General features: G+C 36.3%; 11 protein-coding genes, 1 non-coding gene and 1 pseudogene across 18 annotated transcripts in view; 8 read left to right on the top strand and 5 right to left on the bottom strand.

Annotated features, from left to right (window-relative positions):
• Positions 1-6,635: 6,635 nt before the first annotated feature.
• On the top strand, positions 6,636-7,544 carry LOC111399996. Its single transcript, XM_023027476.1, has 2 exons — positions 6,636-7,137; positions 7,186-7,544. The coding sequence occupies exons 1-2, from the start codon at positions 6,636-6,638 to the stop codon at positions 7,542-7,544; spliced, it is 861 nt and encodes a 286-aa protein (XP_022883244.1).
• A 12,389-nt stretch (positions 7,545-19,933) lies between these two features.
• On the top strand, positions 19,934-30,715 carry LOC111399773. 2 transcript variants are annotated; one of them, XM_023027250.1, is made up of 7 exons: positions 19,934-20,021; positions 27,948-28,026; positions 28,146-28,285; positions 29,767-29,832; positions 30,059-30,146; positions 30,328-30,438; positions 30,564-30,715. In XM_023027250.1, exons 3-6 carry the CDS (start codon positions 28,197-28,199, stop codon positions 30,409-30,411), a joined length of 327 nt encoding a protein of 108 aa, XP_022883018.1. In that variant the 5' UTR covers positions 19,934-20,021; positions 27,948-28,026; positions 28,146-28,196; the 3' UTR covers positions 30,412-30,438; positions 30,564-30,715. The 2 variants fall into 2 exon arrangements, with proteins under 2 accessions (XP_022883018.1, XP_022883019.1); XM_023027251.1 differs by having other exon boundaries at positions 28,147-28,285; positions 30,328-30,598.
• Positions 30,716-31,076: 361 nt separating this feature from the next.
• TRNAN-GUU lies at positions 31,077-31,150 on the top strand. The gene has a single exon. It is a non-coding gene; the product is annotated as a tRNA-Asn (tRNA).
• A 3,615-nt stretch (positions 31,151-34,765) lies between these two features.
• On the top strand, positions 34,766-39,965 carry LOC111399772 (myosin-binding protein 7-like). Of its 2 annotated transcripts, none has more exons than XM_023027249.1 (4): positions 34,766-35,135; positions 35,523-36,849; positions 38,255-38,301; positions 39,428-39,965. In XM_023027249.1, exons 2-4 carry the CDS (start codon positions 35,530-35,532, stop codon positions 39,528-39,530), a joined length of 1,470 nt encoding a protein of 489 aa, XP_022883017.1. In that variant the 5' UTR covers positions 34,766-35,135; positions 35,523-35,529; the 3' UTR covers positions 39,531-39,965. The 2 variants fall into 2 exon arrangements, with proteins under 2 accessions (XP_022883017.1, XP_022883016.1); XM_023027248.1 differs by having other exon boundaries at positions 34,793-35,135; positions 35,237-36,849.
• Positions 39,966-43,745: 3,780 nt separating this feature from the next.
• LOC111399771 (ABC transporter G family member 22-like) lies at positions 43,746-49,661 on the top strand. 2 transcript variants are annotated; one of them, XM_023027246.1, is made up of 10 exons: positions 43,746-44,163; positions 45,743-45,813; positions 46,248-46,483; positions 46,771-46,926; positions 47,084-47,267; positions 47,565-47,873; positions 48,003-48,290; positions 48,570-48,854; positions 48,947-49,054; positions 49,156-49,661. In XM_023027246.1, the coding sequence occupies exons 1-10, from the start codon at positions 43,773-43,775 to the stop codon at positions 49,375-49,377; spliced, it is 2,250 nt and encodes a 749-aa protein (XP_022883014.1). In that variant the 5' UTR covers positions 43,746-43,772; the 3' UTR covers positions 49,378-49,661. The 2 variants fall into 2 exon arrangements, with proteins under 2 accessions (XP_022883014.1, XP_022883015.1); XM_023027247.1 differs by lacking the exon at positions 45,743-45,813 and having other exon boundaries at positions 43,995-44,163.
• Positions 49,662-50,538: 877 nt separating this feature from the next.
• LOC111399995 (UBX domain-containing protein 4-like) lies at positions 50,539-64,447 on the bottom strand. The gene is made up of 2 exons (XM_023027475.1): positions 64,439-64,447; positions 50,539-51,297 (listed from the first exon to the last, which is right to left on the bottom strand). The coding sequence occupies exons 1-2, from the start codon at positions 64,445-64,447 to the stop codon at positions 50,539-50,541; spliced, it is 768 nt and encodes a 255-aa protein (XP_022883243.1).
• Positions 64,448-66,985: 2,538 nt separating this feature from the next.
• Positions 66,986-67,829, top strand: LOC111400076. Its single transcript, XM_023027529.1, has 2 exons — positions 66,986-67,322; positions 67,400-67,829. Exons 1-2 carry the CDS (start codon positions 67,184-67,186, stop codon positions 67,615-67,617), a joined length of 357 nt encoding a protein of 118 aa, XP_022883297.1. The 5' UTR covers positions 66,986-67,183; the 3' UTR covers positions 67,618-67,829.
• Positions 67,830-74,352: 6,523 nt separating this feature from the next.
• Positions 74,353-75,275, top strand: LOC111399770. Of its 3 annotated transcripts, none has more exons than XM_023027245.1 (2): positions 74,353-74,552; positions 74,649-75,256. In XM_023027245.1, the coding sequence occupies exon 2, from the start codon at positions 74,719-74,721 to the stop codon at positions 75,181-75,183; it is 465 nt and encodes a 154-aa protein (XP_022883013.1). In that variant the 5' UTR covers positions 74,353-74,552; positions 74,649-74,718; the 3' UTR covers positions 75,184-75,256. The 3 variants fall into 3 exon arrangements, with proteins under 3 accessions (XP_022883013.1, XP_022883011.1, XP_022883012.1); XM_023027243.1 differs by having other exon boundaries at positions 74,362-74,543; positions 74,649-75,275; XM_023027244.1 differs by having other exon boundaries at positions 74,362-74,543; positions 74,658-75,256.
• Positions 75,276-93,930: 18,655 nt separating this feature from the next.
• LOC111399769 (calcium-dependent protein kinase 1-like) lies at positions 93,931-99,249 on the bottom strand. Its single transcript, XM_023027242.1, has 7 exons — positions 97,736-99,249; positions 95,775-95,918; positions 95,524-95,676; positions 94,976-95,091; positions 94,670-94,837; positions 94,311-94,535; positions 93,931-94,227 (listed from the first exon to the last, which is right to left on the bottom strand). Exons 1-7 carry the CDS (start codon positions 98,667-98,669, stop codon positions 94,105-94,107), a joined length of 1,863 nt encoding a protein of 620 aa, XP_022883010.1. The 5' UTR covers positions 98,670-99,249; the 3' UTR covers positions 93,931-94,104.
• Positions 99,250-102,288: 3,039 nt separating this feature from the next.
• LOC111399768 lies at positions 102,289-111,428 on the bottom strand (annotated as a pseudogene).
• A 2,756-nt stretch (positions 111,429-114,184) lies between these two features.
• LOC111399767 (iron-sulfur cluster co-chaperone protein HscB, mitochondrial-like) lies at positions 114,185-118,382 on the bottom strand. Of its 2 annotated transcripts, XM_023027240.1 has the most exons (6): positions 117,945-118,382; positions 117,496-117,592; positions 117,324-117,413; positions 116,672-116,737; positions 114,928-114,996; positions 114,185-114,659 (listed from the first exon to the last, which is right to left on the bottom strand). In XM_023027240.1, the coding sequence occupies exons 1-6, from the start codon at positions 118,352-118,354 to the stop codon at positions 114,522-114,524; spliced, it is 870 nt and encodes a 289-aa protein (XP_022883008.1). In that variant the 5' UTR covers positions 118,355-118,382; the 3' UTR covers positions 114,185-114,521. The 2 variants fall into 2 exon arrangements, with proteins under 2 accessions (XP_022883008.1, XP_022883009.1); XM_023027241.1 differs by lacking the exon at positions 117,324-117,413.
• A 17,256-nt stretch (positions 118,383-135,638) lies between these two features.
• On the top strand, positions 135,639-139,467 carry LOC111399994. Its single transcript, XM_023027474.1, has 5 exons — positions 135,639-136,327; positions 137,242-137,397; positions 137,484-138,170; positions 138,297-138,920; positions 139,306-139,467. Exons 1-5 carry the CDS (start codon positions 135,974-135,976, stop codon positions 139,465-139,467), a joined length of 1,983 nt encoding a protein of 660 aa, XP_022883242.1. The 5' UTR covers positions 135,639-135,973.
• Positions 139,468-140,234: 767 nt separating this feature from the next.
• LOC111399993 (ubiquitin carboxyl-terminal hydrolase 12-like) overlaps positions 140,235-141,470 on the bottom strand; it is a 5,136-nt gene continuing 3,900 nt past the window's right edge. The window contains exons 12-15 of the mRNA XM_023027472.1: positions 141,431-141,470; positions 141,213-141,287; positions 140,837-140,923; positions 140,235-140,595 (exon numbers count right to left, since the gene is read on the bottom strand). The exon at positions 141,431-141,470 is cut by the window's right edge and continues 77 nt beyond it. Coding sequence (XP_022883240.1) covers positions 140,554-140,595; positions 140,837-140,923; positions 141,213-141,287; positions 141,431-141,470 — 244 coding nt within the window. The 3' untranslated portion in view covers positions 140,235-140,553. The remainder of the gene's footprint in view (positions 140,596-140,836; positions 140,924-141,212; positions 141,288-141,430) is intronic.

Here is a 141,470-nt window from a genome sequence, read left to right as displayed (position 1 = left end):
GAGAGAGAGGGGGGGGGGGGGGGCGAGGGGGGAAGAGAGAGGATTTAATTAACATCTGCACAGCTGAGCAATCCATGTGGAGAGAGAGAGAGAGAGAGAGAGAGAAGGAACCTTTATTCAATAGCAGCCTGTTTGGAAGTTATTTTTTTCTCGAAAAATTAATTTTTTTATCGTTATTTTACTATTTCAGTCGTCATATTTGACTTCTTATCTCATAAATGGACCTTACTTTTCTCCTAACAATCAAAAAATCAATTCTCAAAATCACTTCAAAACGAACTATAGATATTTATTGAATAGTAAGAAAAGTGGATAATAACAGTAACTATCCACTTAAATGTGAAAACAAGGAACTCAATAATGAATAGTACTTTTATGATAGAGACTTTTAATGTAATGAGATTATGTATACTATGACAAACTTTGAATAAATTGAAATGTAATATTTTCGTTAGAATAATATTTTTTTGTCAATGTCCTACAATTTCTTCCTTTTATTTTCTATTTTTAGCCTTTTACTAAGACTTTTGTTGTATACATTAAAACTCCACCAAAAAGTGAGAGATATATTTGCTCATAAGATAATACATATAATAAATGTATATTCCAAGAGTAGGCATTCTTCATCTTGAGCCTTGTTCATGGTAATTGCAAGCATAGATATATTAAAAATTGTTTTCTCTTAAATTTGAATGGATATATTTCATCATTTGTTATTGTTAATGGGATGCGCGGAAAGAAGACTTATTTTCCAGTATGTTGTCCAACGATTATTTCTAAATGGATAATATATTTTTGGAAATGACGACAAATCATTCTTATTCTATTGTAAAAATCATTGGATGTGTCTAGATTCCTTAAGAGCATCACTAGACAATTTCCTTTCAATATTAACTTATGTGGTGAGATACCATTTGACAATAATATATTTTGTAACTCCGCTTGGTAAAATTGATATGTATTTAGATTCTTCACAAAAGATAAAATAAAAATAGTTTATCAAATATGAAATGAAATTACAAAAAAGAACATAGTTTGAGGATGAAGAACTAAAATTTTCAAATATTGAATTGACAATAAGCAAGCATGTCAAAAATTACTAAATTCTACCAATTCTACAAATAACTAGCATCCTTAAATTCATAAAATTGAATTTTTATCCTTTCTACTTTATTTTGAATAACAACTTCTAATACATTATAAAATTTTTAATCTAATGTAACAAAGTTCTTATATGATATTTTTTAATATAAATATGTCAAATTAAATTTTAAAAGTAAATATAAAAGTTGTACCTCATTTAATTTGTCGAAAGTAGTGACACCTTTATTGGTTTGCTTTGATTTGCCTAAATTCAAGTAAACATATTTGATTCATTTCAATAGATTCAATTTGACTATATTTTATATCATTGGAGACATTCATGTCTTTTCTAATAATCTCGTGAAAATCGAAAGGAGATGATAATAAAAAATTATAAAAATAATTGGTATGAACTTAAAATCAAAGGCTAATTTTCTAAATATACTTTGCACATAGTATAATATGAGAAAAAATTTATAATTAAACAAAGTTATTAAGTCAAATTTAAGATCTTTCAATGTTTAGAGCCGGTTTGAGCTCCATTTTTATTTTTAGTTTTTGCTCAAAATACATTTTTTAATAATATTTTGATGAAAAATGTATGGTCAAAAAATAAGAAAAGTTTTGAGTTTACATGTAATATTATTTTATAGAAGAATGTGTAATTGAAAATAAGTTAGAGAAAAATGTATTTTTAAAATAATGAGGACCAAACAAGTGCTCAGAATGTTAATATATTTAGCAATATTTATATATAATATAACTTTATACTTACAATTTTTAGTATATCGTATAACACTATTTTAATACGATGACATTAAAATTTAAAAATATACACTTTTTCGTATGATAATATGATTAATGGTCCATCGTTACTTTTAAAATGCCCACAAAATTTTAAAATAACTAATTATTTAGACAAAAAATTGTGGATGGTACATAAAACTTTAACAATTTGATTATGCAATTAAATGATTTACATAATTAATTTTTTAAGTATAATTTTGTATTAAAACCAAATATTAAAAATAAAAAATAAAAAACAGTTGGGAGGCTATGCATTCAAGAGCCTTCGTAGTGACTAATAATCATAAGTTAGTTAAAAAAACAATTCCCGTGAATTAAAGGTAACAATACTAAATGAATGTAAATTACGGAAATGACTATAATCAATAAAATTACTAACTAAAAAATAATTAAATATTCTATGGAAAATGTGTATTGAATCAAACTATAATAGTTAAAAATTCTGAGAATATGACCACTTGAAATTTGAGAGAATCTAATTTTAGATTTTGATGATTTTTTCTCTTATCCAATGTTTTACTAAAGAAAATGCAAATTTTAATAAATACCAAACTGCTTTCCACACTAACAACTCATACATAAATTCATTGCAAGTAAAATTATGGCATTAGAATTTTTGCTTCCTCAAGATTAACATTTACACACTGTCCAATTATAATAATAAGGAGAAAAACATTTCCACTAAAAAATGAATATCATAAAAGAAGCAAACAAAGAAAATTTTTGTACTGAATTGGATTATCAGATGCAAGTAAATTTCAGTTAAAAATAGAGCATTTTTGTAGAAAATAAAATCAAAACTAACTATCCAATATAATAAATCTTCATTTAATTCACACTATTAAAATGTTCATCATAAACAAAAAATAAAAATATGTTATTGGTTATTGTGCCCTATAAAAAAGATTGGACATCATTCTGATCAAAAGAGATCATATTTGGATTTTCTATCATCATAAAAATAATATAATTTTGATTAATAAATTGATAATTAGTTACAAACATATTGCACATCAACAACTACTTTAGAAAGTAAGATAGGAAAGAAAACAATTTATAAACACATTTAATAGGTGATCTACGAGTGATGGACTACGAATGGTAGACCATAATTGAGACTTGAATAGTAAGGGAATTTTCATATAGTTTTCTCATTTATTTCCTTCATTTGGTCTAAAACTCTTATCGAAAAATATTAATTCAAAGCAAATATTGTAGATTATTTAGAAAAAATATCCTAACTTTTTGGGAAATTTTGTGAAAAGTTATTTTTGTTTCTATAATAAAATAACTTTTTACCATGCTGAAAATTTAATTCTTCAGCTATTTTTTTAATGATTGATGGCAGAGTGATAAATGATTTGATTATTTGGTATGTCAATAGTTAGTTATAGAAGTTTTAAAATTTGATGATCAATGATAAATATTGTGAAAAATATATGAGTGGTTTCATAACTTTGACATTAGTATATGAGTTTGAAACATATCGAGTTTGATTTCATATGTTTGAAGTTAGGTTCAATCTTGTTTCCTTTACTCGACTTTGTAGTCGAGATTGTTCAATTGGGGGATGTATTTTGCTCAACTCAATCTAGTCTAGCATGCTCGAAAATATAAGCAATCTATATGTCCCAGAGAGAGAAAATCGTTTATCAAACAAAGGGCCTGTCTGGACGTGCTTTTAAGCGTAACCCGGACCGTTGGTAATTAGAAATCCGACCGTTGGCCAATTTTTTAATGGAATATGTCTGACATCTCTTCTGTCCAACAAGAGGCAATTTTTCATGGCTTTTACAATATTACCCTCGCATTACATGCTCCACCAACCAACAGTCCAACACCATTTCTCTCTCTCTCTCTTCCATCACAGAAAATGGACTTCTCTCCCCACCCAGTCGACGAATCAGTTCCAGATCCGATCACAATATTTCTCCTCCAGATCCGGTCACAATAGTTCCAGATGACTGATACCGTACCGAATTCGTCGACCTCCAAAACTCCTCCCAACCATAGCCAAGCACCTGCGCACAAGAACGCCCACTGGAATTGACATGAGAACCAACTTTTCGTTGCCGCCTGTGAGACGGTTATAGCCGACGGTCACCGCAACGAAAAGTGCTTCACGAAACACGGATGGGACCAAGTCATCCGGCTGTTCAACTCCAACTCCAACTCCGGTCACTGTTGGACGAAGCAACAACTCAAGAATCATTGGGACTGTCTTCGCAAGAAGTATAAACGTTTGAGCGAGTTGCTGAACAACACCGGTGTGGAGTATATATTCGCAACGGGAACATTTAATGTATCCGACGAGTGGTGGGAAAGAAAGATTCAGGTAAAGTGCAATTGACCGTCTCTATTATCCACTTCTCCATCTTTCCAGATTGTGGGGTATTGTTGTTATTCATGTATTGTAGTATATATTAAGGATTTTTAGTATTTTTAGTATTGTTGTTATTCAAATTTGTACTCTACTTCTATTTTGTAGATTCATTTGTTTATTTGCATTTCTAGAAGTTCATCTACATACTCTTTCTCATTTGGGCTTCTCGAATTAACTTTGTTTTATTTGAATATTCGACAGGTCTTTTTCTTTTTTTTCTTTTTTTTTTTTATAATTTTTGATTTTATCTTCACTTCATTTTTCTTTGTGATTTTGCATGTAATGTTATTTTCTTGCGGTTATTTATGTTTATTATTATTTGAGGAATTTTAAACAGACAATCTATGTGGGCAAGTGTTAAAAATGAAATGCAAAATAAATAAATGTCTCCCAGTTTATGAAATTGAAGGTGCCACATTTTGATGTAAAACGAATTTGGCATGAGTGGATAACTTGTGGATAATTTATTGCTCTCAAATGAACCCCTTATATTTTTTTGTTGGTATTGTGAATAAATGTTCATATACCAGTGGAAATATTAATTCAGTGCATAGAAGAATGAAAGTAGAATAAAATTTTTTAATGGGTTGTTGCCAGAGGTTAGTGGGTTTGTTATTTTTTTGTGAGATGCTAAGCACTTTTAGTTTGGTCGTTGACTAACATATTATTAAAATCAGCTGAAACTTGTGGAATCTGTAAGGGCTTAGTTTGGTCATATCCAATATGGACATTTTCGTATAACACAAGACGGTTTCTATTCAGTTTATGCTTGTTGATGCACGTGTGTTTATCATTCTATTCAGGGACAATGGGTTGTAAGTTGTTTAATGCACATGCATTTAGTTCATGCTTATTCTGGTTACATTTTAGTGATACTCGTATCTTCGACAGTGATGCTTTCATGATGAATGTGCATCAGGAAAACAAGGACTACAAAGAATTCAGAGACAAAGACTGCAGGGAGGTGTACAGCTACAAGGTGTTGTTCAAGGATGCCTACGACAGCGATAAATATGCAGTAACACCCTCGACAATGTGTAGGACAGGCTTCTTCCTGTTTGAAGACAGTCGACACGAAGACCTGTAGGATAGTCATCCAGTTGACGAGGAGGGTAGCGGGTCAAGTGATGAGGGTGAGAGGATGGATCTTGTTGCATCCAGCATGGACGTCTCGAGGCCGCGAAGTGGGGACAAACGTACACATGGCAGTAGGAACAAAAAAGAGAAGAGAGGAAAAGTATCTGTGACAGATTTATCGGACTCTGTTCACCTTGCCAGCGCTGCAAGTGCAAAGATAGCAGCTAAAATCAACAGCCTGGTCGGTCCCGATGTGCCGGATGCGAGCACACTCATGAAAGAGTTGTTGTTGACGGGCCGACTACAGAAAAAAACTGATATGTACTTTTGGACGTTGACTTTCCTATCACAGAGGCATAACAAGGATATACTTGCAACATAGAAAGATGCGAACAACAAATTAGATTGGGTCGAGTGGAGCTGGCAGGAGTACAGACAGTTCCACTCGAAATGAAAGCTGTTGCTTGCACAATTTTCTCATTACGGCTGTATTATGTACTGTTTTTATTCTTGGTTTTTCATATTTCTTTAATGTACCATGTGTTTGCATACTGTGTTGTAGTGTACTATTATACTGTTTTATCTATTATTTTCAAACTTGAACTTGACTGTTTATTATGCACGCCTACTGTCATGTTTATTAGACGTCAATATTTCGAATAGTACAACTGACATGCAATGACCCTCAAATAGTGAAATGTCAATCAATTGATTCGTGTGCATTTTTTTTCCATTTGCCATGATTTTTTAGTTTTTTTTTTATGCGGGCCACCTTTTGTGCTGATGATAGCCTTTGGGTAGAATAGCGTCTATAAGAGAGAACATGCAACCAATCCTATGCATGCTATGCATAGAAGCCAATTAGGGAGATTCTTCTTCTTCTTATGCTTTCACTTGAACCACGTAACGCAATATCTTTTTAATCGGAATGGCGGACTTTGACTTTAACTGTGTGCTTATAAATTATTGTGATGCTGAAGTCGAGGTCGGGGAACTTCAATTCTTGCAAGAGCTCCAAGAGGACGTTGCCGAATGGTTTCGATACTATCGAATATCAGCAATAGATGCGGCAACCTACTATCGGGAACAGAGACGCTGAATTAGAAGATTTCCATTCGCGAGGAACGGACACATGTTCATGCTAGACATCATGCAATGTAATCCTGAACAGTGTTATGCAGAATTCAGGATGTATCCCGTTATGCTTCGTACGTTCACGCATATACTTCGGGACAAATACGGACTATGTAGTTCGCAGCAAGTTGATGTATATGAATAAGTTGGAATGTTTTTGTGCATATTAGCGCATGGAAAAGGCTATAGACAGGTTCAAACATTGTTTAATCATTCGTTGGAAACTATTGGACACTACTTTAAAATAGTGCTCCGAGCTGCCTGCGACTTTGCTATACGTCTCATCAGACCTGATCCGAACTACAATAACGGTGCAGAGCATCACGTACCGAATTTGAACCAGCATCCGTTGTTCGAGAATTGCATAGGTGCGATTGATGGCATGTACGTCAAAGCTATCTTGCCGCGGGATGAACGAGTAAATTTCATCGGACGCAAGGGCATTCCAACACAAAATGTTCTTGCAGCATGTGATTTCAATTTGTGTTTCACGTTTGTGCATGCAAGGTGGACGGGGACCACGCATGATTCTCGCATGTTGGCACGGGCCGTACATAGTCCCGAATTTGATTTTCCGAAGCCTGCCCCCGGAAAATATTATCTTGTCGACTCAGGATTTGCCCATAGACCTGGGTACATGGCTCTATATAAGGGTTCAGATATATTGTATCATTTTTAGCAATTCTACGATGGTGAGACAGGTGCCAGACGGAACTTTCGCAAAGCACGTGAGAGATTTAACTTCAGGCATTCGTCGTGTAGGAACGTTATCGAGCGCTCATTTGGTGTGTGGAAAATTCGATGGAAAATACTTGATCCTATGCCGAGTTACAATTTCAAAGTGCAGATTGCTGTTGTCATAGCGACGATTGGTATACACAACTTTCTTAGACGGGCAGGAGTTGTGGATGAAGCGTTCACAAGAGCGGAGACGGATCCTGATGCGGCGGAGGTAGAACTCCCGGACAAGCAAGAACAAGCTGTTACCGAAATTAATGCTCCAGAAATGCAACGAAATGAATGGGATCGCTTTCGCGATTATTTGGCTCAACGTCATTAAACGTGTGTTCCTATAACAACGAAGTTATTGAAATAATGTAGTACAGTTATTATCCATTAGTTTAAATTTACATCCGTTGTAATGCTATGAGCTCATTTCTTTCGCATCTAATTATTTGACGTTACTTTCGTTTTTAATTGTCAAACTTTCAGGGAACATGAACGCAAGCATAAAAAGAAAAGCGTACACAAAAAAAAAATAGAAAAAAAAATTTACTTGAATTTTTTTCTATAAGAAGCTGGGTTTGTGCAAAGTCGTGAAAAAAAAAAGATTTAGGTCATTTTTTATTTTCCTTTTTTTATTTTTACACTTTTTCTCTATTTTTTTTTTTTACGCTTTTTGTTCGAAAAAATGTTGACGTTATTGTCAATTTCTCTAGCAATTTGTTTCACGCCCGAAGCTAATTATTTCTAGGGGAATTTACACAAATGTCACTAAAATTGAAAATGCAAAAAAAAAAAAAAAAAAAAATTGGACATTCACCAATTTCTTCCAAGAATGTCAATTTTTCCCTACAAAATGTCCACTTTACCCTTTAACACCTTTTTGGAGCAATAAATACTTGATTTGAATGCAATTAATGTTATGATGTGATTAATTTATTTTTGCTTTAAATTTAATATTAAAGATATGATATTATATTGTATAATAAGATTTTTTTTGATTAAAAAGGGGGGGTGAAATCTTTACAAAATACACACACACATACGAATTGAAAGAGCTTCTTTTTCTTCATCATCTCCACTCCATCATCAACAAGGAAAGCCATTGACAAATTTGAAAGGTGAGGTAGTAGAAAAAAGTTCATCTCATGTCATAGTTGACTACTTTAAATATTCAATACAATATGATCATATTTAAATGAACCCTTTCAATCTCTTATTCATTGATGTAGTTAATTTTTAGTATATTTTAGAAAGAAAAATTATACCAATATTATATAGAAAATGTGAAGTATTACATATATAATTCAACATTTAATGAAGCATTAAGTGATACCTTGTTCATTTCTAAAAAGATACAGTGATATTGTAGTTCAAAATTTATTATGGCCTTTACCGTTTTCAATAAATTCGTCAAACGGTGAAGCACATGGAATTTATCTTTCTCGAAAGTTATGGCAGTAGAACTGTTGAGCAGTATCTTGGAAACTGTCGGGTTAGACATTTTAACTGTCGAACTCGACATTTACTGACTGTCGGGATAGAAAGTGTAATTGTCGATTTCGACACCTGAAAACTGATCATCTTTTATATCTTTGGTAGTACATGGATGTAAGTATTTTCGTGTGCCAATTTGATGTTATGAAATGTCGACATATGAATGTGCAGAATTCTCACTTTTGCAGTCCCAACATTTCAGGTATGAGTCATGATTTCAGATTCATCGTGTCGAATGGAGGAAACTTCGTTCTCTCAGATGATGAATGGAAGTGGAGAGAGGAAAAAATACTTCCATTTTAGTGTCGAGAAGTATTACCATAGCAGAACTTGTGTTACGATTGAAGGAGAAACTTGGTATCGTTGAATCCCGCAATGCAATCGAATTGAAGTTCAAAGTCCCGAACTTGAATCTACCTCCGGCAGAGATACGAGACGATGAGGATCGACAGTGGTACATATCTGTTCATAAGGAAACTGCACTCTGCATCACATATTTGGTATCCGAGCTCCCGATTGTTGGTATGGCAATAGATGCAAACTGTGAAGGGAACTTGTTCGGCCCAACGGAATGTCCACTGAATGTACAACATGACGAGATGAATCATCAGCACAGTGTGTCGCAAATCGAACCACCCGAACCTCCAATTGAGCGTATAGAGGCTGCAGCATTCGTCGAACACTTAGAGAACCCATTACATGGTACAGATCGTGCTATTATTGCTGAAATAGACGAGACAATGTCATCAAATTCCAGACGTTCGTGCACAGATGAGTGGATTACAGCTGCAAATACATCGGTTCTCGCCGAGAAGCAGATTTTCTTTACCAAGAAACAGTTGTACTCGAAGTTTCATGTACTTGCTTTGCAAGAGAAGTTCCAATTCCAGGTAAGCAGGACAAGCTTGAAAATGTTAACAGTTGTCTGTGTGGATGATAATTGCAAGTGGATGCTACGTGCTTCTACTGTCAAGCAATCTGCAATTTTCATGATCCGTAAGTTCGTTGCAGTTCACACATGTTCCCTTGATTTTCGTCGTAACGCACATCAGCATGCCACTAGTGCTGTAATTGCGGAGCACATTTTGGGAAAATTGGATACTCCATACCGATCATATCCGCATACTCATATTGCACGTGATATGGAACGTGAGTTTGGTGTGAAAATCAGTTATAGCAAAACACGTAGGGGGAAGCTCCATGCCTTAAATATGCTACATGGTACACCAAGCGACAGTTTTCAAAAATTATCTTCGTATTGTCACGTCGTAGGAGAAAGCAACCCGGGGACCGTTACCCACATCGAAGTTGATTCTTGTAATAGGTTTCATTACTTCTTCGTAGCTTTTGGTGCAAGCATTCGTGGATACATGCAGTACTTGAGACCCGTTATTTGTGTTGATGGCAGTCACTTGAAAGGTCCATACAAAGGTACACTCCTAGTGGCAACTGCCCAAGATGGTAACAAACAGATTTATCCGTTGGCATGGGGGATCATGGATGCTGAAACCAATAAATTGTGGAAGTGGTTTTTGTCGGACTTGAAAGACCTTATAGGGGATTCCGAAGAACTTTTGTTCATTTCAGACAGGAAAAAGAGTATTCAGAAAGCTATTTCTTAGTTGTTTCCGTCGTCTCGGCATGGTTGTTGTATATGGCATATGGAAAAGAACCTAATACAGCGGTACAACAACGCAAGCCTATTATTTCTATTCAAACGAGCTGCTACAACTTTTCGGGTCGAGGACTTCGAACGACTCATGGGACAGATTCGAAGAGTGAGCGAAAGAGCGCACGGGTACTTAGAGCGAGCGGGATATTCATTTTGGTCCAGAGCACTATTTATTGGACACCGTTACAATATTATGACAAACAACAATGCAGAGTCGTTGAACTCGATGTTGAGAGAAGCCTGGTCGTTACCGATAACCTGCTTGGTTGAACACATTCGGAGTACTATGCAGAAGTGATTTTACGAATGTCGAGCAAATGTGGAAGAATGCAGTACCTTATTGACACCAAGGATGGAGAATGAGCTATGGACGACTTTCGAAAATGGAACTAGGCTTCGAGCCCATGTCCTGACAAACAACTTGACGCAGGTTGGAATATCCAATGACACGGACATAGTTGACTTGTCCGAAGAAACCTGCACATGTCGTGAGTTCCAACTAAACCGTATGCCATGTGTTCATGCAAGTCGTGCTGCTTGCTTTAGAAGGAAGACGTTGTACGAGCTTTGCTCCCGTTAATATTCATCGGACTACTGGAAGGGTGCCTACAGCGAAACTATATATCCTGTTCCGAGGGAAGTGGATTGGGTTGTTCCGAGCTTAATTACATGTACTCCTATTTTCCCACCACTCGTACGTCGTCCTCCAGGTAGACCACCAACCCGCCGTAAGCGCTCTAGGTATGAGTATGCATGGTCTACTAGAAAATGCACCCGCTGTGGTAGAGTTGGTCATAATCGGACCACGTGTTCAAACCCCCATGTATCACATGCTCCTTAAAGATTTGCAGGTTAATAGACGTTGTATGTTAATTATTCCATACTACATCGAACATTATGAAGTTATGATTTACAGTTTGTGATCATTAATGTTCTTGCATGTTGCGCATCCTGTTGTGTACATAAAAATTTCACTCTCTGTCCAGCACGTAGTAAACATCCCGCCCAGTTTAAATGTCGGTCCCGATATATGTGTTACTTATTCTCGACAGTTGATGGAACCTTGCACTGCACTCACGGTCTGCGTCACACATACATGTTGTGACCTCTAAACACGAGAACGAAAAATGTTTGATACTGTACATATTTTTTTTTTCCATTTCGAAACCCAATCTTCTATCCCCTACAGATTTACTATCATTAGCATCATCTTAAATCGAAATTAAAGGTAGTGCAAAACGCAATCTTGAATCCCAAATAAATGTACAATCATTTGCGTCATCGTAAATCATGGATTAAAGTTAGTCCATGATACACACCTTTCACAATAGCCATTTTACATACTGCAAAATACATAACCATTTTTGTACATATTATCCTTACTGCCCGACAGTTGACATGTCGTACCCGACAGTTGACATGTCGTACCCGACAGATAGTCTCAGTAATTCTTGACAGTTCGACTGGAAAACGCAAAAAACATTGCATGAATTGCATCTTAGGAACATGTTCACGTAAACTTTTTGGTATTGTCTTAACTAAAGTCATCTCTACAAAATACCTTACTATACAGTACTTATTCACTACATTTCATGGGTATCACTTTAGTCGTCGTCCACAACTGAACCACCGTCCTCGCTATCCTCACCTGACTCGTCAGAAGAGATGATAGTTACGCATTTGGGGGATCGTACGCCATCCAGTCGTCCTCATCGTCAGAATCCCCCTCGTATCCGGCATCCAGCTCGAACTCCTCATTGAGGACTCCATTCGGTGATTGCGCACCCTCGTTAGAAACAACTTCTAAGTTGGGAAAAGGAACAGAGGAAATGGCTTCCCTCCCAATACGAGGGTTAACTTCCTCCTCATCTGACGAAATATAAATTGGAAAAAGCGGAGATGAACCAAGAACTGGCAGTGGCTCGTTCATGTTCAACGGTTCGTTGCTTCCTGTGGAAGAGCTTATTACGTGAACGTATAGTAGTACTGAAGGAATGATAAGTGTCTGTGAGAAGGTGAATGGGTGACAATGGTCTTGAAGGAACTTGTTTGTAAGTGAGAATGAAGTCCCACAGTATTTATAAGCTAATTGAAGGGAAAACAATTATGGTCTCCATCTATCTAACCACCAAGTTCAATCTCCTTGTAAATTTGAAATGCACTTGGTGTGATGGTTGAATAAATGAAGTGTACCTTTATCCCCCATTTTCCCATACTTAGTACAATGTTAAACACTCTTTTAATCATGTGCACAATTAAGGAAATGTCCATATCTGCAACAAAAAACTGCTCAATCAAATTGCTACTTTTAATTTTCCATGGTTGTAATGGTATAGTTTCTCACACGTACAGGTCATCATCGCAACACACATGGAAGACGAACAATGAAATAATTATTTTTACTCAATTCATTGATTTATGAATTACTTTTACCGTGGTTGTCATGCTCTTGACACTTGTAACGACTCATCTTCTCGTTGCATCTCATGTATGTGCCTTAATGCCTTTGAGAATTTATCATAATAATATCGTCCCAGATTAAAGTTATAGTGAAGACTAGATATAATTAGAACAACAGATAAGTACATACATAAGCACGCAACGAAAAATATGCGCACATACCTGCACATGTATTTAAAGCATATTATGACAGTGTTTACATCATATTATGTCCACTACATAAATTTATCAAATATAACAGTCACTATTTAACATAAGCAACACGGGTGTAAGAAGCGTAACACAAATTAGAAAATCTTAAAGACTCGAAGTATATTACTACATCTATAATAAGATTGGATCGAATATCAACAATATCAACAAAACAGTACTTACAAAGCATTTTGGAAAATTGACATGTTGCATACGCTTGTTCCCGTCTTCCAAAAGAAAATAAGTGCACACAATATGTCCAACAAAAACATATACGAACAACAAAATGAACCTGACTGATACAATCAACAAAGTTAAAATACCAGACACAATTCATAAACACTACAACTACCGATCAGCCAAGCAACATAAAATATGAGGAATCTGTCCACGTATCACCACAGTACACAAGAGTAATTAAAATGTAATGTAAAACGAATTCAAACAAAAGTTATTTATCCAACAAGTTAACATCTGTCACCACCTCCACCAAATCCCTGACAGGGTATTACCAACTACAACACCACCGTTGTGCTGTCCCGACAGTTCACACTCCTTTTATTTCTTTGTTCGCTTCGCCACCCTTGTATACAAAGTCCTGGCCGCAGGAGCTGGACGTCGTACCCATGCCAAGCGCCGACTCATCGTAGGAACTCCGTGTCCTGGTTCGGCTACACTGGCGGGAACAGGGACTTCAGCGAGATCGCCTACGAGAATTCAAAAGGAGGGGGGAGTTAGTGACCATAAATGCCCTTCACGTACCATACGTAACATACAATAAGTGATGCAGAGAATGAACTTACCATCACCATCCGTAACATCGCAACCCTGTAAGTAGGCATCGTTGCTCGGGGCCGCATGTGAGGGCTCCATGGCTCCTCCATCTAATATTACAACACATATGTAACTGCATATGTGTTCGACGTTTGCAGTTGGAAGATAATGGAAGCGTACAGGAAGAAAGAAAATGAGAAAAATAATTCCCATCGAATATAGTAGGGAAAAATCGTAGCACATGACAACGTACCTATCTGTTCGTCGGTTGCTACAAGCAGTGGGTCATGTACGTTGTCCGGGCGAGCCGCGATGTCTCCTCCATCTGTTGATGAGAACATGAAAACTGTGTGAATACATTAGGTTTCCCAACTTCCACAACATACAAAGTCTGTCAAATAACAAGTTTCAATGTGCTCATAAATAACCCACGTACCTTGTACATGTGCAGTTCCTGTATCTGCTCGCATGTCTCGCTCGTCCGGGGAAGGCTCCATTTCTCCTCCATGTATTTCTAACTCGCAATTGTCGTATGGAAAAAAAAGTGAGCTACAGGTACATGTGCTAATGTCGAACATAGGTGAAAAATATAAACCAAACGATTTATGTATTGAACATTCATATTTTGTGGAATACTACCTGAAACTCCAGCCTTGGTATCGGTGGGCGTCGCAGCTGCAACGGGGGTCGGAGCAGGTGGGGCCACAAGTGTAGCAAAGAAAGCTTCGAGTTTTTTACATTCGGATGTCACTTGCTGTTCGATTTCAAGCTTGACGGTGCGGAGTCGCATTTCAAAGAGAATTCTTTGGTCGAACAACAGCTCTTCCACCTCCTCTTTGGTGAGGCCTGATCCGGATGTGCCAACTGGCCGTGTCTCCATCGTCGGCCCTCGCACTGGAGAAGAAACGTGGGTCGCTGGAGGTGTGGAAGACGCACCGGTCTGCCCTCTACAAGTATCCGCACCGACGCTGGATCGCTCACTGGCGCCCTCGTCACTCTCCTCGGTATCGGCACCTTCATCTCCAGACGTCTCATCCTCACCACTTCCTCCACTGGAGACTCCATCATCGGATTCCTGCCTCACCAACTGGCCGCCACTTCCACTACCTCCATGTGATGCATTAAACTGCGGCCCCACAACATTCCTGGCAATCTCATCCAGCACAGGCACCGGAGGATCATCGTATGGCACGAGAGTGGAGAAATACTATTGTTCCGCCTCAGCATCGGTGGGACGAAGTGTGGCATAGACATGCAACTGCAATGTACGATTATACATTAGAAACGAAAAGCTTCAGGAATGACACGAAACGTGAATAACAAAAGTAACACATGTGGTATCCATACCCGCACGTTCTTGAAGAATACATCGTACGTACGATGCTATGGTTGTTTTCGTGCAGACCACCTAAGCAATCGTGGCATTCGTTCCCCAACTCTCTGACCAAAACGTTCCCCAATCTCGGGAACTGCCTCGTACGCCCAAACCCGTTCCATCAAAACAAACAGAAATAAAATAACTGAGATGGTACGCACGATGCTACATGACGGCAAACAAATAAATCATGATATGCTACTATTTAAAACTTGTGTACCTACATGGCACTGGGAAAGCCATGAATAGTGTATGTAACCTCCTTCTCTTGCCTCATCTTCGCCTTCAGGAATTTCTTTGCCCAGAAATCCCGGAATTCGTGCAGCAAATGCCGATAGCCGACTCTACCCCAAGGGTAGGCAAAAAAGATATCTAGTTTGTTGACAATAGATAGTGTACGCAAATCAATTCCGATGTTATTATCAGGGGCATTGAAAACTCCTTCGACTATTAGCACGAGCCCTAGCTTGTAGCGATCGGCTCGGGTCGTCGAAGGTCGGGCAATAGTAGTTTGGAGTTGTGCCAACGATATCTTCTCCATGGATTTGAAGTACCTCTCCTTCAGCTTTCTCCTCTCTAGCACTCGATCGAACTCATCACCCTCCGAAAATACACCGCATCTTAACCTCGTCACAAGGGTGTATTCCTGTAAACCGAATCTCATCATGTTGCCTTGCACATTGAACCAGAGCTCATTAACCTTGTCAGTACGAATGGTTCTGAACACGAGCTGCTGGATGAGCTGGGCAGAGAATTGAATCTCTGCAACCTCGGCCAGATACCCGAAGGGGGAGTTTCGAAACTCGTCGCGCTGTCGGTCATCGAAAAGGTCCATCACTGTCTTCACATACTTCAAGTTGCTCCTCTGCAAAATGTGGGCCCGCAACCTTGCCTCCTCTGGAATACAATAATCAAACTCTATCAGTCCTGTGTCCTGCAAGATGCATTAATAAAACTCACTGGGGTTACTGGATAAACTTCAAGATATTGTATCATAAATAGCAGTTTAATGAAACACACTAATGCATGGATACACTCAACTGTCGAGAAAAACTGACTACAACCGTACTGTCGGGAACGATAGTTCAGTGGGAGGCATTGAACTTCTAAATCATTGCTAAATCACTTCCTATTACGTAAAATCTCTCTAAGATAACTATGTGGGTCATCAAAAGCTATCCATTCATATATAGAATACTAGATTTTATAGCCATCACAAAACAAACTGTTCAGAAATAAAGCAACTAACAAAAAAAAAAAAAAGGAAAAGACATAAACGAATGCAAGCACTTTTTCACAAAACTAATATCATTCCATCATCCAACCTAATTCACAAATACTAGAAGCAAATCACGAAACGTCGCCAGACTCCAAATAATTTCATGTACAATACAACACTCAGGTAATACATGATTTTAAATCAATTCATCAAACACAAGATGAATAGGTCATCTAACTAATCTTGATTTTAGTAAAAAGTAAAATATTGAAACATTATAGAACTCAAAATTTCAACATAACTAAGAAAACATAAACGATATGGCTTTGAGCTTCACCTTCTTCAACAACATAAATTATGTATTCGAAATCACAGATTCACAATTCTTATTTGAATGCCAAATTGCCAATTAAATGAGAACATAAATCATAACTCATAAAAGTCATAAATATAAAATTACAGCAAAACCAAAACACAATTTCAAATTGTTATAAAACAAGACTGGGCTGGACAAACTCAAAACTGCACCTCAAACTCAACAAAACCAATCACTTCAAAGTAAACCAAAGTAAGCAACATTTTATTCCTTCAATGAGAATTAAGAATCCATCAAAACCCCCTTTGCAAACGCCACTTCAAATTCTCCACTTACACAATATAGAAATTATAGCTTCTTATTATAGTATGCATCCATACAACTGAACTCATTATTGCACACATGAACACACGTTAAGAAATCACAAAATTTTATGGAATCCTTGTTCAATTATTTGTTCAACATTAATATTATCATATAACAAAATATATATCTAGCTTCAATAAGAACAAAAAATATGTTCAATAAAGTATCGCACTCACTATTCAACAAAGAGTCACACCCACTATTCAACAAATATCGAACACAATGCTTCACAGGGAAGGGAAAACATACGTGTTAAACTCAATAACAAAAAATCAGAAATAACCATTCAGAATAAACAATCAATGGACGGCCATCTTAAACCCTACATCTCATTTTACATATTGCAAAAGTGTAAAACTGCAAAATTTCCCGGTTCTCAAAATGCACTATACAAAAGATGGGTGGATGGGTAGATGCCTATGAAAAAAGTGGGAAGTCAGAAAATGGGTGGATTTACCTTCGCCTTTGTTCGGTTTCTCTGGCAGTCGCAAGGGAGAAGACAGCCTTCGACGTTGTGCTCAGCTTCGGGCGGTTCGACTGACAATGGGAGTGATTTCGACGTTGACGATCGTTGTCCAAGGCTGGGAGTGAGGTCGGCGATTGCAGAGAGAGGGTCGGTGATTTCCGTGAGAGGCGCTTCGACATTTGGCTTTCTCTTCCTTCATCTTGCTTTTTTTTCTTTGTTTTTCTTCTCCTCACACCTCCTCCCTGACACAATTCTGTCTAGTCAAATCTACAATTAACGCAAAACCTGTAAGGTATTAAATTTATACAGAGGGGTAAATTAGTCCAAAATTTTCATGAATTACCATATTTGTAATGTCAGAAAAAGGATGACATTTGTGTAACTAAAAATCAAGATTTTGACATGTGGTGTAATTTTCACTTATTTCTAAACTTTGCAATGTGTTGTTGGTGGGACCACGTGAGAAATAAAGGTTGCAAGAGTGGGTATTTGGTCAAATTGGTCTTCAATTGAGGATAGAGAAATGCATGAAATTCTTCCTTTGAATTAAGATCGTTGGTGAATTGTTTAATGAAAAGTGTCTGACAAATGTACAGACCAAGCAACATGCATTTACACATTTTTTCGTCCTTTCCCATCTACACGTGATCGGTGAATTCATTCTTGTGGAGATGAAGAAGGGTAGAGTTGTCCAGTTAGTAATGTTTTACACAACCATGCAAGATGTCGTCAGATTGTGGGACCACATGATTTGACCTGAAAATCGATTTTCCTGGACTGATAATTTCTACCAGACAGGCACAAAAATTTGCCATATTATTTTTTGCTTTCTTACAATTCTTCTGTTATTATATTGCAAATGCAAATTAATGATGAAATTTAGACCAACAAAATAATTGTCAACAAGCACAAAAATAAAGAGAAAATTTATTAAAAGCATCTTTCTAAAACGTAAAGAGTGGTGAAACGTAGAGGCTATGTTTCTGTTGGGCATAAAAAAAAAAAGTTTTCTTATTTTAATATTATTTTATATTTTTAAATCAATCTAAAAATAATTTAATAATTAAAAAAGTGTAAAAAAGGTTTGAAAAAAAAAATTGTGAGGCGAGATATTTTGCACTCGCTTCGCGCCTAGGCATCATTTTTTAAAATCACTGCTCTGTTAAAAGAGAGGATGTTGCATTTACTATTCATTTGTGTACCCTTGTGTTCACACCTATCCACTTTGCACTGTTCATTATTCAGTTCCCATAAATTACTCCTATCCTTTACCTTTTCCTTTGTCTTTACTTTACCTTTCTTTTCAAGAGCAACTCTCGATTTCTAGAAGCTGTATTTTTTACAATTTTTTGGTTACCAACTAATTTAAGATGAAGTATCAATTATATTTGTTACGATTTCTTCACTTCTATTGTTGAATTTGCACTTTTTTTTAATTTTTCGTTCGATCTTTTGATGAATCAATCTCGAAATAGTTAAAGTTTGTTGCTTTGATATTCTTGTTGTGTATTCTTCGTTTAATTTCTTGCTCTTTTGTAGATATTTTCATGTTCTTACCATTTTTCCGTAGTCACTTCCATGTTCCAACTCTTCAAAGTGCAAAATGGAGGGTGGCGGTACTACTAGCGATGCGCAATGGACTGCTTTCCGATGCATACAATGGAGGGTGGTGCTTTTATAGGTACGATTCTCTTTTCTCAAACTTTATTCACTTTTATATCTCAGCTGTACTGGCAGAGGCCAAAAGGATTGCTTCCCTTTACAGCCATATTCTTTCTGCAACAATCATGGATGTGGAGCAGTGCAAAGCTTGCTATCACTAAGGTTCAAAGGCAACTAATGAATTGTGTATGTTGGTTTCTTGAATTTTTGTTGCTTAGTTCATGTGTGTATAATCTAAAATTTCAAAGACAATTGAAGTTTACGTGATGGTTTTGCCATATATGACGTGTATTTATAATCTATATTTAAGTATTACTTACTTTTGAGTATTTTTTTGAAATTCTAAAATGGACAAATAGAAAAATGAGATAATCAAAATAATATGTTGTTAATCGATAAGTATTTGACTGCTGGTCTTGAGGATGATTTGGAATACATCGAGGATTTTGAGTTTTATGTAGAATTTGATTGTTATATGAGTTAGAGGACAGTGAAGTTCAAAGTTTTTAGGTCGGATGAAAATATGAAAAATGGGTCAAAGTGACTAATTTGGGTGATATGTACTTGTTCCTAGGTGATAATTGTACATTTTCAGTTTCTACTTTGGATATGTTTGGGGATAATGGGTGTAAAGGTAATTATATATTCTTTACAGGTCAGTTCTTTTGGGGAAGATGATTAGGTGTGGAACAATTGCGGTATCAGAGTGTTTTGATTTGGAGAGTGGGAGTATTGAGCTAATAGATAGTCAAGATGGTTATTCCCACATGTTTTTTACACCACCTACTTGGGTTTGTTCTAATGTGTCTATAGAAGTAAGTGGTGGTTTTAGTTTTCCAATTTATAGCTAATTTTTTGAAATTTATATCTTTCCGCTGAACTTTGTTTGTTGTGTGAGATTTAAGTGGCAGTTTTAATTTTCATGTTACCTGCTCATTTCTTTGAATTTATAACTTTTAGTCCAACTATTTTCATTATTTCATACATTTGTTGGAGAATTGTATATTCAAGATATTGTTTATGTTGGATAGTATTTGCAGAGGAAAACGGCTGCAAGCCAACCTAATTATTTAATCAAATTCATCAACTGAAAAATAACAATGTAAGACAGGTTTAAATACTGGGTGGGGGTGGGGGGGGAAGGGAGAAGCAGAAGAACAGAGGCGGGGATGAGAGGAAAACGGCTGCAAGCCAACCTAATTATTTAATCAAATTCATCAACTGAAAAATAACAATGTAAGACAGGTTTAAATACTAGAAAATACTGCAAACCTAGGGCCAAGCCCAATACACAAGTCCATAAAATTAAAAACAACCTAAATCCAACTAAAATAATTAAAACTGCTAAAATAATTAAAATGGACTGGGATGTCCTCATCAATTCTCCCGGGGTGGGAGAGAAAACTCGACCCTGTCGAGTGGCTATATCACCATAGGCATCCGTCAATCTCCCAACCATAGGCTGAGTGGCTGGGCAAGCTTCTTCCGGCGTCTGTAGAAATGCGTCAGTGGCGGTCTGAACCTGGTGTCCTCACCAACTCCTCTTGGGTGGATGGGAGGCGATCTGGGCCAATGAAGATCCTGCTGACTTTGATAAAACTCTAACAAATCTGGGTCTAATTGCTGTAGTGTCTCCCTAGAGATCCATGCACAGTCACAATCTGGTCGACCAACCCAACGAACAAGGAAGCGCTGAACCTCTCCATCATTAGTGAACACAATTTCTTCATCTAAAATAGCATCAGTTTTTTCTTTGTGTGCTGTGAGAGGTGGTAGTGGGTTAGAAGGGGTCAAAAAATCAGGGTCAAGGTCCACAATAGGAGATGACAGATCATCTGAGGGAATGAAATGACCTTTATAAGCTACAAGGTCCTCAACATTGAAAGTAGAGTGGTAACCAAGGTGTGGTGGAATGTCAACAATATATGCATTTGGACCAATCTACTTTAAAATTTTAAAAGGACCAGCACTACGAGCTTACAATTTAGAGGCGGGTCCATGTAGACGCCGCTCTGGCCTAATGCGAACCATAACGTAATCCCCAATGTTAAACTCAATATGTCGTTTGTGTAAATCGGCTTGGAGTTTATATTTTGCATTACTATATATCTCAGTATGCAAGTCACGAAGATGTTGTGCAAATGCTTCGGCTGATACTGACACTCTAGCCTGTGGGGACATAGGGATGAGATCTAACGGTTTCCTAGGTTTGTACCCATGAACGGCTTCAAATGGACTCATACCTAGTGAACGATTTATAGAGCTATTGTACGCAATTTGAGCTACAGGAAGGATCAAATCTCAATTTCGAAGGTTTTCTCGGACCAGACAACGTAATAAGTTACCAAGACTTCGATTAACTACTTCAGTTTGACCGTCAGTCTGAGGGTGGTAGGCCGTAGAAAATTTCAATTTGGTACCCATCTTGTGCTACAAAGTTCTCCAAAAATGGCTAGTGAAACGAACGTCCCTATTAGACACGATGGTCTTGGGAAGTCCATACAATTTGACAATTTCATTAAAGAATAATAGGGCAACCTTGGACGCATTCGACGTCTTGCTACAGGGGATAAAATGAGCCATCTTTGAGAAGCGATCGATAACCACAAAAATGGAGTTATGCTTCTTAGGGGTGCGTGGAAGTCCTAACACAAAATCCATACTAACATCGTGCTAAGGACAATTAGGGACAGGGAGAGGGGTGTATAGACATGTGTTCTGCTTCTTCTGCTTACTCAATTGACAAGTGTTACAAGTACTAACAAGCTTAGCCACATCTTTCTTCAAGCTCAGCCAATAGAATTGACGTTCAACTTCCTCTATGGTCTTATCACGTCCAAAATGACCGGCTAACCATCCCGTATGAATTTCCCACACGATGAAATCTCGCACTGAAGTTCGAGGGATGCATAATTTATTGGCTCTAAAGAGATAACCTTCCTCAAGTCGAAAGCCATCTGTGGCGCTTGATTGTCCTCTTTGTAAATCGAGGAAGATATCTTTAAAATCGGGACACGCCTCGTAATCCTCCTTAAGTCTTTCAAAACCGATGACCTTGACACTCATGATTGACAAAAGGGAGACACGACGACTTAACGCATCAGTTGTTTGGTTTTCTACGCCCTTCTTGTGTTTTAAAACAAATGAATACGCCTGTAAATATTCGACCCAACGACCATGCCTAGAACTTAATCTTTTTTGGAGTTGAGGTAACGGAGGGTCTCGTGATCGGAATAAAGGACAAATTCCTGGGGTAACAAATAGTGGCGCCAATAGCGCAAAGCCTGGACCACTGCATACAGTTCCTTATCATAAGTTGAGTACCGCTGTTTGGCCTCATTTAACTTTTCACTGAAATAGGCAACAGGGTGACGATCTTGACTTAAGACTCCGCCTATACCTACCCTGGAGACGTCACATTCAACTTCAAAGACTTTGAAAAAATCGGGAAGACGCATGACAGGGGCCTCCGTCATTCGCTTCTTGACTAACTGAAAGGCCTTAGCCGCCTCTCGTGTCCAATGAAACTCCCCTTTCTTCATGCACTCCGTAATAGGCGCCATAATAGTGCTAAACCCTTACGACGGTAGAATGTAGCTAAGCCGTGAAAGCTTCTGACGTCATGGATAACTTTAGGCTCAGGCCAGTCAATAATCGCCTGAACCTTAGTAGGGTCAGCGGATACCCCTGTCGAAGAGACAATGAATCCCAGAAAAACAACTGTGTCGGTGAAGAAAGAGCACTTTTTGACATTCGCATATAGATTAGTTGCACGAAGGGTAGAGCAAACTTGCGTGAGGTGGTCAAGGTGTTGCTCCTTAGTCTTACTATAGATGAGGATATCATCAAAGTAGACAACAAGAAACTTGCCCATAAAAGGTTGGAGAGTTTGTGTCATTACTCGCATAAAGGTACTTGGCGCATTGCTCAGCCCAAAAGGCATGACTAGCCATTCATAAAGACCATCTTTCGTCTTAAACGCGATCTTCCACTCATCACCTGGGCGAATTCGAATTTGATGGTATCCACTCTTCAGATCAATCTTCGAAAAGATTGTGGCACCAACCATTATATCTAACATATCGTCAAGTCTAGGAATTGGAAAACGATATTTCACCGTGATCCTATTGATCGCGCGACTATCCACACACATTCGCCAAGAGCTATCCTTTTTGGGCGTCAATAGGTCGGGGACCGCACACGGGCTTAAACTCTCATGAATGAATCCCTTGTGAAGGAGATCATCCACTTGCCTTTGAAGTTCAGCGTGCTCGGTAGGATTCATTCTATAATGAGGCAAATTTGGGAGGGATGCCCTGGAACGAAGTCTATGGCATGTTGAATATCCCTCAGTGGAGGTAGATGATCAGGGAGATCCTCTGGAAAGACGTTTCGAAACTCTTGGAGGACCGATAGGACCTCAACAGGGCTCTCTATTGCGGAGTGTGATGGGACCTCCATGACCACCAAATCGAAGACAACTGAGTCACCAACAAGTGTACGCTCAAACTCTGTAGGACTAATGATATGCAATCCTTTTCGTTCCACACTTTTCTTCATTTCCAGTGGGCCAACAGGCTTTGGAGGCAGTGGATTAAGGTGAATTTTTTTTCCATTAAACACAAAGGAGCAGGAATTGGATCGACCGTAGATGGTGACATCTAGGTCAAATAACCAAGGTCGTCCCAAGATGATGTGCCCGACGTCCATTGAAATGACGTTACACCATATATGGTCCTTATACTCGAGAAACTGGATAGGGACTAAACAACGCTCCTTGACAGCTATGGAGGAGGTATCAACCCAAGAGACGCTGTATGGCTGAGGGTGAGGAACAGACTTCAACCCTAGACGGGATACAGTAGCCATCGAAACCGCATTAATGCAGCTGCCACTATCCACTATAACTTTACAGCCCTTATTATTAATCTTGATGTAAGTGTGGAAGATGGCATGACGGCGCCAATCATCGGCATCCCTCGGCTGGGTAAGAGTAGAATGGACGACACCGACTCTGGGTGTATGTGGGATAAGGGGACTAGCCTGGATACAACCCAACAAGGTATCTTCACTATCTTCCAAGTCATCAAACTCTTCTAATTTAGGCTCATACACCAGATCCTCTAGTGGCTCATCAACTATACCTTCACGCTCTTCCAAAACTAGGGCTCGGCTAGGACATTTAGAAGCAATGTGACCAAAACCCTTACAGTTGAAGCATTGCAAACGAGAGGACGTTCTTGAAACCTCAGAACCTCTACCTTTACTATCCGATGTAGGGGTAGGATTAGAAGGAGGAGGTCCTAGAATAGACTTAGGGGATGGAGCGGATGCAGAAGAGGTTGCAGTGCGGGAGTCACTACGACTTCTGTACGGTGTTCTAGTCACTAACTCGTAATCCCGAACGAAAGAGTAGGCGTGGTCAAGAGTGGTGACACCTCTAAGAACAAGCTCACGTCTAAGATCATCCCGTAGGCCTTGCCTAAACCTACTCAAAGTCATGACTTCGTCCTCAACGACCTGACGTCTCATTCGAAACTCGTCAAACTGAGCAACATATTCGGTCACAGGTCGACTGCCTTGTGTCATTGCGTTCCATTGATCCAGCAAGTTGCCCCTGTAAGATTGAGGTAAATATTTTTCTTCAAGGCGATGCTTCATTTCATTCCAATTCCCAACAGGGGGAGCATGACGCCTTTTTAGGAGGTCCTCAACGCTTTCCCAAAACAGTTGAGCGGTGCCAGTTAATTTCAAACTGGCAAATTGTACCCTTCGATCTTCAGGGACCCCATATCAGGCAAAGAAGCGATCCATATCCCTAACCCATTGATTGAATACACTAGGATCTACACAACCATCAAATGTAGGGGCATCCAACTTAATATTTCGAGGCGCTCCTCATGGCGAGGAGGGGACAGTGTACCATGACGGTGATATTCCCGCTCGTGCCCACGAGCTTGATTTCCTTCCCTACGATCATGTCTAGCATGGTGTCGACCACCTTGTGGACGACGATGAGGTCTATTAATGGAAGCGTCAGAAATTTCAGCCTCAATTGAGTATTGGGTTGGCTCAAGAGTGTTTACCCTAGCGGTTAGGGCTCTATTCTCCTCACGCGTAGCGACTAACTCAGTTTGGACAGCCGTTAATTGGTTTTGTAATTGTGCCAACTGTCGGGTGATTGCTTCAATGTGGGAAGGGTCCATGGCAACGGTTCTAGAGCTAGAGGCAGTAACGCGACCACTACGCAATTGCATACACGGTAACACAAGCTAAGTGAAGTGTCTACTGAGATCAACAACCAACAAGTGCTAGTAGAGAAAATAGTGACTGAAATTTATTTATTGTTATTATTATTATTTTATTTTATTGTAGGGATTACGGACGACCCAATCGCAAGCTAATACTACTAATGTCAATAAAATAAAATAAAACAGAGGTACAAATGCTAGGTCTAGTCACGTGAGGTAAAGGTAAAGGAGTGAACAATGGGGTCGGCTCGTGAATTTCAATCCAATAGATTTAAGGCTAAATTATCAAAATATTAGCAACACAAAGAATTATTGATACAATTCTAAAATACAGTAACAGTGTCACTAAAATGAATAGGATCAGAGATTCCCTGAGTTCAGTTGGCCCGAGTCGTCCTAGCGTCGAATGCCTCCACTTTCTGAACTGTTAACCGCTGAGATGCCAAGATAGAAAATTCCGTATTCGTCGAGGAAATAATGTACCTATAAAAAGAATGTCAGGAAATACCCAAAAATTCTCGATACTCTTTTTTTTTTTTTTTACTCTTTTCTTTTTTTTTTGACGTTTTTTTTTTTTTTTTTTTTTTTTTTTTAAAAAAAAAAAAAATCAAAAAAAAAAAATAAAAAATGAGCCCATTTCACAAACTTGGGCCTAAATCACAGTAAAAAAAAAAAAAAAAACCCAGCCCGATTGAAATTAAGCCCAACCCAATTAATATCCAATAACCAACCCGACTAACTAATAACCCAATCAAACCCAAACCCATAACTCAAACCAACCCATTGAAAACTGTAGAAAAAGCAGCCTCTGGGACTGGCCGACAAGGAGCGTTTCAACGATGTGGGGCATCGCGCCGGTTTACTAGGGGAAAGACTGGTCACTGAGGCACCGTCGACTGGATTGAGGGGCTGCAATTTGGGTTTATCATTGGTGGTGAGACTGCCGGTCCTCTCGGTGACTACTGCAGTTTGGGGCGTCGCAATTGGGGAGTTGAGTGCTGGATTACGGGTACCAACGGAATGGATTATTGATATTAGTCAATGGGTTACCAGAGATGAAGATTACGGTAGGTTGGTTGGGCTGATTTTGGTTTCGATTTGTTTGGGTGTCGTGTGTGAAATTTTAGGGAAGTGGGTTGGAGGAAATTAACGGCCTGTACTGTTGCAGAGTAGGAGGTGATTTGGGTTTGGACAATTGTAATTGCGGGTTTATTGCGTGGATGAAGCTCGACTGGTTGTGTTATGGTTTCTTCCCACATTCATGGCAGTATTTTGTTTATTTTCTTTGGAGGCTATATTTCAGTGGACAGGAACATATGCAGGGATGGTTGTTGCAGTGAAAATTCCCAAGTTTCACTTTGATACCAATTTGATGTAGGGTGAATAATAATAAGAAAAGAGATGGGAGGGGGGAGAAGGGAGAAGCAGAAGAACAGAGGCGGGGAAGAGAGGAAAACGGCTGCAAGCCAACCTTATTATTTAATCAAATTCATCAACTGAAAAATAACAATGTAAGATAGGTTTAAATACTAGAAAATACTGCAAACCTAGGGCCAAGCCCAATACACAAGTCCATAAAATTAAAAACAACCTAAATCCAACTAAAATAATTAAATCTGCTAAAATAATTAATATGGACTGGGATGTCCTCATCACAATTGTCTTAAGAAAAATGATTGAGAAAAAATTGATCTTCTTCAGCCTAATGTAAAAAATATTTAATGCAAATTGATTTGCAACGTCACCTTCTTGATCTAAATTTATTCTATTCCTTTCTTGTCTTATGCATAATTGCTGCTTCCCGCTAATGAAAGTGCATTTGAATGTATTTCCAATATGGAGCAAGCAAATGATTCCGCCAAACTCTATCATTTGTATGTAGGATGAGCTTGAACGATTTGATATAAATTTTTGTCAAGTCTTGTGAGCCAAGCAAGACTATCAGTTGGGAAGACGTAAGGTTATTGATATTTACAACTATGTGTATATATATTTGATAGCTTAAGTAGCTATCTACTTCTGATCTTTAGTTTTAAGGTTTTTCTTGTACTAATTTTCTGTAATAGAGATTGAAGTATCAATTCTATTTATGAGAGGTTGATAATGCTTTTGTCTAGGATTAGATGGACTCGCATCCTTCTATGGCTTCCGGGGATAATGTTACCTTTCTTAAAATAGACTTCTTCTTTGGAAAATTGTCATTGCTTAAAGCACACGATGTGAAACGTTAAAATTCTTGACCATAATATTGAGGATGAGAATTAGAAGTTGCACTAAATGCTTAGTATTTGAATTCACCTAATAGTTATGTCAATTAATAAATTTACTAGAAAAATCTAACGGGGTCATAATTTAGAGTGCTTTATTGTCGCATAGTTTAGTTTACCACAGATTCTTGCGTTTAGTACCTATTGTGTCGTTAATGTATAAATATTATGATGCTTCAAATGCATAGTATTGACACCTTCAAGAGGCATCTTCCTTTCTCAGGAGAAGAGGGAATACACGAACACATAAAAAAACAGTAAGGAGATTTGAGGAGAAAACTTATATCGCTGGAATAAGTCGGGTATTTCTCTCAAAAGAGCTTCTTTTGCTTTATAGTGTGCGCAATTTGAATTATACATTTCTTGTGATAGTTTGTCTATTACTAAAACTAAACTCGGTGGTGTTTTGAATTAATGTTAGGTCCAATCACCAGGAACGTTTATAGATTAGTTGAGAAAGATATCTTTGGAGATGCTAAAATTTGAGAGAGAATGCAGATCCCTACAACCAATTCTTATCAGTTCAATGCTGCTAAAACAGCCAAAATCCTTAATATTCAGGTAATGGAGATCCTTTCATTTTTAGGTACCGATAACAAATGTGGTTCTCTTGTGCTTTCGAACAACTAAATAGTATTCTGGTTATTCTTGATGAAGCTGCTATAGCTGCAGTTATAAATGCTGACGATTGGAAAACTTAACTACGAGGCAATTTCAGACACAGGATAGCAAATAGGATGTATACATTACCTTAATTGTTATAAATTTAACCGTTATTACAAAACATTGCTGCTCGCAAATTATTGTCAGTTCATGTTGACTTGCACAAAATTTTTGAAAGCTATATGACATGATGCACGCCCATGATGCCTTTGAGATGAATTCACTAATAAATATTTAAGCTCTTGAGAGAGAGGATTTTTATTATATGGTGATATTTTACAATGACATGCACATCCATGACGCTCTTAGATAAATCACAAATCTTAGATGATAATTACAAAATTTATATGCGTATATCACATTTGGTATGCTCAAAGAATAAAAGAATATTGATTTGTGTACAATTGTACTTTAAGAGTACTTGTTACTTTACTTCGAAGGTGATTCAGAATATTGCCTTATATATTGGCGTGTATTTAGACGATCCTTTGAAGTTTGAAGATTAATATCTAAGTTAGATATATCATTGTACTAAATAAAAGAGGGAATCAGGCTTTCAACGTTCATTCTTATGGTTCCCCTTTTCACACCTGACTGTTTGCGACCATTCACAAACTGGTTACAAATTGGCGTACATTAAATGTTCCCATACGGAAATCTTCTGTCACATGCCTCTCTGATGCTACAAGATGGAAAGTAGCCCTAACCTTTCCTTTTCTCTTTCCCTTTGTCGGATCTACAAAGAGACTCATGGCCTCGTCAAGATCTTCTTGGAGAAGAAACAATGGAATCATTGCATCGTTCTTTGATTCGCAATCGGCTTCCCAGAACAGTTGGAGTTACGACTCTCTCAAGAATTTCCATCTAATTTTTCCTACTGTTTAGACTCATCTCAAGAAAATTTGTTTTATCAATTCGTGAACATATTCTTCATGATTCTTGGGAAAGAATTGATAGTTTCATGTCAAGAATGGAATTTTTTTGCCCCCTTTTTACCCATTTTCAGCTTAAAGTGTAGGAATATTATGGTCTCTCCCTTATCGCTTCTAAACAAATTGCATCGACAAGAATTCTTATATTTTTTGTAGACAGTGTATGGCAGTGCTTTTTGTTATGACATCAAGCACATGCTAGAGCCTTTTAGCTTAGATGAGCTCTCTTGTGCCGATTATATCTATTTCCACCGAGTCAACATGAAGAACGATTCTGGTCTCGAAGGTCTCATGAAGATGGCAGATCTTGTAATCTTCCAACTTGTTGATCGATCTTTTCCTATATCAGTTTTGTTTGATTATTCAGTTGTGCTTTATTTATTTTTTTCTATTCTACTTGTTCTATTAAATTTCTACTATGAAGGGATTAATATCGTGCAATTGCAGGTTGGAAAGAGATTGTCCAAGGATGAGAAGTTTCAACAACTTGCCATGCAGCGCTAGCTTGAAGCTGTAAGTCCTCTGAACCATTTAAGTGATTCTTAGATTTGGAATTTGCTTTTATCCAAATTTTAGATTCCATTCATTCTAAAGTGTAAAGTATTTTTATAGTGGATATACTTATAAAAATGCTTTTGTCATTGGTTTTACCCACTCTTAGTGATAGAAGACAAATCTAAACCATTGATATATTTGCTTCAAAATGGTTTGTGATATTAATTATCATTGTTTACTGTAGATTGATCCACACCGTAGGTATTGGCACAATTTACATCTCTATTGCAATATCTGGTTCAAAGGACAAAGGCTATAGCATTTCTTTTCCTGTGAGTACCCAATTAACCATTTTAGATTGGTACCTTATTTGGTTGATGTTTGGGGAACAATTATGAGAGTAGAAACTTATAACTATTAAGTGCATTCAAAACTTTCTCCTTTTGTGATATTTTAATGGACAAAATATTTCTCACTGACTTGTTCTTGCAACATTTGTTCTTTAATGTAAAGGGTTGGATGTTGGAGATGGAAAAGTATCAAATCTTGAGAAGTGCTCACAGGACAATTTGCAATGGCAATGCATCAAATATCTAGGACCAGCAAGTTTCAAGTCATTGAAGAGTATCAACAATCTCAAGAGTAGACATTGCACTTGAATTTATTTTTTCAAATAATGTAAAGTACTGAACTAATTATAGCATATTAGCTAGCATTCTCACGAACACATATTATCATTCCTCCAATAGAAAGAGTGAGAATCATATAAAATCGTGGTTGAAAATGGGAAGCTTCCATTGTGGACATGATTGGAGGTTCAAAATGTTTATCCGTTCATCCAATCGAACTCGTATAACAAAGAGGTATTTTTGTTTTTATAAATTTAAGATTTTCCCTTTTTTTTTTATTCCAACAAGAACGAAGTTGAATTACAATAATCAGTAGTCATTGATGGTATTGAAGCTTTTTAAAGTACATAAAAGAATGTTATATTATGCATCAAATGTGTAAACAGTCACACAGATACAAAAAAGGAGGTATAAATCTATTTTCTTGGAACACAAACATTACCATTGAAATAACAAAGCCTGTGCATTGCATGAGCAATAGACTAGTGATGATTAAAAGATAGAAATGATTTTGAATTAAATTTATTTGATCTAACATTTTTGTAATCTTGATTGAATGCTGTTGTCAAGAATTGGCATGAGAAGCGAGAAATGTACGAAGTTAACAATTAAAAAAAAAAAAAAAAAAAAACGGCTGGAGTAGCTCAGTTGGTTAGAGCGTGTGGCTGTTAACCACAAGGTCGAAGGTTCAAGCCCTTCCTCTAGCGTTTCATTCTCGTTTTTCACTTTTTTAATCTTAAACAAAACAAATTTTTAATCATTCTTAATCTTAAACTGACATCTTATTAGGTACTTTCGATCTTGAAAGTTTCTTCGTCACAAGGGCAGCCTTGAAACTGCAAAAATAATAATAAAAAAAATCTTTAAGAGAAGTTTTATTTCTTCTAAAAATAAATTAATTAATTAAATTCATCAATGAACTTTTAAAAAATTATTGTGGGATATTAAAAGTTTTGAAAGGCAAACAGCTCAAGATAATAATGTTGCCCTCAACTCCATATAACTTTTCAAGTCCCTATCAACATGTATGACACTCTACCTTATTTAATAATTAAATAGCATTTTTCAGTGGCAAAAAAAAGGTTGACAATCACATCCCCACCAAAAATTATCAAGAAAGTTAAATAATCCAACCTATACGACACACAGGCTTTATAAGATCATATTCATTTTTATTATAAGGACAATATTACATGAACATAATTTTTTTACTCAATCTTTTACCTTCAACTCACAATTGGGTCTGGGACCACATTTGAATATTTTTATATTCATACAGGGCTTGCGTGCATTATGAAAGGGGGACATCATTTTGTACATTTAGTTTAATTCTTATTATAATGTTCATATACTAAAATCATCAAGCAAACACTCGAACAAAAATAGAGATTACACAACAATTGAATTTTTACTATAATAATTTCGACTCCTAGAAATAAAAAATGTCCCATTTGTAAGATCCTTTAGGGCATGTTTGATTTGTCCAATTTTTCATGGTAAATATTTTCCATTTTCCACCTTTTTAGCTTGTTTCATTGCAAAATATTATTGACAATTCCATTTCCATCTCTCCCTCCACACATGTGCAATTTCCTTGGTTTAGTGGAAACCAATTCCTACTAGACCTATGGGAATTGGTTTTCCAGCCATGTTTTATTATTATTATTATTATTTTAATTTTTTGGCAATTGGAACAATTTCTATCCACTATTGTAAAAAGTTATATCCCTTTAATTGACAATTTTCATAAAAAATAAAGCTAAAAGAACACCAAAAAATCCAAAATTTTAACATTCTTTAGATGGAAAATTATACCAATCTAGCTCATTTAATTGACAATTCTCAGGAAAATAAATTTTAGGCAATTCAATTCCCTGACATTCGTTTTCTTTCCACGCCAAATTCCATTCTTACAATCAAACGGAATCTTATTGTTTTTATTAAAAAAATCTTAAGATTTGATTTATAGTTTGTTTGACATTTTTTTTATGTGGTTAAAAAGTTTGAAAAATGTAATATGCCACTTGCAAAATTATTTTATTGAAAAAAATGTGTTATTGAAATTAAATTTATTCAAAAATGAGTTTTAAATAACTTGTAACAAATTTAGACTTTTTTTTTTTTTTTAAAGAAAACTATATTTTATTAATAAATTAGCAATTTGAATACATCCAAACATTCCTTTGCGTTGGTTGGTCCCATTAACCAAATAGTTTTTATAGTTAATTAAACAACAAAAGAAAAAAAATGCAGGAATCTTAAAAAGGCATGGCTTCCATGATTACAGAAGTAAATTTATAAATGTTTTAAAAAAATATAAACAAATGGAATTGGATATTATTTTTCGGAAAAAGCCATATGTCGAGGGTTGGGATGGGGGGAAACAATGGCGCCCAGGGTTGTAATTTTTTATTTATTGACCATGTTTAGCTCTCTGGATTATAATTTTGCGTATGAACTGGTTGGTTGGGGGTAGAATTTCAAAGTATACAAAGATTGGCCATTTAATAATTTTTTAAAATATATAACTCACAAGTTGTAAGGTGGATCACACTCTCTACCTTATGCAAATTGATTGGTCTTGAGAATGTAAAGTGGATTGTGCTAGTTATAAAATAATATAGACTATAGATTAAATTCAACTAGTGTTGTCACTTTCTAGTTGACCATAGTACTATATTTGAATTTTGAATTCAAATGAATTGACTCTATAATTACAAGACTTCTTCATTTCTCTCATTTTTGGACTTGGCGTAACAATAGAGAGAAAGCATTGAGAGGTAACCAAGTGGGAGCTTTCCATACCTTCGATGAAATTTTTGGTGGCTTTCGACGGATCTTTTCTCGGTATATTCAGTGTCATTCCCATGGACAACGATACATAATTCGATACGGCACAAATCTGAGCTTAACATCATAGGAGACTCCACTAGTGTGTTGAAGAAGTTTTGAATCGTTTGGTTCAATTTTACACTTTGAGAGTTTGCATTTTTCGCATTGTAGTTGTAATAATCTTTTGTATATTACACTTTAAACTCTTCACAAGTAATAATGTCTTATTAATTAAAAATAATAAAACTTAAAGCATTTGACTAATCGGAAATTACACGTATAAATTTAAAGGATTTGTTTATGCTTAAGTTTATAAATTACATCATAATGAATTGAATACGAGTTGACTTATAGCGGTGAAATTCAAAAGAAGAAAACGTAAAATGATATGATGCATTGCACCCTTCATTGTTTTAAAAATAATAGTAATAAATGTTCGGGTTAAATTGGGTTTTTAGTTCTTGAATCGAATCTTGATTTTAATACTCATAACAGATTAGAACTTCAGTAGAATCAAGTTTTTACAAAATCTACTAGTTTTAGTCCAGTCCTAGTTTAATTTGATATTTCTATATCAATCAAATATAATCCACTTGGCAAAAACAAACAGTTTAAAAGGGATAAATAATTACTCTGTTTTTATTCATAAAAATTAAAACTTGGTTGGATAAATTTTCAGAGGATCCCGACCTTTTCACTTGTGTCAATTCATGTCCCTAACCTTCTGTTTGGTCAAACCCATATTCCAACATTTTAAAGTTGTGCCTGCAGTATACGGACAGAAGTCATCTACTTAAATGTTAAAAGGGCAAGCAGTAGGCATGTAATAAATGACTGGCAGATATAAATTTTAAAAAATAAAAATAAAAAATCCCTCCATTTTGAGGACTTTCCTATCGCATATTAAACAAAAAAATAAAAAATAAAAGAAGGAAAATTTAGCTAAATAGTAATAAAAGTAGATGAATAATTATTTTTGAGCAATATATCCATCAGTCATGTATCACCTGCCTAACATGTGTCCTTAAGTAGATTGTTTTCATCAGATTGGACATCATGTGCATAATTTTAAAAGTTTGAGGATATCGATTGACACAAATGAAAAGGTTGGAACCCGTAGCGAAATTTACCTACTTAATTTGCATATTGGTTGCTTCTGTTTGGCTCAGATTTTAATTAAATTTTAATTTGAGTCAAAATAAAATAATCAATATTAATTACATTTTTTATGAATCCTACAACCTTTTAATCACACATTTCAAAAATTTCTTTCAAAATTTTATTAAATATTTAATTTTAATTCCCATCAAACACCGTCGAATTTCTATATTTGGAATTAACAATAGTATCTTCCGAGGCACAGTCGCAGCCTGCATTTTGCGACTCTTTCTCTTGCTATTGCCCGGAGAAAAACACACATTTCCCCACGCGGTTTCCGTTGAATTCTCCGACTAATAAACGGTAATTTCTTGTTTTCCAATTTTACCCCTACATTTTCCCCCATCTTCCTCTTCTCTCTCTAAAAATTAACAAACGATTCCCTCTCTTCTCTCTCCTCTCTCTCTGTAGAAGTCAGCACTCATATTTTCTCGTAACACGAAGCAAATCAAACAAAACCATAAAAACGACAAAAACAAGATCAAAATCCAAAAAATCTAGGGTTTCAAATTCCCTCTCCAGCTCTCCCTCCACTTTGATTCGTATATATAAATTTTTTCCTTTTCCTCAATCTCCATTTTGTTATATTTCCCCTTCAGATTGCATTTTTTCAGCCGGAAAAGCACCGCGACGAGTAAACATTTTCCCGCGAAAAACTAACCTCTGGTTTTCTGCTGCGTTTTCACCCCTCCAAGCTTCAAGGTAACCAAATATACATGCACACGCTCTTATATGTTTATTGTGTATATGTTTCTATGAGTGTGTGTTTTTGTATGCAAGGATTTGAGTCTTTTTTTTTATAGGAAGCCTGTTGGGGAAATATATTGATCTGAATGTATCGACTATTTATCCGGGTTGAGGAAAAGGGGAGATTTACGCATATTCTGGGGGAAATTTATTAATATACATTGAGGGAGGTCTGGAGATTTGTTTGGTTAGAAAATTCTATAATTTGTTGCGGGAAAATTGATTATTGGGATTGGATCTTAATTGAGGTGTTTGAGATTTGATTGAACATTCTTTGGCTATGAAGTCTGAGATTTCGTCCCCGTCAACCAGTCTGGTAAAATGTGGTGATTGTGTGTGTAGCTGTTCAATGATGAACAGGTCATTTTCCGGGACCTATCTTCGTCCTGTAAAGCGAAAATATGATGAGTTTGAGGAAGAAAGCCGGTTCACAATCCCAGGACTGGTTTTACAACAAAATGCCCGTGTGGAGATAGGAAATGAATGTGCGGCATTGCGTGAGACAGTCAGCAGCCAACAGCAGACCATTCAGGATCTCATTTTAGAGCTCGAGGAGGAGAGGAATGCATCCTCCTCGGCCGCCAATGAGGCCATGTCAATGATACTGAGGTTGCAGAGAGAGAAGGCAGAGGTTCAGATGGAGGCGAGGCAGTTTAAGAGATATGTGGAGGAGAAAATGGCACATGATCAGCAGGAGATGTTGGCATTGGAAAATTTGTTGTATAAGAGGGAGCAGACCATTCAGTCTTTAACCTGTGAGGTGCGGGCCTATAAGCATAGGATGATGAGTTATGGACTCACAGAGGCTGAGGCTGAAGGAGAGAAGGATATGAACCAAAACAATACCATGAATGAAAACCTCGAGGGGCAATCTGAACTCCCTCCTTACGAGATATATCCTCCTCTCAAGTGCAATGTGAATGAACCCCAGACATATCCAGACGGTAAAGATGAACCTGCTGACATGGAGAAATATGCATTTGGTGAAACTCCACTGTCGAGGGATCACTTGAAGGATTTGGAGGACCGGATCAATCAATTGGAGAGAACTCCTAAGGCCATTCAGCCTGAAGGGGAATTTAAAAATGCGTTTGAAAAGGTGGTAGTTGGTCAATCTCCAAGGCGGCCTCGGCATCTTAGGAAGTTCTCAACTGATAGTTCAAATTCGTTTTTTATGAAGGGTAAAGAAACCGGGGCAGAATTTTCCACTGATTCTCCAAAGTTTTGTGGCAGTTTTAAGAAGACAGCATACACGCAGATGGAAGAGAACTCTAATTTGAGGAGGGTCAATAATGCATCAGAAGTTGGAGATGACGTGAGCGACAGAGTTTACACAATCGATTCTATTCATCAGGGAGCTTCATTTAATGGTGTCACAGAGCCTAAATCTTCTGTTGGAATGGGCGATGACTCTCTAAGGACCCCAAGAGAGTCGGTAAATCATTCTGATCTCAGAGATCTGGAGGTCCAGAAGCTGTACGCTAGGCTTCATGCTCTTGAAGCTGACAGAGAATCAATGAGACAGGCAATTGTTTCTGTTGGAACTGACAAAGGACAGATGGTGTTGTTGAAGGAGATTGCTCAGAATTTGTGCAAAGAAATGTCACCAGCAAGAAGGATGCCTGAGCGGAAGCCATCAGTAATCGGGAGATTTTCGTCAATGATCAAGGTAATTCATGGCGGGTACTACATTTATTTCTAAATTGACATAATTGGGTGGTCGTGGTGTTAATTTTTTGTCCTTTTATGTGTTTGTTGTCACTCTGCATTTCTAGTATCTCTGCTTCTGTTACCTTTTGTAGTGGTGCTAATAATTATCTGGGCTTCTGATAAGCAATTTCAATTTATTGGTTCAGATCTGAATAGTTCTATTAAAGCGTATGTTGTGAAAAATACGCACTTCTGATATTATTATGGAAGTTGCGACTTCTGCTTCTTGATTATGATGTGAAGTGCTGGGGCTATAGATTGTAAAGCTAAACTTTTGGCTGAATGCAGAATAGATTCCTGCTTCCTGTGGATATCTTGATTGGCAGTAATTTCTTTTAGCTACCAGGCAATGTAATTTTGATGCATTGTTAAGAGTTTGTTTGGGAGTGATTTTTTGCCTCAAAAAATTGATTTTTTGACCGTTATTTCACTTTTCCAGTCGTTATATTTGACTTCTTCTCTCACAAGTGGACCCCATTTTTTTCTTAACGATCAAAAAATCAATTCTCAAAATCACTCTCAAACCTAACGGTCAAAAAATCAATTCTCAAATTCACTCTCAAACAGACTCTAAGTAATAGTGCCACTATTGAGCCATTTAATAACTTTCTTTTTTGTGTGCATGCGTCTATTTGCAAGTACGCTTTCTTTGGGAGATGGTGGTGCCAGAAAAAGAGAGGCAATGATTGACTTTTTCTTGGGCCTATACTCTCTCTTTCATGTTCCTCTTGGGTCCCTTTTTTGTCTTTGGTCCATCATAATTTTATAGTTTGAATTTGCTTTATCATGGTTTTTAACAGTTTCTAACCTATCTAATTCTGATTTATCCTTTTGGAACTCGTTTTAGAGTGTGTCATAATCATTATTTACTATTTGATTTTGCTTAGTTCAGACATAAAAAATCCCCTAGAAGTTGGTCTAAATATAGAACTGAAAGTGAAGTCTTCCAGATTAATATCTTATCAACGCATTCATCTTTGATTCTTTTGACTTTTCTTGTGATATTGCAATTTTCTAATTTCGCCCTTGTTTGAGACCCATTTTTCTCAAAATTTATTTTTTCAAAATTCATTTTCAACCAATTATTCTTTAATAAAATAATATTACACGTAAATCCAAAACTTCTTCTTCATTTTTAACCGTACATTCTCCATCAATCACTATTTAAAAATACATTTTTTTCCCTTAAAATGGGGCTAAAAAAAGGGCTTCATCTCGAAAGGCGCAACATCAAAAAAGCTATTTGCCCGTTAGGTTGTATAAAGCGCCTCTGTGAGTTTAGCTACATTTTTCTATCAACAAATTAACCACGAAATTCAGTTTGTTTAATAACTGCTAACTATTTGTTTCATGTTCTTGTTCAGTGGGTTGCATCTTTTGTTTTATGGAGAAGAAAAGCACGCAAATGCAGGTGAGTATATCTTTAGTGACTTTCTAACAGATTAGTTGCTGAATTGTGTATCTTTAAAGATTGTTTGCTCTACTTCTTCATGCTATTTTACCAGGTTCATTACCGTAGTGTCCATTGTTCCGTTTTACCATGTAATTGAACTGTTTATATTTTGGTCATATTTTATGCATGTGGCTTCTGCCCACTGGTCTTTTAATCAATTCAAGTACACAGTTGTTTTACGGTTCTTCTTTAGGACTTGATTCTGAATTCTGATAAAAGATCTGCCAATGTTATTACCTGAAAAAGAAAAAGTAAACATCATCTAGCTTTTCACAATATCTTCATCAAATCTTACTCATGAACATATTAGCTGTTTATACGCACAACTCTTTTCTCCCGTCAATGTGTGTGGGGCTACATTAAGGATGTTATTCTTTTTTTTTTATCGGTAAATGTAAATATATAGATAAAAAATGTACCACGTACAAGTACACCGGGCATATCTGGGCCAGACAATGTCCATAATCAAATACAAGTGCACTGGGCATACCCGGGCGAATCAATGTCCATAAACATACATAAAAGATCAATGATCAAAACACTAATAAACCCCATTAGCAAGAGAATCAAAACATTCGGATACAAAACGAACATAGCTTTGTATACATGTGTTTTGATTTTCCTAACAATGGATGTAGGTTTATTATGAAGAAACATTGACAACCACTAAAACAACACTCTTTTTTTCTCAAACTCATTTTTAACTATACATTCTCACAATAAAATATTTTGCATATAAATCCAAAACTTTTTCACACTTTTTAACCACACTGTTCTACATTCTCCAAAAAATCATTATTCCAAAAACTCATTTTCGTCAAAAAAACTCTTTTTAGTGGTTGTCAATAGGGCTTAATTTAGAAATTTTGTGGCCATATGCAAGTCTGGAGTTATATCAGTTTCTTGTAGTGAGAGGAAAGAAGAAATGAACCAAGAGGGCTAAATGCATAATGTATAAAAAATACTAACCGGTCTTCAGAAAGTGGGCAAAAGTTGTGTTTTTCTGTAGTTATAGAAAGTTGATTCCTTGGAAGCCATTTGTAGATATTCTCCTTCTACTAATAAATTTTTGTTTATTGCTTAGATACATGTTCGGAATACCAGCCAACAATGCCGGCTTACTAATGGTCTTAGATCGGGGACCTCGCGTGGGGAAGTGGAGACGTCTGTCAAATGTACGACTGTGAACTCCGTATCTTATAAACCTGTGGATCCTATAGTTTGAACACTTAAGTTGGATTAGTAACACTATCTTCGGGTATACATTTTTTCTCTGGATTCCTTGTTGCTGTGGGATTGGGAATTCGGTGGTTTTGTGCAGTGTTCTCTTACTCTCAGTTGTCCGTATAGGTCACATTTGTTGGTCGAACAGAAAAATCTCGTTCATGCGAAATTAAATTGGCTTATCAAAAATTTCGCTCAAGGTCCTCGACTTTAGTTAGTGCTGCTATGTACATAAGAAAGTATGTGTAATTTCTCAATCAATTGTACAGGCAGTCTTGGAACATTAAGCTTTCTCACCTTGTATGATTCTTTTTTCGTATTTTGGTTGAATCCTTACTGTATTTGTAAAAATGGATTCAGATTTCTTATTTTTGGGTTGTTGAAATCATGCTTAGACACAGATGTTTGTTTGTGCAACATAGAGTAAATGAGTGCCTTGTGGCTACGGGAGTAAAATCAGATTAATTTAGAAAAAATGGGGCTCAATGCCGTGATCGAGCTAAGTAACTTGTTTTGTACATCTACTTGAATTTGTTTGTATCTGAGTGAAGATGACTTCTATCACGTTAAGATGATACTTTTTTACTCCCATCGAGAAATGGAAATAACCATCTAATATAAGATTTTACATAAATTATATCTGGATTAAATTAATTCTATAACTCATCCTTAGATGAAATACATGTCGGGTCTTGTTTATCTTAATAATTATATTAGTGTATAAATAATTAAAAATTATTTCTTCCTTATTATAAGCTAAGTAACAAGAAGACTATCTCCACTTCACAAAACGAAGGAAGTTCAAACAGGGTAATATTAATAAAACTTTTTATTTTATTTTATTTTATTCCCCCCTGATGGTTGCACTCATGTGTCTGGAACAAGAGATCGGGTGAAATTGCTCGACAAATTTAAGAATGCCATCAAGGCATCTCTCCCTGGAACCATCGACCAGTTGACAATTAAAGCTGAGGAGAAAAAGATGCAGCAAAAGATGAACAAACAAGAAGTAGAAAATTCACCATCACTACAGTTAGAGGATACACTTTTCGTTGATTAAAATTTTGTTGTTTGAAGAGCAGTTCTGACTATAATTTCCATTTTGGTTGGGACCCAAAAATAATTGGTAACAGATTTGACATTCTATTTGTAATCTTTTCTCCTCCATTTTAATTTTCATTTTTGAGTCAAGTCCCTAAAACTTATTGTTTGTTCTGACTACAAATTCTTGGGCTTTTGACGATTCGATTTGTTTTAATTGAAAATTCTCGCATTTTTGCTTCAATTGAGGCCTTCATTCTTCGGAAGATCGCATTTTTGAGAGTCCATTCCAATGATATACATTGATACAGTAACTATTTTGACATTTTGTTGTGTTGAACGACTTGATTAGAAAGTTTAAGTTTTTAAATAGGACCACGTGTATATCATTGAAATCTTGTCTTCAACATCTTCTATGGTGTAGGCAGGGTTCGTTTTTTCTAATCAAGCTAGGACACTTTGCCTCAGAGTTGAACCCTTTTGATCTAAAATCTTGGAGTTTGGTAGACAGAAAATTGAACAGTCAATTTTTGAATAGTAGATCTCAATTCAAAATCTTAATCATATCATCATCCCGTGAATGTTGTGAATCGAGATTAAATTCTTAAGTTTTCATTAGTTAACTCGAGCTCTCGAATATATAATACTTGTTTAATTTTGGAAAGGCTTGGAAAAGTATTACAAAATAGTGACCTCTAAAAGTTGTAATTTTGGTGCTGTTTTTCAAGATGCTACCAACTTAGTAGACCTTTTTCTCTAAACTTTTCGAAAAAAACATATTAACAAAACCAAAAATCTTTTGTTTCATCAAATTTTTTTCAAACTTCTTGCAAGGAAGACAGCAGAAAAAAGGCTAAAAGTTCCATCGACGTCGTATTTCACTTTATTTCTGAGCTGCAATTTGTTGTATTTGAAAACTTTCTTAACAGATATCAAACGATAGATTGGATATAATCGAACTTAACAAGATTAAGGACTTGTTCGGTAGTGATTATGAAAATTAATTTTTTAACAATTAGAAAGAAAAGTGAGTCTCACTCACTTGTGAGAGAAGAAATAAAAAATAACGGACGATTTAAAGAAGTAACGGTCAAAAAATTAATTTTTTGTAATGAAAGATCAGAACGAAACATGTACTAAAGAATAGAGACGTGAGCTTTTTGAATTATTTGCACTAAACATTTCAATAGAACATTGAAAAATTGCAATGTGCTGCTAAAAGATAAAAAGTGTCCACGTGAAATTGGAAAAAAAAGCAGAATATAACTTTCAAAAAAAGCTAAAAATTGTTTGGTTAAGTGTGGTCTAATCATCAGGGTTTTGTGGACTGAAATCCACGTGGAAGCAATAGAGCAAGTAATAGATTCAATTGGTACCACGTGTATGGTGAGACTGCGGTGAGTCATCGAGTTGTGTCCAGCGCCGATCGCCACCACTGATCACTGTCCCACCACCGTCCTTATCACGTGCCTTTGGGCGGCACCGCCCCTGTTGGACCCAAATCAACAAACTCTCCACCTCCTCTCTCCGCTCCTTATTGATTGCAATAAACTGTAATCAATTTTAATACTTACTTAATTGAGCTACGAATTGATTAATTTAAATTAAAATCAGCAATTAATTTTAATCAAATATTTCATATAACTCAGAACGTTTCCATCAAACATTTCATCATCTTTTATCAAAATTTAATAAAATTTTTATTTTAACCAAACAAGGGCTGAATAAAGCTATTTAGCTTCAGTGATGCTACAATACCAGTCTAAATCACTCTAAGTGATAGAGTCAATGAACGATAGAATTAAGTTATTTATTTAATTATATCTCATACTAACATCACATAGATCGTTACTTTAAAATCAGTGATGCTAATGGCATTACTCTAATTAATTAGTAGCAAGTAATTTATTTATAAATAAAAATATTCCTTAAAAAAAATCCTAATTTGTCATCCATTTATTATTTAATAGTATTAAATATACATATATAACATTTTTCCAATCCCTTGAAAGTCCGGATGCCACGAGTGAATCTAAAGTTAATTGTATTACATGTGTAGCGGAACAATCTTCATTTCCTTTTTATACTCGAGCCTCAATAGTGCTAGCCTCTTTTCCTGAAACTTCAATCCTCTCCACACTTTCTTTCGTACTACTATCTTCTGGGGTGAACTCCGTATCTTTATCAAATTTTACAAAACAAATAAATAAAAACGTTTGAGGGAAATGAAAATCGTCTCTAACCAAAAATTGTGAATGACGACGTGATCATCACCACGTCATGATGACCGAATATAAATACATATCTAGAAATAAAATAGAAAAAAGAAAAGAAAATAATGTAAGCTAAACACTGGATATGGCAAATTTCCAAACTTGCTGCCCTAGACAAGAGGTAACCTAAGATCAAACAATGGCCTCAAATTGTTCCTCCATCTGCCATGTCCCATGTCCCATGTCTTGTAGATAAGCTTAGCTGCATTGTAACCACCTAATAAAGTTAAAAAATCATTAATAATAAAAGTTTTATTATAGAGACTCATGGCCTAACAATATTGACGACGGGACTTGATATAATTCCACAAAACATGGAGAAATTTCCTAACACACGTATATCGTGATAAGGATGTTTCGAAATTTTTGCTTAATTCCGATCACAAATTTCATTGTACGAAGAATTGTACACCGAACAAATTTAAACAGAAGCTTTCACGATTATTGATTTCAAAAATTAGTGAGGGATGTTTTGCATGTAACATTGTGAGGGAGCTATGTGCCAATACATCAAATTCAAAATTGGATATGATTAAAATTTGTTATTATGAAATTTATTCTAGTCTTGTTTGGTTTAGATAAAAATCAAATTGATAAACGTAGATGAAATATATAATTAAAAAGTTGTGAGGTCGTGAAATATATGGTTAAAATTAATTAATTTTAGCTTAAATTTTAATCAACTTTTGTAATTGAACCAAACATGGACCTAATCTTTGAGTTTATTACAGTCAAGTATTTTTTTTGTAGAATTTTGCATTATGCTATTTTCAAAATAAAGTTCAGGGGTAATTTTGTAATTTAAGTATGCCCTTCTCCCTTATAAATATGAGTTTTACATTTTAAAGATGTAAAGAGCTAATAATAGTGTTCCCTCCCAATACTTCGACGATGGAGAAACAGAATTCGGCAACTAGTATAATACGAACAAAATCCGATCAGCTGGTGGAGACAATGGCTGCAGCACTGGCTGTGATGAAGTCTCCGATGTCGTCATCGAGCGAGGCGGGCTTTGGTGGAGGACCGGAGAGCAGTTCCAACCTGTCGAGGAAGTCCAGCAGGCGGCTGGCGGCTGCCTCTCCAGGGCGAAGCATCGGCAGGAACACCCACATTCGGAAGTCGAGAAGTGCTCAGATGAAATTGGATCTTGATGATCTCAGTAGCGGCGCCGCCTTGAGCAGAGCTTCTAGTGCCAGCTTAGGGTTGTCTTTCTCCTTCACCGGCTTCACCATGCCACCAGATGATATCGCGGATTCGAGACCATTTAGTGATGACGAAATTCGTAAGTTCACTTAATAATTTTAAGTTACTTATTTTCTATATTATAAATCCTTAATTTCGAGAACTTTATCAACTTTCCATCTGGTCAATACATGCATTAAATTCCAGCCTCAAAAGACCTAACATCCCATAGCTTTACTGATTCATATTTTCTGAAGTTAATAATTAGGAGGGTGTTTCTGTCATCTCACGTCATCAGAAGCAATAACCCACCCCACCCTCACTCATTGCCATGTTCTGATCTGAGGGTAAGCAGCAGCACCTCTTTAGCTCTACAAAACAAAATTCAAATATGAGGCTATACTATTCAAGAAAAGCAAACTTTTATTGATTCTAATTCGTTCATCCATCAATCTAACTGCCAACCTCAGGCCCTAGCTAATTCATTCATGAACCTGACGGGACGGGTCACATGAAACTTATAATTATAGACTAGAAAAAACTATGTCAACCATATCAACGTTTAGATGATGTGTTTCAATACAGTATCGGATTGTATCGTTGTCGTTTTTTCAAACACATAGTTGCCCATTTACAAAAATTCTGCAACTAGTTTTTAATGGGAAAAGATCAACCTGTACATCAGGGACGGTGAAATTTTATGCAAACATTTAGATAACGTGATTTAAAAGCATAATACATAGTAATACTCGAGAGTGGTGTCTTTTTGCTACTTGGTATTTGATTGATGATGAAGGGTTCCACGATCAATTAATGGAGCATATACACATGGAAAAAAGTAGAGTTCCATGTGAAGAACATCCCACTCAGACGTATCACCATGTCAACTAATACAAGTGGCAGTAATCCAACCATTTAGAGGGAAAGTAACAATTTGTAACGGACACTTGTCCTCAATGTTTGGTCACAATAATTGTTGATTGAAGGAAATTAGGTAACAGTTGGTCCCTTTTTCTGTAGAAATGAGCACTAGGCTTTACTTATCCACAATTGGCTAATATATAACCGCCAATAGACAACATATGGGCTCCATGGACCATGGTATTGAAGGCAATAGTAACATATGGATCCCAATAGTAACATAATCCTATCGTACTAGGTGGCACAAGAGTAAAAAATCGTACCATAAGTTTACGTTTGATATATAGTGCTTGTTTGGTAGTGATTTTGATAATTGATTTTTTTATCGTTAGAAATTAAAGTAGGTCCTACACGTGAGAGAAGAATTCAAAAATGACGGTTTTGAAATAGTGAAATAACGATAAAAAAATTAATTTTAATTGACTTAAAATCTACACCAAACAAGCTCATATCTGATTCCATTTCTCAATCGAACTTTTTTTTTCTTTTTGGTTGAATAAGAAATGGGACCCTCAATTAATTAAATAATCTTCGGTGAGACAACTACAAGGCACACAAGTAAAATTGGTAATTGACGGTCACATGAAGGAAGCATTGTCGTGCCCCGAAATGTTTTGAATTTCGATTCAAATTCTTACTTTCACATAATCGGAATCTATGCTAATCTCAAGCAAAACTTACACTAAGATTACAAAAGTTCTTTTTTATTTGTATTTTGTGTATTGTATAATACATTATGCTAAAAATTATAACTACAGCTGAAGATCTTGAGGCTGGCATGCATAAGAAGAAAATTCAAACTGAACCTACCATACCAATCTACCTCAAGGTAATGTAGCTTCATTCACTACAAATATCTTTCTTTCTTAATTCAATGACGAAAGCATAAACCTGGTCTCAAATCCATGTTCCATACATGAGACTAAATTGATTAATTACAGTCTATTTGGACAGGGGATGATGGAGTTTTTCTAGACATCAAAGCTAAAATGGTTATCATGTCAGGTTCAGTCTTGTACATAATTTCATTTTACATGGCATTTGTGTACAAGACTTTCCTTAAACCAACAAAAAAACATTGAATAAGGCAAAATTTTGGTCTCCACATTATATAATTCAACTATGGTCTACGAGACCAAGATATGATATGGAACACGTATGATTAGAAAATGAAAGATAAAACAATAGTTGTATCTAATGCGACCTGATATGCTACATGAATATATTGTCAACTCTAAATGTTTTTCCTTCTAAATTGTTCAGTTCACCAGTGTGACATACAAGGTGGTTCTAAAAGGAGTAACATCCACAGTGGAAAAGGATATTCTGAATGGAATTACTGGTTCGGTTGATCCAGGGGAAGTTTTGGCACTGATGGGACCATCAGGAAGTGGAAAGACTACCCTCCTGAGTCTACTTGGAGGGAGAGTAAGAGAGCCCACACCAGGTGGTTCAGTTACTTATAATGACCAACCTTACTCGAAGCTCCTAAAAAGCCGGTAACACCCTAAACCATACCTCATTCCTTGAGACGACTAAATAATATGGAAATTGCTACATGTACATAATTGTCTACATAATGGTATCCATAATTATATGTGGCACTGGATCCAACCTTTAATTCAAATCTCACACTTTCACATTAACGACCGGATCATTGCCACATCACATTATGGACAACATTATATGCAATAATTATATACATGTAGACTTTTCCAAATAATATATCGTTCTACAAATTAGAAATGCTGTCCAATGTACATATTTGACGTGCAATGCCTGGCAGGATTGGGTTCGTGACTCAAGACGACGTTCTATTTCCTCACCTAACGGTGAAAGAAACATTAACATATGCAGCTCTTTTACGTCTTCCAAGGACATTGACAAAAGAGGAAAAGAAGAAAAGAGCTTTGGATGTTATATACGAGCTAGGATTAGAGAGGTAAACATTTCTAGATTTTGCATTCATTTTGACTGTTATAAAACATCCAATGACCTGTTGAAGAATTTGATCTTGTTTTATGTGTTCATGAATTGCCACTAAAATTCAAAAAAATTCGACGTAACCAGCATAAGTGAGTGGTGATCTATGATTACAGGTGCCAAGACACCATGATTGGTGGTTCCTTTGTTCGGGGAGTTTCAGGTGGAGAGAGGAAGCGTGTAAGCATCGGAAATGAGATAATAATCAACCCGTCTCTCTTGTTTCTCGATGAACCAACCTCCGGGTTGGATTCTACAACTGCTTTGAGGATTATTGATACTTTACATGATATAGCTGAGGTATATGCATTTAAAACAGAAATTCTCTTCCAATTTACTCGAATCAGTACCATGAAGACGTAAAAAAAAAAAAAAAAACGAAAAAACAAAAAAAAAAAAAAAAACGAAAAAACAAAAAAAAAAAAAAAAACGAAAAAACAAAAAAAAAAAAAAAAACGAAAAAACAAAAAAAAAAAAAAAAACGAAAAAACAAAAAAAAAAAAAAAAACGAAAAAACAAAAAAAAAAAAAAAAAGTCGAATACACATGAAAATAGCCTAGAAATGCCTCGACTCTCATTGTAGTAATCTTATGGCAGGCTGGAAAAACAGTGGTCACCACAATCCACCAGCCATCGAGCAGACTCTTCCTCAAGTTTAACAAGTTGATTCTTCTTGGAAAAGGAAGCTTGCTTTATTTTGGACAGGCATCAGAAGCAATGGTGTACTTTTCATCCATAGGATGTACTCCGCTCATTGCAATGAACCCTGCAGAATTCATGCTTGACCTTGCAAACGGAAATGTCAATGATATTTCCGTCCCATCGGAATTGGAAGATAAAGTGCAAATGGAGAATTCAGAAACAGAGATGAAAGGCGGAAAGCCTGCTCCAGCAGTGGTGCATGAGGTGAGATTATAATTTCTGGGATGGAATTACAAGTATCTTTCTTATATTAGTAGTCCGCTTCTTTCCTTTCAAAACGAAAAGGGAGAATGCTTAAAAACTCCCTCTTAATTATGTTTTATACCGAAGCAGTATCTTGTGGAGGCCTATGAGACAAGAGTTTCTGAAAGTGAGAAGAAGAAACTTATGGATCCTATACCCATTGATGAGAAAATCAAGTCCAAATTATGTTCTGCGAAAAGAGAGTGGGGAACTAATTGGTGTGATCAGTATTCCATATTAGTCAGGAGAGGACTCAGAGAACGGAGACATGATTATTTTAGCTGGTTGAGAATTACTCAAGTTATAGCAACCGCAACTATTCTTGGATTGCTATGGTGGCAATCTGGTGGTAACAGCTCCACCGAACTTAAAGATCAGGTAAAGCTATCCTTGTAACAGCATAAGTTGATCTTTAAAATCTGTGGTTCTCTTCTTTGTTACCCATAATAGCCTATTCGGTACGTAGAATGGACTGTACGTTGTCCAACGAAACAAGAATCTCTGGAACCTTGAGGCAAGATGGGATAGTTTATAAAAATAACTAAAGGGATAATGATTCAATAATTATAGAAGAAGAAAAAGCAGAGTATGAGCTATTGGTATTGCTGTCTTCACTGACGGATAATGATATAACAAACTGAGAAATTTACATTGCAGGCAGGGCTGCTGTTCTTCATTGCTGTTTTCTGGGGATTCTTTCCTGTTTTCACAGCAATCTTCACTTTTCCCCAAGAAAGAGCCATGCTGAGCAAGGAACGAGCAGCTGACATGTATAGATTAAGCGCCTATTTTGTGGCAAGAACCACAAGTGACCTTCCACTTGACCTTCTACTGCCAGTTGTATTTCTCGCAGTTGTATATTTCATGGCAGGCTTAAGAACGGACGCTGGTTCCTTTTTCCTCACCATGCTAACAGTTTTTCTCTGTATTATAGCTGCTCAGGTATCCCCTTTCTCCTTTTACAAGACCAAACTAGTGATGCAAATAAAGAATTCTCACCCAAAGATTTATTAAGAATTTGTGTGAAACAACAGGGACTTGGGCTAGCTATTGGTGCTACCCTAATGGATTTGAAAAGGGCAACAACTCTAGCCTCTGTCACAGTAATGACCTTCATGTTGGCTGGAGGGTACTTTGTCAAGGTAAGCATGCAATTTTTAGTTAAATTTTTTTTATGTTGGTAGCTTAAGTCTGCAAATATTTACTTCTCAGACATAACAATTTGGGGCGTTTTGTGGTGCAGAAAGTTCCAGTATTCATATCATGGCTTCGCCACCTCTCGTTTAACTATCACACCTACAAACTTCTTCTGAAAGTACAATATGAACACATAGGTGACTCTATCAATGGAATCAAAATAGATGACGGTCACATGGAAGTAGCTGTGTTGGCAGCCATGGTTGTTGGCTACAGACTCTTGGCGTACTTATCTCTACGAAGGATGAAGCTCCAATCAGGGGCTTAGGCCATGGCGGCAAAAACACGAAACTTGGAAATCGGAAATTCATGAGCTATCCCATCTAAACTGAGCATGAAGCCAGAAAATGGGAATGAAAACAAGATCACTGGAATAAATATTCAAACTCTTTGCCCCTAAGAGAGGTTGTAATATACTACTTGGTCTAGATTAGCTTAAGTGTAATTCTTAAGATAGTTATTCACATGATTTAAAATCATGTTTGCAGCAAGTTCTGATAATGTGATAAACCTTTTGATTTTTGAGATCTTAATTAAGCAAGTTTAACTAAATGTTTCTTCCACTTAAAAATCACAAACAGTAATTTATTTGTTGAAATTTTTTTACTAGAGGTAACAATGCACTATGTAATTGACAAACTCAACAGCTTGATGAGTATGTACACGAATTGAAATGAATCATATTTTAGTCCATGTTTGGTTTTGATTTCTATCAGATTTTGATAAAAATTGATGAAATGTATGGTCAAAAAGTTGAGAAATGTTGTAGATCCCTTGAAATATGTAGTTAAAAATGAATTTTGAAAAAAAAATTAATAATTTCAAGAAAGATGGAGGCCATACTTGGACTTAATGTACTCATCACACTCCTCAAGTACATTGAATTACCCTATTTTTGCAAATTTCCAATTTGCCCCAGTTGTTCGTGGTGATAAGTGGACAATACTTATAAGTCCAAGGTTGAGATAAAAAGTGGCTGGAATATTTATTAACAATTTGTACTAATAGCCTAATATATGCATCCTAATATCTAGGAGATGTTTAGGTAAACTTATTAGCAACTAATAATTTCAATCAAATTTACTATATATTCATAAATACGACCCACTTATTATCAGTATATTTCGTGAGATCCACTACTTTTTTGCATTATAAGCAGGTTATAAGTAACTTGTAAATTTATCTAAGCAAAGTCATAATTTTAACATGAGCTTGTCGTCACTCATGAGCTTCAAATTTTTTACCGGTTGAATGGAGCCAAATCGATTACAAGATTTTATGCAGGTGACCGAGTAGAATTCGAAATATTTTCACCCCGACACAATTTACAGTTACAAAACAGTAACTATAGTGTTGATTATAATACGTAGAAAGCTCATTATTATGATCAAGAACTCTAATTTTTCAGTATATATGTGCAGTTCACTGTTTATACATAATTTGTGTTTGAGTACTCAACAATCTTGTCCAGGCAGTTACTGGCAACGCCCCTGGCCCAGTCGTTGAACTTCTGGAATTCTGGCTCGATCATTTCGCTGAAGCATTCATCGCAAGTATCAATATTTGTGGTGAATGCACTGACATCCACATTGGCCTTGAAGAAGTCACCCGAGGAGACATCTTCCAGGCTCTTCTGCATGGCCTCGATGGCGTTTTCGTAAACTCCCTGGCATTGTTCCAGGCATTGCTTGTCGGATTCTTCGATTTTAGGATCTTCCAGGCGTTTCTCCACGACGGTTGAGATGAATTTCTCGATCTTGTTAACTGTGGCTTTCATGTTGGATTCCAGGAACTTTGCGTCCTTGACCTGTTCGTCCTTTGGTACATCTAAGTCCAGGGACTTGGAGTCTTCGGCCTCTTTGTCCTTCGGGACGTCTCCTTCAAGTTCAGCTGTGGGGACAACGTAGAATGCAGTATCGTCTGCATCAGCATCGGCCTCAACCTCGGTGGGTGCATTAGTTGGTGTGTATGCGGGTGCGGGTGCGGGTGTTGGCGAGTTCTTGTAAGTGGTATAGGTGAAGGAAAAAGGAGAAGGGGACGGGGACGGGGCTTGAGCAGCAGCCTCTGGTGGCGGGGTGGCTTTCGAGAACTTGTAGGCCTCGCCAGACAGGGCAGAGAGGACGATGGAGAGGGAAATTATTAAGGCAATTTTGTTGTTGAAGCAATTGTTTTCTCCTTCACCACCAAACTGAAAATAAATAAATAAAATTAAGGGACTGCCACCAAACCAAGAAGAGAAGGGATTGACTATGATTAGATATTGTTTCGCGCGGGTTAGTCGCTAACAATTAAAAAGGATAAGACGATTGTGTAAAGGACAAACCTCTTGAGACAAAGTCCCAAAAATGGATGTTCTTTTATTGGCGATGACTTTACAATTGGAAATTAAAAACAACGTGCCTCCAAGGGGCGCAAGCACACGAGTTACAGAAAGAAAAGTGTTTAAGTCTAAGCTAAGGAAATGAAAATTACATGTTCTCTGTTCGAGAGTTTTTTATTCGGTCCTTTGCTTCTATGTCCTTTCTCCCTTTTATACTTCACAGACGATCTCTTTGTGATCAACCGTCTAAAAATCGCTTGATCGTCCTACAACTGCCCACTTTCCTCATAATGGCGAACTTGCCATGAAAACTGCCTTTTTAACTGCTGCCATTACCCTTCGTCGTTCAACCGCTTTCGATTGAATTCCTTGAATCGTGGAACGTGATAGGGCTGCTTCAATAACTGCTTTGATAATGGCACGTCTTGATAACCACAACGCTTTATATTTGTTAAGACCTTGGGCGACTTGAAGGTTTGGGCGAGAATAGAGTAACAGCTGGGCGACTGTATGACACTCCATTCGCTCAGATTCTGGGCGACTTGCAAACTTGGGCGATGGCGTTACCGCGTTCTTGGGCCTCCCTATTTGGGCCTTCATCTTGATTTGTTTGATTGGGCTTCGTTCTTTGGACTATCTGATTTGGGGATCCTCCAATTGGGCTTCACTCCTTGGGCCGTTCGATTTGAGCTGAATTTTTACGTGTCAACAATTACCCCCCAATATGGAAGAATTAATAATAATTATTAAATTTTGCCATATTCACTTTGTGTTTCCAGCAACATTCGAAATTTCCAAGAATTTCAATCATTGTTTTCTTCTATATATTGAAAAGGTGCGTCGTTTTGCAAACCCTTATAATCCCCAAACACGCCATTTCACTGCACCACTAAATCACGCCTCAAATTTTTCGCGTCTCTCTCACGATTTACTGTTCATCATTTGCTTTCCTGCTACGTAACCCTGAAAAACTTCGTTCCATCTCAAATGGCTACTTCACAATCTCAAGCTGGTGACTCCTTTAGTTTCGATGACTTTCAGAAACTCCTGAGTCGTCCATACATAACTCCGAGTTTTCTCGCCCCCGCCGACGTTGAACGTAATGAGTTCTACTTGGGTCCTTTCTTCAACAATGCAGAGGCAGTTGAACAGGCGGCGGTGGGTCAGCTGTTTCCTTGCACTCATGGCCCTCCTTTTCTAAACTCTTTGCCGTTAGGGCCACTTCGCGAAAGAGGTATTCGCACTTGGCCTAAATCTGATGTAGCTTTTCGTAGGTGGCATGCTCGCCTTGTGGGTCATGGTCCTACTAAGGCACTTTTTGATAGCGCTAGGATTTCTGATTTGTTAGAAATCTCTATTCGCCCCCTACTTTTGATTCAGCACTCTTTTCGATTGCTTTGAGTTTTTGGTCTCCTGAGTATAACACATTTATTTTCCCTCTTGGCCCCATGTCTATTACCTTAAGAAATGTTGGGGCCCTGGTGAATCTATCACCTTTGGGCGATACCATTTTTCCTGATATCTTAGTTTCTGGTGGTGCCCCAAAGTTTGGCAAAAATTACACCGATTCTTATTCAAGCCTGCAAACCCTTCACAATTATTCGAGTGCTGAGCCTTCCCATACTGAGCGAGTGGCCTTCCTTCTAGTTTGGCTCTGTAAATATGTTTTGTGTGTGCCAAGCATAAAGCCCTCCCTGAGTTATTTACCTATAGCGCACGAATTGGCGCGTGGCAGGTCTTTGAATTTATGTTCTTTATTTTTGGCTGCCCTTTATAGAGGCATGGCCTCTCTCCAAGCTCAATTGAAGAATGGTGCATCTCCCACTGGCAGTGGACCTCTTTGGTTCACTCAACTGTGGTTGAGATCCTATTTTCCATTGCTTGGGGCTCCATCAATCTCTCGCTCCTCTGCTAGCTGTTATGGGCTAGCCATGGAGCCCTTGGCTCCTGTAAATATGTCCAGAAGGGATATTTTTTCATTCTTTTATTCTTTGGATTCAATCCCTTGCTTTTTTCCTTTTCCTCCTTTTTTGACTCCAAACTATGTACATCCCCCTTCCACTATAGATAGCGCGAGCACCTCCCTGCTCATTTGGATCCAGTTTTTAATCGGGAGGAAGCTATTTCATGATATTCTAACTGGGACCAATGCCAAGGCGGGGGTAGAAATTTATGCTCCCCAATTTTTTGCTCGTTAGCTTGGTTTCGACCAGACTTGGCCTGTTCCTCCTTGCTATTCAAAGAACTTAGTTGACCGTTTTTATACTATTAATAAGGCGGAGGCAGAGGCTATAAATGCTCGTAATCTTCTTTTAACCAGCCATTTTTCTTTAGCCCCCTTCAATTCTAACCACGCCATTCACCCTCTTTTTGAGCAGCTCTGACCGTCAGTGAAGCGCAGATTATTTGCGACTGACGCCAATCGTGTCTTTCATTCATTAGACCAACCGAGCATTTCTTCCTCTCATCCTGTTTTAGTCACTCCCTTGTCCATTCAGAGTCCTTCTCCTTCTCGTCGCACTAAACAGCCTGCTCATCCTTCTTCTTCTCTCCCTGCCAAGCCTACTACGGCCAAGAGTGCCCCAAGCCGCAAATGGCCAGCCTCAGCATCTCCCATTCTGGAGGATGATGATGACGATGATGATGATGCCCCTCTTATCGTTAGGAGGAAGGTAATTAAATTGGTTTACTCACAAGTATACCTTTCCACACTTGAAACTTTTCTGTGTGCTGATGATCTTTTGGACTTCTCAGAAAAGCTCAGCCTCTCCTTCAAAGGCTTTGGCATCGACAGCTCCTGCTCCATCATCCTCTGCTGAGGCTACTTCATCCAAACCGGTTGATGAGGGGGCTACACTTAAAGAGATATCTTCAGTGCCGAAGTCCTCATCACAACCCATGGATGAACCACCTTCTTACCAGGGCGTCAACCCCCCCAAACACTGAAGCAGAAGGTAATTCAGTCTTTTGATGTCTTACCTTTGCTTGTGCTGTTGGTTTCTGATTTGTTGCTCTTGAGTTTTGCAGATACTCCTATGAGTCCTCTCGTTGTGGCAACATCTTCTCGCTCAGACAAGGGGAAGTCCTCACGAATGGAGGAGTCGTTGGTGGCAAGCTTGGCTGAGGGCGTGCCATCTTCTACGATTGTTGATGAGGTAGTCTTTGCTTCACTTCTATTTCTATCTTGTTCATCGTAGTGAGGATCTTTAATATTGGCAATTTTCTTTGCAGGATGCTGACAAAATTGTGCGTTCTATCCAAGACTTGTTCGCTTCCTGGGGGCAAGTCCAGACATCTCGCACTGCTCCCTCTGATCGTCCTGCTGCTTCTTCAGAGGAAGATTTGAAGTTCCTCAAAGAGTTGATATTTGAGTATGTGTCCTTCATGAATATGGACATTGGAAGGGCCAGTGCTGCCAGACACAAGGATAAACTTGAGCATTTGAATGCGAAGTTGGATCAATCACTGATGCTTCCGTCGCTCAATCTTTCTGCCGATTTTAAAGCGACATTGAAGGTTGTCCACTCCGAGATCCTTTCTTTGCTGGCCAAGAATACCGCACTAAAGGCCAAAAGTACTCAGTATCTTCGAGCCGTAACTGAGAAAGAGTCTTTGCGCATGGAGATTAACAAGGCTAAGGACAAGTTGAAAGAAATCTCTTCCGAAGTCATGGTTGAAGACTCTTTGATGGTTAATTTGGCTGCTCAGATGAAAGAACTTCAAGCCCAAATGGACGACTGTAGGGCGAGAATGGCTGCTAAAAAGCGCAACGCCTCCCAGGGAATTGAGCGAACTAAGTCATTGGTCGAGCAGTACAAGAAATTGGAAGTTGATGATGATGTCGCTGCCGAATTGAACATCACTTCCTCTCGGCAGAATGAGGATTGGGAAAAACTTAGGGAACTGATTCGTTCAGTATGGGGTAGACTGTAATTAAGACATATGATGTCTTTTTTTTCTTTTGTAATTTGATTTTCCCTTTGTCACTTTGTTCATCATTAATGAACATTAACTTCTTGTACATGTATTTGACGTTTATTTTTAGAGTCGTCAATTCTTCAAGCATTTAACTGCTCCGTGCCAAAACCTTGCCCATTTGCTTTTGATATTTCCACCACTTTTCCTAAGACTTTGGGCTATTTAATTCCATTTACTAGGCAGAAATGTGACTGTTCATATTCTGTCTCTTCATCTCCACCCCTCTATAAATGTTTCGCATCTTCCATTTTCCATCTTCATTTTCATTTTCTTCTTCGAAATCAATTTGCTGCCATTGCTTGGCACTCTGACAATCAATCCGATCCGAAAAATGGATTGTTTAGTACGTCTATTTCACTATTTACCTTGATGTCACCTTTGGTGTGGGAGGAATAGGAAATATTTTCTGGTCAGCAGCGAAGTTTTTACCATCAAAATTCTTCCCATCGTCTCTTTGTCCTTTACAAGGAGTCGATGAAAGAAGGCAATTTTTGGGCTGCTTGTGGGCCACTTTGCTTGCTGAGAGTGCTTCTCAGCTTGTTTGTGGAGAGTGCTTCTCAGTCTCTTTGCTCGCCATTGCAGCGATGCATTTAGGAAGATGGTGATGCCAATACACCCTCTTACTCGGCGATCCCACCATTGCAGCGATGCATTTAGGAAGGCGGCGTGAGGCTTACTCAGTGATCAACCGGGAGATTAGCTTACTTTTAATTGTATTTCTTAGAGCATCCATCATTTGTATTTTTGTATTCTTGTAATGAATGTTTAATAATAAAGGACTTCACTTGAACGTATTTCGCTCTGACCTTGTTATCCTCTAATCGTTCAACATATTTGATTATGATTTTATCTGTTCACATTCCCATAAAGAAGGAACATATTTTTTTAAATATTTACCGTTAATGAATCTCACGTGCTTGGTGCCGTCTAAATCTTCCAAGTAATAAGCTCCATTGGACAACACACTGTTTATTTTTTATGGTCCTTCCCAATTGGGCGATCACTTTTCGTACTTTGGATCCTTGCTTACCAAAGGGAGTATCGTCTTCCAAACTAGTTCACCCAGGCTGAACGACTTGGTTATGACTTTTTTATTATAAAACTTAGCCATTCTTTGTTTTTGAACTTGCAACCTATCCAAGACGTCCAACTTTAATTCGTCTAATCCCAATAAATTTTGAACTAGTGATTCGACATACTCATCATCATTCAACTTATGTTATAAGCACACTTTGATCGAATGCACGTTGATTTTCATAGGCAAAACGGCCTCCTGTCCATAAACAAGTTGGAAAGGAGTAACCTTGGTACTTGATCGAGGTCATGTCCTATAAGCCCATTAGGCCTTGTTCAGACATTCGTGCCAATTTCTGGCATTTTCATCTATCATCTTTCTGATGATATTTTTTAGAATCTTATTAGAAGATTCCGCTTGTCCGTTGGATTGAGCGTAGTATGGTGTGGAATTTACTAATTTAACCCCAAACTCGCTCAAAAATTTGTTCACTTGATCCCCATTCAAGGATGTTCCGTGATCTACCATTAACGTTTGTGGGATTCCAAACCTATAGATAATGTGATCACGGATAAACTCTATAACATTTTTCTGGGTGATCTCTTTCAAAGGTACCGCTTCTACCCATTTGGTGAAATAGTCGGTTGCAATTATAACAAAAGTATATTGCTTGGACGATGGGGGATAAATCTTCCCTATCAGGTCTATCGCCCAACCCTTGAACGGCCAAAGTTTAATAATAGGTGCCATTTCTCGTGCTGGCACCCTTTGTATTGGACCATGCTTTTGGCATGCTAAGCAACTATTTGCATACTGAACGCATAGTTCTCCCATCTTTGGCCAAAAATATACACTCCTAATAATTAACCATCTCATCCTTTGGCCAGTTTGATGAGCTCCACATATTCATTTGTGCACCTTAGCCATGATCGTCTTGGCTTCTTGCAAACTTACACACTTTAATAATACACCATCAAAGCGTTTCTTAAACAACTCTTCATCTATTAGTGTATAGTTCAGCAAACACAGCTTCATTTTCCAACTAATCCCTCCGTTAGGTTCTTTAAGGAACCCTTTAATCTCTATTCTCCAATCCATTGCATCTCCATCTTGTATGCAGTGGAGTTCAATCTTTCTCGCCCTTCTTTGAATCACGGGCAATATGATTCCATACTCACAAGTAGACTTCCAATTCAAAACCTTTGAGTACCCTGATGCCATTTGGGCTAACTCATTTGCCACGTCGTTATATATCCTATTAACTCATTGGAGTTCTACTCGATCGAATTCTTCTAATAATTCTTGGGCGATCTCGTATTGACTTATAATGGGATCACTTTGGCATTTGAAATCACCGATCAATTGATGGATTACCAATTGAGAATCGCCTCTAACGATCACACTTCTTACTCCCATATCTATCATTAGTTCTAGGCCTACAATTAAGGCTTCATATTCGGCCTGATTGTTGGTGCACATTCTGTCTAAAGTGAATGCGAACTTGTAGCAAATCCCTAGAGGATTAATCAATGCTACTCCTACTCCTGCACCTTTAGAAGTTTTTGATCCATCGAAATACAACACCCAAGATTTTAACTCGAACGAATTGATTTCTAGTTCGATTTCTTCAGGCATATCAAGGCATGGATGATCAGCTAGAAAGTTAGACAAAGCCTGATTTTTGACTGCCTTTTGAGGTACATATTGTATTTCGAATTCTGATAAAGCCAGTGTCCAAAGGCCTACCCTTTGGTGTAAAATAGGGCGCGAGAACATATACTTAACTAAATTTACTATAGAAATTAAATAAACGGTTACAGGCCGTAAATAAGCCCTTAATTTTGTACATGTGAAATACAATGCAAGATATAATTTTTCGATAACAGAGTAATTACATTCACATTTCATTAATCGTCTACTTAAGTAGTAAATTGTCCTTTCTTCACCAAATTGGTCTTCCTGTGCGACCATTCCAGCTATTGATTCCTTTTTCAGCCGATACATACACTTTCATTGGTCGTCCTTGAATTGGTGACACCAACACTGGTGGACTTGATAGATATGTCTTCAGGCTTTCAAAAGCCTTTTGATGTTCTTCTTTCCAGACGAGTTCGTCCTAATTTTTCAGCTTTAATAGTGGCGAAAAGACTTTAGTTCGCCCTGCACAATTAAAAATAAAGCGTCTTAAAAAATTTACTTGGCCTAGAAACCTTTGCAATTCTTTTTTGTTGCTAGGTGGTTTGGCCTCTAAAATGGCCTTCGCTTGATTTTTATCAAGTTCAATCCCTCTCTTGTGTACTAAGAAACCAAGAAAATTCTCTGCATTAACACCGAATGCACACTTCAAGGGATTCAACTTTAGCTTATATTGCTTCATTCGCTCAAATGAACATCTTAACTGTTCGAAATGGTCCTCTTCTTTAATGGACTTGACTACTATATCATCCACATACACTTCAACAAACTTGCCTATCATATCATGAAAGATTAAATTCATTGCCCTTTGATAAGTTGCCCCTTCATTTTTTAGGCCGAAAGGCATAACAACCCATTCAAAACATCCTAGAGACCCAGGGCATCTAAAGGCAGTTTTGTGTATGTCTTCTTTAGCTATATAAATTTGATTGTACCCTGAATACCCATCCATGAAACAATACATGACATGTCCGGCAGTTGAATCTACTAAAGAATCCACCGTGGGCATTGGATACTCATCTTTGGGTGTGGCTATGTTTAAATTCCTAAAGTCTATGCACACCCTTAGTTTACCATTCTTTTTTAGTACTGGCATGACATTGGACAACCATTCGATATATCTGGCTGTTCTAATGAAACCTGCTTTCAATAATCGCTCTATCTCTTTCTTGATTTCAGGGAGTACATTGGGAGCAAAACGTCTAGGAGGCTGCCTATGAGGTTTAAAGTTAGGCTTAGTTGGCAACCTATGTTTCACCAAGTCTCTATCTAAACCAGGCATTTGTTCATATTCCAATGCAAAATAATCTTTGTACTCTTTTAGCAAAGCGATTAATTTGTTACTAACCTCTTGGTCAAGCATTTGGCTGATGAACGTTGGGCGATCTTCTCCTTCATTGCTAATATTTACTTTGATCAGAGGGTCTTGTGCTTGAGCGTATCCAGGTTTGGCGATCCGCATTACTTCATCGTCCAGTTCCCTTGTAAGTACTTCCTCTTCTAAACAGTCCACCTTGTTGACTTCTCGGCCAATGTTTTGCTCTAACTCGAATACTGCCAACTTATCCTTCAGCGCTTTTAGAGCTGTCTCTTCTTTCGCCTTGTCATTGCATTCCTTATTGAAAGCCATCAGTCTGGCTTTGAAGGCCTGAATGTCGGCCATTTGCTTTTGTAACTTAAAGTCCATTCAAGACTCCTTAATTATTCTTTTGCCAATTACTGGCTCTTCCAGGGCCACTATATTTGGCCTCATCTGTTTGAACATCTCAGTGAGTGCGTCCACTGAGAATGGTTCTTCGCTTTGCGCGACAACCTGAGTTTCCTCCCCGTCTTGTACTACCCTGACAGGTCCATAGTTTCCTTCATACATGAACTTTTCCACCGAATTTGCTTCTACGACAAAAGGCCTATGATCGGCCTGTACCACCTCAGCTTCGCCTTTGTCATTTCAAAAGATCAGACATTGATGGAGCGATGAGGGTATACAGTGACTTTCGTAGATCCAATCTCTTCCTAGTAGCACGTTGTAACTAGTAGGACCATCTATTACAAAGAAGACAGTGGTCCTAGTAGTCGTCCCTATAGTTATGTCCAATGGCATAACTCCCTTAGCTGAAGTTGCTCCTCCATTGAAGCTAGTGAGGATGACTTCTGTAGGAATCATGTCACCCTCTATCTTTGCGAACTTTCTCATCATCCTAGATCGAATAGTGTTTATAGCTGCTCCATTGTCGACAAGCACTTTTGCTACTGGGACGCCGTTAACTAGAGCTTTAACGTATAATGACCTCAAGTGTTTAGTCAATTTCATGGTTGACCGTTTAAAGATAACTTTTTCGACAGCCTCTATTTCTACTTCCTGCTTGTTTTCTGTTGAATTATCCCCCTGTGATAAGTCGACGTGCAGTATATCACGCTGATCCTTTGTCTCCTGAACTTCCTTCCTACTTCTTTCTAATGCTTCCTCATCAGTTACCCAACCTGTGGGAGGGGCATTATTCTTGGAGGTGACCCATACTTTTCAGAGCGAGGCACTCTCTTCTTCCTTTTGGGTGTCCCGTACAGTACGTAGAAGTCGAAAGGACGCCCAGATGGTTCCCCCAACAAGTCTACTTCGCGAACTCCCTCTCGATGTAGTTGCTTTAACAGAGTATTGCGCGATACTCCTCTTTTTCTTCTTTCTGCTTCTAGGTCGATTTCTTTTTCAATGTCTGTCATCCCGTCGTCCTCTTCATCGTTGTAGGCCTCTCTAGAAGTCTGGCCTTCTTCACATACCAGCACGCAAGCTTCTCCTTCGTCGTCTTCCCTCTCTTCTTCTTTTTCTTTATTCTTGAATTCATTGGCCAGTAGGTAATTATTGGTCACGACAGGAGGCAACGTACCGAATTGGATAGTGAGGGGCTGATCTGGATCTTCTTCATCATTTCTATCTCGCTCAAACCTCGATCTCCCAGAAGAAGTTTCTGGCAGTTCCTTCATTGATTCATCTGTACCGGTCTCTTCACTATTTTTGAGGACATTTTGATTGGCTACCTTGAGCAGTTTAGGTGCTTTAGGATGTGGCATTCCTTGTTGCTGCCTCATCATCCGTCCGTAGTTTCGTTGGAAACGCCTTTGTTGGGTCCTAGTCATCTCATCGAAGGGTATTGCCCTTCCTGCATTGTACATTTGGCCGGCGAGGTTGCGGCCTGAATGTTCTTCCATTATCTGCTGGACTGAACTGCCTCTCAAAAGGCGGTCCTCTATAGAATGATGTACCTCGCCCTCTCCCAGGCTGAGTGTTTGGAAAGAAGGTAGGGCGATGAGGATGCTGCCATATCCCCGGTTTCTCTGTATTTCCATTCACTTCTCTTTTACACCGTGCACACAGAACGTCTTCGTCCCTTTTTGGTTCTTTCCCCTTGATTCGTTCAAAGACGCTGTGATGTGGTCTAGGATCCTCTTCTCCATCATCTACGACCAACTTGAATTTTGGCAACTTGTTTTTGAATCCAGATGTTACCATGTTTATTCCAAGTGGCTGTGGGAAAGGATTCTCGTCCACTGCCATCTTTTTCTTATCATCGAACGTAATTCGTCCTGATTCAATGGCATCCTACAATACAGGCGAAAAACCAAGCAATTGTTAGTCAAATGTGACCATACATTATGCCACTTACAATATTTTTTACCCTTAATTTGTTCAGGGTTTGGCAATTTGTGCTTATCGCTCAATTTTATCTGCTTATCCCTATATAATTTGTCAAATATAAGGTCAGCTTTGGTTACGTCGAACGAGAACGTTCTAGCCTTTATGTTCCCATCTTTTATGGGTATGATTACCCGATGGTCTAGGCTTGGCCATTATCGGACAAGTATATGTATCTCCTTTGACCAATTCGGCCAAACACATTTCGGCCTGATCGTATGACTCGTCGTCAATGGTATGAACGTCAAAATTTGGGTCTTTGTAATAAGTCCCTTTACTAGAATTTTTCATTTGTTCTTCCTCTCTTATCAGTCGCTCATACTTAATTACATTCGCACTCAACTGAAAAAGGTCAGGAAATTTCTTGTCCTGGAACTTCTTTTTTAAATCAAAGCTCAAGCAGCCCTGAGCGATTTTGACAAATTTTTTTTCGGGCAGAGGTACAAAACACTTGCTTCTTGCTGTTTTGAACCTTTGGAGAAAACTTTCTGCCCATTCGTTTGGCATTTGACGTAGATTCGCCAAATAAGCCAAAGTGACTTCAGACTCAGTTTTATAAAACTGAGCGTGAAACAACTGTTCCAACTGTTGCCATGTTTGAACAGAGTTTGCTAGCAAGTTGATGAACCAGGAGAAAGCTACTCCTGTTAACGAACTAGGGAAAAGCCTCATTTTATGGTAATCGGTTACATCACCACTTTGCAATGTGAATCGCCCTATGTGTTCTAGAGTAGACGCCTCTCCTAAATCGGTAAACAGTGAGAATTCTGGCACTTTGTACCCTCTAAGCCATGGATATGCTTGGTCTACCCAATCAGGATATGGCTTTGTGTACGTCGACTTAATGACGGGACGCACCCCAAAAGTCATTTGATCCTGTGCGATTTCCATAATCTGGTGGGTCATATGGAATTCCTACATGCTGGTTAACCGATTGATTTGCATGAGGCCTGATGTTTGGTCCTTGATTGACAACAAAATTACCATGATTAGGGCCATTACCATTAGCCTGAACATCTATTCCCTCATTAACACGTGGAATATTCTGTCCATTGTTCGGGACATTATCTCTTATATTCGGATTACCCCCCTAGTTAGGCATACTACTACCATTGTTCTGATTTGGCACTGTAGTACCCCCTTGATGTGAAGTAGAGGGGTTTGAAGTAGAGGGACCAGAAAGCGGTTCTATCCCTTGATTCGGGTTTAGGACCGAGGGATTATGTCCCACAATTGTCCTAGTTTGAAAGTGATTTGTAAGAGGTATAGCCGGTTGACATATTTGGCCTACTAACTTATTCATTGTTTCGGTCAATGTCTTTAGTTGTTTGGCCATGTTGTCATAGTGTACATTCCCATTTTGCGTAAATCTTTCCATATTATGAATACTTCGAAGATTTACCTGTTCAACGACGTCTTGCGTGAGTTCTCCAAGTAATGCACACATGGTTCGAGGCCTCAACTCCGTCATTGGTTCGTAACGACTGTTACTGCTCTGATTCTGTCCATCTGTTCGTGGAGAGGCATACTGCTCCTCATATCGCTCGATCACAGACTGGATTCCTCCCTGACTTGCTGCTTCCTTATCGGATCTCTGAGGCATATTGTTTCACCTTTTGTACTTTCAACACCTAACACCACTGTCTCACTGGGCGTGCAAAATTGTTTCGCGCGGGTTAGTCGCTAACAATTAAAAAGGATCAGACGATTGTGTAAGTGACAAACCTCTTGAGACAAAGTCCCAAAAAGGGGTGTTCTTTTATTGGCGATGACTTTACAATTGGAAATTAAAAACAACGTGCCTCCAAGGGGCGCAAGCACACGAGTTACTGAAAGAAAAGTGTTTAAGTCTAAGCTAAGGAAATGAAAATTACATGTTCTCTGTTTGAGAGTTTTTGATTCGGTCCTTTGCTTCTATGTCATTTCTCCCTTTTATACTTCACAGACGATCTCTTTGTGATCAACCGCCTAAAAACCGCTTGATCGTCCTACAACTGCCCACTTTCCTCATAATGGCCAACTAGTCATGAAAACTGCCTTTTTAACTGCTGCCATTACCTTTCGTCGTTCAACCGCTTTCGATTGAATTCCTTGAATCGTGGAACGTGATAGGGTTACTTCAATAACTGCTTTGATAATGGCACGTCTTGATAACCACAACGCTTTATATTTGTTAAGACCTTAGGCGACTTGAAGGTTTGGACGAAAATAGAGTAACAGCTCTGGGCGACTGTATGGCACTCCATTTGCTCAGATTCTGGGTGACTTGCAAACTTGGGCGATGGCGTTACCACGTTCTTGGGCCTCCCTATTTGGGCCTTCATCTTGATTTGTTTGATTGGGCTTCGTTCTTTGGGCTATCTGATTTGGGGATCCTCCAATTGGGCTTCACTCCTTGGGCCGTTCGATTTGGGCTGAATTTTTATGTGTCAACAGATATATTATTGATGTAATTTATATTGCAATGCCATTGTAGGGTTGATTGGCCAACCATGAAAACAGATTTGTGCAAAAATAGTTGATTTTGACAGCAACATTTCACTATAGAAAACAAGGGCATTGAACAATTTAAGGAACCATGTAAAAATTTGATTTTATTGATACAAATTCACTATTAGTGTGATGTCACATACCAGACACATTCTAAGGACAGTACTAAGATCAACCTATTAGATTAGAGATTATAGACGCCTTCTAATTGTACTCGAGTAGATATATATAGCAAATCATGCAACTCTGAGAGATAAGGACTTGACAAACCATTCAAGTTATGTTTTTGGATTGAGCTCATTGCCCTTTGACTATGAGGATGTGTCTTGCAATCTTCGTGTATCCTCGGGAATTCAAAAGGCTGATTTGTTATAGCAAATGACCCCTTTCCATATGCTGCGAATTTGATCTCTAACAATAACATTCGTAATTGGAGTTCATAGTCAACGATTCATAATAAATTGTGCTATATTAGTTTCCACGTCACTTATTATTTTCCATTATCATTGCATTGGTCAATCGAAAAAATGAATATTTTTTGCCACGTCACCACTCAACCCCACTCAAAATAACAATAATAATAATAATGTTGTCTTTAACACGTATCTAATCAAGTGGTGGTTTCATTGAGGTTTAATTAGGATGACAAATTGTTCCATCTCATCCTATTCAAAAATTAGGAAAGGGGCGGGAACTTATCCCTGACCCGTCTCTCGAAAATTCTGTTCTTCCGAGTCCCTGCCTATAGCTTACTCCATCCCATCCCATCTCATCTGATCGCATACATTACGTTCCTGTTTGAGTCTCATTACATTAAATTCTATTACATTTCATTTTTCTCTCTCCTATTTTCAACCACAAAATCTTTCATAAAATAATATTACACGTAAATCGAAACTTTTTATTCTTTTTCAACCATTCATTTTTAAAAAAAAAACACTATTTCCCCATTAATTTTTCTGCGTAATGGGGATCAAACAGGGGCTACATGTCATATCCTTCACTGATGGTTTGGAAAGGGAAAGGAATGGAAGGCCAAAAGGGTTTGACGAACATTTTCATTGTTGACCATTCTTTAACCAACCCTCCATGGATTTTGCGTTTGACCAAAATACCCCTTCTACTCTAACTTTTCTTGCCATTCGTCTTTATAAAATTGTAATTTCCGTTTTATTTTTTGGAAAAAAAATAAAATAAAAAATGTGAAAATTACAAAAACACAGGTGTTTCAACTTCCGAGTGCAAAAGTCAGGTACAAAGTTGTTTTAATCAAAATTCAGGTATCAAATTAATAATTAAATTTTATACCTGACTAATCCCACACAAACCCTATCGTTTTGATATCTCTCTCTCTCTCCACTTCTCACAGCACCTGCCGCCTTGAGGAATGAGGAGCACCTGCCGTCAACGGTGTACTCTATTATTTTTCTTCTATTCTCTCCACTCACCTTTCTCTTCATATCTCGTCTCTCTCTCACAGATGGCAGTCGTCGTTGAGGAGCACCTGCGGTCGAGGACACCGTCAAGTGCATCTTCGAGGCCCCGCGTTGATGTGAAAGTCGAACACTGTTGATGAAACTGGTGCATCCCACCTTCTCTCCTCCTCTCTATTGCAACTGAGAGAACCACTATGTGGGATCTAGTATATTGCGCGACTTTGTCTATGCAATTTGATGAGCGGCGTTGCAAGATTTAGCTGTGCTGTACTGTTCGAACTTTGATCTAGTGGCTCCGAATTTCGGGGTGGTGTAAGGTAGAGGCAGGTGGGTGTTTGTATTGATGGTGACAAGTGGCCATTTTATCTCTGGGTTTCGTTGGTTGTGTTTTGTGGTTGTTGGTGATGGTTGTGGTGGTGCTGATGTCGGCAGTCTCGTGAGGTGGTGTTGGTGTTGGTGTTGGTATTGGTGGCGGCATGTTGCGATTGTGTGTGGTGTATTCGATGACGGTGCGATGGTGGTGGTATTTTGTGATGATGTTGTTGCAAAATGGTGTTGGTAGTGATTACACTGGTGGTGGCGATGGCAGTGGATTTGATAGTGGTAGTTGTGGTGATTTTTGTTGGCAATGTGTTGGATCTAGTGGTAGCGACATTGTTGTTGTGGTGGTGGTGGTGATCTTTTGGATGCTTTGTGACCAAGCATTAGTGGTGGATTGGATTCGAGAGTGGAGGATTTGGTATATGTGACCAACGATTTGGTTTGAGACATTAAAATTTGACAATTTGTATCTAAAAAATTAATCTGTAACCTCAATGATTTTGGTTAGTGATCTTAAAATTTGATAATCTGTGACTAAAAAAATTTTACGACCTATAAAATTTTTTATTTGTGAACTCAAAATAATTTGTAACATATAAAATTTTTGATTTATGACTTCGAAAGTAAATCAGAAACATATAATTATGAATCTGTGACCATTAATTGTATAACCATGATTTTATTATGTTTAATTAATAAATATTTTTAGTTAATTTAATACATACCTATTTTGAATTATTGATCTGACCTTTGAATTGGTGTAAATAATACATTTGAAATATGATTTTTTCCCCATAAAAAATTCTCATGGTCTCTTAAAATTGTCAAGGACGATATTGTAATTTCAAAAAACTGGCGGTTAGGTCAATGATAATCTAGCAAGTCAATATCAAATTCCATTGGTAGGAAAGAAAAAGGAGAAGTTTTGATTCGTTCTTTGTATTCTGCCAACGTCACTCAAAGCATTTCCCTTTTCCTCTCTTCACATTGATGCCTCGACAATGAAATTTCCTTTTGTCCTTATTCGAATCATTAAATCCAGAAAATGGTGTTTCCTCGGCTCTTTCATCTAAAAGTCCTTTGATTCTTGGTTGAGAAAAATAGAAGAAATTTGCTAACAGATATTGAAAAATGCAGAATTCTTTAGGAACAGGTTTTATGGCAGTTTTTGCAGTTTCAGGGAGCGTTGTTTTTCTTGCCATTCAACTTCATAAGCGTCTTCTTTCTGATTTCATGAAGAAGATGAAATTCGAAATCGGCACTGCAACAGGTATTCTTTCTATTCTCTTTAAATTAATGGAAATTCTTAGGTTTTAATTGATTTAATATAATTATATGTATGTGCAGGAGGATGTGGAAAAGATCGAGTGCGAAAGAAGAAGGTGAGATTTTCCGATGAGGTGGTGGAGTTATCACGGGATGAGAAAGAACGTTGCAAGAAGCATTTGCCGAAGCCGGCCATCCGCAGCCGGAACGAGGAGGAAAATCTGGAGGCGATGCCTCATAATTGGCAAGTTTTGTACAAAGGGATTTTGAAAAACAGGAACCTGAAGGCGTGTAACTAACTTTTTGATCGTTGTCACTGGTTATTTATGGTGGCGGCCGGTGACAGTGAACCTCCATTAATGTACATATCTGTTCAGGTTTCAGTAGGTTGTCTTTATTTTTATATTTGATTTATTCATTTGTTGTTCTTATTTTTTCAGAATTGTTTATCAAAGCGAAGTTGTAAATATTCTGTTGATAAATATTCAGTAGTTATTTTAATTTTTTTCTACTTCTCCCTTCATACGTTGACTATAGGTACAAAATTTTTTGATTGAAAAATCTTACAGACAACATATGACGTGACATCATTGAAGAATGAGAAAAAAAAGTCCAATCATGTTATGCCACATCAGTGTCGATACAAGTTCTATTAAAAATATAAGTTCTGTTAAAAATTTCTTGTACTATTGGCTTTATTGATGTTGGTTATTGTTTGGAAGTATCTATGGGGTTGAGTAGGTTGGTTTTAAAAAAAAAAAAAACAAACAAACAAAAATTGGATTTCAATCAATTATTGTGGAATAATAAAAGTAAAATTATGTTTCTCTTGTATTTTCATGATTAAACATTAGAGTCAACACGATAACTATCAAAGTGAAAGGAACCAGAAATATGATTTTCAATACTTTCAAAGCTAAATAAGTAGATTGATTTTGACCGAGTTTATGAACAATGTGTCCCGTTTGATTCCATTTTTCTAAAAATGGGAATGAAAAATATAGTCATTATGCGATTTACACAAGAAATAAAAAATCAAAAATGATGGCTTTATGTGATAGATAAGGGTCATATTTTTCATTCTTGTGATCAAAGAATGGGAATCAAACGGCTTAATCGTGCAACTGATAAATAAATGATCAGCAAGCAATATAATGTGGTAGACCTCGAAAGCAAATATTCACGAGCCCATGCTACGGATAGAATATAATCTATACAAAATTTTATAATTATAATTAACATCGATCAAATAAAAATTCTGAATGAAAAGACGTATTTTAGTTTCTTTAATGTTAAATCAGTGCAATTAAATATATTGATCTTAAAAGGTTGAACCCCAACCTTAAGGGCCCCCACCGACCCTGCCCTGGGCCATCGTGGAGGAGGTAAATCGCAGGATGTGCCTCCCAGGAGTCAGGGTGGAGAGCACATGGATAGGCCAAGGCTGTTAACCCATATGGTAATTCCCGCTTGCAACAAAGTCAATTCCACCTTGCGAGGAATCGAACGCTGCACACTGCCGCGCTGAGCCCTATCCGCCCTCCCTTTTGCCACAAATATGCCCTGAGGGCAATTAAATATATTGATCTTGACCTCAAGTCATTCCAAGACTTCTCTTCTTATAAAAATTTCAGACGTCTAATTTCTCTCTCCCAAAGAACTTGAAAGACCTTTCTTTTGTTATTCAAGACGTAAAAGAATGCTATCGAATCCATTCTCTAATTAAATAAAAAGGGTTCAACCATCAATACCTTCCTGCAAATTTAGTGAACTCTAAATTCATTATAATCCTCCATTTTTAACATCGTATCGTAAATTCGATAATAAAGAGAATCAAGAATAAAATTTCACAAATTCGAGACTTTATCGAAGTGTTCAGATGTGTGTTTGAGCACGTGAATTTACCCAACTTTTTATTCAATAAAAACTAACTTATCCAGCATATATTTGACTCTAAAACAAACTCCTTAATTGATTAAGAAGCCAATGAGATAAGTCTTAGTTTAGTCTTTTACTATTTAAAATTTCCAACAAATAGTAATTTATCTATTTGTTAATATAAAGAATATTTTACAATCCTTTAGTCAAGTTTAAATGAACAATATTTAGCGAAAAAAGAAACATAATTATAAATATTATATAGATCATTTTTCTATAATTTGATATATTATTGAGAAAATTTTAATTTTAATTTTAATTTTAATGTTAATTTTAATTTATTTTTATTTTTTTCAATTAAGACTTCTTCTTGGAAAGTTCCCATTATTCAAACAAAAACTATTCCTCTACTGAGCCCAGTGTACCAAAAAAAAATAATAATAATAAAATAAAAAATAAAAATGCGGGACTGTTTTTTTATTATTCTTTTTGTTCCTTTTTAAAGATTAGCTTATTATCCCATCGACTATTTTATTTTATTGAAAGAGGTGCACTCTTTCAAATTTTACATGGAGCAGTCAAAATTCTATGGCCATTCCTGTCACTGTCAAACCTTCGACATGGATTAATATTAGTCAATTAATTGATAACGATCAAGTCAAATCTCTATACTGATGAGAAACGACATAAAAAACTTATATATTGTACGTGCGAGTGTATGAGTAGAATGATAACTCGAAAGAATATACATGGAGTATATATCTACTTTATTTAAAGGGTATTTGACACCCATTTTTATGGAAAATAAATTTGAGAATAGTAGATTGATGAATAATGAGTGGATGAAAATTTTTTAATGTATGTATAATATTATTTTAATGAAAAATGTGTAGTTGAAAAGAAAAAAGAGAAAAATGCATTTCGAAAAAAATGAAAATCAAACGGGGTCTTATTTTTGTTCCATTCTAGCGTAATGAGCTAGTTTCCTACATGCAGTGATAGCAACGGGGCGGGGTGCTCCCACTCCGTCTCGCCCCAACCCCACGCCACCCCACCCTGCCTTAAACGGGGAGAGGGGGGGTTCAGGGCATTTTTTTGCCCGTTTACTGCTCCATTTATTTATTTTTTACACATTTTCAAATTTTAGAATTATACTATTAAATTATAAAATACAAATTCAAAATTTAAAAATTCAAAACAAATAATACTCAAATTAACATCAATATTCAAAGAAACACTTGAAAAAACAATATAAAAAAAAATAACTATATATATATTTTTAATATTCACGGGGTGGGCAGCCCTGCCCTGTGACCCGTGATGGGGCGGGGAATTATGTCCCGCCCTGCCCCATCAAACCATCGGGGGCGAGGCCTTATCGGGACGGGACAAGACAAATTATCATCTCTACCTACATGCAAAAGGAAGAAACAACTGTTTTTTTTTTTTTTTTTTTTTTTTTTTTTTTTTTTTTTTTTATGCCCTTTGTTGGATGTTATCTCCTTATTTGATGGGGATATAAACCGAATGAGATGTTTGATTTGTTGATTCGATTGGCGACGATGTACAAGAATTAGACATCTAGACAATTTTAGAAATTATGCAGTAGATATTTTCATTACAATGACATGTTCCTAGTTTTACATTTTGAAATTTTTTTGTTTTTTTTATTTTTAAAGTTTTCAAAGTGATTATCATAATGTGAGAATCTGAATTTAGGGTCCGTTTGATTGTAAAGATGGAATTTGGATGGAAAGAAAACAAATTTCAGAGAATTGAATTGCCTAGAAATTATTTTCTTGGGAATTGTAAATTATTGTGTTTGATTAGTATAATTTTTCACATGAAAAATGTTGAAATAAAAGTGTAATTTTGTGTTCGTTTGGCTTTGTTTTACATGAAAATTATCAATTAAAGGGATGAAATTTACTGATATTGAGGATAAAATTTGTTTCCATTGTCAAAACAAAAAAAATACAAAAAAATCATCTATCTTTTAATATTCGTTTAACTGTATTTTACATAAAAATTATCAATTAAAGGGAAATATCTTTTTACAATAATTCTCCAGAAAAAAAAGTCAACTACCTAGAAAATCAATTTCCAGCATCCCACAAAAGCTAGAAAACTACAACTCCCAAGAAATTCAAAAACTTAATTTCTATGCAAAATATAACACTATCAAACACACAAAAGTTGGAAATTAGCATTCTAATTCCATTTTCCCTAGAAAATTGGTGTCTCTCAAACGGTGCCTTAGAGTTATTACGTAATAATATAACAAGTAGGGGACAAATGCTGTAATTGAGTGCTTGTTTGGAAAATCTTAAAAAAGTTGAATCAATTTCAATAATTAATTTTAACAATACATTTATTAATATTTCCAACTTCTATCAACTTCTCAATCATTTATTTCATCAACTTCATTCAAAATTTACTAAAACTTTATCAAAAACTTTGCCAAACAAACCTTAAGAGGTTTAAAATTTAGATATTCGAGCAAAAATAAAAAATAAATTGTAAGAGTATTTTAAACAATTTCCTCTTCATTTATCGTGTCGATTTTTATAAGCTGGGAATTGAACATACGTGACAACACTTGTTTTCTTTTAATTATTTAATCAAAGACGCCAAACTCCAAGCACAAATTATAATATGTTACTAGGTCAATGCCTCATAGTTTTAGCAAAGAGTGTTGGAAACCATTTACGTAACGTGAAAGCGAGCATTGAAAAAAAGGTGTATAAAGAAAATAATATGAGAGGATAAAGTTAAATAGCGAAGGATATTTTGAGATTTTTAACTTCACGAGGTTAATTTAAAGAAGATTAATAATATTGTCGACGATCATCGACGAAATTTTAATCTTACAAACTACAAAGAAACTTATTACAATAATTTCACAAAATCACCAATATACGATTTTATCCAAAGAAGATGAATCGAAAATCTACTATAATAATTATGTGTAAAACTAGTTATGCTTGAATTCTAAATTCTTAACTTCTATATCTTGTCTGTAATTCCTTTGACTTCACTGTAAGCATTTTTGACAAGGGTTTTGAAAAGTTAAAAATTATTTTTTGAAATTAAAAAAAAAATGCTTTTAAATATATCTGAATAAGGGGCTCGTTTGGTAAAAATTTTGTTTTTACTTTTGCTTATTATAGAAATTTTATTTTTATTTTTTTGAAGAAGTTACCTTAATTGGTTTTTGAAAATTAATTTCTAAAAATGCTTCCTCCTATGAAAGAGCTTTAATAGGAAGCCACATATGACCGGCTCCTTTTAAAAATTGTTCTAATTAGAAGAATAATTTTTATAAAATTAATCAAACCGGGTACAAAAGTAACTTTTTACTTTTCAAAAGCTATCAGACAGACCCTAAAGATTTGAGTGATTTATCTAGCTAAAACTTTTAGGATGCGTTTGATTGTCAATATTTTTTTTGAAAAATGTATTTTTCTCACCTAAATTCCTACTTTTGTACTTTTTGATTGTCATTTTTTTCATGAAAAATATTTTCTTACTTTTGGTCACGTTACCATATTTTCTTCAAAATCAAAGAAAATATTTTCTTTAAGAGGGGTAAGATTTTATTTTTCAGAGAATTTACTTTAGGGGTGGACAAAATGTCCAGACCAAACCAAACCAGAACCAAACCAAACCTAGTGGTTCGGTTCGGTTCTACGAAAAAAATTAATAGTTTTGGTTCTTCGAACCAAGAACCATTTGGTTCCGGTTCTTGTTTGGTTCTAATGCTATAACCAAGAACCAAACATAATTGATAATTTTATTTTTTGTATGAATCTAATTTTATATTAATGGAAGTTAGTCCAATAGCCATTATTTTTTATAGCTAATTAAATGTGTTTAGCTCATTAATTTTATTCTCTAATAGCCATAGTCATCTAGCCCCAAGCGTTAAGAGAAACCCAAATTCCAATTTCAATTTGTCTCTCAACATTCACCGTCTCACTCTAATCATCGACGCCGACAATTTGAATTTTGAGGTAGTGATGTTTGTTTGTTTATAAATACATATAATTTCTACACGAAAGCTGACCATTTTGTTGGAATTTCTCAAAACTCATCTTTACAGTGCCACGGTAGAGGAAGATAGGCAGTACTACTACCACTTTTCCCAATTTGCACACATTCATCATCATTCCTCATTTAAACAGTGCCACTTTTCCCTGTTTGCACACGGACATCATCCCACATTTGGACAAAGGATGAAATTGAACTCGATAATTATTAACTTCAACCGAGTTACAGTGCCCACAAGGATGATCACACGGTTGACACAATACATGGGGATTAGGATTATTTTATTCATAGGGGACCATGCCTCGACTATGAGTGCGCGGTCATCCACGCAATAACCGACGTGGGTTGAGTGACTTAATTCAATTAACTTTTAGCAATGACTCATTCGTTTATATTTTATTTGTTAGTTTGACTTTTATAATCTTGATTATTGATAATTTGAACTTGTTAAATGTTTGATACTTATATTTTTTTATTTAAATACGTATTACTAGCTTATAGATATTGTGCAAGACTGAAAACTTAAGTAATAGTACTAATCTACTAGAACCAGACCAAACCGAACCAGACCAAACCAAACCAGAACCGAATGGTTCGGTTCGGTTTCACTTCTTAAAAAAAAAACCATTCAGTTCTATTATCAGAAAAATCATTGGTTCATGGTTCAGTTCAGTTCGATTCTCTTAGAACCAGAATCAAATAGAACCACGTCCACCCCTAATTTACTCTCTCTTTTTCTCTCTCATCTATCTACTATTTCTCATCTACCTACCAATAAAAAATGACAAGTATAATATTTTTTAGGTTGAAAATTAAATCAATCAAACATATTTAATTGACAATTTCGAATTTCCATGGAAATAAATTCTAAGCAATTGAATTACTTAGAATTTATTTTCTTTTTATAGAAATTTCATATTTGTAATCAAACACATTCTTAAAGAAAGATTATTTAAGATAACTTTCTTGCAAAACTCTTTTATAAAAAGCAGAAACAGTGCCAAACGAACCATGTGCATTACTAATTTCAACCCGTATTCTTTGTAAATCTTTATCTCTTGGGCCATACAAGGGCAATGAAATGGCATTAGAATAAGGGGAGCCAATCAATAGAGTAGAATAAGCATTCTCATTTATCAGGAGAAACTAAAAATTCTCCCTACCATTTCGGAGGGCTCCTCTTGATATTATTAACAAAAATATTGGTGCTCCTCCGCACATTTTGCCGTCGACCACCGCCCTTCCCCACTCTCCCGCTCACCAAGAATGGCTCCCATAATCATTTTATAATTTTAAGTTACTTTCAGTAATCAGCATTCCCACGGCAAAACATTTTTTTTTCTTTCGTTTTCTTTCTTGGAATCATACGTAGTACTAATCGAAAGAATTTCTTTTTTTACAGTTGATAAAGTTGTCTTAAGATTTGTGGGGATTGTTCGGGGAAGGAAGATCATTTTAAGGGAGGGAGAGCAATGACTAGACAAGTTGTTCTCCATTCACCGGCATCCTCCGTCTGCCGGCGGCGGCCACTGCTGGAACCCCAGGACTACTCCTCCAGGGGAGGCGTGCGGATGGTGAGATTAGCGGAGTTAGCAGGCGGAACAGCCGCCGAGTGTGCCGCTGTGTGCTGCTGCTGCCCATGTGGGCTGGTGAACCTCCTGGTTTTGGCCGTGTACAAGCTGCCGGCAGGGCTGTGCCGCAAGGCGTTGAGGCGTAAACGCCGCCGTAGACTGATCAAGCAAGGGCTATTGCCACCGCGGCCGTGCGGTTGTGATGAGAATGACCTCCATATCCGCCCAATTTCTGGGCCTGCTGCCATGGTAAATGCTCTGGAATCAAACTCAGACAAGGATGTAATTGAGCTAGAGAAGGAAATGTGGGATAAATTTTACACAGCTGGATTCTGGAGGAGCTCCTCACAAAGAAGTGAAATGTAATGGTAAATAACTGTAAAATCGGCCGGTTAAAAATCATCATATATATAATATATTTTTATATTAGTGTTTTTTATTTATGGTATTTAATTTTTGTATGTGAATTACGTGTTCTTTCTTTCTTTCTGTGCTTGAACTCTTTTTAATAATAAAATTACGTGTTTAAGTTGGATTTGTTTCAAATGATTGATTTCAAGATACAATAAGAGAATTCCAGAGAGACAAACAGACAGTGATGTCTTATGCAGTTATGCTAATAGATTTGAATCGGTATATTTTAAATTATTTTTGTCATTTTTCTTAGAACTAGCGATAATAGTCGACTTAGAAAGCTAAAATATTGTATTTATTGTAAATCACACGAGTATCTTCGAAATTGAAGACGATAATCAAGTTATAGCCGGTATTGAATGGCGAGCGGGAACATGAGCTTACCTTAATGGCAAAGAACTAACTTCCGAATTTCGAATTTGGAAAGGTTTAAGAATTCTGGCCAACACATCTCGAGATGGGTGTCCCTTTCTTTTCTAGTTGGAGATCAGGACCCGAAAGTTTGAAAATATCAATAAATTTCAAAGTCCAATTATTGATGGAAATTGAACATTAGTACTTCTATCACGATTTCATTTTCTCCTTTCATTTCAATGTTGTAGCAGAGGGAAACAAGATTGAAAGACTGTCCATCTAAGTAAAAGCGTTCATTCATGAGCACACTCATTGAGTTCATTGTACACCAAACACGTGTTAAGTGCAACAAAGTCACTCTTAAATCCATGAGTTGAGTCACCCAATGATGATGATTGAATGTCATAAAAAGTTTAGTACGTCCACATTGGATACCAATTGATTTTTAGATGAGATAATTGAAACTCGATCATAATACACTGATAAACATGTATTCACGTGATAAGAGTTTATCGCATTCATGCACAGTTGAAAGTGATAATAAAAGTGGGAATAATGCTCACTAGAAAAGACCAAACAAATAGAGGTGATCTGTGCATAGACATTCCAGGTCCACGCATGTTGGAGATAGTTGTTAAAAAATTCATAAATCTAAAGTGGATGAAACACCAGATAAATGAGGACTACAAAATTGTTGAATCAAACAAGAAGCGAATAAAACCTATTCTTTGAAAGTAAAGCCAGAAGTGCAATGTAAGGTGAGCATCGCGAAGTCTGATCTCGTACTAATTAAAATAAGAAAGCATTTTGATGGGCCAACACTGAAATCGAGAGACTCGTCTCTTGATTGAAATGAAAATGTATTTTGGTGCCTTGTTTTGACGTTGACGGACAACTTATGTCGTAAGTTTTTAAGACTTTTTTGATGCTATAGTAAAGCGTGATTTCTCCGTATGTATACATCAATTTTATTCAACTCAAAATTTCCTAATATCCGAATGTGTGATTTCATCGATAACAAGTATTATAATAGATCGTATTTGTTGAAAGAAAGGAAAGCAAACAATAAAATAATAGGAAGAATCAATTTTCCGGATGCAGCAGGCATTGCTGGATCCAAATGTTCTTATTGAAAGGAAAAACATAGAATTTAAAGGGAAAGAACATAAAAATTAGCAGTCTTAGAATCGAGCTGGACTGAAATAAAATAAAGATTATATTTCTTAGAGCAATGTGTGATACCTTTTATCTTCTCATTCGAGATATTACGTGCAATTAATGACTATTTCATACATTCCACCCAGATCAAATCTTGTAATGACTTGCAGAGACTATGCAATGCATGATAGTCCCATGAGCATGAGTTATGTTGGTTTTAACTCATTGAGTTGTGCTACATGTACAGGGATTTTGTATAGACTGGTTGACAGTTACAAATTGTTTAATCCATTTTTTTTTAATCTCTCAAATAATCAAGTAAATTGTATAAGTGCTTGTTTGGTAAGAAATTTGATAATTGATTTTTTGACCGTTACAGAGAAAGTGGATCTTACCTGTAAAAGTAAAATTCAAAAAATGACAACTGAAATATTAAATTAAAAATCAAAAAATTAATTTTAATTGATTTTTAAACCCTACCAAACAAGCTCCAAGAAGCAAAATTGTAGCTCATCACCTTGATGACTTGATTGTACTTTGTGATTCGTCAGTCATTGTACAAAGGTACAAATCGTTGTTAATCCAGGCCGTTTCACAACTTTGGTTAAAAAAACAAAATGGTCCCTTACTTTATATTTTCATCTTAAACTCATTACATTTCATCTCTGTCCTACTCATCACTCACATGGAAAAAGGACTTGAAATGACACATAACATGACTCATCATGAAAAAAAAAAGGGAAATTTACAAAAATGTCATTTTTTTTAAAGTGCACAAAAATTTTTGATGTGCACATAATTTGTACAAAAATATCATTTTCTTGTTGTGAAATGTCTAAATTATTTTTAATTTGACCTTTTTTTGGAGCATTTAATACTCCTTTATCATTGTTTTATATTATAATCATTGAATATATGAATATTATATTGTAAATACAATTTTAGTTAATAAAAAATGAATATAAAATCCTTAAAAACCCTAGTTAACATAAAAAAAACAAATTTCTTATTAAACAAACCTTTATTTTATTCATCTTTTTCATCCATTTTCTTCTTGATCAAGAAGACATTACTTCATCAATTTTCTTCACCTATTTTGAAAGGTCAGTTATTACTGAATTGTTTATATTTTTATGTAATAGCTTACCCTTTTTAAAATTTTAAAAATAACATGATAATCACAACTATTAATCGTCATGTTCTTGTTTTTTTTAATATTTTTGAAGGAAAAACATACCAAAAATATTTAGGGAAATGTGAAGTATTTCATATTTAATGAAGCATTCAGTCATTTATTTTTGGAAATAGGTTGTGATGTTGTAGTTGTTGTAGTTGAGAAATGATTATAACCATTAATGCTACCAAACACATTTGTAGTTGAGAAATGATTATAATTCATATGCATATTACGGACACAGAAAATTTGCCAGTAAACCCCGATGTTATTTCGAAACGCACGTGTAATGTCGTCAGTGCCCACAGTTATGTGTCAAGACACTGTCACCAAAACCTATGTCGACAGATGACCGCACTCGTCTGGTAGGACAATGACATCTGTCATCTGTCGAGAATACCTGCAGCTAACTATAGGGAACGACAATTCATCTATCGGGATTCACCCAACTGTCGAGAAATACTGTAGCAATCTGTCAGGATTCGTTCTCTCTTTCTTTCCTTTTCACAATTGACGGCTTTTTTTTTCTTTTCCAAGATTTGATATGACACTTACACAATCATCAAAAAGAGAAATACAAGATATTCAAGTTCTTTTGAAGGGTAAAAAAAAAAAGTTTAATGCTTATACGGGGTAGCCTAAAAATTTGCATAAAAAGTTTAGGGTGCATTTGATTTGTGTTTTCGTTTTTTTTATTTTGAAAAACTATTTTCAAATTATAGAAATATTTTTAGTTTGTCATTTTGAAAAATGATTTCTCAAAACAGAAAACTAGAAAATACATTTGGTTTACAAATTATTATATGCATTTATTCAATCAATTTGATTATTTAGTAAAACATAATAATTTTCTGTTAATATATTACCAGATAATATATTTTTTAAATTTGGTTAATTTAATATTTTTTCTTACTACAAAAATAAAATAATAATTTTTTAGAAATTATTTTATAACATTTATTTAATTAATTTGACTATTTAGTAAAATATAATAATTTTATGCTAATATATTATTAGATAATATATTTTCTAAACCTTGATAATTTACTATTTTAAAAGTACTACTAAGAATCCCTTAAAAAAGGGGGAACGGCGTGTTTTGAACATTTTCCTCGTTTTGAGTTTTTTGACTCAAAACATTGAAAACGAAAAAAAAAAAATCGTTTTGAATTTTCAATTATAAGTTTTTCCTTATTTTCGGAAACGAGTGACAAAACGCGTTTTAGGGGTTTTCGAAAACTAAAAACAAAAGACGGCAAATCAAATGCTCCCTTAAATATTAATCACACTTTTATGAAATTCACAAATTTTATTAACTTTTTAATCACATATTTCATTAACTTCTATTAAAATTTGATAAAATATTTATCAAAGTTTGCTTCTTGTCATAATTTTTATTCGATCGCTACATTTGTGATTTTTAGCCTATTAAATGGACATGTAAGTGATCATTTGGGTTATATCTACCTAATTAATTAGGACCTATAATTAGAATTACAGCGTTTACATATTTATGGTAACATTCAAGTATTGTAAATTGAACTTATTCTTAAATAATAAATTTTAATTTAACATTGAGTCTAAATAGTGTATAATTTGCAAGGAGTCTATAGCATAGGATTATAATTCAGAGATATATGAAACTATTAAAAAAGGATGTTATGAGAAAACTTCTGTCATATGCAAGAAAACGAGAATCACAAAAGATATTCTCGAATATTTAGAAGATAAGTTTGTTTATTAGATTAATATCTTTTATTATCTTAATGGAGTTTTAGATATAATTTTTCTAACAAGAAAAACGTGATATGAAAAATAAAAAAATGGTGGGTATATATTTACGGAGAAAATTTCTTTCATAATGCATTTCGATGTTGCAATACGTTGGGATTTTCAAATTAATCAAATATTTTAGAACGTGTTTGATTGACATAAAAAATGTTACCTAGAAAAAAATATTTTCCTTATTTTGAGGAAAACAAAAACTTATTCTCCCTAAAGAAAATATTTTCCTTATACAAAGGAAAATTAGGCATCTTGACAATCGAACTCCGATCTAAGTTAAAACAGTTCGCTGACCCCACCTCAGGCAAATGTGAGTTCGGTCCATGCTCCCAGGTCGGACAGTCCCGCCGTTATTTTAGAAAAATATTATGATTAACCCTTATCACATCACCCTATCAATTGCATACACTTGCCACAAGTGACATCATCGCCGCCCAAAACCGCCAATCCTAAGTCCTAAATCTGAAACTCCTTGCATGTCATCATTACTTAGGGAAAACATTGACATGTGGCCACTAGCCTCGTCAACCAATTACAGGAGAATTCGACGACCGAGTTTCGAGCTCGGTACTGTAGCTGATTTGATATAATTTCGGCTGAAACTATGTATAAATAGTTGAATAGGACTCTTGTAAAAGGCAAGTGAATTCATATAACAACTCATAACACAATTACACTTTCTCAACATATTTTGTGGTCTTTTTAATAATAAATTTCCCTTTTTCTTAAAGTTGGCTTAAAATTAGTCTTGCTAATTTTGATGTCAACAGTTTGGCGCTAGAAGGAGGGTTCCAATTGTGAAAAATAGTCTCATTCTCTCCACAAAATCCGAGAGCCATGAGTCATTGCTCAAGTTCCAGAAACCCATCTCACACCCACCCTCATGAAACGAATACTCCACCAAGTTCTTTACAACGATGAGACCCTCAGATGATCGCCATGAGGGAAGCCTTGGAAAAACTGACAAATGCAGTGGGACTATTGGAACGGAGTTAATCCCACTTGTCCCCACCAGATACCGAGATGGAATCCCCTGTAAGGACAAAAGCAAGGCGTCCCCCCACCAAGAGGACTCTCCACTTTCCAAGAGGATAATCCTCAAGAAGCCGAATTGACGAGGTTAGAAGTAAGGAACCAGGGGCGAGGAGGACTGGTAGTGTGTTCGACAGATTGTGGACCCAGCACTCGCTAACCCCTATGCGAGGATAAACTGACCTCAAACGTCCTTTGGAACAAACAGAACTTGAGCTGAGCGCGCTGAAAGGATGCATCTCTGACCTGGAGGCTAAAAACAAAGGTGGCACTGAAGATTATCTGACCAAATGACATTCCCCCTTCACTGAGGATGTCCTTATGGAACCATTACTTGAAAAAATGAAAATCCCCCAGATGGTCGCATACCAAGGGGATGGTGATCCCCTCAGCCACCTTGACAAATACACCTCGTGGATGGAACTACAGGGGCCAAGCAACGCAGTTATGTGCCAGGCATTCCCCTGGACTCTGGGAGACAAAGCCTAGAAATGGTTTAGGAGACTGTACCAAAGGTCAGTAAAAAATTGGAATGATCTGGCCACGGCATTCTTGGCCCAATTCATGGGTTCCAAGGCCAGAACCACGCCCAAAGAGCGACTAGTAAGCATCAAACAAAGAAGAAGTGAATCCCTCAAAAGCTATCTGAGCAGATTCAACAAGCAATCCATGGAAGTGGAAAAAATATCTGACAATGCGGCACTCATGGCCGTATTAGCAGGACTAAGGCCCAAAACAAGATTCTGGTGGTCAGTGCACGAGGACGGCCCAAGAACTTATCACGAGTTCCTGAACCGAGCGGAGAAATACATAAGTGCTGAAAAAGCGACATCTGACCAAGAGGAAGCCAGATGCGAACCCGGCCTCAGCAATACGGTGAAGGAGAAAAAACCAAGTTGCAGTCCTCAGCTCGAAAGAAAGAAGGATAGGAGAGAAAGAGAACGTCCTAAGACTCAGCCATACAAATTTCGGGAGTACCACCCACTCAAAGCCTCCCTGGAAAAAGTATGCACGCAAGCCAATGAAAAAGAGACATTTCACAGACCTATGATCCTGAAGGACAGACAGGCAGGACACCATCAGAGACGATATTGCCAATATCACAGGATGGTGGGCCATGACACTGATAATTGTCGAGAAGTAAAAGAGGAAGTTGAGTCCTTAATTCTAAGAGGTCGGTTACAAGAGTTTGTTTCCAAGCCAAAAGAAGTAGATCGACCTATGACGTAGCAGCCGCTGCTGCAGGGGCCTCCCACACGAGCTCAGCAGGCAGTCCCTAACCGTAATCCATCCCTACGTGGCCAAGATGTTTGATATTTTGAGAAAGTATGGAATGAAGTTGAACTTAAGGAAATGTGCTTTCGGAGTCAGCTCTGAAAGGTTCCTAGGTTACATTGTAAACAATCGAGGAATCGAGGCAAATCCTGAAAAAATACAAGCTGTTATCCAAATGAAGCTTCCAATCAGACCCGGAGAGGTACAAAGTTTAACCGAAAGGATTGCCGCCATTAGCCGGTTCGTCTCTAAGTCTACGGACTGATGCAAACCCTTCTTTGACACATTACGAGGAGGAAAGAAGTTTGAATGGACCAAAGAATGTCAGGATGCCTTTAACGAGTTAAAGAGACAACTATCTCAGCCTTCGTTGCTTTCAAAACCTAAGGCAGGTGAGGTTCTGAAGCTATATTTATCTGTTTCAGAACATGCTATTAGTGCAGTTTTGACCAGAGAAGAGAACGACGTTCAACACCCAATCTATTATGTAAGCAAAGAGCTTCACGAAGTCGAGCTCAGATATTCACTTGTAGAAAAGTTGGCATTTACCCTGCTGATGACAGCGCGAAAACTGAGGCCATATTTCTTGGAACACCCCATTGCGGTCCTCACCAATTCTCCATTGAGACAAACACTTCAAAGACCCGACACTTCAGGTCGGATGGTAAAATGGGCAGTCGAGCTCGGACAATTCGACATTAAATACATGCCTCGTTCCTCCATCAAGGGCCAAGCACTCGCCGACTTTGTCTCTGAGTTCTGCAACGTTCCAATCGAGGAACTATCGAAAGAAACCCCATGGAAACTTTATGTCAATGGTTCATCCACCGGAGAACGATTTGGGGATGGCATAGTATTAATCAGCCTTGAACAACGCATATTCTGCGAAGCCTTACCATTTAACTTTAAAGCTTCAAACAATGAGGCCAAGTATGAAGCTCTCATTGCCGAAATAAGGATGGCCTCAGGGTTGGGGATCTCCGACCTAATCATACATAGCGACTCCCAACTAGTCGTGAATCAGGTCAACGATGTATATCTGGTGAAAGAAGAAAGAATGGACAATTACCTACGGATTGTAAGGAAAGAACTTGAAATGTTCAACACCACCCAAGTCAAACAGATTCCCCGATCTCAGAATGGCCACACCAACGCATTGGTCTGCCTAGCCACCAGTGAGGGAATCTAAGAATTCGATAGCATCCCCATGGGAAGAATATCCCTATCGTCCACCGAGCTAGCCGAAGTGGTCCTTATGATGATAAACCCCAAACCAACTTGGCAGGACGAGATCATCGCCTACCTAAAAATCGGGAAATGTCTCGAAAACTCTGCAGAGGCTAGAAAGCTTCGAATCACTCATTGACAATATACTATACAAACGGGGATATTCTACGCCTTTGTTAAGGTGTTTGAACGAAGAAGAAGCTCAGCACGCCCTGCAAGACGTTCACAAAGGAATATGTGGAAACTATTTCGGTGGGCTCTCACTAGCCCACAAGATCATACGACAAGGATACTTTTGGTCTACAATAAGACGTGATTCCCTTGAATTTGTCAAAAGAGGCGATAAGTGCCAGCGCCTCGCCCCCATCATAAATACTCCACCGCACGAACTGAACTCGGTAATAGCACCTTGGCCCTTTGCAAAATGGGGGGTCGACCTAATTGGACCTATGCCCATTGGAAAAAGAGGTGTAAAATTCGCCATCGTCGCAGTGGATTACTTCACTAAATGGGCCGAGGTAGAGCCACTTGCCAAGATCATCGAACAAAAAACAGCCGACTTTTTGTGAAAATCAATCATCTGTAGGTTCGGCATACCTCACTCCATTGTTATGGACAATGGAAAACAGTTCGACAACGCACGACTTTCAGATTTCTGTGAAAGTTCGATGTCAAGAAACATTTCTCAACGTCGAACCATTCACAGGCAAACGGCCAAGTCGAAGCCATTAACAAAATTATTAAGAACACATTGAAGGCAAAACTCAACTTGTTTAAAGGAGGATGGGCCGAAGAACTCCCCGGTGTGTTATGGTCATATCGCACCACTGCAAGGACTAGCACCGTTCTCACTGGCTTTCGGTGTAGAGTCTGTGATCCCACTAGAAGTCAGCATTCTCTCGCTACGCATAACTGATTACGATGAAGAAAGGAACCACGTAGCTCTTCGTACGAAACTCGACCTAGCCGAGGAGAAAAAGAACAATGCCGAACTCAAAAATGCCGTTTACAAACAGTGAAACGCCAAGTACTACAATCAAAAAGTACGAAAAAAAGAATTTGAGGTAGGAATTCCTCCCCACAAGAGAGGTCGGCAGTGGATGCCTGGGTCCGAACTGGGAAGGTCCCTATCAGATAACGAAAGTCCTGCTAAAAGGGGCATATGAACTGGAAGACTTCGGGAATAGACCCTTACCCCATCTTTGGAATGCCGAACACCTTAAGCAGTACTATGAGTGAACGGGAAAAGTCCATGACATATAAAGCCCGCTTGTAATGTCAATCACATCAATAGAAAAGGGACTTCCTATTTTTGAACATTTTATTCAGCATTCTGTTAAAATCTTACAAAGCCCTGCTCCTTACGCAGGTCGATCTAAGGTCGTATGTGTTGCGACACTTAGTGAAAATTCCTCCTAAAGAATTCTACAAAGCCCTACTCCATACGCAGATCAATCTAAGGTCGTATGTGCTACAACATTTCATGGAAATTTCTCCTAAGGAATCTTACAAAGCCACGCTCCTTACGTAGGCCGATCTAAGGTCGTATGTGCTGTGACACTTAGTGAAAATTCCTTTTAAGGAATCTTACAAAGCCTTGCTCCTTACGCAGGCCAATCTAAGGTCGTACATGCTACGACACTTACTAAAAATTCCTTCTAAGAAATTCTACAAAGCCCTGTTCCATACGCAGGCTGAGCTAAGGTCGTACATACTACAACACTTAGTGAAAATTCATCCTTAGGAATTCTCAAAAGCCCTGCCCCATAGCAGGCCAAGCTAAGGTTGTATGTGCTACTACACTTAGTGGAAATGCCCCATGCATAGGTCTCATTAGGAAGACAAGTGCTCTAACACCTAGGTAAAATTCATCCGAATCAATTCCACATGCTACTATGACATTTATACAAGTTTAGTTAAGTTTGTAAGGTATTGTCGCATATAAACAAGATCGCTGCTAAAAAAATCATGCTAAGCATAAACGATCATCCATTCCAAACAAAACGTCATAAAACATTAAAACAAAGTTCACAATGTAATACGGATAGTCAAAACACATCACAAAATACCAAACAATGTTTCCAGAACAAAAACCTCCTAGGGGTCTTGGGGGACTGGGATACTACCCTCAACGTCTTGGTCAACAGGTGATATCCGAACTCCAATAGCCTCAGATAATTTTTGCAGCTCCTCCCTCTGCTCGTTCAGTGCTTCGTCCAAAAAGGTAGCATCGAATTCTAGCCTCTCTCTTAGGATGTGTTTTATCAATTCCTCTAAGGCCACTACATAGGCATTCTGGGCTAAAGCATCGAACTTTGGAGATTCCCTCCAAAACTCCACAGTCCTGATGGCCTTGGCCTCAACCTCCTCTACCCTCTTTATTGCTTCATGTGCCCTTACATTGGCCTTCTCCACCTTCTTAATGGCCTCCACAGTGTGAGAACGCTAATCGGCCACTTCCGCCCTCAGCTCTTTCGCTCGAGCTCTCTCATCTTCAGGTTTTTTCTTTTTCGCCTCAACCCTCTAGTTGGCTCTGTCTCCCCAGATCTTCAGAGCCTCAACTTCCTCCTCAAGCTTCTGTTTTGAGGTCAACCTTACGTTCAGCTCGTCGCCCATCTTGTTGAGCTTGTCTTCATATTTCCTCTTCTTTGCTGCGAACCAAGCTTGCTCCGCCTCCATGTTGTTATAAAGATTCAGGGCTTGATCCTTGGTCTCCAAAAGTTTGTCCAATTCGGCCTTAACCTATGTAACACCCCGACTCGCATAGACGGAAACGTCACTCAACCATTGTACCTTAGCCGTAAAGTTAGTTCAATATATTTTTTGTAAAAGGTATAAAGATTAAAATTTTAGAATTTAATTAAAAAAAATTTTAAACAATAATTCCAATTCTAAAAGAAAACAATTTCAAAAATGTTTTTAGAATGGGTTCCATGCATGTAACGACTATTGACGTGAAATTTTGATAAAACTTAAAAAGTAATATTGCCGTTCTAGTTTTTGTCTCAAACAGTAATTGTCAAAATAAATTTGTTTTCTTAGTTATCGACCTTGAAACTTCATCAAATTTTAATGTAAGGTATTAAACTCCTTATAATATGACATATTCAAAAACTAGCTTCCGTCGACATCATATGGGGTATTAAAATATTTTTCAAAACTCAGCAGCGATCCGGTTGAAAGGTAAACCAATGCAATTCATTTAAAATGGAATATAAAATTCCACCAACGTCAAAACCACATGATTTTAAATTTATTCAGTAGCTAATCAATGAGACTATCAAATCCAATTGGTTTCATCCAAAAATTCCAAGTAACGAGTGAGTTATGAATTTTTGAAAACAAGGATAGAAGCTGAAAAATAGAGACAGCACTCAATGCAGTTTACTTTATGTGACATATAACCGATATTGGATTAACATGATTTCAATTTTATTCATTATCTAACTTATTAGGCTATCTAATCCAATTGGTTTTGTATAAAAATACCAAGTAACGAAAGAGTTATGATTTTTTTAAAGATGAGGCAGAAACTGAAATTTCTGAAGAGACGTCAAAACTTTAAGTCGCTAACTTTTTTTGTGTACGTTGATTTATAAATTTATTCCTATGACGCATATATACTTTCAAATGTAATTTATTTATAATGAGTGTTCGTAAAATAGATTCACACAATATTCATAGGAATCAAATTTAAAGAAAATGTAAACATCTTAAAATTAACTAAAGATGTAAATCACCGGTTTCTCCATGACATGTTGCATCATCATTTACCATCATCTACGCCCCAAGGAAAATTCATTCAACCTGTAGGAAGGGAATTAACCCATGAATTTGAAATTCAATAGATATCATCTGTGCAATTCGTTATCAAACTATAAATTTCGAACTATAAATTCATACCGTCGCACGTAAATGAATTTCCGGCAAAATCCAATTACTATAGCATTATCATAACACGTAGAGCTGGAGAATGATCATTCAAACTACTGTAGTGTCGAAGCACCGTATCATAAGGTACCATTTCATTTAAACATTTATCGAAAAATCAGATTTGAAAACGAATGAACACTTGCACCTCTACCTACCTTGAATTTTCTTGGATAAAAAAATAAAATGTATAGAAAGCCTTCATTCTTCTCACCCTTGTTCTTCCTTAAGCTTAACTTGATATGAAATATATTTTTTTGAGAGAAAATGAGATGAAATTCGGATTTGAAGAGGAGTGTAGTGAAAAAGTGACATTCCGCTTCTATAACCTTTCTTTTTAATAAAAAATTAAGTGGGGAGTTGTATTATCATTAAATTTATTAAATTTAGCCTTTAACTAAGAATTTGAAAAGTCTCTAAACCATAAAAATAATTCATATGAAAGTTTTATAAAAAAATCTACCTGGTGATTTGAACCTGGGTTGTTTATATGAAATATCACGTAGATGACCATTGTGACAATCCAGTTATTCATTAAATCTTTTTAATCAATTTTATGTAAACTTAATCTCTTATATTGATGGGCTTTTAATTAACTTATGATTTGGACTTTCGTGATCTTACATGGGTTGAGCTTCCATAGGTCATTTCTAAAATGGGTTAGGCTCGTGGTGCTAGATCATCACAAAATATTAGCATAATTCTATTTTATTTTTTCTTGGCTACTACAACCTAACATCAGAGGAAGAGGTGAGTTAAGATTGTTAAAAGATAAAGACAACTTTCTAAGCATAGAAGAAGTAAAAAATACCACCTTATCCGCCACTGCCATCATATGTAACACAGTGCGATGAGAATGGAGCTGAGCAGTAACTATCGCTTCCCCAACAGGCATCTTTGCGAGATAGTTCTGCTCCCGATCAACCCAACTCCTCATAAGAAGGTTGGCTAGTTCTCTTGGCGGAGGAAGGAGAGCAGCCATGGACTCCCTCGATGGGGAGGGAGCCCAGAGATAGTTCAGCAAGATCTCAGGCCGCCGACCCATAAGGCCATGCAAACTTGGCCTCTGAAGATCAGGACACTTGTCCTACAGGCGAGCTGAGTTGGATGGTGTAGTAGGCACATACTGAGAAGCAGGAGGGACTTGCACCGTCACAGAAACTTGGGGTAAAACTAGAGGTGAGCTCGGGGTCGTGCCCATCGGAGAAGAAGTCGGCAGAGTTGTTGTGGGAGACATGGCCTTTCACGGTACTGAAGCTACAAGCGTCTTAGATCAATTTCTCTTAAGGGGAGAGACGTCCTCTTAAGAAGCAGGAGGGACTTGCGCCGTCACAGAAACTTGGGGTAAAACTAGAGGTGAGCTCGGGGTCGTGCCCATCGGAGAAGAAGTCGGCGGAGTTGTTATGGGAGACATGGCCTTTCACGGTACTGAAGCTACCAGCGTCTTAGACCAATTTCTCTTAACGGGAGAGACGTCCTCTTCAATCTCCTTCGAAGCCACATCAATCGTTGGAAGGACATCCCTTGCCTTCCTCTTGGCTGCCTCGGCGGCCTTTGCAGCCTTATACCCCAACATTTCTGCTTGATGAGCTGATAACAATGGATACATGTAATCGGTGCTTAGTAGTAGTAGTAGTAGTAATAATAATAATAATAATAATAATAATAATAATAATACATAAATAAATTGTTACCTGGGTCAAATGAAGTAGAAGCAGCCGCCTTAACATTAACTGGGCTCGACGTCCGCACTGAAACTAGACCTGCCTGAAATAAGTTCGAATATGATATTACGAACTTACAGGACCTCTGCCTCTTTGGCAATGCTCTTATCACTTCGGCTCGCCATTGTATGTCCTTAGTCAAGGCCTCCTTTTTATAATCTGCCAAACATGACAAAAGTCAATATCACATCAGTGCGTCAAAGAACAAATTATAAATCACTTACACAATGAATGGTAGAGTCTGGGGACCACATCCTCTCTATTCACCTCGGAAGGATGAAACTGCCACTCCCCAGACACGTAAAAGAACTCTTCTTTCCATTTTTTGATTGAGGACGGAGTATCTAAGACTAGTGAGCCTCCAGTCGTCGGCCTAACACTGGTGTACCACCAGCCGGAGTTTTTCCAATCTTCTTTAAAAGTGAAAAGGGAGTTAAATTGCTTGACAGTCAGCTCGGGATTCCCCAGCCTGTCCTAAAGAATGAGGGTGGCGATTAATGTCCGCCACCCGTTTGGGCATAACTGCGTGGGAGCTATTCCCTAGAATGAAAGGAATTTACAGATTATTCTAGGAAATGGAGGCCTAAGTCCGGCCTGAAGAATGGCTGACTTTAAAGCGACACATCTCTCCGGAGGAGCATCAGCTCGGTCAAATGGCTCAAGTATTATCATAATAATCGAGCTCGGAATAGCGTATTTAGCTCGCCGGCTTGCTAGCATATCACCCGAAACTGCAGACTTGTAGGAACTGGCCCCCCATTCACCTGAGTCATTTCCCTCACAAAACCCAACTTCCTCTCCCCTCGAATCCTCATCTCCTGACTCCATAATCACGGGATGTCCTAGGTCTGTTGGATTAACTACTGAGATAGGGATGGGTGTCAAGATTTCCTGGAAACTAGACGAAGAACTAGGAGTGGACGGGATGGTTTCTTCTTGATTATTCCCCCAGGAATGCACTCTAGAATCGTCCGAGCTCATGCAGAAGAAAATGAATAATGGCAAACAAAAACGTGCGAAGAAAAAGCAGAGGAATACCTGAGAACTGAAGACTGACGACCTCACTCGAGAAATAGGAAATGAACCCAAGAAATTGCCAAAAGATTTTTGGAAAAAAACTCGTTGCACAAAGTAAAGCAGTGAAATAAAGAGAGAAAAGGAATTTAAAGGAAATGAGACCCAAAAGGCACGATCTGAACCGTCTATCCAGAAATGGAGAGAAAAATCAATGGCTCAAAAGCTTAAAAGACCAAAACAACGTAGTTTCACAATCAAGCTTGCTGAAGCAGCCATTTACAATGCCTTACAGCTCATCCCCGTCAAAAAGTTGACACTTGGCACGGCAATAAATGCACTTCTTGGAGAAAGCATCAATAAGGTCAGCTCTTCCTACGGCAGAACTGAGTTGGGGGGTAACTGTTGACAACCGAACTCCAATCTAAATTAAAACAGTTTGCTGACCCCCACCTCAGGCAAATGTGAGTTCGGTCCATGCTCCCAGGTCGGACAGTCCCGTCGTTATCTCAGAAAAATATCATGGTTACCCCCTATCACATTACCCTATCAATTTCATACACTTGCCACAGGTAACGTCATCATCGTCCGAAACCGCCAATCCTAAGTTCTAAATCTGAAACTCCTTGCAGGTCATCATTACCTGGGGAAAACATTGACATATGGCCACCAGCCTTGTCAACCAATCACAGGAGAATTCGGCGACCCGAGTTTCAAGCTCGGTACTGTAGCTGATTTGATTGATTTGATGTAATTTCAACTGAAACTATATATAAATATTTGAATAGGATTCTTGTAAAAGGCAAGTGAATTCATATAACAACTCATAGCACAATTACACTTTTTCAACATATTTTGTGGTCTTTTTCAATAATAAATCCCCATTTTTCTTAAAGTTGGCTTAAGATTAGCCTTACTAATTTTAATGTCAACAAGACATATTTTCAAAAGTTGGAAATACTTCAAAGTAGGAATTTGGGTGAAAAGTTGATATTTTTCACGAAAAATAAGTGCAATCAAACACGCCCTTATAGTCTTTCTTTATATTCATATCTTATGCGTTCTCAATTGATATAGACTTAAGTTAAACAATTTGCTATACATTTTTTAGGAATCACAAATTTTATCTACTTTTTTTAACATAAAGTGTCTATACTTTTTTAACCCCACTAACCAACCTAATAAACAAGGAATTATTCTGTAGGTACATATTTTCTTAACAAGATTTTATATAGGGAACAGTTGTCTCCCTATAATTTGCTGTTGGCAAAAACTGTTTTTGTCAGCACCTAATCCATGTGAGATAGCTTTGTTTCCAGTATAAAATCTATACTGTAGCATTTGTCATGAACACATTAATAAAATTTTACCATCTATCAATATAATTTATAATAGAATAAGCCCTTGTTTGAGCATCATTTTTTCATTAAAATACATTTTTCAACAATAATTTGACACTATTTCAACGTATAGTTTTTAATAAAGCTTAAAACTTTTTCCTATTTTTTAATCATACATTTTTCATCATAATACTACTTCAAATACGAACAACCCCTAAAAAATAAAACCTTAAAAAAACAAATATTAAAATAAAGCCAGAAGAATCATTCCCATCTGTGCTTTTATATTTTTCCATTTTCGAAACTACTTTTTCTTTCCAATTATAGGATTTCTTGAATGGGACCTTAGAATTTAGGGAAAATTCCAGTGGCAGTACCTAATCTTTTCGATTTTTGCAGACTTATTAAAGCAAATGATATTATCTGGCGTCATCCACGGCATTGAAAGATTATTGATTCCCAATACCAGGCGAAGTTTGAGCTCAATTCCTGCAGTACCACCCGAGGGAGCACCAGAGAAACCGGTGCCACCAGTTTCAGCTGGCGCGCCTCCGGTTTTGCCCATTTTTTGATGGAAGGGCGCCCTGTCCATCTCTTGCTCCGGCACTTCACTGCTCCAGGTCCAGGTAGCCACCACCATCATTTCGACGGACTTCATCCAGATTCTCCTCATAAGGGTGGCTATATCGAAATGGCTGATATTCTCGTCAATCTTACATCATTAGCTTCTGAAATGGGAAGATTAATATCAGAAGGCTACGTGCTTACAGTTTTGGCGCCCAATGATGAAGCCATGGTGCACCCGAGCAAATAATGTATTATCATCTAATTCCCAAGTACCAAATTTAAGAAAGTATGTACAGTTCAGTGAGGAGATTTGGGAAGGCGAGGTATGATTACCCTGAGATTGCCGCGCAAAGTGGTGGCTGAAGAGGCTAATGGATCAGTGAAATTTGGACAAGGAGAAGCCTCTGCATATTTATTTGATCCCGATATCTATACAGATGGAAGAATTTCTGTACAGGGAATTGATGGAATTTTGTTCCATCTGTAAGAAACTAAACCTGCCCCTGTTGCTATTGCTAAGTTTGTCACAAAGCAGCAAAGACGAGTAATGTTCATATTATGTACTGTTGTTCAGGGGTGGACCCAGACCATTTGAACTGTGGTGTCAAAATTTTTTTTTTTTCGAACAACGTATCATGAAAAAAAGGGAAAAATCGGTTGTTTACTGTTCATATTCGATATGTGCACTTTGGGAAAAAATCGATGGATTATATGATATATTTATGGACTAAATAATGGATATGGACCATGTGATATGGATATAGATTTAGAATTTGGACGTTTTGGGGCAGAAAATTAAGTTTTCAGCACAAAAAAAAAAAACAAAAAATTAAGTTTCCAGCACAAAAAAAAAAAAAAAAAAAAAAAAAATCAGAAAACTGTGGGGTCATTTGACCCCACATGACCCCATGTGGGTCCGCCCGTGCTGTTGTTCAAATCTTGATTCATGGGGTAATTGACTTGTGCAAATTGGGGCTTTTCCGGGCGTTGCCGGAATTTTAATTAGTTTTTGGTGGACGTCAATTATACAGGACAAGACTCGACAAAACAAATTTGCCAGCAAGTTAATGTCGTGTGGGATTCATTTGGCTAGGTTTTTGAATGGTTAAAAGTTGCTTATGAGGGTGAACGTTGCTTTTTTAGAGCTATATGGATCATTTTCTATTTTGTAGGTTTGAAGAGTTTTAAGAGGAAATTGATCTAGCGCGACTTTCTCGAAGAAGTTATTCTATGAAAAGCACAAGCTATCCTAAACAATGCTTAAATTGTCCATCCTACCAAGCATGTTATCAGTGTTTTGCTTGGATTTACGATTGGGTTTTCAATGAAGCTTGTGATGGTAAAAAAGGAATCTACCAAACTTGTCACAAATGTTTGCCTCTATTTTTTTGCACCGACAACAAAGAAAATATTCGTGTTATTAGTTTGCTTCTTGGATTTACAATTGGGCTTTCAATGAAGCGATGGTGAAATAGAAATCTACCGAACATGTAACAAATGTTTTGGTCTTTATTTTTTTGCACCGAAAACGAAAAAAATATTCGTATATAGTTATTTATTCAATGTTTTCTTCTTTATTTAATGCACGACAGCAAATCTCGACCAAGATTTTGAATCTATTAGCTTGAAAAGATTTTACTAATTTTGGAAATGTATTTATTCTATGATTAATACGAGTTTTGTTGCTATGATGTACAGTAAAATTGTTGGAAGTAGCATGTACAATGCTTGGGGCTTTGGGACACTCTCATTTCTTTAGCTGTTATTAAATTTTCATACTTTAAAAAAAAAAAAAAAAAAAAAAAAAAAAAAAAGCCGAAGAGGAAATGGAAAACTAATGCAGAAAGGGTGAGAATATCGAAATACATCTTTTTAATCATTTTTTTTAATATTTTATTTGATTATGCTAGAAATAATTTTTGTACATTTGGCAGGATGAGCATGAGCGGCATGCGTGGAACATATAGGGGCGAAACTGCGAAAGTGGTTCCATTGAAGTAATCCCCAAGAAAGTTAGGTCTGTTGTAAGAAGTGATTCTTTTGGAGAATGTTGGAACACCCACAGTTATATACCTAACTCGTCAAGTAGATATGAAAATAAGGAGAAATATTCATAGCATATCGTACGTAAAAACATGATCCATATGAAGTAGCAAACTATCAGAAATTGTATGGTGAAACTGAAAGGAGTAGGCATCATTTCTACAAACAATTATAGCATCAACTGATGCTGGAACCTACTCAACTTGTTTACATTACAAAATCAGATAAAGAAAGAGTCAACAGTTTCATGTTAACAAACTGGCACTGCTTCTCTAAATCCAATGTTAAAATTATTCTGTAACCTCTTCCTACCTAAATCTGTATCTCCTCTGTGCATCATCACCACAAACTCGTTGTAATCTATCTGTCCATCCTGAAAGGTAAAACATGGATTGAAACAGTGCAGTCGACCCCAAATTTATTTGGACAAATGCTACGTTTATTGAGGAGACTTACATTGTTTTGGTCAGCCTCTCGAATCATTTCTTCCAAGTGGACATCCTTTATGCCAAACTCTTCACAAGCTTTTTGAAGCTCATCTGGTGTAATATAACCGCTGCCATCCTTATCAAAATATGAAAAGGCCGTAAAGAGATGATCTTCCTTCTCAATTTTGTTCAGATGCAATGTTGCAGCTATAAACTCGCCATAATCAATCGTGCCACTGTTGTCAACATCTGCCTGCATTTCAAGAAACAAACATTTGATAATTCAAATGCAAGAAATATCATATGTAACATAAACTCGTGTATTCTTCCTACTAACACCTTTTAACATATTTAGTCCTAATGTATGAGTTTGAAAATAATACTTACAGACTTTATCAAATCATATATCTCAGATTCATCCAGATTTGCTCCGAATCGTTTTAGTCCAGCCTTAAGTTCTTCAAAAGTAATATAACCACTATTATCTGCATCTATCATTTTGAACATTTCTTTTAGCCCTGCAATTTCTTCTTCTGAAAGACTTTCTGCGATGACCTATAATCGAAAAAGTTAGTTTCAATGTTGTAATACCAAACAAAAAGGAGAACATTGTTTTGAGTAGTATTGTCAAAATTTTGATTGTTCAAATTCGATAAGAACCCTTTTTTTGAGTTGAATGTAGATACCACATACCCTAAGAGCCATTTTCTTAAGCTTGTCCATAGCTGAAAATTGTGTCAAGCGAGTTAAAACTGCAGAATCAAGAGGTTTATCAGGAGCTGCTCCATCAGCTTGCACCCAAGGGTGGCCTGCAAGAAAACTGAATTTAGCTGTGTACGGAAAAAAATTGTGTGCTTACAAAAACCATAAACTTGTATTATTTAGATTTATATTGGCTCTTAACACTATCCAACTCGAAATTCCAAATGTTTTTACAGCTTCATAAATCATTCTATAGTTGTCAAATATTTCCATGAAAAAGTCCTAAGCTTGGTTTCTTTCATAAGATTAACAAGGTTGATCTCAACAAAGTAAACAAGCATGACAATTTTTATCTTGTAACAACATAAACATTCAGTCGAAATAATACTTTAGATATAGCTCATCTCTAGATTTAAGATCCAATTATTTTGGAATGCAGGCAATTAATTCATTTGCATCAGCTAATATGTTCCATCTTATAGTCTTTGCATTTAAATATACACATACCATAACCATAAAGTGAAACATTCGTGACTTACAAAGAACTTCGTGAGCAGTTAACCGCCTTTTTGGATCCCTCACGAGCATTCTCTTCACCAGATCTTTGGCACTTTCAGAGATACTAGGCCAAGGATCTGATGAGAAATCAATATCGCCATGCACAACCTCTTCAAATATTTCTTGCTCACTTTCTGTGCCAAATGAATTTAGAGAAGCATAGAAACTGGACTTTATAAATTAAGAGGAACATGAATTAAAGGGAGGAAAAAAATAAAATTCTACATCTTACCTCCCCAAAATGGAGGCACGCCGCAAAGAAGAATGTAAATCATCACACCTGCGCTCCAGACATCTGCCTCTGGTCCATAACACTTACTAAGAACTTCTGGAGCGACGTAATATGGGCTACCAACCACTTCATTGAATATATCCCCTATATTGCAGAGCATTAACCAAAGAGAGCATAGTCAAACTTGCATAACTAAAGACTTGGATATTTCAACAGTGCACATTGCATTAGAATAGTGAACTTGCAGGTTGAAAGGTGTATAAATAACAAGATGAATTGTTAAATTGTTATGGGAACTAGGAAATTATGTCCCTTCAATAGTCCATAAGCAAAGGTGCAATATGACTGGGTATGACTGGAAGTCTATTAGTGGGTATATTCTGCAAACTGAGTAGAATGACTGAAATTAAAATGCAGTCTCTTTTGAATGTAATGTCTCTTGACCAGAGAAACTATGTCAAAATAAAAAATTTGTAGAGAACTGTATTGGCATAGGAAAAGAGGAAAATCTCATGATCAAGGTTTCCTTTCAGCACAATCCTTAGCAATTAGCATTTCGTCTAACACATAGCAAGCCTGTTCCTAATCATAACCCCCTCTTTCTTTAATACTGAAGTGTCCCAACCTGTTTGCTGGTAGCTGAAGAAAATTATAGAGCTGCATGTATTTGTGATACTGTAGCTAGCGTTGACCTTAGTAAGAATTTCGTCTGACACATAGCAAGACTGATCCTAATTGTAACCCCTCTTTCTTTAATATGAAGTGTCCCAGCCAGTTTGCTGGCCGGTGAAGGAAATTATAGAGCTGCACGTATTTGTAATACTGTAGATAGAGTTGATCTAAAATTAAGTCAAATAGTAACCATGTTCACATCTGCATCAAAATTTTCATTTTGACCATGAATCCATTTCTAAATTACTAGGAATTTAATTCTGTTTTACCTAATATGGATACTAATCTTATGCCTAATAAAGTACCGGCAGTCTCGACTAGTATAAAATGAAATCTTATTTGTCATGGCTATCTGATGGGTATCTGTGAGGTGGAACCTATTATAACCGTTTAATTTGTGATTAAACCATTCTTGTAACTGAATCAGTTTTGCGGCATACTGCCTTCCACATTAACATAGCTTCTATTCCTAAAGTTTCTTATTAACGAGGCTGCGTTGGATCATATAGAAAAAACAGACAAAACTCTTTTTTCCTTCCCACAGGTAACCATAAACCTCCTTCAGGGGACTTTACAGAAAAAGGTTTCTTGTAAATTTTATCTGATAACTTGGTATTTAAGAAAAATTCTAACTCCACGAGAAATTTTTTTAGTTCAATTGCCATCTTGAGCTAAAAATGAATATCCTTCCACTCACAAACAACCATCATCTTTTCAATAAGATACATTGAAGTTCTAAAATAATAATTTCATCAACCTCTGCCTTCCAGCCTCTCACTAATACGTGATTGGTCTTGCATCCCAGATGCATTGGAGGAAGGAAAAATACAGAACACATTTGTTTCAGCTAGAGAATCTAGGAACAACGAATAATATATTGGTATTTTAGTGTCTATTATCTTGTCATATTCTGCAGCAATCCATCAGTTTGCCATTTCAGTCTATTACATGGATATTTGGTTTAATGTTTATATTGAAAAGTTGAACAGATGTAGTTTTGGAATCAGTCTAATTTATTTTAAACTTTGTTAAGGGATACATTCACCAAGTATGCTGAGGATACTTGTCGTTACTGATCATTATAAACCACATTTAGTAACGAGACTTCTCATGACCTAGGCAATTAGTTGAAGCTATGACATTGCTGACAGCAGTATGTCAAGATTTTAAAGTACAAAACAAAGAAAATTTATATTACATAGAATGATAGAAGTAGGCAATAAGATTAAATCAATATATGCAGGGAAGTTATGAAAAAAAAATATTGTGAAAATAACTTCAGAACAAACCTGGCTTGAAGAATATGGATAGCCCAAAATCTATTGTCTTTATAGGAGAATCCTCCTCCTCATTGACAAATAGGAAATTCTCGGGCTTGAGATCCCGGTGCATGACGCCCAAAGAATGGCAGGCTTCGATAACACCAACTATTGTCTTGGTAAGCTCGGCTGCCTTTTTCTCGGAGTAATGCCCTCTTTTAACAATTCTGTCAAATAACTCCCCTCCTGCACACAATTCCATCACAACATGAACGGCCACAGCATCCTCATAAGCTGCTTTGATTGAAATGACATTCGGGTGGCCAGCTAAGTGATGCATGATCTCAATTTCTCTCCTGACATCCTCCACATCCTCCAGAGTCAACAATTTTCTCTTCGCAATAGATTTACATGCATACTCTATTCCAGTTGTCTTCTCTACACACAGAAATGTCGTTCCAAACTGCCCATGCCCAAGTTTTTTGCCCAAATTATAGTATTCCTTCAGGTTTCCCTTTTTAGTTCTTAGCACTGAGTCCACCTTAAGACCTGCACTCATCATTCTTTTAACATTGTGGGGTTTCTTGGGCTTTGGGGGATCTACTGGTTTCGGCTTCTCATTCTCAGGATTTTGAACTGGTTTTTTCTCATCAGTTTTGATTGCATCTTCCCATGATCTAGACTGAGGTGGTTTTTGATCTTCCTTCAATATGATCACGGTTGCCTGGGGTTGTGTAGAGTTTTCTGGCTGGCGTTCCTCCTCCTCAACCTTCACCAATTCAGGGGGTGTATTCTGAACAGGATTAGGACCTTCTAACTGTTTAACTGCAGGTGGCGCCTCACAACGTTTTTCTTTGTTATGATTATTAGAAAACAGCTGTGGTAATTTAGGCCACCACAAATTTGAAATTGTGTGAAGAAACCCATCCTTAGCAATCTTCCCATTTACACAAGTATTTCCCATAACAATGTCTCTCTTAGTCTTCCCCCCCAAAATCTCCTACTCTGTAATCATCTTAAACCTATTCAAACCCAACAAATTCCCCAAAACAAAAAGATTCAATCTCTTGAAGATTCACCCAACTGTGAAACCCTAAAAACCAGTGACTCTACACGACAGCCAGAGGAGGAAATCAAAGCATATCAAAGCATTACACACCCAGTATATCAGATAATATTATCAGTCACAGGGCTTGGTTATTTGAAAAAGTTCTAAAAAAATCAATCAATCACGGAGCTTGGTGATTTGAAATGGTCCTAAAAAAATCAATGCAAATAATCGTGATGTCAATGATTTTAGGAACTTACCAAATAATCAATTTAAATCAACTCCCATTATCTTTTTATACACATTAACAATAAAAGCAAGCTCATGTTATAAATGGAAAGGGTAATATAAACAAATTTAAAAATAAAATAAAATTGTGACCCTTGTTTGAAATTTGATATGTATAGAAATAAAATTTATATAATCAAGAAAATGTCAAAGTGAAAAGCACGCGGAATAGGTATATGATATTAGGCAAGACTAAACCAAATATGATAAAAAAAAAAAAAAAAAAAAAAAAAAAAAAACAATTAGGGCAATGAAAAGAAAGGTTGTGTATGAACAGATTTTTGTTTACGAGGTCCATCTCTCTCTACATCTATATGATATTATCTAAAATCTTGATTTTGATTGAATTTCAATTTCTCCCTTTTTCTTGAAATGAAAGCCAAGGGGGAAAATAGGAAGGAGAGAGAAACCGAGAGAAAGAGAGAGATGACAGGTTTTTCTGTTAGAAACTTCCAGCCTTATTTTTTGAAAAAAGCTGTGTAAAGAATTTATTTTCACAGCATTTTTCACATCCTCTCGCAAAGGTGGGGTCCATGATTATTTTAATCGTGGATCCCACCCACTTGCATGTACGTGTGTGAAAAAAATTGTGAATAATATGTTGTACGTATAGCACAATTCTTATTTTTTTCCCCCCAAATTCTAAAACGTGTGTTGTAGTTTTTAAGGAAAAATCATTAATCGACTGAAAGTTTAATAAAATTGATGGTTTGCAGTTACCTTAAAAGTTACTAATTTTAAAAATGAAGGTTTTACTCAAGTGGTAAGAAAAAATTCTATCAATTCGGGTTTCAAAATAGATGAAATTTACAAATAAAATAAAAATAAAAATATGGCCCAAGTAGGTTTGAAACCGAACCACTTTCCTATTTACATATTTCGTTGGACCTATAAGTACTATTTGCTTATTAACCACTCATTTTGATTTATTTATAAACATTAACTTTATAAACACTTTGTGTCTTGTTAATGGGAAGGGTGCATGATAAACGGGAATTGCATGAAAATTACACCACTCGCTTGGCGATTTTTATGGAAATCTAGGTATATGGAGTTATCAAAATAATTCTAAGAATGAAAAAATAAAAAATAAAAATCTTTATGAAATCCTGATTGTGCCTTCTATGAATGGACATGACTATCAAGTGGTGAGCCACTTTAGGTGACAAGCCCTTGAACGATTCTTCATTGGTATTATTAACATGTGGAAATTAAAACTACCGTTGTTTTCCAAGTTTGCATTTTATAAACGACGATTGCAACACAGGACCATCGTCGACAGCACGCGCAAGAACATCGCACAAATCGATGATGGTACTGAACAATTGCAAGGAGTAGAAACCACGAGGAGTGTGGCACGAAGCAAATAGAGCGAGAAGCGACAATGAGTACCGTCACGCGAAGCAGATGCCGCAAATCGTCACCGTGGTACTAAACGACGTCTGCGTAGTATCTTACTGGCCGTCGTGATATTGAATCATAGTAATATATGATGGTTCAATGGTGTGACAGATCTGTGAGATTGTTTGATGAGGACGAAGGTGGACATATTTGTGTAGGAGTAGCTATTGACGGGGTAAGAATATTGGTGGACTGGAATGATCGACAGCAATTTTATTAATGAGGTGGTGATCAAACAAGATTTAAGCGAGCAGAGGTGAGTTTATAATTTGTTGGGTATGGGTGGCTATGATTTTGCAAATGGTACTGCAATGGTGGTGGTGGTGGTGGTAGTGTTTTTTTGATTGTTGACTGGTGGTGGTCGTTTTTGTTTTGGTAGTACTGGGGAGTTGGGTGGTTCTTATTGCTTGTGAAGTTGACAGTGGTGGTGGGTCTGGATGGTAGTGGTGGTCGACAGTGTTGTAGTGCATGGGAAGAGTATTGGTGATCAATAAATTATTAATCCGTAATTGGTAAATAAATGTGACCTTGAAGAATTTGTAATTGTAACTAAATTTATATTTGTGACTAATTAATTTTATAATTGAAATGACTGTTAAATTAAGTCATGATCTATAAAATTTATAATTTGCAACTAATAAAATGTGTTGTGACTTATAAAAATTTTGATTTTTTGACCAATAAATAATCTGTTGCCTATAGAATTTTTTTGATTTACGATCAAAAAATAATTTGTAACAAATTAATTTGATAATTTATGATCAAATTGTATATATTTTTTACCTTAATATTTAACTAATAAAATATCTTTTTAATTAATTATTTTATAAATAAAATTTAACAACATCCAATTTTTGAAATTTTAAACTTTGTTTATTAATTTTGAAACGGACCATACTTAAACTTTTAAATATAAATTTTACCTCATTAAACATTCAGTCCTGATATTTGGAACTCAATGAATATGATAAAAACTTCATATTCTAATGCAAAGATAACCTTTATTATGATCATCTTAAACGATAATAAATTTAGTGAATTATAATTGAAGTTATTTTACCATTGGAAGTTTTTATTTTATTGAAGGGAAACAAGAGGCATTAATGGTTCTAATGAGATACTAAGTGCTACATGTACATAATTATCTACGTAATGGTGTTCATAATTACACATGACACTGAATCCAACCTTTAATTCAAATCTCACACTTGTACATCAACAATCGGATGATTACCACATCACATTATGGATACCATTATGTGTAATAATTATGTACAAGTAAAATTTTCCTAAATTTCTAAGCCTTGACAGCTGCCATCTGCCGACCGACGATAAATTTTGGACAGGTGGTCGTTCCTGTCCTATACAGGCCATATACTTGTTGATTCGCAAAATTAATTTTTAATCTTCTGCTACAAAATAATGTAAGGAGCTGTTTGAACCCCATTTTTCTAGAAAAATGTACTTTGAAATAATGTTGTGATGAAAAATGTGTGATTAAAAAATTTCATAAAAATTGTCAAATAAAGAGATAAAATTTGTTCTAATTGGGGAACAAAATTTGTTCTAATTGCCCAAAAAGAGAAGGGGGGGGGGGGGGGGGGAAGAGCAGCAGGAAAATTAATTTCCACCTAAACCAAAGAAAAACCAATACCTTAAAAACCTAGAAAAAATGGTCACATGGAATGTGTTGGTATCAGGATCTTATTTGAAAATTTATTTTCGAACAAATCGTAACAAAAGGAATTGCAGAAACTTAAAAGGAACCAGAACACGAAGAATTTTTTGCCACAAAAGGCCCGAATGTTCAGTTTTACGACCTACTCACCCGTTGAACATCCACAAGTGAATAAAGCTCTAGATCCACTAAGAAATCACCAAAAATTGTTATAATATGTACGAAGAAATCAAAGATTTCTTTGACGTTTTCTCTAGCCTCAACACACAATACAAAACCACACCATATCACTAAGAATCTTTCTCACTGTATACACAACATGTAGAATTTCAGAGTCACTCAAATTTTCAGGTCAAAAACTCACAAAAAGTACACGGTGCAGTTAGAGAGAAGAAAGAGAGAAAACTCTAAACACAAAGTTCCTTCCAGAAAATGAATGGCCAAACAATACTTAAGCAATCAGTCAAAGAGTCACAGATCAACGGTTGGGAGATGGCCAAGTGTATGACCAGATCAAGCATCAATTAAATGAAATGTGTGTTTATAAGAACCAAGTTTTCTTCACCCAAGTTGGACCATTATCCAGAATCAGCAACATAGGCTCAAATGATATGGACCAAGAATGTGAGGCGACCCAAATACTTGACAGAATGTTGTGTGGAAAACCAGTACCACGAAAAATTTTGCATTTGGGTGAAAAATGAAGCCTATCAAATTGGCCCTTACTAAAATGTACACGAGTGAAACTTGAGATAGCCGTGCTTCAAACATCTCTAGCCAACCCAGAAAGATCAACATCTCCATCAGAATTTCTATTGGGAAGGGCTTCTTTAGGAGGTTAACGTTCAATGGGAATTCCACGCTTGGTGGAAGAGGATGAAAAATCGTCATCAAATATTCGAGGAACCGCAGTTGTATTAAAGAAATCAATTTAATCTCTTCGGCTCCTTTAAAGAAATGGTTCCAAAGAAAATACATTCAATGGCTTCAATATCACCACGTAATCCAGGAAAGTGTGAGGATCCCTGTTCAGATGACTCCAATGGGAACGACCCTTACATCTTCCTCAGTGTATTCTTTGTTAGACTGTACTATCTCATTAGGCCTGAGACAAGAAGAAAAGATTTAGAGAAAGAAACAATCAGTCTACGTTACAGCTTGTATATACAATGTTACTGTGTCAAGCAACCATATATTTTATCAATACCCCTACACGATAGACCTCACTACATACAGCACAGTCCTGAGGGATTTCTATAGAAACATAAAGACACAAGGAGAGGATAAAGAGCAGTCCACACTGTTAAAACTCTGATTAGTAAAGGAGAAGAAAAAGGGGAGAAGGGGGATTATGTACAGCCATATGTTCAAGTCATTAGAAGTATAAAGCAGAATCTTAAAAACTCTGGGAGGCAAACAGCATGTGACAGTCCCAGTGCTTCACATTATCATGAAACAAGAATCTAATCCATTCTACTAGTGCCAAAAAGGAGTTGGTTTTACTTTAGTCTTGCACATTAGGATAGAAGGTGGGTACAAGAAATAGCTTGAGAGTTTCGGCCATAGAATTGATATTGTTGAAATAATATGTATATGAAAAAGATAAACTAGTCAACATGATGTAGCTGCACATACAAAGAAAGCATTCAGCCATAATTTTCAGCAAATGGTTGTTAATTTATCTCATGTAAGGGAACCTGTTTATCCCCAATGTGAGTCTGGTATCCAAGCTATCTAGCTCTCTCCAACATTTGTACTTAATCAGCACTTGGCATAGGTAAAAGTGATCGGGTCCACTCCAATACAAAGATATCATTTCCAATTAGTCAATATCATTATGGCTATTAACCTCTTTAATGGATTCTAAAATATATGGTTGTGTAAAGCTATGCCTCTAGCATAATTAGGACAAGGTAATGCTTCCAAAACAAGCCTACTTCGCAAAGTCTCCTGAATTTCTCTATGGTCTTCTCCCAAAATTAGATTAGCTTTAGCTACATTTTCTTCCCTATACTAAAACTTTCAAACATGCAACTTTAGTTAATGATAGTAAGCAGTATCACTAGCGTGCCACAAAATAAACATCATACACAATATGGAGCGGCAAATATCATGGCTCTTTTCTATTTCTTCAAGATTTAACAATCAAAGACATTCCCGTTTTACATATTCACATGTACACAATTATCCTTTTGTCCTAATTATTCACAAGTATGACCGCATGGAGTTTCCTAAATCTCATTTTTATTCAAATTATACTGAAATCTTATTGATGCAACAAGGAAACAATTAAAAGTCTATTCAAGGCGAAAGACTAATAATCAGTAGAATTCCAGTATATCTAAATTATAATAGTTTTATTTTGACAATGTTATCTTTTATTTTTAAGTTTCTTTAGATAAGAAGTTTATTTAATTTCAAAGTCCTTCTCTATATAAAGGGGCTTAGGGCAATGTTTAGAAACACTTGCATTATATGAATAAGATTATTTCTTTTGCCCTCAATTCTTCCCTGTGATTCCCCTTTCTTCTTATTATTCTTTATCAATTTGTGTGTTCCTGCATCAATTTGGTATCAGAGCAAGCTCGTTTCCTTTGGCCACAAAATCATCCACAATCCTTGACCTCGTTTCCATCTACCTTCATATACAGCCACCCTTCCACCGCCCATTCAACATAAATAACCACCATTACATACGGCAGCCTTTGAACAGCACAAAACGAAAGAGAAACAGCATTTATCGCAGCAGCAGTTTTTAAGTTTTCCTTTTAGTTCTTTGTTCTTAGTTTCAAAAAAAAATCCAAAAAAAAAAAAAAATAGTACAATTTATTGTCGATTATTCCTCATCTTACTGCTTCATATGTCACAACTGTTGTTGTTCAACCAAAGGCACCCTATATTACCTACCCATCGCTAATTTCGCCGCTACCAAACCACTCCCTTAGTCCACCACTATCATCTATTTCCTAAACATCCATAACCACCACCACCTAGTCGCACAGGGAAGATTATCACACCACTAAAGTCATCGTTTTTCCCTCTCAAATCCATAAACTACCTCCTGCCACTTTGTGCCAACCACTTCGGCTCCAGACGCTCAAACTCGCTGTTGCTCCACCACTCAAATTCGGAATCTCCGCCGCTACTGTCACGATCAAGTCCTCCACGCGTTCGGTTGCCATCATCGCCACAGAGGTACAACAATTTCATTATATTTTCATCTCCGTCACTCCACTGCCGCTCGAAGTCTTTCGCAACTGTTACTGGCCCCAGTCTGGTCACTGCTCTTGCTATCACCATCTCCGTTCCACCACTGCTGCAGCGAGTCCTGCCGCCTTGTGAAAAGCCTGTAGCCGGTTCTTCCCTTGTGTTTTGGTAAGGATTTCCTTCTGCTTTTATTGAAACTTTGCTATTATTCAAGTACTTTGCCTTTTACGTAGTGCTGCATTCGTTCCAAGTTAAAAAATAAAAAAAAAACTTTTTTTTCAAATCAATACAAATAAATCTCAAAGATTTAGAACACTCACACGAAGTATTATCTCAGCAAGTTGCCAATCTTTCAACTGATTTAGCGTCTATAAAGGCTGATTTTGCTGAACTTAAAGATTTTATCATTGAGTTACGTCGAAATCCTGAAAAACGCCCCGCAGATAATTTTTCTGAATCCTCGACATTCATAACACTGCTCAACAGGCTCCTGTCATTCCACCTAGAGGGGCATCCCCTACGATACAGCATCATATTCACAACGCACACGCCCCCGAATATCTGGAACCTGGTGTCCAATATAATACTCGCCCCGAACCCCGCCCCACATTTTGATCGACATAGGGACCTTGCTGATGACATGTCTAGAAACATTAAAGTAGATGCTCCCGAATTTGATGGCCGTCTAGACCCCGAAGCCTTTTTAGATTGGCTGGACTCCATCGAAGAATACTTCGATTGGTATCACATGTCGGATTATCAGCGGCTTCACTTCGCCAAAATGAACTCACCAAATCTGCTAAACGCTATTGGCAAAACTTGACACGAAACCTCGAACATTTAGGACAACCTATCACCCTATGGGCGGAAAATGAAAACAAAACTGAAAGAAAAGTATGTCCCACCATTCCATCGATCTCAGCTTCTAGAGCGTTTGCTTAACCATAGACAAAACTCCTCGACCGTGTCTGACTATAGATCTCGTTTTGATGAGTTGCTCCATCGTTCCAGTCTTTATGAACCCGAGAATGTCACTGTTACTCGATTTCTTAATGGCCTAAGGCCCAACCTCAAACACCACGTCACCGTGCTCAATCCCTTTTCCCTAGAGGACGCCTATCACAAAGCTCTCGAGTATGAGAGGTACTCTCGAGTACCATACACTCGAAGGGGCCTTTCGAACTTTGTGGACCCTCGCCAACCACGTCCTAACCCATTCTCCACTCCTGGTAGTATTCCAGTATCAACTCAGTCTCGCACAGTTGTCAGACCTTCGTCATCATCACCTTCACTTTCCCAAGATATCAATAAGAATCAACCTTCTCCTTTGCTTCTTCCCGTATCGCTAACCCGTCAATCGTGTGTCATCATTGTCAGAATCGAGGTCATATAGCATCTCGATGCCCTCATCGTACCCTTACTATTAATCAAGAACCACTACTTCCAACACCGGAAATCGATAAATGTTTTACAGTTGATCCTATTGACCATTCTGATGAGGACCTCGAACAACTTGAGTGTCACGTGGAGGATGAGGCTGTTGTCTCGATCATGAGATGCATCCTCTCCACCCCTGTTGACTCTGATTCTTGGAAAAGGACATCAATATTCCACACGTACATACCGTGTAACTCTCGTTGTTGCAAATTAGTAATTGACAGGGGTAGTACCATGAACGTCGTTTCCACCTCAGGGGTAACCAAATTCGGCTTCAAGCTCGAACCCCACCCTCGCCCTTTTAAGGTGGCATGGGTCGATAGGACTTCTTTGCCTGTCACTCATCGTTATCTTGTATCCCTTACATTTGGCCCATATTCAGAAGACCTTTACTGTAACGTTCTACCTATGAATGTTGCTCACGTCCTTTTGGGTCGCCCTTGGCTCTACGATCATGATGTTAAGCACTTCGGGCGTGATAACACTTATGAGTTTGTCCATAATGGCAAACCCATTCGGCTTCTTCCAGCGAAACCATCTGACCCCCCAAAGAGACCACCGCCTAAAACAACACCCACTTGTGCTACAAGTACAAAGAACCAAATTCAGGTCTTGTCCCATAAGGCCTTTGAGCTTGAGGCGCACGACACCGGGTTGATGTTTGCGTTAGTTACCAAAACATGTTCCCAACCTACTACTGAAGCAAACTCTCATCGCCTCCTTGTTACCACTCCATTGTTAGAGGAGTTTAGCGATGTCATGCCAGATGACCTACCTGATGAACTTCCTCCCATTCGTGATATTCAACATGCAATCGACTTGGTCTCGAGATCACAATTACCAAATCGCCCTCACTATAGGATGAATCCTGCGGAACGGGTTGAGCTAAATAAACAGGTTGAGGCATTACTATCTAAAGATTTTATTCGTCATAGCCTTAGTCCTTGTGCAGTCCCCGTTCTACTTACTCCCAAAAAAGACAGATCTTGGCGTATGTGTGTCGATAGTCGTGCCATTAACAAAATTACTATAAAATATCGATTTCCCATACCACGCCTCGATGACATGCTGGATGAGTTAGCGGGATCCTTATGGTTTTCTAAAATAGATCTACGAAGTGGATATCACCAAATTAGGATTAGACCAGGGGATGAATGAAAAATAGCCTTTAAGACGCAGGATGGTTTATACGAGTGGCTAGTTATGCCTTTCGAGATGTCTAATGCGCCTAGCACTTTTATGAGGGTGATGACTCACGTCTTCCGACCTTTCATTGGAAAATTTCTCTTGGTCTATTTTGATGATATATTGATTTACAGTAAATCGCGAGAGGACCACTTAGATCACCTTAGACAAGTCTTTCTTACACTTCGTTCTAACAAACTGTACGCTAACCTTAAGAAGTGTTTTTTTCTACAATCATAAGTCTTATTCTTAGGTTTCATTATCTCTGCCCAGGGAATTTCGGCTGATTCAGCTAAAATCTCTGTAATTCGTGATTGGCCAGAACCTACAACTTTGACTGAGGCCCGTAGCTTTCATGGATTAGGCTCGTTCTACAGACGATTCATTCAAGGTTTTAGTTCTATCACTGCCCCTATTACTGAATGTATGAAAAAAGGGATTTCCATTGGACACAATCCGCAAAAAAAGCCTTCATCACAATTAAGCAAAAGTTGATTGAAGCTCCCGTTTTACGCCACCCTGATCTCTCTAAAGTATTTGAAGTGGCATGTGATGCTTCTGGTATCGGTATAGGTGGTGTATTAAGTCAAGAGGGTCACCCTATCGCCTATTTTAGCGAGAAATTAAATCAGGCACGACAGAAATATTCTACTTATGACAAAGAATTCTATGCTATCGTCCAAACTCTTCGTTATTGGCGTTATTATTTATTACCTCAAGAGTTTATCCTTTACTCCGATCACCAAGCCCTCCGCTATCTCAATTCCCAACGTAATTTGAGTGATAGACACATTAAATGGGTAGAGTTTCTCCAAGAATATACATTTGTTCTCCACCATCGAGCTGGGGTCGATAACAAAGTGGCAAATGCTCTTAGCCGTATTACTACTGTACTCCAAACTATGAGTACTACGGTGGTCGGATTTGAATGTTTAAAAGATGAATATCCTAGTTGTCCCGACTTTGGTCTCATTTTTCAAGACCTCATATCTAACTCTTCTCGTAATCATGTTGCTTTCTTGCTTAAAGAGGGTCATCTTTTTAAAGGTAACAAGTTGTGTATTCCTCGCACCTCACTTCGTGAGTTCCTTATTTGGGAACTCCATGCTGGAGGTCTCGCAGGTCACTTTGGTCGTGATAAAACTGTCCCCTTAGTTGAGGATAGATTTTACTGGCCTTCCCTTAAAAAGGATGTGGCTCGCATTGTGTCTCAGTGTCGCACGTGTCAGTTGGGTAAGGCCCAACGTCAAAACACGGGGATGTATACTCCTCTACCTGTTCCTCATACTCCTTGGCGTGACCTTAGTATGGATTTTGTCCTAGGATTGCCTAAAACTGCAAGAGGTCATGATTCCATTTTTGTTGTCGTGGATAGATTCTCCAAGATGGCCCATTTCATTCCATGTTCCAAGTCTACTGATGCATCATATATCACTAAGTTATTCTTCAAAGAGGTTGTTCGCCTGCACGGACTGCCAATCACTATTGTTTCTGATAGAGATGTTAAGTTTGTTAGTTACTTTTGGAAAACTCTATGGAAATTGTTTGGGAAAACTCTTAAGTTCTCATCAGCATTCCAACCCCAAACAGATGGTCAAACAGAAGTAGTAAATCGTAGTTTAGGTAATTGGCTTCGTTGTTTAGTTGGGGACAAACCAGGTAATTGGGATTTGGTATTGTCTACCGCTGAATTTGCATACAATAATTATGTTAATAGGTCTACTGGTCATAGCCCATTTGAGATTGTTCAAGGTTTTTCCCCACGACAACCACTGGACCTCGTTCCGTTACCTACTGATTTTCGTCCTACTGCATCTGCACAATCTTTCGCTGATCATATTCGCACCTTACATGAAGAGATTAAAAGAAAAATTGTTTTAAGCAATGACCACTATAAACTAACAGCTGATGCACATCGTAGGCATAAAGAGTTTGAGATTGGCGATTTTGTTATGATAAGACTTGCACCTAAACGTTTTCCAAAACATGCTGCAAAAAAATTTTGTGCTAGATCACTTGGCCCTTTCCCTGTTATTAAAAGGCTTGGAACTAATGCTTATCTACTTGATTTGCCAACGCACTTAAATATTAGTCCAGTTTTCAATATAGCAGATTTATATCCTTATCGAGGCACATTCGAGCCTTCGATTTTGTCTTCGAACATGTCTGCTGGACAAGTTTCTCAACCGCTCCCTCGAGCCCCCATTACCACATTTTCACATCAGGATATTGTTGATGAGGTGCTCGACGATGAGATCATTGCATCCCAAAATGGGGGTTTTCGTACGCTTCTTGTGCGTTGGAAAGATCGTCCGCTTAGTGATGCTACGTGGATTAACGAAGAAGAATTTCGTCAATTGGATCCAAAGCTTTTGGATGCTTACTTGGACTATACCTCGCCGAAGTCAAGTTCTTTTCAGCCGGGGAAGAATGATGCAACAAGGAAACAATTAAAAGTCTATTCAAGGCGATAGACTAATAATCAGTAGAATTCTAGTATATCTAAATTATAATAGTTTTATTTTGACAATGTTATCTTTTATTTTCAAGTTTCTTTAGATAAGAAGTTTATTTAATTTCAAAGTCCTTCTCTATATAAAGGGGCTTAGGACAATGTTTAGAAACACTTGCATTATATGAATAAGATTATTTCTTTTGCCCTCAATTCTTCCCTGTGATTCCCCTTTCTTCTTATTATTCTTTATTAATTTGTGTGTTCCTACATCACTTATATTGTTAACCACTTCGTTAACGTGTTTAGACCGTGTTTGAAAATAGTTTAAGCAATAAATTGTTATTAAGGCAGGAATTTCCCCTCCAACAATCTTCACCAGCACTCCAAACTTCAATTTCAGCAAAAATTCATTGAATATCACTCCAAATAGTATTCAAATAAGCATATTTTGATGTATATAAATTACAATAACGGCGAAAAACAAAAAGATCAATAAGTTCATAAATCCCTGTACTCAAAACGGACTATACAAGTGAATAAATTTCAGGGAAAAATAATAATAATAAAGATATTTTAAACCAAAATTTGTTGGCCTAGAAAATATATAAAATCATCACTTTCTCTAATAATCTCATAGTTTTACAGAAATCGAATAACAACACGAAACGAGCATATAAATATATGTAGAAATCGATTTTTTGGATTTCTAACACAATTTAAATTTAATTTACCCTCCAACGCAGTGTTTAAAAATCTTCTCGGCATTCTCGCACTTACGAATGAATTTCCCCGGCTCAACTTCCTCCGTCCGACACTGAGACGAGACAATCCTTTGGGTGGCGCAGTGGTCTGAGCCGTTCAACTCACCGATGTCACCAGCGGAGGAGGAAAACGGGTCAGATTCATCGTCGTTCTTCCACACCCAACCCATTTTTGCGTTGTGAAATATGCTAAACAGAAATTTTCTAGCAATTTGTGCGTTCATGTAATTTTATGCTTCGTGAACAATCCAGAAACTTTTAAGACGGTGCCTTTTTAGTTTTTACGAGTTAATTGTTTTAATGGGGACTGAATTAGGTCGATATCTCCCATTGCCTCCTAAATTTTAAAATATCAAATTTTGATCAGTGAACTTAGGTTCATATTTTCGATTACTCATTAAAATTTAAAATGTAAAGTTTTAATCATTGAATTTAAAAATATTTAACGATACTCACTAGCATAACTTCCCTCACAATCATCTAACGAAATTAGTGACGTTATTGACAGAATACACACGTGACACTCCATCACACTATTCAACTTTGAAATAGTCGAATTTTGGCTACTACACTTAGAAAAAATGTCTTCTATTGTTCAATTGAATTTTGATCACCAAACTTTGAAAAACGTCAAACTTTAGTTACTAAACTTTGAAAAAGTCTTCTATTGCTCAATATAAATTTGGATTTAACCACACATCTATACAATAAAATACTTTACATGTAAACTCAAAATTTTTTCAAACATCTTAAGCACACATTCTCCAAAAAAAATGCTATTTAAAAACTAGACCATCTCAAAATTTAGTGGCCTAAATTCAACCATCTCAAAGTTCAGTAGCCAAAATTCAATCACCTCAAAGTTTATGATCCAGTTTTTGCCACAAAATTTTAGAAAACGTCTTCTATGGCTCACAATACATTTGGATTCAATTAAAATTCGTTGTTAAAATTAGATTTAATTTTATTTAATAACAAACAAATTCATCATGAGTTTCGTTGTGAAATTCAAATAGGATTATGCTACTTCAACATAATGGATACCATTATGGTGTCCATAATGCCCAACTGACGCCCCCTCCAATAGGAGGTGCCATTTGGGCATTATGGTGTCCATTATATACCCCAAACATGGTCCATTCAAATATTATGATTAAAATAACTTCAAATTCTAAAATAAATAAATAAATAATTTAATTTAATTACCGTGTAATTGTGTAATCATTCCTAGTGATATAGACAATATTTACAAAGCTATGCAAAGGAAGTGATTACTTATTGTAATGAAACAAACAATATATTTATCGTAAAAATTAATTAAATCCGAATTTTTTTAACAACATATTTTAGCCCCTGTTTGATGGTTATTATTTAAAAAAAAGGTTCTATTTTTTGAAAAATGAGTGGTTAAAAATTGAAATTTTTTTAAGTTGACGTGTAAAATATTTTATTGTGTAGATGTGTGGTTAAATCCAAATTTATAGTAAGCAATAAAAGATGTTTTTCAAAGTTTAGTGTCCAAAGTTTGACATTTTCCAAAATCCAACCAGTTCAATGTTCAGTGAGCAATAGAAGTTATTTTTCAAAATTTAATGGCCAAAATTCGACCATCTTAAAGTTTAGCGGTATGATAGAGCACCACGTGTACATTCCATCAGGCACATTACCAATTTCGTTAAGGGTTTAAGACGGAAGTCACGTTAGTAAGTAACGTACAACATTTTTCAAAATTCAGTAGCTAAAACTCGACATTTTAAATTTTAATGAACAATCGAAAATATGGACCTAAGTTCAATAATCAAAATTCGACATTTTAAATTTTAGTGAGTAATCAAAGATATGAATCTAAGTTCAATGACCATTGAAACCATTAACTCCCTTTTTACTCTTGGTATAATATAGTAATTAGGGGTAGTTACAATTTATTCGAGATAAACTCCTCTAAGATTCAGATAATTTTCAATCTAGTCCCTATAGTTTGCCTTTTAATATTAAAAGTAAATTTTTAAGTAAACAGTACACTGCCCACTAGAGACATAACATTCCTCTTCAGTCACAAGTTCTCTACTTCTCAATCTACTGAGAACAAATAGAATTATACCATAATAGTTTACGCATGAATTATAAATTTCACTATTAATCTATGTGCATTAGCTATTCGTGAATGACGAGCATTCATCCTTTATCTTTGCAGATCAATAGAATAGCTTAGGCATGTTACCCTCTACTTTGAGAGTACAATCGCAAAAACAAAACTCAAATTAATTGACAAGGTCTTGAAAAAGCAATGACACGCTATGCAATTCGATATAATGCACAAATATTATCGCTGCTTGACATGTGAACAAACTTGCTCGTGATGGGAAGTTCATACCTGTCTTGTCTTGCAAGGACGATGTTAACTTTGTCGTCCGGATGTTTCATGTTTAGTTAGATCTTGTGTTATTGAGACATAAATAAAATAAAGAGAGTATTTCAAACTGAAGTAAGTGGAGGAGCCGATTTACGCAGCAATGCTACTTGCTGTAAGATAGAAAATATTAATTCATTTGATTAGTAAAGTTTAAAAGAATTGAGGCAAAGAATATTAAACAAGCCCCAAATTTCATTTCAAGTGGACAAGGACAATGAAATGGTATTACTAAAAAGAAGAAAGTAGCGCTTTTTAAGACTTTCTAGCTAAGTTCACTAGAAAAGGATTCGTGAACAAGAGCAATGAAAATGGAATAGCATCTCCATCCCAAAAATTCCCGTACCCCTTTGCTGATTGAGCCAAAATAGACATTTTAGACATGCTTTTAGTTAGACCATGGAGGATAAAAGCTAATCATAAAATAATAAAATTAAATTAAAGAAAAATTTTGAAATAGTGAAAAAATTGAAAAAAAAAATTGAATTTACGTGCAAAATATTTTATTATGTGAATATATAATTAAAAAGGAGCTTGAGAAAAAAAAAAAAAAAGAATTGTGAAAAAATGGAGGACAAAATTTAATTTTTATGTAAACCAAACAAAGCATAATATCACATCCATTGGCAAGACAATGAATCACATTCCTCAACTGAAGCATTTTTACTAGACAACATATTAAAGTGAAACGTGAGTACAAAAACCCAATTACTGTTTAACTAGGCTTACACAAAGTAGAAGTAACTTTTAAATTTATTTCTTACTTTGTTTCGAGAAACCTTCGGATATGTTGCTTTCTTTTTAATTTAAACAAAAAAAAGTTACTAATTTTAAGATCTATTTATCTTATTGTCGAAATAACTTCACTTATTTTCAACTTTAATCTATTTTAAACTCATAAGTAAAGTTTTTTGAGCTTAGCCAAACATGATCGTTGTTGCCTCTGTTAGAGCTTCTTAATGATTTCTTCATTTGCACGTTTGTAGTAAGTCATTCGCTGGATGGAAGCAGTGGCATCTTCATAATTTTTATTCAGAAGCGCATCTTCAAAGGAGTTGCACCAATATTGCATTTTTCCCTGTACCTGCAATTACATTTAAATATGGTTTGAAGTGTCAAGTACAACTATCATACACATAGATAGCTTTCCTAACCCATTCTTAGCTCTGTTAATCGTAAAATACGGAGACAAAGTTTAGTAAGTATCAAAGACTCAAGATGTCCTAGCATATTAACTTCATCATATTTCTAACATGAGCCACTGGAAGGAATATGCAGGCTTTGCTAAAATTAAAAAAATAATAATAAAGGAATTCCTCGGATGCATGTAGTTTTGGATACCACACTCATACCTGAGCTTTGATCTGATTTAATGCTTGGATGCCATCTGCTTCTTCGACAGCTTCCCTCAGCTCCATGATCTGCATTCAAATCCACTCATTACTATCACAGAACATTTTCGTGAAATAGCTACTCAGTAATAAATTATGAATTTGTAATTGTTGAATCACTTGATCTAAAAACTTATGCTGGTGTATGTGGCCAAGTGCAAATTATTTAAATCTTATCTTCAACATGCCTCCTCACGTGAAGACAATTCTCACTTTTTTCTATCAAAGCGTAACATGTACACAATTTCATTAAATAAGTGACGGGACCTTTGCATGCTTTGATACCATGTTGAATCACTTGATTTAAAAGCTTAAGGTATTAGATATGAAGAGATGCATATCATTTAAGTCCTATCTTCAACATGGCCTCAATGATAGAAACATATTATGCTAACATTTTCCATATTAAGTCCATTTATTCAATAAAAGCTTATAGTATAATGCTTCCAATTATGTTTTGAAGTTAGCATATAGTAAAAGCATAACTCTTAACAGCCTTGCATACTTTACCTATCTCATCCACCTCCTTTATCTTGCCATTTCCCTTCCGGAGCCTTCTTTCTCCATCCCCAAAAAAGTCTCGTTATGAACTTTTAAAATATCTATCACAGTACAGAAGCTGGAAAATCATCCTTCTTTATCCCACCATCCTTTCCAAGCCTTCTCTCTTTCTCCATCCCCATTAAGTCTCACTATGATCTTTTCAGATTTTCTATCACAGCGCAGATGGGAAAGAAAAAATAAATAAATAAAGATTTTATTAAATGTAGAGAAGGTTACAAAAGGTCAACAACTCGATTGATTTTTATTCCAGCTAAATGCTACTAGTAAGAATAATGAAAATAATCTACTTGCATTTAGATGAATCCTCCAAGCACCTAGTTAATGAGGCCCAGACAGAATTTTCTTATAATCCAGAAGCACACCAACATGGGGAGATGTACACTTCATAGTGCACCACTAAGAAGTACGGATACAGATACGTAATTTGGATACGGATGCATCAATACAATTTTTTTTTAAAAAAATTAGGATACGCGGATATGTGTTATAAAAATTTAACATAATCCATCCTCGGTCAAGAAGAAGATATATTTCATAGTTTTAAGTTTGTTTTTCTCTTTCTAAAACTCTACCATTTTATAAGATAGTTTTCTTAATAATTTATAATTAAATTTATTTAAAGTTATTAAATATAGTGAAGTTTGACTATATTGATGTATAATTTATTAGCACAATTTTACATATATTAAATCATTATCTATTTTCAATAATAGAATTAATGAAACAAAAGCTTACATGTATTATTTAATACTAGTCGCTATCTATTTTTAATAGTTAAAACATATTTGTCAACTATAACACAATTTCACATGTATTGAAAGATATAATAATATTGTGTATTTCCAATAAAACCTCTGCTTGTTAATTTTAAAAAAAAAATACATGTACGATATGCATTGGATACGTATCGCAAAATCATACAAATATATAAAATAAATAAAGAATACATATCGAAAATTTAAAAAATATAAAAATAATTAAAATAATTAAAAAATATACATATCGGATATGGATACGTAACGAGTTTACAAGTATCGGTGCTACTTAGGTGCACCAAATTATCAAAACTAAATCGACAAAAAAAAAAAGGAAGAAAGGAAAGAAAAATCTAAACATAGATCCTTTGAGGTATAAAAATTACCTCAGCAAGCAATTCAGAGTCTGTAATCCTTTCCTCTTCATCCACAACCACATTTTCTAACTTCAACTGTACGGAAGAGGTAAACAAGTTAAAAGAAGAAAAAAAAAAAAAGGAAATGCAATGTTCAACACAAGGCTACACATAAGCCAAAGGAAGAGACTGACAATCAAAACAAAGTGATAGACCAGGCGATGACAACTAATGGAGGCAGTTTAGCAAGTTTATTCTCTATCAAGAAAAACATCCACAGACCAAAACAAGAATACTGAACCACTGCATTCAACGTTTTTTTTTTTTCACATGTTCATCAAGACACCAAATTTCTTTCACAATATTCGTCATATCTTCAATTAGGATACCTCAATTGTCCCCGCATGATGAGCTTGGTTGTACAGTTGGGTATGTACAAATGACAATGATAAACGAAAACGTGGAAGATCAAAATTGTTCAACATGAACAAGATTTCTATTCTTGTTTGATAACTCAAGGGCAAACATAAACTCAGAATGGCCAATTACTAGACATCCGCAGTATCCTAACTTCTATATGGCAAAAGTGCTTGTGTAGTAATAAACACTCAACAAATGTAACTCAGCAATTTCATCATCACATGAAAAAATATAAGCTATGCAAAACGAAATATACACTTACTATATAGATTGCTCTAGACAATGGGTCTGTGAGAGTACGATATGCATCAATTACCCGAGCTGATTGTTCAGCCGCGTACTCCCTTTCTCTCTGTTCCAAAAAGAATATATATTTAATGCAGCACAAATTTTCGATATAAAGGAAATTAAACGAAGCAGTTCATAATATCAACCTGGGATTTAGAATGAACTAGATCAGGATGCAGCTTCTTTTGCCAGTCTTTGTACTTCCCCTCTAATTTATCCACTTCAATGTTGTATCTCCTTTCCCTGTGAAGGAAAAGCAAAGCTCTGGTAGTCATTTGTGAAAGAGGAAAAACTACAAGACATTTTGTTTCTGTATAGTAAATACTTTAATACCGTGCAGTTGAGGAATTGCAAAGAAGTCCATGAACCCATTTTCGTCAATAGAATAATTGCAATGAAACTTATAACAATGTTTGGCAGCTAAACTAATAAATGACGTGTTCAAAAATCACAAATAATCCATTGTAAATTTACAGGAAAACGGGTTGGAATTCAACACAAAGATTTACTAATTAAGCTCAATTACTTTACCGTGAATTTTGCCCCAAAAGACCACGTATACGACTAACTAATGAAGATACCCAAAAAAACTTACACTCCAAGAATTTGAAAATAATCAATCGAGTGATCAACGGGTTGGACGCTGCGACACGATTGACAGACCAGAAACGGCGTCGTACCATCAGCAGTGGCCTCGCAATTCCAGCACTGATGTTTTTCAGCGGATTGCGACTCCGAGCAGAAAAAGTTCTTCTTTTTAACAAATAAATTAACATTTCCGTTATAAAACCTCGGGCCTCCGAAAAATATCCCTCCGGCAGTAGGAAAAAATTGGATTTCAATTTTACGAACAAATGGAGAAGAATAAGGAGAACACGAAGCAGAAATTTGTAATAGTGGATTCAATAACGGAGCATCTTTTGGAGAATGGATTTTCACTAATTTTCTTGTGCGCAATAGAATTGTCGAGAGTGGTGTTGAAGTGTAGAGCTCCTTCTTCCACATTTTCGGGCACAGAAGAAATTCCCGGAGAGTCCCGAATTTATAGTCTGCGGTGTGAATGTTATGGTACAACTTTTAAACAGTAGCGTACAGGAAAACTGGAATTGCCCAAACTTTACATCACATTTCCATTTGACCATCAAACTTTCAATTGTTTTAAATCAGTCACCAAATTTATATTATGCTTCCCATCTGTCCCTAAATCCAATCCTCTTAGTCAAACTAACCTTTTCACATTGCACCTAACGAGGTTATCTTTCATACTATGTTTTCCATTTGTCCATAAAATAAACTATCTTTTTAACGTATCATTCTATCATTGGTAAATCGCAAAGAAAGCAAGAACACATTTAAAAGTTTTGTAAAGAGACTAGGACAATTTTGAATCGAAGTCACATTTTCTAAAGAAAACTGAGAGATATATTTCTACAATTTTATTTTTCTTGCATTCGAACTGCAAAATGCTTGTTTACATGGACAAGAAATAGTATAATAAAACTAGTATAAAAGAAGTTGGATTTCAGTTCTGGAAGCCGAAAATGCATGTGTAAATCTAGAGGTCCACCTTCAACTACAGAAGTTAGTCAGCCTTCGACTTTCCAGGAATGAACGTCAAGCAGAAATACCTCGACTTATTGTTCTTTGCTTTAGGGGTTCTCTTTTCAGCAATGTAATTAGTCTCTAAAACTGTGGCCTAGGTACTTTGATTTTTGTTGTAATATAAAGCGATGTGATTAGTCTCTAACATCGAATAATCTTCATCTGGTGAAGCTTTATGGCTAGTTTCCCCGGATCCTCTACACCTGAAATAGGAAAAGTTTCAGATGATGGACGCATTTTTAGATCGTAAATCAAGACAGTTTCTCACTCACAATAGATCAAGATAACGTTTCATGTGCAGGAAACAAGCCAAAAGGTTAATCATTTACCTTCTAATGTGAATGTTTCAAGGGCATCTAGGCCTTTTTTTTTTCTTTTTGTTTATCAAAATTCAGAGGCAAAGCTTGTAAGGATTTTTTAATCAACATATGGGTTTATATGTGTGAATAATTGTGTGTTAAATTAAAGGGTATCGAATTCGATTAAGCCCAATTAAAGTGATCTAATAAAACTTCGATTTTTGGGTTTTAATGTATCCAATTAAAGTGTGGGTTTACATATGTGTAGAGATCGGACCCGAGTCCTAATTCTATGATGGACCGAATTAGGTCAAAGGACGTTGCTATATAAATAGGTTATGGTTCCCAGATCACATGTACGTATTATTCATTCTCTACTGCATCTCATCACAGAGAGAAAAAGAAAATCGCGTGTAGATTTGAAAGACTGTACCGCGAAATTCACTATTGCATTAACCATATCTGATTCAGGTACGCTTTCACTTTAATTCTTCAATTTCTTGATGATTTAACATAAAAAAATCCGACAATTTATAATTTAGAATTTATATTTTGTTGAATTTGAAAACTTTTGCGGTATAATTTTCATTATTTTCATAATTCGGATTAATGATTGAGAAAATTTCAGATTTTGGGTTAAAAAAAATTGCAATTCTGGCTGACGACGGGTGTGTCGTCGGCGTCTGCAGCGGGCTGCTGCCTGGTTGTAGCAGCACCGAGCTGCTGCTAGTGCAGCTCCCACGCCGCAAGGGAGAATAGGGGGATTTTTCTAGGGTTTGTTCAGTTTTTGCAAGATTTGGGGCGGGGGCTTCTTCTGTAAATTAGATAATTTGAAGCCCCTGGTTACAATTAGGGTTAGGGTTATAAAATTGAAGTTTCAATTCCTAACATTTAAGTTATATTCAAGTTTGGGCTTTCAAGTTTTGGATTTGATAATTCAGTCTCTAAAGTTTAAAAATTAATTAATTTGGGTCATTAAAGTTCTGAATTTTACAATTGAAGCCCTCAAACTTTAATTATTAATTCAAATTGGCCCCCAAAGTTTATAATTAATTCAAAGTTTCACATTTTCAAAATCAATGGAATGATAATGGACTAATTGTTGGACTCAATTGTAAAATTGGTAGAATCAAAAGAAATTGAAAAATGAAAATTTTGATTTTTGCCTATGCATACGCACAAGCTTATTTTTGTGCATACACGAGATGTGTTTTGGCAAAATCAGAATTAATTTTGCTTCTACTATGCGTACGCACGGTTTATACTATGCGTAAGCATAGTGTTAAAAAATAGCTGTTGCCTGATTTTTCAATTTGAAACTTTGGAGCCGTGTTGGATTAAATTCTCAATTGACCTTACCTAATTTAGGGAAATTATTCAATCTTTGATTAAGTTCCTTATATAGTCATGTCTCAGATTCATATGTCTAGACTTTCCATTATATACCTCGTTATATGCCTTTACTAATGTGGTTTGACTATCACACATGATAGGTATTGAAGAAATATTCTTCGATCCCAAAGATAGCTCATATAAAATATCCTTAAGCCACTCAACCTCTTTTCCGGTATCCGATAAAGCTACAAATTCAGATTCCATGGTCGAGTATGTTATACATGTTTGTTTCTTTGATTTCCAAGAAACAACACCTCCTCCAAGACTGAATACCCAACCCGAAGTGGATTTATTTTCACCCGTGCTAGATATCCAACTAGCATCGGTAAATCCTTCTAATATCGCCGAAAATTTAGTATATTGTAGGCCCAAGTTCTTGGTTTTCTTTAAGTATCCAAGAACTCTCAAGAAACAACAATAGTTTCCACAAACAACGCAAAGAGAAATCTATTCCAAGTATCAAAGAAAGCAAGTGAAATGGAACTAAAGAAGAGAACAAAGGCAGCTACAGACTACAAACCGATAAAGAAACCAAAACTATAACTTTCAAACAAAAAAAGAATGACAAAAATTCATATTCTTTTGTTATAGTAGACAACGCTAGGAGTGTCTCTTATGTTACTATGACGGGAAAAAAAAAATACTGAACTCCAAATGTGCAACAACTTCAAGCTGAGTCTCAAGTTAAGACTCATCCAACAGACCAATGAGTTACTGTATTTGAGATGTAAACGTTGCTTCAAATATTTTGGCATCTTTTTTATTCTAGAAGCACGCAACTACTGTAAACTACCAGAAAAAATGATTGTACAGTCACTAGCAATAATATAAAATACTTCTTCTTTATATACATTCGATTTTGACTACCACATAAACAGTATTTACTTTATAGTTATACTTCAGTACCATTCTCTCTAATGCTTTTCACTACATTATATACATATTCCTATTGTAACATTCAACATCTTGGATGCTGCACATTGATACCAATTGAATGAGAACTAAGATCTATTTCCATCTTTCATTCAAGTTTCACATTATCAAACAACCTATACCTCTCTAGTAAATTCTTCACACATAACACACTAACATTAGTTTCGAAAAAACACAGCCCATGCATTGCACAGACCAAGGCTAGTATTTCAATAAAGTTGCAACTAAAACAATTCTTATTCTACCATGCTATACCCGATTGGCTGGTTCCCACATTAATGCAGTAATAAAGAGATAATGGATCAGATACATCATACATGTGTGTTTGTGAAGTCACCGGTGTCGGATGACATATTAGCAAAGTAATTACCAGTTCCGGAAAGCGCAGAGATTTGCCCGGAAAAATTCCCATGTAAGCGATAGTTAGTAGGGGATTTTATTTGGCAAAAATGCGTTTATTGCAAAAGTGTCACTTATATTTGAATCTTGACATTTACATCCATGCCTTTTCAGTTATTAGTGGATTCAGCCCTTGTAAAAGTCTGAAGATGTCTATTCAACGGCTCGTTAGACAGAATTCATCCAAAATGACTTAAAAATTGATGATGTGTTCCTACAAAATACATAATCTTGAGACTTTAATTACAAAATCATCAATTTCTAACAAACTTTGCCTATATTTAATTTCATTCAAAGGTTCTATTGGGACCGATGACCAATAATGCAGGAGTTGAGATTTAATAAATTTCACTTGTTGTAATTGAAGTATTGAACAAGATCACAAATAACCCAAGAACAAGATTAAAGTAAATAAAAGAAGAACTAGCAGAAGAAACAATGTTTTATTAATTCATTATGAAATGAGAGTACAATACAGCAAAAGGCTTGAACAATATTGAAAAAGGAGACACATGTGTGTGTGTATATATATATATATATATATACCACAAGTTTACACCTAAAAAGGTCCCTAAAAGGTAGAAAATCTAGCAAAATTAGGTTAAGACACTTAAATGGAGACGGGATTCTTGTTTCCTTTTCAAAATATGATTCCTTGGATACAAATTGATTCTTTCCAAGTGAAATACGCATCTTCCATAACTTCTTACCCAATTTAGAGTCACAAACCTAACAATCTCCACCTTGACTCAAAATTCTGGTGTAACGAACAAAACTCCAAAATTTCTCCACCTTGAGAAATAAGTCCGATTACATCAGAATAACCAAGCTTCTCAACACAGTAACCAAACTCTCCACAAAAACATGTTCCTCCGCTCGATGTCCACACACGACACCCGAACCTAAACCCGAGTTCCCAAAATTCCTCCTGGAATTAACAATCACTGGACAGGGTCGAAGCACACCCTGTAGCAGAAACCACACCAAATGCACAATCAGAAGGTCCATTGCCAATATTGTCACTTTCAATGATTTCTAAAGCATTATAGACATCTCCAAAACTGTACTCATGCTCCATGAGTCTATTGGTGTTACAAGAATACAGTGTACCCACTAAAATTGGTGGCAAAGTGGAATCACCAATACTCCCTTAAGCAAAGTTCTTAACTGACCCAGAGCCAAACACGAGAGCTGCTATACCAAATTGAATGTCCATCACGGTACTGAACTTGTCCAAATGTCTCTGAACTGGTTTTGCGCTTCCCTGCAAGATGTACAACTGAGATTTCCTCCGTCCCTCTAGTACAACCTAGACACCCATTCGAACCTTCAAGACTCCACCTCCACCAGAAAATTTGTAACCTTTTGCATCCAATGTACTCAGTGATATAAGATTCTTTGTCAAGTCTGGAACAAGACAAACCTGATTAAGTGTTTTCACTGTCCCATTTTGTAGCCTCAATCTGACCCGACCAATTCCTGCAACTCGGCAAGATTGGTTGTTTCCCATGACAACTCCACCTTGCTTTACCGTCTCATATGTCTGAAATAAAGCCCTATTGTGACACATATGATACGAACAAGCAGAATCCACTCCTCAGGTTTGGATTTCCCGTCAGATACGGCCAACATCACATCTCCATCATCACAAAAATTTTCAGCAATATTAGTCTCGTTCGAATTACCTAATTGCCCCGCATGATTTGCATGTAAATCACTTTTACCTTACAACTTGTCACAATCTTTCTTGATGTGTCCTTTCCTCTTGCAGTAATAGCAGTACACATTGTTGTATACCTCACCTTCGATCTACCCCTCCATCGATCACCATGAGTAACCAGCACATCCCCACTCCTAGATGTATGATCTCCAACCAACAACTCCATCTTCTCTTTTGAGAACAGGGCATCGTGTACCTTTTCAATGGACAACGTGTCATGACTATACAATATAGTATTACAAAATGACGAAAAAGAATTAGGTAGCGAACACAATAGGACCAAGGCTAGATCCTTTTCATCATATTTTACCTCCAACGTCTCCAAATCTACAATGATCTCCTTGAACACAGCAAGACGGTCCTGCAATGACCCTCCTTTCGCCATGCGATGAGAATACAACCTCTGCTTTAGAGTTAGTTTGCTCGTCGGACTCTTTGTCATGCACAACTACTCCAGCTTGAGCCACAAAGCAGCATATGTCTTCTCCTTCAAGACATCTTGCAGCAAATTGTTGGATAAATAAAGATGAATTTGCGCTAGAGCTTTTCTGATCCTTTAGTTGTTTCTCCTCCATAGACAAGTTCGCTGGCATCCTATCAAAACCTAGCAAAGCATTATCAAGATCCATCAGCGTCAACACAACTCTCACCTTTACACACCATAGCGGAAATCTTGTATTGCGATCCAATAGCGAAATTTCATACTTCAACGAATTCATTGTTGAAAAATCTCAACCAAATCACGAAGAACCTGCAACCTGCAACACCCAAAACTAAAAACTTCTGAACGTGCAAGGGGCAAAAACAGTCTAGAACCACAATTTTGCCCAAAATTGAAATTGAACACCACCACAAGGTTCGTCTCATCGTTCGGAGAAAACTGCCTGAAGACACCGTCGTAAAAAAACCACTTACGTGCCGCCACGTGCCTTGTCGGAGTTCTGCCTGCCAGTGACCGGTCGGTCATGCGCCGGCAATTTGTGAACCTTTCTGAACCGTCTTTGCCTACTAAGTCCACTGGTGGTGTTCGTTTCTCCAAAAGGTAAGTAGTTTCACCGAAAAATGCACAAACATATCCGGTAGAAAATCGAAAAAACTTGACAGATTCGTTTTTTGATTTTCAGGTAATTTTCAGACCAATTTCCGATCAGTTTCAGGCCAGAAATCCACCAATAATCCCGCTCTGATACCACTTGTTGGGACCGATGACCAATAATGCAGGAATTGAGATTTAATGAATTCTATTTGTTGTAATTGAAGTATTGAACAAGATCACAAATAATCTAAGAACAAGATTAAAGTAAATAAAAGAAGAACTGGTAGAAAAAACGATGTTTTATTAATTCACTATGAAAGGAGAGTACAACACAGTAAAATGCTTAAACAATATTGAAAGAGGAGACTCATATATATATGCCACGAGTTTACACCAAAAAAAGTCCCTAAAAGGTAGAAAATCTAGCAAAATTAGGTCAAGACATGTAAATTGAGACGGGATTCTTGTTTCCTTCCCCAAATCTGATTCCTTGGATACAAATTGATTCTTTCCAAGTGAAATATGCATCTTCCATGACTTCTTACCCAAATGAGAGTCACAAACCTAACAGGTTCTAAAAAGCTTAAAACGTGACAAGACGACAATATCGAGCTTTAAGTTAAAAAGTGTAGACATGTGGCCTATAATACTGATAAGGTGTCCTTGTCTTGCATAGTCACAACACAAAAATGATGAGAAACTATCACAAGATCAGATTTGAATTCGGAATGTCATGAACACGAGGTAAAATTTTTGGAGGATGATAACCCCATTGCAAAAGACCTCAATAAAAACTAGTCAATAATCTTTCGAAGAAATTTTATAACAATTTTCTTGTAATTCTAATCTTATACTTTATTTTCTAAGTTGATTGAAAGGCAGCCGCCTAAATCAAAGAATTTCATCTGCCTTTTCACATACTACCGCCAACATATATGACCAAATGTCTATCTCAATTTGTTGGTTAAGAAGGTTCGCGCTTCATTTTTAGCTTATCAGCCAAGTGGTCCAACTCCATCTAGAAGTAAATATGAACCCGTAGGACTCTCTTGTCGTCTCTTTAATTTAGTCAATGTATCATTTCTCTTCACTTTCCTCTGGCTCTTGAAGCACGATAACTAGAAGCAGAATGGAATTGGACATAACTAAAACAGAATATTCTTTCTTGACCAACACATGATTCAGATTGTCCCTTTTTCTCAGTATTATGTATATCATGCATATCCTAATAAATTTCGATCGATGCCTGTGTTGCTCAGTGCGTTTGTTTACGTAAGCTCCTTCGAACGAAAAGGGTTTGTTTGACAAAGTTTCGATGAAATTTTTAACAGATTTTGATAGTTAATTTAAGTTTGTATGTCTAAATTGTCAACTGATATGCATATGATTTTCACTCTCTACAAACGAACCCAACCTCCTAAATTTCAACACGAGTTATCCACGGTTTCAACTATCACGTGACTGCTAACAGCCAACATTGGAAAATAAGCAAGCAATTTCCACGAAAGTACAGGATCGGTAAATCGAAATAAGTCCCTTTTATTTATTTTATTTAAAATTCTCATCTGCCTATATATAGGGACACATTTTCACTTATTTTCTTTCAGTATAGAATCAATTAAAATATCTGTTCATTTCTCTCTGTCTTTGAGAGAGAGTGTGTGTGTGTGTGTGTGTGTGTGAGAGAGAGAGAGAGAGAGAGAGAGAGAGAGAGAGAGAGAGAGAGAGAGATGAATTACAGCACCAAGGAGGAGTTGATGAACTCTGATTCTCGGAAGACTCCTTTTTCTGAGACTAGCAGCAGAAGAGAAACACGCCCGTTGATGTTGGTGATTCCCGCTCGATCAGGAACCATCAAACGCAGAATATTTTCGTATCTCTTCTGCAAATTAAAAAATGTCTTGCAAATCACGTTTCCCTGCTGCATGTTTTCGAGATCATGAATTCTTGGATTATCAGCATATGCCTGTTAATCTACTTCTTTTATTCTGTGTTGATCGGTTTGCACCTTGTAGTTGGAGCCTGGACTTGGTAGCTATGTTTTTGTTGATATTTTGCATGTGGTTCACTTGTGTTTTAAAATATAAATACCCCTTTTGTTAAATTCACGTCTTGTTGTCATCCTTGTATAAACCTAACATGATGTGTAAGTGCATTGCACATGTAATTTAGCCCCCGTTTGAGCCTCATTATTCATCATTACATTAAATTAAATTTTTCTCTCTCCTACTTTTAACCACACAATCTTCAATAAAATAATATTACACGTAAATCAAAATCTTTTCTTTTCTTTTCAACCACTCATTTTTCAAAAAAACACTATTCAAAACATTATAATCTCCAAGCAATGGGGCTCAAACGGGGGCTTAAATATATTATAACGTATTTAATAGCATTTATACAGTAAAATACGTCAAACAGAATTTTAACTTCTTTCATTCAATCGTATTCGAGAAAAATGTGAGGAATGAATGTTATAAGTTCATTAATTCTTCACCATAATTTTATAGAAATCTCGATTCTTGATCTCAAAATTATAAATAAAATACAATCAATTTCCCTCAATAACTCGTGAATATCTGAACATCTTGTGTGATATTTGATAACTTTCTTGCAAACCACGTTTCCCTGCTTCATGTTTTAGCTATCTCAATATGAAAAATGGCATCATCAGTTGCAACTGATGGGAGCCTTTCCACTTAATTTATTGGTGTCTGCATTTACCTTTGCTGGTTTAGTAGAATAAAGATATAAAAATTGGACTACACTGACCGATGGAATTTCTAAACAACCGTGCTAGGCGAACCGCGCGGGTGACACACATGCACACAAGGGGGGAAATATTTTATAATTTGACGCGGGACCCACACCTCAGCTGTGAGGGAGCGGTCATCCGTGGTGTCAACGCCACGGGTCGTTTAGCATTTTTCATTTCCAAAACCTATTTAATTTTTAAAAAAATAATAAGTTACAGATTTAATTAATTAACAAACATTGCCCCGTTATTAAGGCATTTTCAGACTTCTCTGTACTCCTTTTTTTTTTGGTTAAAAGCAAACTCATAAGTCTAACACTGTATGTATTTTTTCTAGAGCCTGTTTGGGCCGGATTTTTTCATCCAAAAAATTGATTTTTTGACCGTTATTTCACTATTTCAGTCGTCATATTTGACTTCTTCTCTCACAGGTAGACCCACTTTTCTCCTAACGATCAAAAAATCAATTCTCAAAATCACTCTCAAACAGGCTCCTATTGTTGTTCCTCTGCCTGTCATCTTGTTCTTTGATTTCAACAAAATTGATGGTTAATTTGTACAGTGAAGGCCTTGAAAAAAGACTTTTTTGATTTTCAGACATCTTTCATGAAATCGTCAAGGCTTGTGAATTTGAAGATTTCAGTAATTCGTTTGCAATCTTTTCAAGCAAGCCTGATGGTAACTTCCAAGAAAATCTGAAAACGAGTTTAATGTAGAAAGCTAAAGAATATTAAAATATTTGACCATAAATTCTTAAGTGCACATGGTAAGATTACTATATTTGTTATGGTATTTGAATAATTAAAATGAAATAGGTTATGTTTGTCGTCTAGTCTCTGTTTTGAGTTATCCGAGACAAATGATTGAAATTTGAACATTCTCTTATGGTTTAGTTGTTGGATAAAGTTTGTAAGTTTTAAAATCGTGTTTTGGAACATGAGCATATATTTCAATAAAGTTGCAGCTAATGCAATTCTTGTTCTACCATGCTATAACTGATTGGCTGATTCCCACGTTAATGCAGTAATAAGGATATAATGGATCAGATACACGTGTGTTTGTGTACTCACCGGAGCCGGATGACATATCAGCAAATTAATTGCCGGTGCCGGAAAGTGCAGAGATTTGCCCGGAAAAAAATTCCCTTGTAAGCGGTAGTAAGTTGGGGATTTTCTTTGGCAAATATGCATTTATTGCAAAAGTGCCACTTATATTTAAATCTTGACATTTACATCCATGCCTTTTCAATTAGTAGTTGATTCAGTCCTTGTAAAAGTCTGAAGATGTCTATTTAACGGCTCGGAATTCATCCAAAATGACTCAAAAATTGAAGATGTGTTTGCACAAAATACATAATCTTGAGACTTTCATGACAAAATTTCCATTTTCTAACAAAGCACCTTATTGTTGGAGTCTGGAGGCTACGTTTTTGTTCAATTGTAATTTCTGTTCCTATATACTTTGTTTTAAAATATAAATACTTCTTTTTGTTAAATTCAAGTCTCGTTATCATTCTTGTATAAACCTAACGTGATGTGTACATGCATTGCACGTAACGTATATAATAGCATTTATGCAGCAAAATACGACAAGAAAAATTTAAATTTCCTTCGTTCAATCATATTTGCGAAAAACGTGAGAAATGAATCTTATAAATCCATTAATTTTTACCATCATTCATAGAAAACTTGATTCTTAATCTCCAAAGTATAAATAAAATAAAATCAGTTTCCCCAACAACTCATGAATATATAACTTTCTTGCAAACCACGTTTCCCAAATCCCAGCTGCATGTTTTATCTATCATGAAAACATGCATTATCAGTTGCAACCTATTCTGTTGGTATTTAATTTAAAAAATAATAATAAATAAATTTAAATAAAAAATTAAAGATTTAATTAATACACCAAAATGGGGGCCGCTATTAAGGCATTTTCAGACTTTTCTGATGCAATATTTTTTTTTTTCTGGGATTAAAAACAAATTCATAACCCTAAGCTAACAATGTACTCCCTTCGAACCAATTATATAGGCTTGTTTCGTTTTTCACACAGATTAAGATATCTTCTTTATGTAAGTATTATGCCCTAGGTCCAATCAACTTTGGACATAAATACTTTTATATATAATTAATGCAATTAAATGGCAGATCTATTATTTAATTAATAGACAATTAAATAAATAATAGAGTCCGTAGATTCAAATATTTGTAATTTGTTAATCACAAGGAGTTGTGATTGTGAGATACAAATTACATCTGATTGAATCTTAAATCATCCGTGGTCGTAAGTAATAACGAGATACGGATATCGTTATTACGGATAGACCATCACGTGTGACATTTCTTACTTGTGAAGTAAGTAGCTGATCTCACAAGTTAAAGTGTGGTGACACTTAAATGAACACGTGGATGTTTGTTATAGAACAAAACATTGGAGACCCGTCGAGAGATTCCACATGAATAACTATCTGAGTGTCGGTGGTTAATCTCTAACGTTCGGTAGTGAAATTGGTCCTTTGACTTGAGGTCGTCATGGTACCTTATATGAGGACAGTCATACTTTGGCGGTGTTGGATGTTGCTCTGAAAAGGGCCGCTAATACGACATCGTTCGGGTACGTCAAGAATCGTATGAAGGTTGTGATTGATCAATAAAGGATTCGTCACTCTTAGATAGTAGGAGATTATGATCTGCGTTTCATTCAATTAAGTCAATGATGAAATCCTTGGCCGAGGTGTACTCATAAGTCGAAAAGGAGTTTTCGATTTATATTGACTTAATAGTGGAGTGAAAGATATGATCGATGATCGAGATTGACACAACTCCATATCTCGTAATTGATCGGATCATATTGACGAAGGGATTATAAGTTCACGGTAAACGAACGAATTTGGTTTTGTCATACCACGTGACATTTTCCGTCACATGTATTGCCCTGACACATTGCTAGATGTCAATCAGGGACGGCGAATGTGAATTGGCGATAAATTAAAAGGGTGTTTTAATTTATCAATTTTGATTAGATCAAAATAATATTTCACGTCGTTAGGTATCGTGGTCGGGAACCTAATGGGTCACACACACAAGAGAATTGGAAGATTGCAAAATTTCCAATTGGTTAATTTAACAATCGTTGGATAAATTAATTAATTGGATTTGTTATTTATATTTTCTAATTAATTAATTGGATTAATTAATTCACGGACCGGGTTTAATTAATTAGATTAATTAATTATTGGACCGGACCGGACCGAGCCTGTTTGGGTTTATATAAATACATAACTAGGGTTTGAGGTCCATTAAGGTTTTCATTATTCTTGCTGGCACAAGAGAAAACCCTAGAGGCTGCAATCATATTCTCTGTGTGGATCACCGTTGGAGGCTAGACAATTGGACAGCTGTGGTGGCGAATCAAAATTGTGGAACGAAAAGAAAAGCAAAAAGATCGCAGATCTGGAAAAAGGTACAATCTTATCACAATTTCTATCTAAACACAAAGGCGATTCTTGGTGGGAATCGAAAATTATTTTAAATTCCGCTGTGCATGTATAAGTAGATTCCCAACACTTTAATGTTATTGGGAAATTAATTTTTATCGAGATCTTTCATAGTTTACCCCTATTTGATTTTCAATATGTAGTAGTAAATTATTTTTGGAATTAGTAAAGAATTTGAATATTTTAATTTGAAGAAGAAGAAATAAGAGTTGTTTCATATTTTTAAGAAGTGGGAAATATGTGTATTTCGATGATTTCAAAAAATTAGCATATTAAGTGAGAAAAATTGAATAAGGGTATATTGGTAAAGGAACAAAATAAAATATTCTAAATTGGGAAATAAGGCTATATATTTGAGACAAAAGAAAAATGAAATCCAGTTTATATAATTGGGACGGAGGGAGAATGTATTTTTTCTATTAAAGTTGTTCCTCCGCCTTTCGTCTTCTTCTTTGATTTCAACAAAATTGATATTTAATTTTGTACAGTGAGGGCCTTGAAAAAAGACTCTTTTGATTTTCAGACATCGTTCAGGAAATTGTTAAGGCTTATGAATTTAAAGATTTCAGTTATTCTTTGCAAGCGTGATGGTTCAAGAAAATCTGAAAACGAGTTTAACGTAGAAAGTCAAGAATATTAAAATATTTGATCACAAATTCTTAAGTGCACATAACACTGGCGATGTATTTTCTTTTTTCTTTTTTATTGGTATGATGAAACGTGCATTATCAGGGTTGGTATTTAATTTTAAAAAATAAAACATAAAAAATTAAAGATTTAATTAATCCACCAAAATGGGGCCCGCTATTAAGGCATTTTCAGACTTTTCTGATGCTCTTTTTTTTTTTTTTTTTTTTTTTTTTATAAAATTCTTTTTTTTTTTTTTTTTTTTTTTTTGGTTAAAAGCAAATTCATAACTGTAAGCTAACAATGTATTTATTTTTCCGATTAATGTTGTTATGTGCAGAGAAGCAGAGACCGATTTTTCTTTTCTTTAAGAGAGACAGGGCAGAGAAGCAGAGATCGACTTTTCTAATAAAAGAGAGACGCACGGTTGGATGCCAAGACAAGAGAATGGAGAGGAGATCCAATATATTAACCTTATGAGACCAAATAAGGTAAGTCACAATAGGGTAATTAACGGGTCAAGAAAGACCCAATCAATAGATAAATGGGCTGCCAAGTGAACATCTCTTCTTTTGGCCATCCAAGCAAGTGAGTTGGACCATGAACAATACAAAAATATTTAGATTACTTCAAATGGCCCGATTAACTTTCGGGTCAGACCATTTCAATTGTAATGTTATATTTCCATTCAGTCATTTGTCAAAACTGACAGGGAATTTAACTAAATAACATCATAGTCTAGAAGACCGTTTGACAACAATTTGCCCAACACATCTCGTCTCTAAAAGCATGTGAAATATTTAGTTGTTAACTAAGCAATTGTACTTTGATTTATCTTTACAGTTGTATACGTTAATTTTGCTTAGAGCTTAAGATACCAACAGAAGTCGAGACAAAGAAAAAGTATTCTAGAAAGCAGTTGAGTTTCTTTTTTCTTTTTTTCAAAGCACTAGTATAATGGTCTTGTTGAGGTGACATAAATTTATCAAATGCAACAATTACATTAATAGGAACATAATATTTTTTTTGGTTTTAATTTAGTGCTAAGCTCAATTAAATTTTCAAAATCATAATGTGTCTTTCTCTTACCTTCAAGCTAGCAAGTTAATCTCTAACATTTACAAAGAGAGAGTCGTCCCTTAGTTTTTATAACAATAGCACGATTTAGTCTCCGACCACGATTTAAAGTTTAAAGACATTCTTATATCAAATTCTCTAGAAACTCAACGGCAAGGTCAAAAGAAGTCAACCCACTATTCTATCAATCCGCTTTCAAAGTCGAGGAATAGATTAGCAAATATATATATATATTTGAAGGCATGTCCCAAAACACGAAAGAATAAAATTTTTTCACAATTGCTAGCGATACGAAAATCAAAGCTCTAAAATACTAGCAATGTAGTAAAGGTTCATTTCAACCTTAAACCAAATTCTCTATAAAATTGATGGGTAGCTATATGAGATGAATGTGAAGTTCATAGGCATATGTTAACCAACTAAATTGGGGCCCCTCTTCTATTAAAATTGACCAGAAACATCTCTTCCAATGTGATAGACAACTAAATCTAAATCCCCTAATAATTGTAAATAGTCACACCCACAAATATATTTCCACACATTTGAAGGCTCTATACTAAAGCTTTGAAATTGCTAGGCTATAAAGCCAAGCTTTTTAGTCCTATAAATGAAGCAAATTCATGTCCACATATGTGTTTGCTCTTTTCATGATCCATCCCTCTCCATCATGCAATAGGATTGTGGACAAAATGGAGTCAATTTTTTATATTATAACTGAACACAACTTGCAAATATAATATGAATGATTTAACTCAAAAAATTGATAAAAATTTAAATCAAAACATATTTCATAAGATCCACGACTTTTTAATCACACATTTCATTAAAAAAAAAAAATCCTAACTACCAAAATTTACTCAAAATTTTATTTTTAGTAAAATCAAACACTGACTTCATAACTAATGGTCAAGATTATAAGTCTAATTAATCATGATCTAATACATTGAATTCTTGATCAATGATTGTGCTTCACCAAATTATTTGTTCCAAATTGTTATGGATCACAAGTTTGGGGGTGATATTTTGGGTTTTCACTTTTGCATAAAGTCAACAATTTATTATATGACATGTCGAGTATAATTGATTAAAGCGTGCAATTGATAAATTCTGATATGTAATTATTTCCTTTTATATTACATCTATTGAATCAAACGCACCAAACATGCTCTAAAATTATATTGAAATAGACACATGACTACGTATCAACAATAGTAAAATTCAATTCTTACATCTTGGATCCCACAAAATTTTTGAAACTATTTAATAATATTGCCAATAATAAATTATCGAATTAAATTTATGATATTTTGTTGGAGTTGAATATAGAGATAGGTAGCCTATGGTTAGACATTTTGGAAGTGATGATTATGTAAGTATTGCCTTCATTGTGGCCACTTAATACCCTTTGCTTTACTTATGTCTTGATTCTGACTATTTGTATGGATTTTAAACTTGCTTCTAGAAGGTTCTCATCACTATAATGTGTATATATATAAAAGGTGACCTTTTAATCTAAAAAGAAAGAAAAAAAGAAAGAAAGATAGATAGATGGCATGATTACTCTTAAAATAAACTAAAAATTTACCCCACTACCATGATTTACAATTGCTTTTTAGGTAAGTATGGGGAATGTTTATGTTCCCTTGAAAAATATATCAAGTATTAGATTTGATTAGATTAGACTAGACTATGTAACTCATCAATCGCACAATAATAATTGAAAAATTATATATGAATTGAAATTCTATCTATATTAGCATAGATTATGACCATCTGGAGTAAATTACGAGGATAAAAGCAATAAGTAGAAGTTGTAGGCTTGAAAGGAAATCCAACATATTTCAAAACTCTTGAACATTTTTTACTAGGAAAGCCGGAAAGTGATGTTAATTACAAGATCACTCGTCTAAATGGCTATAACGATGCAACAAGTACGCCAATAGCAACTTTTCAATGTAAATACTATATCCCTTTTTGATTTTGCTATCAAATTTTAGTCTATTTTGATAAAAATAATTAAATGTGATTGAAAAATCGATAAAAGATATGAGTTTCATAAAATGTTCAATTGAAAATGAGTCTAGAGAAAAATGAATTCAAACATGTGGTGAAAAGAGGCTAAATATACAACAATAAATGATTAATTAGTACAAATGTCGTATCATAGATCATAAAATACATTAATACACAAGAGAACAAAAAAAATACACATTCTAGTGAAATTGAAAACATAAGATCTCATTTTTCTCATAGACTTTATTGGTATAAAACTATACGTAAAGGATATTTTATTCGAATGGTCTTGATTCTTTTCCCAATATTGTTTCATGCCAAAGGTGACACGTGAGGCTAAAGCTTAAATTTAACTAGCAAGAATATGTAACATACAATATATAGGGTTCACTAATTTCAAGAAAGAAGAAGATAAAACAACTATCCATTAAACCCTAATTATATAAAAAGTAATTAATTTAAAAGTTTTATTTTTTTTTAAAAAAATATTCGTAAATTATAGAAGGCACTCAAATTATTTGACTCGCTTCTATTTATATTATTACATCATGGTTAATTTTTGTAGTATACACGAATCATTTTTAATGTGACGTAACATGCACGAATCATCATAGGATCAAAACATTGCTATTAGATTTATTTTTTCACGCAGATGAATTTCATATAACTTAATAGATTCATGAAGACCCTTTTTCAATAATACTCTTGCAAAATCACTCATTCACCCGTTTCTGATGTGAAATCCACTTTAGATTAATAAAAATAAATAAAATGATTTAAATAACAGTAAAAGCAACGAATAGTTTGGGGCAAAATTATCGTAACCTAATCTAGATTTTGCCTTGACCTTACAAACTCATAAACCAAAACGCTGCGTATTGACGCGGTTTTATTCGCGACATATACACGCTTAACACTCCCTCTCTCTCTTTTATCTCACTAAAATGTATGTAAACATTCCGCATTGAGAAAAATCCAGCAAAATAACGGGCATCTTCTCTCTCTATCTTCTCTCTCACAATAACTTTTGTAGTTTTTTACGGAGAAAAATCCTCAGAACAACGGCTTGTATTGTAGAGTATTGAATTGTATAACATCCTCCTTCCCTAAAAAGATCATTTATTCTGAACCCAATTTGCCAAAAATTGATGTAGTCTTCAGTCTTCACAGATCTTAGCCCCTCTTTTTCTTGCGTATATAATCTCTCAAAAAACCCAGAAAAAGAGGAGGGAGTGTTTTTTATTTATTCAATAGAAAAGACAAACAAAAATGGTGGTGAAGATGATGAGGTGGAGGCCTTGGCCTCCTCTGATTTCAAGAAAATATGAGGTGAAACTCACGGTGCAGAGCCTTGAGGGCGGTGATTGGGTTCAGGAAGGTGCAGATAAGGAGAATGGTGGGCTTGCAGTGGAGATCAGGTGGAAGGGTCCCAGAATTTCTTTGGGCTTATTAAGAAGGACTGTGAAGAGGAATTGCACAAGAGAAGAAATTGTTAAAAGGGTTGATGGGACAGAAGGTGGGATTCTTGTGGAATGGGATGAAGAATTTCATAGTGTTTGTAATCTTACTGGGTACAGGGAAAATGCATTTCATCCTTGGGAGATTACCTTTACTGTATTGCACGTGAGTGCTTTTGCCTTTTTTCTTTAACTTACTTGTTTATTCAAAATTATGTTGTTTAGAATTTATTAAGTTTCAATTTTACTTGTATATTTTTCTTTAATTCTTTTTGGGTATTTGGCTTATTGGGTAAAGATTTGTGCTTTCCGAACTGATATCCTTACATGGATATTTTATACTTCAATGTATGTGTTATGGGTACTTGTGTGCTGTCTGTGCCTGTGATTTGAGGATGGATTGTCATGTTTTAAGTTTCCTAATCTCTATGGGGTAAAAAACTTTGAATCCATAAACAAAAGAATGCCTTTGTTTGTAAATTTATCTCAAAACTCGAAAATAAAAATGAATTGAGGGGAAAATTACTTCGACAGATACTGATCATCCTCTGAGCATCTCTACTTTTGAGATATTGACTAGGACATTAGATTTGCAAGTTTGCCTATATTGATAGGAGTCAACGTGTTTAGAAATGTTTATGGTGCCCGTCTATTAAGATAATAAATGCCAGGTTACTGTGGTAGTTTGATTGATTAGTAGCAGCACGGTTCCGTTTGTTAATTCTTCTTTCTGAATACTTGTTTTCTACATTTGGTAGGCATGACAGATTTCTTACATCTTAGAATGATTGCCACTTGTTTGGCAAAATGTTTGCTATTCCACATGGTACTTAATTGCATAAGAGTTCATAGAATGGATTTTTCCTGTTTTCCAATGCTTTTTGCCCTTTTCTTTTTAAGTAGTTGCCACTTGTCAATGAAGTCATTGAAATTTGGCTGTAAAATTTGTAAAAGTCAATGCCTATTTTTGCTTTTTTCTCAAACCTACGGTTTTTTTTATATTTACTATGAAGCTTTTCTAATTATCACGACGGTTGCTGTTTTATTTAATAGAACTAAACTCATTTAGTTTTGTTCCAGGGTTTGAATCGTGGGGCAAAAAACAAGGTTATTATAGTTGGCTCGGCATTTTTGAACGTTGCTGAATTTGCTTCCAAAATTGAAGAGCAAGAGCTTGAGCTTAAGATTCCTCTGGCAGTTTCAGGCAGTACAGCTGAGACTAGCCCCTTGCTTTGTGTACGTACTACTTTTAAACTGTTTTTATATATGGCATCTCCTACCAATGATTGAATGGAAATATATGTTCTTCATCTGTATTTCAGATATCTCTTAGCTTATTGGAACTGAGAGTTGCCCAAGAATCAACAGAGCCAGTGCAGAGGCAAATAATTCCCATTTCATCCCCTTTACCGACTGGAGAAACTTCCTCATCGGAGAAAGATGAGGTTTCTGGACTTAAAGCTGGTCTCAGAAAAGTAAAGATCCTTACAGAATATGTGTCTACTCGAAGAGCTAAAAAGGCCTGCCTTGAGGAAGAGGGAAGCGAGGGAAGGGGCTCGGCTAAGAGTGAGGAGGGCGAGTACACTTATAACTTTGATTCAGATTCACTCGATGAATTCGAGGAAGGGGAATCTGATGAAGCCAAGGATGATTCTACTGTTAGGAAATCGTTTAGTTACGGGACATTGGCTTATGCTAATTACGCAGGTGTGTCATATTACTCCAGTGTTAGAATAAACAGTGAGGATGAGGATTGGATTTACTACAGCAACCGTAAATCTGATGTTAACTGCTCGCACAAGGAGGATCCAGTTTCTACTGTTTCTGAGTCATCATTGTCGCAGAACTCAAGACGTAGTATTTTGCCTTGGAGGAAAAGGAAGTTAAGTTTTAGATCTCCTAAAGTCAAAGGAGAGCCATTATTGAAGAAAGCTTATGGAGAAGAAGGTGGAGATGATATTGACTTTGATCGCCGGCAGCTCAGCTCTGATGAATCTCTTTCTTTTGGGGTAAGAATTGTTTGATAGATACCATGTATACTGTTATTGATATTTAAGCTTATTGTATGAATTCTGCAATTCTTCAGATTTGCTTGTGATGCTAAATGTAAGTAATGGCTTTGTAATTCCGTGCAGTGGCACAAGACTGATGAAGACTCAAATCCAAATCGATCGTCAGTTTCCGATTTTGGTGATGATAGTTTTGCTGTTGGCATCTGGGAGCAGAAAGAAATAACAAGCCGAGATGGACACATGAAGATTCAGACACAGGTTTTCTTTGCTACCATTGATCAGCGAAGTGAAAGGGCTGCAGGAGAAAGTGCATGTACGACCTTAGTCACTGTGATTGCTGATTGGTTGCAGAATAATCGTGACCTCATGCCCGTTAAGTCACAATTTGATAGTTTAATAAGAGATGGCTCCTCAGAATGGAGGAACCTGTGTGAGAATGAAACTTACCGGGAGCGTTTTCCTGACAGGCACTTTGATTTAGAGACAGTCCTCCAAGCCAAAGACTGTGATCTTAGCTTAGTTCCTGGGAAATCATTTATCGGGTTTTTCCATCCACATGAAATGGAGGAAGGAAATTTTGATTTTTTGCATGGTGCCATGTCCTTCGACAACATTTGGGATGAGATTAGCTGTTTAGAGTGTTTTAACAGTGGGGAAGCCCCCGTTTTCATTGTCAGTTGGAATGATCATTTTTTTGTACTGAAGGTTGAAGCAGATGCTTACTACATCATTGACACATTAGTTTTTGTATTTAAAAAAGTTCAATGACCTTTTTGGACCTTTGGCAAAGTTTAGTAACCATTTGGGCTATTAACTCCTATATTTATTACTAATTTGTAATTTTTTGAAATTTTGGGGTATTAGTTGCAATTAATTCTTTTGTTTTCTATTCTATTCTTTTTCTTTTATTTGAATAGAGGGCAAAATCGTCAAAAAACAGTGAAAAGGACCTTCAGCTCAAGAAAGGTGGTAAATAAGGGCAAAAATGCCAAAAAATGAAAGATAGGAACGTTTTTCACAATAACCTCGAAAGGTAAGGATGTTTTGCGCCAATTACCCATCAAATATTGTCCTACCATTTGTTGGTAAATAAATCTGTAAGTAGTGAAGTATATGTAGTGTAACCGTTTAGTTTTTTGCCATCATGAGGTCTCCCACTCCCCAAAATTGCCTTGAGCCTTCCCCTAAACCACCCACTTCCCTGCCTTTGAGATATACCCAATGGGACGAGGAGGGTCGCCATGTTGCTATCCCTACTTCCAGGAGATGGAGAGGGAGAGGGATAGGAAATTAAAGGGAAAGGAACAAAAGCAAACAAAGTCTAGGTGAAATAGGACGGTGAATGGATTGGATATAAATCAGATTTACCCAAATTTGATCTGATCCGTTAAAAATAGTTATCCGATCTCATATGATAATTCAACGGATATCTGATTGCTATCCAATAACTTGATTCCAAATTGAAAAAAATTAGAAAAATAAAAATTTTATATTAGTCAACTTCTAAACTCCAGAATTAAAAAGCTTAAATAACTTCTTACCGAATTCTTAATCCACCTATTTATATATTGTAAATTTTATGATATTCTAATGAATATCATATGTGGGAAGTAAGAAGTTGAGAATAATGAAATTAACTCCAACTGTTGGCTCATTTGATTATTTTATTTATAAAATAAATTAATTATTATTTTTATCTTATTTTAATTAATAAAAAAAGTTAAATCTTTTCAAATATTTCAATTAAGAATATTTTACTATTATCTAATATTATTTATTACTTCAAATTTATGTGAAATATAATACAATTTTCAAAATGACAAAAAATTATATTACAATATGTAAAATATTAATATAATAAATCAAATTTGATTGTTATCGGATTGGATTGACCTTTATCTATATTTGCTTTATTTAGTTAACGGACTACTGGATTTGGATCTTGATTGAATTATTGAATTAAGATCCTAAATTCATCTTCCATTAATTTCATTTGATACGAATCAAAATCCAATCATTGACAGTCCTAGGTGAAAGAGTGAGGGCTAACTACACACTATACAATCCCATTAACCAAAAACTTGAAATGCAAGGTAACATTACATAGAAACCAAAAAATTCCTGAAGATAGCAAAGTATAGAATACCAACCACTAAAAGCAAAGATACATTTGAGTGAAAGCTCATCCTTTTTCCATTTCAAGTCAAAATATAATTGCACTAACAAAACAACTATGTGAACAGAAGAAACATGGAGGGAGAAAAAGTCATCAGCTATCCTCTTTTCTGCCTTGCAACTCTCCTTTACACATCTCGGATTTCAAGTTCTTCACATTTTCAATGTTGACTCCGAGTAAGAAGAATGAGACGAGCAATTCCATTTAATTGTATATTTTCACGGGTTTCTCAAATTTGCAGCGCTTCTGCAATTAGAAAGACATAAGTTACCAGCATTTAAGATAATATTTACAAAATAATAATTTTCTTTTTTGAATGAAACTTAAAAAGGTACAAAGCCCACCCAAGTATAACTAACAATTGAAGTTCACATCCTGTTTCAAAGATACTTAATAAATGGCGTTCTTTTCCTGTACAAATTATCAATTTAATTGGCTACAACAATCTAAAAATCAAAAGAGAATTGAAAATATTCAACGAATTCACCTGGTTTGCAGCATAAGCCCTTTTAGGTGTAGTGTTAAAATGCTCTAACCCAAGGTATTGCTCCCAAGCACAAAAACCATCTCTTCTCTACAAGAGAATAAAATACGAGTTCCTCAGTCTTTATAGAGGTTGAAGAAAAAAATTTGAATAATTCAATAAAATTAAGGACAATTGCTACATGTACATAATTTTTTTACCTAATCCTTTACCTACTACTCAATAGGGGGTGAGGACCACATTTGGAAATTTTTATATTCACACAGGGCCCGCATGCGTTGTGAGAGGGGTGACACCTTTTCGTAAGTTGAATTCGGTACAAATAGAATTATTCTAAAATTAATTGATAAGACAGGAAACTTGGCATTGAAAAGATGACCCGAAAATGGCTATACACAATGTCAGAGTCCTTGAGATAATCTGGATGCCCCAGTGAGACAAAAGCAAACTTCCACTGAACATAAAAGTGCAAAATCTTATGACCCAAAGTATAATCTCAACAAATCCACAAGGCATTAGCAAATTTAGGCAAAGTGCTGGATGCGGGTTAAAAAACCATATGTAATGTAGATTAGATCCAATGAGAATGGAATATACCTTAGAGAATTCCTCGTTAGGAACCAGCAATTTCTTTTGA

Source organism: Olea europaea, chromosome 9, assembly GCF_002742605.1.
Source record: "Olea europaea var. sylvestris chromosome 9, O_europaea_v1, whole genome shotgun sequence".
In the NCBI taxonomy this organism is placed as follows: domain Eukaryota; kingdom Viridiplantae; phylum Streptophyta; class Magnoliopsida; order Lamiales; family Oleaceae; genus Olea; species Olea europaea.
This window is presented reverse-complemented; position numbering and strand designations above follow the sequence as displayed.

What these genes read in the sequence shown, in the direction of transcription:
- LOC111399767 (XM_023027240.1), bottom strand. Translation starts at nt 118,354, where the DNA reads ATGTGGAAGAAGGAGCTCTACACTTCAACACCACTCTCGACAATTCTA. An exon ending in TAGTTCATTCTAAATCCCAG is followed by an intron (nt 117,414 to 117,495) that starts GTTGATATTATG and finishes TTTTTGGAACAG; the next exon opens with AGAGAAAGGGAGTACGCGGC. An exon ending in TGTCTAGAGCAATCTATATA is followed by an intron (nt 116,738 to 117,323) that starts GTAAGTGTATAT and finishes TCTTCCGTACAG; the next exon opens with TTGAAGTTAGAAAATGTGGT.
- LOC111399770 (XM_023027243.1), top strand. Translation starts at nt 74,719, where the DNA reads ATGACTAGACAAGTTGTTCTCCATTCACCGGCATCCTCCGTCTGCCGG.
- LOC111399769 (XM_023027242.1), bottom strand. Translation starts at nt 98,669, where the DNA reads ATGGGAAATACTTGTGTAAATGGGAAGATTGCTAAGGATGGGTTTCTT. An exon ending in TTAAGAAAATGGCTCTTAGG is followed by an intron (nt 94,838 to 94,975) that starts GTATGTGGTATC and finishes TTTCGATTATAG; the next exon opens with GTCATCGCAGAAAGTCTTTC. An exon ending in TATATGATTTGATAAAGTCT is followed by an intron (nt 94,536 to 94,669) that starts GTAAGTATTATT and finishes CTTGAAATGCAG; the next exon opens with GCAGATGTTGACAACAGTGG.
- LOC111399771 (XM_023027246.1), top strand. Translation starts at nt 43,773, where the DNA reads ATGGAGAAACAGAATTCGGCAACTAGTATAATACGAACAAAATCCGAT. An exon ending in CCATACCAATCTACCTCAAG is followed by an intron (nt 45,814 to 46,247) that starts GTAATGTAGCTT and finishes TAAATTGTTCAG; the next exon opens with TTCACCAGTGTGACATACAA. An exon ending in CCACCGAACTTAAAGATCAG is followed by an intron (nt 48,291 to 48,569) that starts GTAAAGCTATCC and finishes TTTACATTGCAG; the next exon opens with GCAGGGCTGCTGTTCTTCAT.
- LOC111399772 (XM_023027248.1), top strand. Translation starts at nt 35,461, where the DNA reads ATGAAGTCTGAGATTTCGTCCCCGTCAACCAGTCTGGTAAAATGTGGT. An exon ending in GATTTTCGTCAATGATCAAG is followed by an intron (nt 36,850 to 38,254) that starts GTAATTCATGGC and finishes GTTCTTGTTCAG; the next exon opens with TGGGTTGCATCTTTTGTTTT. An exon ending in AGAAAAGCACGCAAATGCAG is followed by an intron (nt 38,302 to 39,427) that starts GTGAGTATATCT and finishes TTTATTGCTTAG; the next exon opens with ATACATGTTCGGAATACCAG.
- LOC111399994 (XM_023027474.1), top strand. Translation starts at nt 135,974, where the DNA reads ATGGTGGTGAAGATGATGAGGTGGAGGCCTTGGCCTCCTCTGATTTCA. An exon ending in ATGAATCTCTTTCTTTTGGG is followed by an intron (nt 138,171 to 138,296) that starts GTAAGAATTGTT and finishes AATTCCGTGCAG; the next exon opens with TGGCACAAGACTGATGAAGA. An exon ending in TCATTGACACATTAGTTTTT is followed by an intron (nt 138,921 to 139,305) that starts GTATTTAAAAAA and finishes GTAACCGTTTAG; the next exon opens with TTTTTTGCCATCATGAGGTC.
- LOC111399773 (XM_023027250.1), top strand. Translation starts at nt 28,197, where the DNA reads ATGCTAAAATTTGAGAGAGAATGCAGATCCCTACAACCAATTCTTATC. An exon ending in CCAAAATCCTTAATATTCAG is followed by an intron (nt 28,286 to 29,766) that starts GTAATGGAGATC and finishes GTGCAATTGCAG; the next exon opens with GTTGGAAAGAGATTGTCCAA. An exon ending in GCTATAGCATTTCTTTTCCT is followed by an intron (nt 30,147 to 30,327) that starts GTGAGTACCCAA and finishes TTTAATGTAAAG; the next exon opens with GGTTGGATGTTGGAGATGGA.
- LOC111400076 (XM_023027529.1), top strand. Translation starts at nt 67,184, where the DNA reads ATGCAGAATTCTTTAGGAACAGGTTTTATGGCAGTTTTTGCAGTTTCA. An exon ending in CGAAATCGGCACTGCAACAG is followed by an intron (nt 67,323 to 67,399) that starts GTATTCTTTCTA and finishes ATGTATGTGCAG; the next exon opens with GAGGATGTGGAAAAGATCGA.
- LOC111399996 (XM_023027476.1), top strand. Translation starts at nt 6,636, where the DNA reads ATGTTTTTGTGCATATTAGCGCATGGAAAAGGCTATAGACAGGTTCAA. An exon ending in GTACATGGCTCTATATAAGG is followed by an intron (nt 7,138 to 7,185) that starts GTTCAGATATAT and finishes ATGGTGAGACAG; the next exon opens with GTGCCAGACGGAACTTTCGC.